General features: G+C 42.0%; 5 protein-coding genes across 21 annotated transcripts in view; 4 read left to right on the plus strand and 1 right to left on the minus strand.

Annotated features, from left to right (window-relative positions):
- Window positions 1–2,077, minus strand: part of CDC25C (cell division cycle 25C) — a 23,736-nt gene extending 21,659 nt beyond the window's left edge. For 2 of the 4 annotated variants that reach the window (XM_056811359.1, XM_056811357.1), the window contains exon 1: window positions 1,821–2,071. The gene's annotated coding sequence lies outside the window, so the exon portion shown is untranslated. Of the gene's footprint in view, window positions 1–1,668 lie in introns of all 4 variants that reach the window. The other 2 variants (XM_056811360.1, XM_056811358.1) reach the window with 2 other exon arrangements.
- Window positions 2,078–6,459: 4,382 nt separating this feature from the next.
- On the plus strand, window positions 6,460–16,338 carry FAM53C (family with sequence similarity 53 member C). Of its 6 annotated transcripts, none has more exons than XM_016425090.2 (6): window positions 6,852–6,988; window positions 9,424–9,567; window positions 9,982–10,241; window positions 10,689–10,746; window positions 11,555–12,339; window positions 13,030–16,338. In XM_016425090.2, the coding sequence occupies exons 3-6, from the start codon at window positions 10,164–10,166 to the stop codon at window positions 13,285–13,287; spliced, it is 1,179 nt and encodes a 392-aa protein (XP_016280576.1). In that variant the 5' UTR covers window positions 6,852–6,988; window positions 9,424–9,567; window positions 9,982–10,163; the 3' UTR covers window positions 13,288–16,338. The 6 variants fall into 6 exon arrangements, with proteins under 6 accessions (XP_007473740.1, XP_007473741.1, XP_007473738.1 ...); XM_016425098.2 differs by having other exon boundaries at window positions 10,009–10,241; XM_007473678.3 differs by lacking the exon at window positions 9,424–9,567 and having other exon boundaries at window positions 6,460–6,988.
- Window positions 14,394–83,118, plus strand: KDM3B (lysine demethylase 3B). Of its 6 annotated transcripts, none has more exons than XM_056811354.1 (24): window positions 14,394–14,519; window positions 34,306–34,473; window positions 36,018–36,131; window positions 49,089–49,194; window positions 50,327–50,451; window positions 51,569–51,643; window positions 55,379–55,975; window positions 60,753–61,986; window positions 63,240–63,441; window positions 67,411–67,625; window positions 71,022–71,174; window positions 71,791–71,898; window positions 72,508–72,635; window positions 73,583–73,865; window positions 74,340–74,596; window positions 75,656–75,922; window positions 76,778–76,949; window positions 77,374–77,464; window positions 77,767–77,897; window positions 78,756–78,875; window positions 79,533–79,672; window positions 80,069–80,245; window positions 80,514–80,648; window positions 81,676–83,118. In XM_056811354.1, exons 4-24 carry the CDS (start codon window positions 49,089–49,091, stop codon window positions 81,754–81,756), a joined length of 4,797 nt encoding a protein of 1,598 aa, XP_056667332.1. In that variant the 5' UTR covers window positions 14,394–14,519; window positions 34,306–34,473; window positions 36,018–36,131; the 3' UTR covers window positions 81,757–83,118. The 6 variants fall into 6 exon arrangements, with proteins under 6 accessions (XP_056667332.1, XP_001376164.2, XP_056667331.1 ...); XM_001376127.5 differs by lacking the exon at window positions 14,394–14,519 and adding an exon at window positions 19,839–20,167; XM_056811353.1 differs by lacking the exon at window positions 14,394–14,519 and adding an exon at window positions 20,748–20,928.
- A 1,721-nt stretch (window positions 83,119–84,839) lies between these two features.
- REEP2 (receptor accessory protein 2) lies at window positions 84,840–99,941 on the plus strand. 4 transcript variants are annotated; one of them, XR_008915110.1, is made up of 9 exons: window positions 85,128–85,345; window positions 90,031–90,103; window positions 90,242–90,318; window positions 96,369–96,489; window positions 96,754–96,867; window positions 97,104–97,251; window positions 97,472–97,623; window positions 97,786–97,932; window positions 98,370–99,941. XR_008915110.1 is itself a non-coding variant. In XM_056811362.1 (8 exons), the coding sequence occupies exons 1-8, from the start codon at window positions 85,314–85,316 to the stop codon at window positions 97,849–97,851; spliced, it is 762 nt and encodes a 253-aa protein (XP_056667340.1). In that variant the 5' UTR covers window positions 84,840–85,313; the 3' UTR covers window positions 97,852–99,941. The 4 variants fall into 4 exon arrangements, 2 of the variants coding, with proteins under 2 accessions (XP_056667340.1, XP_056667339.1); XR_008915111.1 differs by having other exon boundaries at window positions 85,135–85,345; window positions 97,493–97,623; XM_056811362.1 differs by having other exon boundaries at window positions 84,840–85,345; window positions 97,493–97,623; window positions 97,786–99,941.
- A 20,546-nt stretch (window positions 99,942–120,487) lies between these two features.
- Window positions 120,488–124,300, plus strand: EGR1 (early growth response 1). The gene is made up of 2 exons (XM_003339553.3): window positions 120,488–121,049; window positions 121,784–124,300. The coding sequence occupies exons 1-2, from the start codon at window positions 120,764–120,766 to the stop codon at window positions 123,079–123,081; spliced, it is 1,584 nt and encodes a 527-aa protein (XP_003339601.1). The 5' UTR covers window positions 120,488–120,763; the 3' UTR covers window positions 123,082–124,300.
- The last annotated feature ends 18,426 nt before the right edge of the window (window positions 124,301–142,726 follow it).

The following is a 142,726-nucleotide window of genomic DNA, read 5'->3' on the forward strand; positions in this document are numbered from 1 at the left end:
CATGTGAGGAATCAGCATAGTATAGTATAAAAAACATTTGAATCTGAAATCAAAGGACCTACTATTTACTACCTAATATTTACTATCCTTGTGACCTTGGACATAAGTCTTATCTCTTCAATGAGCTTCACATTTCCCCTTTGTAAAATGAACTTGTTGGTAAACTGAAGATTGTATAATTGTAATAATCAAGTTTGGTCAAAAGATGAAAAAAAAAATACAACTCTCTCCTTCCTTAGAATAGGCTGATATTCTGGGCCAGTCTAGTGATTCAGGCTTAGGGTTAGAAGACACTATTGTATCATATAATGCACTAAAAATGACCAATGGCAAAAGTTTAAAAGGTACCATTCCTAAGGTTTAAAAAAAAAGATAGTAATTCAGATTAAAGGCTAATCCCTTTCATCTCACAACCTGCCATAAAAGGGGAAAGTTTAGGCTCTGAAGAATAGGAATGACACTAACTTTCCACACCAGCTTCCCATTGGCTGGACCTCAGGTGGCAAAGAAGCCAAATTAATGATAATCTCCAGAATGACTTCACTACCTCCTTAATAGGAAATTAGCTCAGCCTACATAAAAACAGGTGTTGCTCATACCACAATGGATAACTGTGGGCATAAGAATATCAAATACATATGTGGTCAGGTTTGGTTGATACATTAGTTATATTGAACCGCTTCTCCCTCACTGACTTGTGTTTCTACCTTCGCTTTCTACATGTGAGGTAGAAAGTTACCATTTTTAATACTAAAGACAAATGGCTACATAAAACAAATACAATGATTACACACTGCAACATCAAACACAGCTACTTACTTTGAAAGGTTGGGGGGAAAGTGGATGGTGTGAAGTAACATCCATTAGGTTTTCTGAACAAATTTATCATAATTACATAATAAAAAACTTAAAAGTTGGCATTTATTCTTCTATACCTTCTTTGCTGATATGCTATGTTCTTTTATTATTTAGCTCTATAAGCTGCTAATGGGCAAGAAAACCACCAACTTTCCTTGGGAAAATCTCTTTCCCACTGCTTCTTAGAAGTTAATTTAAGTAGAAATTTAGTACATGAATTACATGTATTTGTTTGCATGCATTTAATCCTAACAACAGCTATGGAATAGGAATGTGATCTCTATTTAATAGATGAGGCCATAAAAGGTTTCCTACTGTAAAATGAGAGGGCTGGTGCAGGCCTGGCTAAACCAAAAGAAGTACATGAATATATTACTGCACCATAAGAAAAAATGAATTATGAGAATATTCAGAGAAACATGAGCAGATTTATGTGAATCAATGTAGAATGTAATAAGTAGTACCGGGAAAACAATATGCCCCCCCAATGACTATAACAAGATAAACTTAAAAGAAATAAAAACAGAAAATTAATTAATAATGACCAAGCTTGGGCCTACTGAAAGATTGAGAAAATGCAACTCCTCCTCTTACAGAGGTGAGGAAACAAGGGGGAGAATGCTGTACATACTCTTAAAACATGACGAATTTATGTATATATTATCAGGAACGTGGGTGTGTTACGTTTGTTAAGGGGATGGCTCCCGGGGAAGAGGGAATTCATATTCTTAAAGATGAAGATGATAACGCATAAACCAATGATTCAAAAGTCAAAGTGTAAGACTAGATGTCGACAAAAGCAGCTCGTACCTAAACCGTGGGAGTGGTGGAGGGGGCGAATATCGTTCCCATTTTACAGATGGGGGCACGGAAGTCTTCTCCGGTAAAATGAAGACTTGGATCAGGGGATCTTTGAGACCTCTTTCGGTTCTAAAGCAAGAATCTAGCCTGGGCAAACATACCTGATTCCCCTAGGGAATGGGAGGGCCTGTAGGGGGTGATTTGGATGCAAAAAGAGCGACAATTCCTGCGGGAAGTAGCTGACAAGAGCGAGTGTCGGACCCGTGCCCCTTCTCTCCAAGGCCCTCTAAGGAAGCACAGAATTCTGCAAAAGTACACTGTCAACCTAACAGCTCGCGACAGAGAAAGTTCAAACCTTCAGCCCGCCCTCTAGCTTGCGCGCGCACCTCCGGGCCAATCCTCACGCGCCTCCGGCCAACCCCTCCCCCTACGCCACTCGCATCTCAGCCAATCTTCTAGTCCATAGACCGCTTGCTATGACGTCATCTGCCGCTGGGCAGAATCCAAACCCGACCTCAGGGGCCGGACACAGGATTGGGCGCGTCTTCCAAGCAAAAGCGAAGCGGCAGCGGATTGGCTGCGATGTTGCAGGCCCCGTGACCCGAGCTAAGCTCCGCCTACCTGGGAACTCAGATACATGATTGGTTCATGCTTTGACAATTCACCCGATCTGGCCTTGGCCCCTCCCATGTCTTCCACCCCGGGAGATTTAAATTCTCCTTCGCCCTATCTCGAGTTCACTTCTTTTGAACCGTACCTGGGGAAAAATCAGGTGAGTACCTGTGAAGCGTCTTCGGTTTTATTTTTTTTTCCTCCTTCCTTTCTCGCCTTCCTATCTAATGCACGAACTTCTCTCTTTAGTGCTCTGTGAGGTGAGACTATGAAATGGAGAATCTACCTTTAGAATCCCAAGTGGGGAGGATTGAGAGATGCCTATTGAAGTTTGAGGGTTTCCCCTCCTTTCCTTGGAGAGGAGCTGGAGAACGAAGTGCTTTTCCTGTCCTCTATCCAAGTTCAACTACATACCCTGATCTTTCGATTTTGCACTTCTCTGTAATCACGTATAATATTGTGTATGATTATCTTTATTTGTGTTTGCATCCCCCTACTAGACTAGTTTACAACTTCCTGAAGGCAGAGATTGTGTCTTATCTGAACTTGAACTCCCCCAAGACCACGCATTGAGTTCTACATACAGTAGGTACTTAATAAATATTTTAAATTATAAGTCCGTTTGCTATTTATTTAACCTTTTTTTTTTAATTGTGGAAGGTGTGTTAGAGATAAGGACACTAAATCTGGCTGTCCAGGATCTAAGTAAGGATCCCTTGCTTTAAAAAAATGCCTCCTAGGCATTCTCATACCTTCTTTATTTATATAGAACCCTCATCTCCAGAAAGAAGATGCTTGAGTTTGGGAATTCTTCCTCTGGAGTGAAGATGGTGAGTGTGGGAGTGAGCACAGAATCCAACCACAGAAGGTCCAAGTGAGTTAGCCTCCAATGTAATGAAATGTACTTAAAAATATTTTACATTTTTCATAGCCTATAGGACATTTATTTCTCTACAGGCAGGAGGTAGAAACGGATGAGATTGTTCTTCAAAGGAGACAAAAACAGATAGACTATGGAAAACGAACAGCTGGTTACCAATGCTTTTTACAACAAGTCCCCAAGTAAGACAGAGGGTTTGGGGATGGGTATCATTTATCCTTTGAAGAATGGGAGACAATGTCTCTAAACGTGATTGTTATCAGTCAATATCAAGTTAAACAATTCATATTAGAATGCTTTAAGAAACATTATACATCCTATCATTTAATCTTACTATTTTCAAAATATCTTTAAGCATTCATTCTACTTGGCCTATAATATTTTTTTTTCTGATCCTGTCAATGGCTACCTTTTCTTCCTAGACATTCTCACCACTTGCCTTTCTGCATCCATATGAGCATTCTTCCATTTAAAAATGTTTATTAGGAGAAAACTTTCCTAGACTCATCTGTATCTTCTCTCAGACTTTGAATATGAGTCATTCCATTATTATTCCTCAGCAAGAGAAGGCATTTTGGAGGGGTTCAACCTTGCAAGCAAGATGGTATATGGAAAGAATGATAGATTTTGAATCAGAGCACCTGGGTTCAAATTCTGGCTGTTTACTGTGTGATCTTGTTCATAAATCAGTTAACTAATCAGCAAATGTTTAGTGCCTGCTATGTATTAGACAAATAAAACAGTACCTTCTTCCCTCAAGAGCCTTATGTTCTGAAGACATATGCACACAAATATACAAAGTAATGGTTTTTTGGTGGGGGAAACTGAGGGGATGAAAACCTCATTTAAAGGTGATCTTTGAGCTTTGCTTTGAAGGAAATTAAGGATTCTAAGAAGCAGTGATGAGGTGGGAGTATATTCTAGGTATGAGATATGGGATATAGCCACTACAAAGGCCCAGAGCTCAGTCTCGGGTACACCAATGGGAAAATGAGGGATTTGGTCTAAATGGTCTCTTTCAGCTTTCAATTTGTGAGACTGTGAATACTGTTCTAAAGTCAGTCCTGCAAACAATTATTAATGACGTTCCAACAATCCTAAAGAATTATTTTTTTTGCTAGGTCTCAACCATATCAATGATACAGGAAGCTGAGCCTCATCCAGCTGTTTTAAGTTCTTTATTTTATCTCTAGGGCAGAACGGCAGCCAGGACTTCACCCTCAAACACCTAACAAGAACCGAAGGTACAGCCGTCGTTCCTGGGATGCCCAGATTAGGCAATGGCGACGAGCCCTACATGCTTGGGACCCCCCCAGTCAGCCTTGTTGTACAGGGAGAATGATGTATGTTTTTCTTGTACCTGACTACAATGAGTTGTAGGATTTGAATTCTAAATCTTCTCTTCCCTTGGCAGGGGCCTAGGATATAAGGTGAGAGAAAGGACCAGAACCAAAGTCACTCTTTTTTTCCCCCCACTTCCGGTTTTGACAACAGCTAGCCTATGTAGAAAATGTATCTGAGTTGCTCTTGGTATATTCTGCTTCTACCTCTTCTGATAAAGTACTCCTTTGCTAGGCAAGGAATGGAGAATCTTTCAAGGACCATGGATTCAGACTCTTTGGATGGCTTCTTGAAAGACTTAGCTCAGTGTTCTGAGTCCCCTGTGGAATCTAGATCAACACCAAATGAGAACTCAGGTAGGTTCCTCTAATAAAGGCCTGTGGGAATAGTATCAAATGAGTTCTCTTTCAGGATGTGGGTATATTTCATAATGAATATAGCTGAAATTAAGACTAGGTTCAAAGTGGGTCTATAAATATTAGGATGAGAACCTAGGGTGGGATCAAGATGGTAAACTAGGAACTAGAGTTTTCTTTTTTAGGAAAATAAGCTAATGGTGTATTCACAGGAAGGTTTAACTATAAAAATTAAGCAAGGCAGGTGGGAGAGAGGGGGAGTCTCAATTAAAGCCCTAATTTTGGCCTCTGCTTCATAAAGTTACATTATCTACAAGCCTTCTTTAGGAAGAATTGTCTATTTAATACTTCACAATCTGATCTCTATTGTGATTTGCTTTCTGTTATAAAACATTTGTGGTTATCTTTTTTTTTTCCCCCAGGAGTGGGGAAGGGAAGCATAATAAAGACCCTAATGAGTACTCTACTTCTTTCCAAACTTGGCTACCTCTTGAGAAAAACAGGAGCAACTGTAGCTGTTGTCTACCTTCCTCTTGAAAATGGCCCCAGTTTCCCTCCCCTCTCCCCTTTCTCTTTTCAGTTTGACTTGTTTGATCTTACCACCTCACTTCCTTGGCTCCAGCTGAAAGCTTCCTGTCACTGACTGTACTACTTGTGGGATCAAAGTTACCTACCACTTCCAATGTTAGGGGGTGCTGAGCGTGCAGAGACTATAAGGGCTTTAGGAAGTTGGCTCCTAAAGCCCGGAAATGCTACTCAGCTCTCTGTGTCAAGACCACCATTGCCTCTGAATGAAGAAAATGCTCCCTACTTAGCTTATGGTCCTTATTCTCACCTCCCACCGCCCAATTCTCTTTTACTGACTTACTATCCAGCAATGGAAAAACTTATTTTCGTTCAGCTCAGACTTGGGTATTTTTAAAATTACTCCCCTCCCTTGCTTTACCTCCCTGATATGGTTGTGGATGTATTTCTTATTTGCCTTGGCAGTCTCAAATCCCATTTCTTATTCTTTTCCTCTATTTTAACTCCTTTCATCTAACCCTTTCTTAGTTGATCTGTTATTTCAGAACCTGAAATCTTGTATCTTTGGTGAAAGAATTACCTCTTCCCTCTCCCTGACTATTGCTGATATATGGACAAAGAAGATCTTCCCTTCCCTGACCTCTCCTACACAATTTAAAAGGGCTTAATAGAGACTGGAGTCCTAAGGGCGCTCATTTCGAATGTGTTGGAAAAGGGGACGGGGGACGGGGGACAGGGGACGGGGGACGGCTGTTGGAAAGGAAGAGCTGAGCTTATTATGATGTCATAATCACAACCCAATTACCTCATCCTGCTGTGACTGGAAAGGGGGGAGGAAGAGGGAGGCCCAGGCTCACTGAGTGTACGACGTCAGGAGATGAGAGAACGGGCTAGAATGGGTATAAGGTCCTGGTATACGGAAAGGGAATTTACACCCCCGTTCCCATCCCAACCCCAAGCTTCTCTCCTACTGCCCAGGGCTCCGGAGTCCTTTCAAGCAGGCCCCAAGTCTGGCCGGGATTGGACTACATCTCCCATCTGCCCCTGGATCGCAGACGAGTCCTCTGCGGCAGGGAAGAGGGGTTTCTTTCAGAGCAGCGACGCTATAGGGGTAGAGGAAAACAAACACAGGGGTACGAGGTTTATGCTACTAGGGGCCGGGGTCAGAGAAGAAAGCACCGGTTGGCCAGAGGAAAAGCAGCTGAGAGCTGGACTGAGTTTGTTTACCTCTGTCTGTTCCCCCTACTGGCCCGATGTTAGTTTAGCCTAGAGCTGGGCTTTTCTACTTTCCACAATTCGACGGGGGAACTCGGCGGGAAACGAGACACCCACCACTGCCACCCCTTTAAGACGAGTTCCGTCCCGAAGATCAAACGAAGCACCTTTTCCATCACGGACGCTATTGCCTACCTACAGTTTCTTGGGGAGAGAGAGAACCTCGGGGACCCTGGCCCTCTCACGGGGCTTCGTGGTGGGTCCTGGGAGTGGGCAAGTTACCCCCCCTCTCTGACAGGGGGATGATTGGTTCACTCCGGCGTTATTTAAGGGCGCCGTGGGGCGAGTGGCGAGTTCAGAGCTGCTCCGGCTGCAGCCCTGGGAAGGGGACCGAGCTACGGTAGGTAGCGGGCGGGCGGGCCCTGGGGGCAGGTGGCGCTGGGCCCTGGGGCGGAGACCTCTACTGCCCCTCCCTCTCTCCTTCCCATCCCAGCAAGCCCCTCCCCGCGGCCTGGCTTCGTAGGCCGCCCCATTGCGGGGAGCCCGGAGCTGGTGGGGGAGGGGGCCGCCAGAACGCTGTCTCCAGACACCACCACCCCAACTTCTCCGCGGCCCGGGCCCCAGCCTAGAAGGCAGGCGTTGGGGGTCGGGTAGCGGCTCCTCTGACGTCATCCGCCCCCACCCCACGAGGTCATAGGTCATCCCATGCCCCGCCCGTGGGTAAAGGCAGTGGCAACCCGTGGTGGGGGGGTATTATAGTCTTATTGTGGGTGGAGGAAGGGTGGGTAGCACTCTTCTTAACCATCCCTGGCTTCACTAGGGCCATGGAGAACGAAAGACTATCGTAGCCACCTCCGCTGTTGTTTTTATTCACTCTTATTTTCAAGCCTGAGGTGGGGGGTAGGTTTAGGGTCCCCAGGAAATCTCCCGCCAGTCTGCCCCATTGAACTTGAGTAGATCTACCCCGAGGGAGACTTCTGCTCCTTAGCTGGCACAGTATTTCTTAGACCCAAGTATTAACCAGTGGTCCCTTAGGTCTTTGATAAGCAGGGGACTATCCATACCCCATTTCGGGAGAGGACAAGAAAGTTGGGGGGGTTAGGTGAGGGTTTGGGCCTGTTGGGTCCCTGAGAGACCAAGCCAGCTGTCTTCTCCCAGAAGGGCTGTGCTCCTTTGCTAGTTTACTGAGAAGTTTTAACTTGTTTAGTGTGGTTTCAGGGGTTTCTTTATTCCACAGTTAGATAAGAAGGGGAATGAAGGAGCCAAGTAAGCAAGTCTTTTAATGCTTTTGGTTTGTCTGCCTAGCTTAGAAAGGCAGGCCCTCTTGAAGCCCGATTACCTTCTTTTGTGTCTAGGTTCAATTGTTTCTGTCTATCTCCCACCCACATATTGTTTTAAGAAACCTAGGGCCCAGAATATCAGTTAATGGGGTAGTAGTTGCATTGTTCCACTTGCTGTTGAGTATGACCATATCCCACCAATTAAAATGCATAAAATATGAAATCATTCTTTTCATTTGATTTGAGAGAAGTAAGAACTTACTCTTTGACCCAAATCTTAAGAAGTGTGAAGAAATGAGTTTGTCTTACAACTTAAGGATATCAGTCCCTAGTATCTGAATGTAACCAGGTACTCTTTTCCATTAACGTTGCTTTAAAAGGATAGCTTTAAGAAATCAAAAGCATGAAGTGTGATATAGTTTAAGCTTTAATTTCTATAACAAGGGCATACATAGGGGGAGCAGCTGAGAAGAAATCTTAGCTTATAAAATTTCTGAGGTACTTCCCCACCACCACCACCACCACCACCACCACCAAGATCATAGAGAACTTTCCCAGTAATACTCATTGTCTTTCCATGACAGAGGGATGGGATTAGGGAGTATTCTCCCCATTTTACAGAAAGAAAAAGTCATAGAATAACTTAATAATTTGCCCTCAAGGTCACATACAAAGCAGAGTCCTTCATATACAAATATTGCCCTTTTAGACCTCTCTGAGTACACAGACATAAATGAATGAATGAGTGAATGGTGTCCAGCCAGAAAGGTAGAACAGATTGCCTTCTGCATCCTAATGATGTCATCACTCCCAGCATCCCTAGGCTTTATGGTGCATTGAACAGGAAGAGTGAGAGATGATACCCTGCTGGACTCCTCTGAAATAATTCCTTGGATTTCTGTAATGTGTTGTTCCAAAAAGCTCAAATTGCTTTTGTAAATATTATCTTAACTATCAGTCGCTATTATTTCTCCCTCATTTTCATTATGAAGAAACTGAGGCCCATAAAGAGACTGATGCCCTTTGCCCAAGATTCATAAAACAGCAAGTCAGATTGGAATTAGTATTAGCACCTAGGTACCCCTTAAGTATTATTTTAGAGGATTATATTGCACTCTAGGTCATTCCTAAATATGAATAAACAGGAGCCATTGAAAAACCACTTTTAATATATATACCCTTCAAGTCCAGCAAAGGTGTCACAGCTGTTGTGGATTTGAATGCTGCTATTAAATTCATGTAGTAATGTTTCTTAGAACTCTTTATCAGGAAGGCACTTCACTATTGGTGTATATATAGTATAGCCTTTCAGCCAGAGCAACCCTGAAATTTGGCAGAATGAGGTCACATAGATCTGTAGAATATAAAGATGATTAGAATTGTTCTGTTTGCCAGTTTGGGTATTTTTTTTCCCATTCAAAAACTTTTAGGAGGCATTTGGCAAACATGATCAATTCTGTTAAAAAAAATAGTAATTTCTTTGCTCAGGTTGAATACGGCACAAAATTCAGTTCTTCAAAAATAACAAATTATATCCTACTTCTCTTCAATTTAGGCACATTAGGAAAAACACTTGTTGGCCATCGGTTTCATTGTCCTTGAAAGAAAACCTTCAAACTTCTTGTCTGACTGAACAAACTTGAATTTTGGGCACAGGTTTAACTACACTGTACCCTGAACATCTGGCAACACCCTTCAGGTCTCATATCACTTGAATATTATTTTGTATCATTCATTAAATGTGTATATTTCACATCTTTCTTATAAGACTGGAAGTTCCTTGAGGGTAGGAAATTGTCTTGTCTAAACTTTGTATTTCCCCCAGCCACCTCTAGGGTGATACATAATTTATTGAATTGAAAGTTGAAGATTGTATTAGCAAATGACTGACCAGGATGGGAATAAATAATTTATTGAATTGAAAGTTGAAGATTGTATTAGCTGACCAGGATGGGAATGACCATGGGGGTGCTCAATTCTTTATAGAGTTGACAGCTGTGTTAAAATGATTCTTGGCTATGTTTAGGACACAATGTAGTCAGATAATATCAAAAGGCTAATTCAGATGGGAATATAATAGGCCAAAATACACATCTTTTAATATTGGTGGTAGGGAGTTTGGTCCTTGTATACCTTGCAGATTTCAGCAGGCATGAGTCAAGTGGGAAGTCCCAGCGATGCTAGAATGGTGATGGAGTGGCAAATGACCCAGAAGTAAGGTGGTTAAAGGTCACAAACGAAGACAAAGGAGACGTTCAACTTCTCCGACTCAAGTTCTGCCTCTTGGGGAGAATCATGATAACTTTGATTACTGAGCAACTACAGAAGCAGAGTTTGGAGGAATTGAAATGCACATGTTTCAGGATCAGTCTGGTAAAAAAAAAAGTTTCCCTTCACATTCCCCTTTTCCCCCCACACTTCCCTTGAGTTTCATAGGACTAGGTTTTACTATTTTTGTGTCTTATTTAATTACTTCATACTGCATGCTTCCAGGCCCTGGGTTGAAAGAGCCTGTAGAAGGTTATGTAGATGGAAACTGGCTTAGGAAGAAAAGAGTTGAGGAGGAAGAAAATGCTATAACCATGTACTTGAGGGTGAGAATGTTGGCTAAGTTAGGTTGTGGGGAAGTCTCTTGCTTGTTTTGACTGAGTTGAGGAAATGAAGAAATTACTTTGTAGGGGAAGAGTGGGTCTGGTTCAATAATCAGGCTCTTCTGTAGCACATGAAATGTTTTTGAGACCTGTAGTTTAAACTGAGTGGGGTCTTAGCTAGAGACTTCTTGGTGTGTCTTGACTTCTTGTTCCACTTTCTTAATTAAAGCCTTTGCCGGATCATTCTGATGTCTCTACCTGTGGGGACTCTTTCCAGCTTGTTTCAGGTAAGATCAAGATTAATTTGTGATGTTGTGAACCATGTTTGTGTGGTTTTCTGCATTTGAATAATGAGTGCCTTAAAGGGCTATAGTATAGGCTCCTTTCTGAGTCTGCCTAAACAGTAAAGGGACCCCAGGGCAGTTCAACTTTTGGTTTAGGGATTTCAACTGAATTTGTTTTGCTAGTGGAGTACTTAGAATGATGTGAGGAATTTTGCCCCATTCTGCAGAGCTGGTTTGTCTAGGTTTAGAATTCTCCCAATTTTGTTGTTCTTTTTTCTGGATATATGGCCAGAGGAACAAAATATTACCTGGAGGGCATTCTCAGAGATTTTATGCTCCTTGAGGTCTGGGACTGTTTGTATCCCTGGTATTACAAGTGTGCCTCGTATTTGCTCAGTACTTGTCTTGAATGGAATCCTGTTCCTGCTGACAGTGACCCTATAAAGATTGATTCTCTATGAGAAAAAAGAATCTATCATGGGTTGGCATCATGTTAAAGGTGATTAGTCTGACTTCGTATATGAAGCAGATACTTCCCTAAAAGAAGTGCTATGGGGGAAGGTTTTAATTCAACTTTGTCCAAGCTCTGTAGCCAGAGTCCTTGGAACAGCTAGAGAAATGGCATAAAGAAAGTATGCTTTATACAGAAAACAACTGCTAGAAGAAGAGATGAAGTTAAAGGAGAAATTAGAAACGTTCATATTGAGTGTTGAATTTCTTAGGGATTTGTTTTGGCAAGTCATGTGGGATTCCTTGGTTTGGCAGAATAGGAAGAATGATTTAAAATTTGGCTTTTCTTAATGTCTTTCAGAAGGTGCTTCCTGGAGGGGCCTGCCTCCCTGCCCCTGTGCCGGGCTCAAGGACAGCCTTAGTCTCAGCTACCACCAATCTAGTCTGAGCTTGCACTTCAAACCTCCAAGCCGGGGAAACTCCCCACAGGAGAAACCCCACTGCCAGGGCCTTTCCCCAGAGTCTCCAGGCTCAGAGAAAGTTCCTGTCCCTCCTGCCCCTCCATCTAAGAGGCATTGTCGATCTCTCTCAGTACCTGTGGACCTGTCTCGATGGCAGCCTGTGTGGCGGCCTGTTCCTTCCAAGTTGTGGACTCCTATCAAGCGTCAAGGCAGTAATGGAGGAGTGGGTGGGCCACTGGTACCGCATCAGAGTTCCTCCCCCAAGCGGGTCTCCAGCCTCAGGTTCCTCCAAGCCCCGAGTGCCTCTCTTCAGTGTGTCAAGGCCAACAGATCCTGCAGCCCACCTTTCTTCAGTTTGGCCCTGACCCATCATGATTCCCCAAGACCCTGTGCTGCATCCCCTCCCAGTGGATCATGGGAGAGTGATCATGAGCCCCTGTCCCCCTTCCCTCCACAGCGCCGCTTCTCCTTGTCCCCCATCCTCATCCCACAGGCAGGCCGGTTCCTGCCCTCTGCCCGGAGTTCCCCCTCATCCTCCCCAGAGCTGACCTGGCGACCCCATGGTCTTCCCCGAAGCCGCTCGCAGCCTTGTGACCTGGATGCAAGAAAGGGTGGGGTTAAACGGCGCCATGATGATGACCCCAGGCGTCTTCGACCCTCACTGGACTTCGATAAGATGAATCAGGTGGGGCTGACAGGGGGATAAGGGAGCTTGGGGGAATCTGCTCTGCTCCCTCCCTTGCATCAGCCCCTCCAAAAGCAGCAAAAGAGCTCTCTGAGGCAGGGGCTCCCTCCCTAACAATATTTCTCTCAAGTTTTTCTGTCCCAGGGTTTTGATGAACCCCAAGGCAAATTAAACCATTAAGATAAGTACCCATAGTGAATCTTCTGGTATGCTTTCCTTCCAGTTCCCTTTGCCTCCTTCCACCAACTCTCTCCATCCCCTTTTCTCAGCTTCCACCAATAACATTGGTGGCAAGGGAACCAAAATCTAATTTTTCCCAAGGCTGTTTTTTTTTTTAACCACTTTTCCACTTCATATCTTTTCTCAAGTGAAAAAAAAAAAACATTCTCCCTAGGGCTTCTCATAGGAGCAGCTGAAACAAGACTGAGCACTAGGATACCTGAAATAAGTTTGTGAGCAAACACTTTGGGATAGACAGGCTTGATATATATAATGTGTTTCTTCAAAGGTCTGAAACTTAGAGGCTTTGATCATTCCAGTTGTTGGGAGTAGGTGGTTCCCATATAGCTTAGCTGTTTGCCAGTTAGAGCAGTAGACTAATGATTTGGGTTCATGCTCTGGGATACCCTAGCTTGGGAGGTAGGGACAGGGCAACTGCCTTTGTATTAACTTTTGTTGTTTGTTTGACAGAAACCGTATTCAGGAGGTCTCTGTCTCATAGATACAGCCCAGGAAGGCAACAGCATCTCCCCACCATGGTTCATGGCCTGTAGCCCTGCACCCCTCTCTGCCTCCTGCAGCCCCCTCGGCGGATACTCCCAGGTTCTGAGTGAAAGTGAAGAGGAAGAAGAGGGGACCCAGAGGTGGGACCGATCCCTTTTTACCAAGCGGACACTGTGCCAACAGGACTTTGGTGACCTGGACTTGAATCTGATTGAGGAGAACTAGAGCTGAGATGCTGCTTCTTGGGGGGAAAGCAAACTTCATGTCTACTAACAAGTGATGAGGCCTCCAGGCCAGAGACTAAACCTGGGAACTGGGGTGAGTTGAGGGCTCCAGTTCTGGGCAGCTGGGATCCAGCACGCACCAGGAAGTTCCACAGTGCAGACCGAACAGCTCAATGAGAAGAGCCAAGTTTGGTTATGGGAGGGCAAGGGGTCAGATGGTATAGAGCTCACCTTCTATTGAAAGTTTTAGCTAAAATCTGAGAAGGGCTACTATCTGTGTTATCAAGAGAGCTGTGACGAAGTCTAGAGGAGGGCTTTGTAATCCTGTTGTGTGTCTGTATGAGGATGTTCACAACCTTCTTTGACTTGAGGGATCCTATCAGGTCTTAGAATTTGGCCAAGATGTCAGATGATTGAGTGTGAGAGAGAGAGAGACAGAGAGAGTGTGAGTGTGTGTGTCTGTCTGTCTGTGTGTGTTGGGGATGGGGGTGGGTGGTGGGATTGTGTATAAGCAGTCCTAGAGAAAATGTGGCTGGCCCACCTTGGAGTATCAAGTGGTCTATAAGATCCCATGTTTTAATGAAAATTTAGGGGGAAATCTCTAAATGGGAGAAATGAGGACCCTGTTTAGGGCAACCTCCTTCCAATTCTGTTCTTTCCTAACTGGTCATGTGCTGGTATATGGTCAACTGTCCCTCTGGTTCACTATGTTTCTATTTTGGGTGGAAGCTTGTTCTTTGGTGGGGCTACTGCCCTAAAGTTGGGGACTCACAAAGATGTTCCCTGTTGAAGGATTGTCCTAAAACGTGCTATTAGCCTCCCAACTCTGGATAGTACCAGCTGTTGGGGGTAAGTATATACACCCCATTTTGGTCAAAGCCAACCTTTTGATCCCCTGTCAGAATGATCTTAGAATTCTGCTCCCCAACCCTTCTTTTGTATACACATCTGGTAAACGTGGGGGAGGGGACACAGAAGAGTGGCAGTGGCTATGGTAACCCTGCATGTTCATTTCTCCCTTTATCCCTGCTTTGTGAAAAGAGTGTCCATTATGGATACCTTTTCTCATTGGCTTTCCCTACCCTCCACCTCTACCCCTTTCGTTAGTCTGGGAGAGGGAAGCTTGGGAAGGCACCCCTTCCTGTTCCAGATCAGATTCACCGGCCTCCATCTTCACCAAGAACTGATGAGCACAGCAGCAGGAGGAGTGACAGCAGGTCCCAGCTGGCTTGGGTGAGCTCACCACATCACAAACATTTGAAAGCAGATGGGGAGGACAGGGGTGGGGTGGGCAGGAGGGAAGTCACTCTTAGACCCAAGCCTAGCCTCTGGGCCCAGTTGCTAAGCTTGACCCCAAGAGGGAGTTGGCATTGACTATGTTGGATTACACTAAACTCCAGCTAGGAAATGTTATTGTTTCTAATTGGCCCTGGGAGATTGTAGGGAGGTTGGGTCTCATTGAGGGAATTAATTGGCTGCAGATTTTGAAGCAAAACCTGAGAGAAACAGCTGGGATTTTTTTGTTTGTTTTGTATTATATTCTATCCAGTGACCTGAGCCAGAACATCAGGCCCTGTTGGTAGTGGTGAGGCTTTTAAGGGCTATGCTGGTGACAGTGGGCATCACCTTTCTCTGCTGCTGTACCTGCTACCACAGTTGCTCAGTAGATAGTTCATCCAGCATTTGACTGGGTATAAGATTAAGAACCTTGCCTTTCCCATTATAAGATATTGGGGCGGGGGTTATTTCCTCTTTTAGTTAATAAGATGTGCTAGGTCTTTCTAAGTCCTCATCTCTGGAGGCTTCATATGGGTTTGAACCTGCCATTTCTTCTGCTTCTCACATTCTCATAATAGTAACACCAGTGAGAGATGCTGATTCTTGGGATCCAAGGGATCCTATAGTAGGTGCTAAAAGGACTTTGCTGAGCTGGGCATGACTATTAAGGTTTCTCTACCTTCTTTCTCTTCACTGTCCATACCTGATTTCATCTACACCTGACCATTTCTCCTTTTCTTAAGTTTCTCCTGGCTATAAATGGGGGTGCAAGCTTGATAAAAGACTGGAAAATACAATGCTGGAAATTCAGTTCTTTGTTTTTTTCCCTCCTGCTTTTGTTTCTTCCTGCTTTTCTCCTTCAGGTCAAAATTTCTTCTAGTCCTGGCTTCTACTATTTTCAGCATCATTTCCCTATCTCATCACCTAGGGAGTGCTTTTCTTCTGTTGATGATTTACTTAATCATCTGATGTCTCCTCCTGAAGGGGGAGATATCTCTTAGTATGAAAAAGGAGGGTTGAAAATTTGCACCCTTGACCTGACTCTCCTATTGCCTAGGGGGTGGGGGGGTGGGGTAAACAATTTAATTGGGGGGGGGGAGCCCATAGGTACAATACCATTTAAAATTGAAAAGCCTGAAAGTGTTTTTATGAAATCTACTGGAACCACTGCCTTGCCCCAGGACAAGTCTTCTTAAAGAAGTGGTGGATTTGCTTTACAGAATATATTCCTGAAAAAATTTGTGTAACCTGGATCCCTATTTTAAATACCCTAAAGGGAGTTCACCATTTTAAAGCATCCTGAAGCTAATTTTTATCAAAAAAAAAATCCCCTTTCAATTGCTCTTATATTGTAAATCTAGATTTTTCACATATTGGGTTTGCCTAACATAGGGGTACCCTTGTACCATATTTATAGTGGGCGTTGCTGGGTGAAAGTCTCCATCTGTGAATGTGTTGGGTTGTTTGGCTGACCCATGGGTGAGTATTTCTATGTGTGTGATTGAAGCTGCTGTAAGACTGGTGCTTTCATCCTCCTCAACCTTCCTGTCCCCTGGTAACTGCCCAGCAGCAGCCCCTGCTGCCATGTACACACTCCCACCTGCTGCCAAAGTCCCTGTGCTAATGGGATTAAAACCCACACAACAAAAGAAAATTTTGGTAACTTTGTTTTATATTAAAAGAAAAAAGTCTGTGTGTATTAAACATGAGGTCCTGCCTCTGTGGCTGTGTTTGAAAAAATAAAGTTTTATTAGAATAAGTTTTTCCCAAGCAACCCTTGTGGGCTGCAGTGTCTTTGTCCCTTCCCAATTTCTCCCTCCTCTTTTCCTCAGTAGGAGAGAAGAAAGGATGTTGTATTTTACCTGTAAACAGTAAGGATCTTTTTCTGTGCTCACACCCTTCTGTAACTTTAGCTAATAGCAGCAGTAGCCAAAGACTGTGCCAGTGCTAGGTTGTTTGTGTATCTTTCTGCCCCAATCTTTTTTTTTTCTTCCATCTGAATCAACACTGAAAGCATAAAAGTGGTAAGGGCTAGGCTATGGGAATTAAGTGACTTGCTCAGAGTCACACAGCTAGGAAAAGTGTCTGAGGCCTGATTTCAACCCAGGACCTCCCATGTCTGGGCCTGGCTCTCAATCCACTGAGTCACCTAGCAGCCACCCCCATCCCCAGGCTTTTTAAAAAGGTTTTTTCTTTTGTTGATCTTGGTATATCTGGTTTTCTTGCCCCTTTTCCTTATCTTTCCTGTTGCCTGGCTCCCAGCAGGTGGAGATAAATGTTTCCTTATTATGTAAGGATTGGGTGGGGGGGGTAGCACTCTATCCAGGAACAAGTACTACTACCTATAACACCTCTTTCTCTCTTTTTTTTTTAATACTGTTAGTTGATTAGAGTGAAATCTCAGGGAAGAGGAGACATTATCAAAATTTAAAACACTAAAAGTATAGTTTTTGCCATCCTGGGGGCATTGGTTTGCATTGGTTTTGAAATTTACTCCGTTTTTCCTATATGAAATGGAGACTTTTCTCTCTGCCATGTTAAAGGGTATTTAACTCCCTAATTCCTCAACTTGGAAGTGTTAATTTGTTGCAAGAAAACTCAGTGATGTTCAGGACTAGCCTTTAGTTTCTGGCTCTGATCCTGACTTTTCAAGCCCCAATATTTTTGCTTAGCTTCTACCCCAGGATTCCAATTCTGAATTGGTGGTACTTCTCAAGAGTAGGGGAAGTTAATTATTGGATACTTCTAAGGATGGACAGGACTTCTTAGACCACTTCAAACAATACCCTTTGAAACTGATGAAAATCTAATCAGAGAAATAAATGGAGTTGTAGGGAATAAATAACAGTGGAAGCAGAATATGGCATGTAACTGACTGCCTGGTTTGCCACTGCAGGACAACAGCCAAGAAATAAAAGCTGGGTTGAATTGTGCAAGAGTAGCCTCTGCTTGAAATTTTTTTTAAAACATCTATTAGTCCACTTATTTTGTGAAAAGTGCTCATGAAAAGGGGTGGATGGTAACAAGCCTTTTAAGAATAGGAAATGAGTACTGAATTTTCTTCAACAAAGGAGCATTTCAAATTGAAGAATTGGGATGGGATTCTTGACCAGAAAAGTAAAGAAAATGTTATATTTTTAGACATTCTAATAATACCTAAGTAATTTACTAATGAGTGCTCCTCTTGTTTTGGTGAAAATTTGAGGACATGATTATTTTTCATGTTTCTCCTTTACACTACTAAATTAGGATAATTTTTTTGATTTTAGCAGTATTTCTGGTTATAGTGTCTAAGGATTGCTCCCTCTTTCCTCCACCAATGCCCCCACCGGGTAATTCTCTCCCTCTAGTAATTAAAACACTACATGGAAAATGGCTCCACCATTATTAATGTTGGCCAAAAAGTCAATAGGCCCTAGATATTGATTGTGTTCTGATCAGCTAAAGGAAAACACCTGCAACCTCTAGGTCAGGGCCTGGGGGAATTCTCAGCCCTGGTGTTGTCAGAAAGACATGTTAGCCTAGAGAAAAAATATACTTGGATGTTTGGAGTCAGTTTAAAGAAGAGATATAGAGGCCAGTGTCAGAAAAAGAAGCCAATTGATTTTGTGCATGTTTCAGAGTTAAGTTCAGTTTTCTAAAACCTAGTATGGGATAGCTAGAAAGCTAATTGGATAAAGGGTGGGCCAGGCCTAGAGTTAGGAGGACCTGGATTCAAATGTGACCTGAGAAACTCCCTTGGCTTGACAATGTGTAAGTCACTTAGCCCCAGTTGCCTACCCCTTACTGTTGTTCTGCTTTGGAACTGATACTTGGTATCAATTAGGACAAGAGAAGGGTTAAAAAAAAACCACCTAGTATCCATAACAAGGAAAGTAATTAGTTCCCAGCAATACAACTAGGACACATGGTTGCAAATAAGTTATTTAAAGAAACCAATAATCAGTCTAGCTTGGCAGTCCTAGAATGTCCTTGCAAGACTTGCTAGAACACATGAGATGGCCATCCCTCCCTAAGAAAGCTTATGTTGATACTTTTATCTATCAAGTGTTTTTTTCTTTGGGTTAAAACTCTCCCTTGTTTTATATTCATGTGTTTTTCATCTTCATCTGTGTGGTCATTTGTTTCCTTAGGAATTCTGAAATAGAGGCCACTGTGTTCTGTTACTAGAGTTGCATAGCAGTAAGTTGCATGCTTGAAATGGGCATGCAGAATTCTGCTCAGTTTGCAGATTACTTTTACAGCATTTCCATTCCCCCTCTTCACTCTAGCATTAATTTTTTAAAAAGCATAGATTTAAAAAAAAAAACTGAAATGGGATCAACTTGCTGTGCTCTATTACTAAGCTGGCCTTGCCCACAAAGGAAGCCAAGAATCTTGAACACCATCAGGGTATCTACCACATTGGTTTGAAGAGGGATTCAGAAGAAGCCCAATATAATACAACAAAAAGAGATGCTTAACTGGACCACTGGCTTATTCCGAAGCTTATAGGGAACTTCGAGTATTTTAAGATTAAAGAATAAAGTTTGTAAGCAAGGGAAGGAGAGAAAGTGCTAGGGATTAAGACAAAATGAACAAGATGCTGAAGAAGGATGCTAGATTGTCCCTGGGCCGAGGGGAAAGGGAAACAATCAGGTTCTTGGTTCAGTTGGCCAATGGGAAAAACGAATTTAGCCATATGGGCCACAGACCAATGAGAAAGAACGAATGGATACCATGTGCTTTGGGAGCCAATGAGAAAAGGGAGATTGCATCTCATGAACCAATGGGAAGAAAGAAACTACCTCATGGGCCAATGGATAAAAAAGGATTGCACTTTAGGTCTACAGGGTGAGAAGCCAAGGAGTTTTGGGGCTTGACCCTTGTCTATATTGGACAGCACCACCAGACATTTTGATCCCAAATTAAAAATAATTTAGTCTGAGTCCAAGGAATATGACCTTCAGATTCAAGGGTAAGAGAAACCCCTTGACTGGGGAACCATGACTCGTCTCAAGGGTGGCTTTGTAGAGGGCGCTATTTATCAGAGGAACCCCCCCCAGCCAGAGTAGGGGCAGGAAAAAAAGGACACCCCCACCCCCACCTAGCGTGCAGTTCCCCTCCCGACCGTAGGGGGCGCTGCAGGGAAGCTTGGGGTGGGGCGCTGTGAGGGGCCCGGGACTGCGGCCCCGCTCCGGACCGCGGGGGGCGCTGTGAGGAGCCCGGAGTTGCGGCTCCGCTCCCGGCCGCGGGGGGCGCTGCGCGGCGGCGGTGGTTGGTGGTGGCTTGGGGGTGGGGGGGAGGGGGGTAGGGGGTGCGGAGGCCTCGCGGGCGGATCGGGCGCTCGGCGGCGGCAGCTTCTGGGCTTGGGGAGGCGGTGGGAGCGGCTGGTCCGGCCGGCCCTGGTCATGGCGGACGCGGCGGCCTCCCCGGTGGGGAAGCGGCTGCTGCTTCTGTTTGCGGATGCAGCGGCGGCCTCGGCCCAGGCACCGGCGGTGGCGGCGGCAGCAGCAGCCGCAGCAGCAGCAGCGAGCGGGGATCCGGGGCCTGCGCTGCGCACTCGGGCCTGGAGGGCCGGGACAGTGCGGGCCATGAGCGGGGCGGTGCCCCAGGATCTGGCGGTGAGTGGCGGGCACGCTGGGCACGCAAGGCCGGGGCTGTGGGGCCTGCGGCGACCAGGAGAGCAAGGGGGCGGCTCCTCCTCTCCTTTCAACGATAGGGACCTCCGTGAAGGGGCGGGCTGGGGCCCGGGGCCCCGGAGCTGCAGGAAGGGACGAGACCCCTGGAGTGCCCCCCCTTTTCCTCCCGGGAGACATGCAGGGGACTGGGAGCTGCTGCTTTCCAGCTATCAGGCCCCGCCTCCTGGGCGACCCCTTTCCCGACGCCCCCCTCTCCCCAAACACGCCTTCCTAACAGTCCCCCAGAATCCTTCCCCCCAACCCCGGGGCCCTACTGGGCCTCCGGGCTCCGGCCGGCAGCGGGCGCCCCCGAACCTGCATCCCCTTCCCTGCTTCCCATTCCGCCGGCAACTCCCCCTGGGAGGACTTGGAGCTCGGGCTCCTCTCTCCTGATCCCCCTTCCGGGAGTCCCGCACCCCATCCGCCGCCTTCGGCCAGCCCCGGAGCTCGGGAAGCGTGCGGGGGAGGGCAGGGGCCGGCGCGGGCGTGGGGCTAGGTTCGTCCTAGTGGCCGGGCCAGACTCGGAGGAGGCCCGCAACCCCTGACCGGCCGCGACGGACTCGTACCCGCCCTGCTTCTTGGAGGGTGACAGCAGCCACGGCCCGGTGGCTTCCTGGGGCTTCCGCTTCTCCCTTGGGCCCGTTGGGTCGCCGAGTCTTTCTGTTTCCTGCTCCTGGACCCAGCTCCCATCCGCCCCGGGAGAGGTTCTGGGTTTTGTGTTTTTGTTTTGGCTTAAACTTTGGTTTGGCCTCTGCCGTTTGGAGAGAAATCCTGGGGGACAGGGGTTGGGGGTGGGGTGTGATTAGTGATCCAAGTTAGGAGCGTCCGAGCTCGGCCGCCTGGGAGCTAGAAGATGAGGGTTTTTAGGGTTTTGTCCAGGGGCGGCCGGATCTTGTACTGGATCTTCTGCAGGCCCTCCCACTTTCTCCCCCTGGCTGGCCAAAGCGGCTTCACTTTTGTAGGGTTAACATGTGAAATTGGGGGGGGGGTGCCTCTGGAGGTATGTGACAGTTAACGTCATGCTTTGAAAGTTTAGTTTTCTGGAGTAGTTTGGACCTTCATGTATTTATCTGTAATTAACTTTAAAACAATTATTTCTGATTTTTTAAGTTTGGGAGTAGTATAACTAAATAAATATTATATAGTTAATTGATCTTTTATGAGTGCTGTTTTGAGGGGAAACGCTGTAGAATATTTAGTTCTGGAGTTTTATTTGTTGTGTAGCTTTTTGGTAATCTTGGCTTTTAAAAACTCAGCCTTGGTGCTGTCGAACAAGATTGTAATTGCTATTAGATGACTAGTCCCTGAGATTCTGGAGGGATTCTTTTTTTTTTTAAATACAGGGTATGTACATGGAAAGGAGACCAAAGAGTAGGGAATTTGGAGGGAGATCTCTTGTGATCATGTTTCATATTTTGACATAGGGAAATAGTGTCAAGTATTCCCCTCACATCTAGTTCCCAAAGTGGAGACGGTATTCGCTTCACTCAGCACTTGGACGTGAGGTTGACATCACAATTTGCCTTTTAAGATCCTTGGGAACAGAGTGGTCCACATCTCTTCATTTTAACTCTTATTTACAAGTTGTATTACCAGTGTAAGAGATGAATTAGGGTTAGCCATGTATTTTATCTTTCATTTTGAAGCAATGGTCCATTTGCATGTCTTCTGAGGGATTTGGATATTCGATGCAAGTTGAGTAAGCCTAGCACCTATTAATTAAGACCATAGACTTGGTTCCATAGAGTAGGTTAAGTTGCAGTAATTAGAGAAACTGGAGTATACACTTTGAAACTTCATTGTGACCTAGCAGTGGAGCTCCACATGAAGCTAAAACAGGTTTTAGTGTTTTAAAAATTCCCATAAAAATGAACTCCTGGAAATTTTGACTAGCTTGCAAAATATTTCTTGCTCTTCCACTCTTTACCATTGTCATGGTAATAATGTTGGTGATAAGAGTCATATCTGTAATTTGAAGATATATAGAATTTAAACTGTATGTTATATCTTCCTTCCTGATAAAATTTCTTGTTTATACACCATTCTTTTTCTTTTAGGTCTTGGGCTTGTGGCCCTTTCTAATTTGCATGTCCGTTGTACAACACACAGTAGTAAACACCACACTGTAGTAAACATATCCACCCACCAATCACAAGTGCTCTTCCTGTACTCATGGGTGGAGTTTGTAGAGAGCAGACCAATGATTGGTCACATGTTCTTTCTGTTATTTTTAAGATGTTTTCTAGGAGTTCTTAGTTTTGAGTGATGCTTAGCAGAGCTCCCCTATTTAGTATGAATAATTGAGAGTTGACTGAACAAGGTTCTGGAGTGATTGAAAACATTCTTCTCAAGTTTAGGCACAAATGATAGTGTAAATTTCCAAATAAACTTCGATACTGAAATTATTCAGAAGGTAAGACTCTTCTTTCAGTAGTAGCAAAACAACATGGAAGTTTATATTCTTCCCTGAGATGAAAAATGAATCCATAAAAACCTGTGTCTTTTAGCTTTATACATTTAAATCTTAGTTGCATTTTTTTAGGCACTCTGTTACCTTGTAAGGGTTGTTTAATGCTAATTTCTGTCAGATCAGATGCTGCTCTTGAATAGCTAAGTAATTTTTTAAAATAGTATTTGGACTTTCCTTTTTCTCTTCTACTATTTCAGAAGGGTTGTTCAGTATCTCTTCCATTCCTGTTTTTTCATGTTGTAGGTACTCAATAAATGGTTGTTAGATGAGTGAATGAATTATTATAACTTCTCGTTTACCCTAGAATATTCTCTGTTGACTGATCTTCTTTGGCATCTCTCGAAGTGCTTCCAATGATACTCATTCCTCAAGAACCTCTGAGATCAGGCCTAGTAATTTTCTTCTACTAGAAGGTTATATGTCAGTTTCATTTGTCAGTAGCACTCTAAACGACAGCTGGGGTGGGCTCCTTTAGGCTTTTCTGCCAGAAGGTCTGGGGGCCATAGCACCTGCTGCTGCTTCTCAGTTTTCCTTTGCCTTTGACAAATTGGTGTTTTTCAAGACTCCAAAATGCCTTTACTTCTTGTGTAGATAAATGAAGATTATTGTTCAATGGTTCCAAGAAGGTTTTCATGTAGTAAATGCCTTTTAGGAAGGTGCAAGGGGAGTCACTTTGTCCATAGAATTTCAAATTTAGCTCCCTTTTATCTCCACCTAGAAACAGTCATGCTCAGAATCATAAAATCTAAATTCCTAAGAGACTGATTTATAAACCCAAATGTTATTTATTAACTTACAGTGGAAGCTATGCTTACTGTGAACTTGGTTGGATAGTCTACCCAGACCAGTCACTCCTTACCAATTACCTGGAGAATAAGCCAACTCCAGAGACCAAATTAAAAAATTAAAAGGTTGAATATGTAGCAAAAAAGAAAAAAGGAAAGTCAGTAAACATTTATTAAGGGACTATTATGTGCCAGGAACTGTGCTAAATGCCGGGAATAGGAATATGAAAAAGACAATCCCTTCCCTCCAGGAGTTTACCGTCTAATGAAAAAAAGACCACCCACACAAAAGGAAGCTGGAAAGTAGGGGGAGGAGAAGGAAAAGGAAAGGAAAGTAATAAGAGTGGTCCAGACTTGGGAGCCCTCTTTAAATGAAAACTTTGAGAGGAGGGTTTTGTTTTGTTTTGTTTTACTACTAACTGCCCTTTGATCACTAGGTACTGAGGACCTAGGCTGAAAGCTGTCTAGTAAGATGATTAGTTTCCTGTTGATGAGTTTCCTCGGGGTGGATAAGTCAAGTCCATACCAATACAGCTGGGTAGAAAATGAAGACAAAAAAAGGATGTCACGAAAATATTTTGATATCAAACTAATTTATAGCCTGTTTGTGTTAACTTGTTCTACTTAAACTGAATTTCTGCCTACAAGATAGCTATTACATTTATTTGGCATTTATTCTGGCAGCTTTCAAAACTGGCAGGGTATACAAATGCAAAGCAAAACAGTCGCTGCCCTCCGGGACCTTACTTTGTTTTGAGGGAAAACTATACTTAAGAGGGAAGCTGAAAAGAGTTGAAGGGGGGAGGAGGTTTAGCTTTTCTTTGGCGGTTGTAACCTGGTTGTGAGGTGGAGGCAAAAGGTCAACTATTGGAGTCCCAGGTGTTTTGGGGGGTGGAGCCCTGTGGGGAGGAGGTGAAGATGATGGCCTGGGAGGAGACTTTGTGGTTTGAAGTTGTTAGCAGGAAGTAAACTAAGAACAGCTTTCTTCTGTCAGAGCATGGACAATATTAAACACATACTAGCCCATTCTTAGGTGATTTTTTTTTTCATTCAGACTCTTCCATCCACCATCTACACATTCTGTTACTTGATATCACTTGCTTCTTGTCTTTAATGTATTAGTTTCCAAAATTAAAGCCTAATGTATATAAAACACTACCCTAATTATATTTGCAATATATTTAAACGTTTAAAACAATTTTTTTAAAAGTATAGGTTACTTCCGGGGAGATTTCCAGAGAAGGCTTTAACCTATTTAGGTGGACTTTTGTTATCTAAAGCTTGTGGAGCTTATTGTTTCTGGACTTTATCTAACCTCTAATCTTTGGGCCTGGGCTGATTTCATTTTCAATAATCATTCACTTTCTATACCTCTTCTCCATTGAGAGAAATATCCTATAGGTGCTTCTAAGCTGGATTCCCTTCTCATTTGCATTTACAGATCATATTTCTGTCATCAAGTTTTGCAACTTTTTTTCCTCACCAAAAGGGGGTGCAGTTGAATTATCTTCCCTATCTTATTTGACATCTTGTATGTCAAATAAATGTAAGCTTAATTTGCATATTTAGTGGAGGAAGGACTAAGGAAAGGGAAATACATATACCAAAACCTATATAAAAGTTATTTCTTCTACCTCCTATAATTTCCTTTTTTATTTTTTATGACATCATTCTTCTGATTCATTCATTTTCATAATAGTGTAGGTATTCTTAACTCTTTCCTCTCCTTTATCCCAACATCTAATCATTTGCACAGCCACATCAGTGCTTCCTCCGATAATATTACCTTTATCATTCTCTTCCAACTCAAATTATCCTTCTTCAGGCTCTCATCACCTAGACTGTTGTAATAGCTTGATTTGATAACTGTTCTCTCTGTTTCCAGTCTTTCCCAATCTTCAATCCATTCTCTGTAAAATGTCCCAAATAGTATTTCCCAAAGCATTTCCAAAACATTTCCAAAACAAATCTTTCCCAATGATCATGTTACTGCTCCCTTGTCCAAAAATCTTCAGGGGCTTTCTTTTGCCTCTAAGATAAAATGTACTCATTACTTAAAGCCCTTTGTAATCTGCCTCCCAAACTTTCAAGTTATTCCTCTTCATTCTAGCAAATTGGCCTACTCTTGTTTCCTAAATATGGCATTCTGTCTCCTCCCTCTGTACTTTTGCACAGCCTGTCATTCTCCTATATTTAAGATGCACTGTGTTCTCAGTTCTTTCCCTTAGAATCTTTAGCTTCATTCAAGGTTCAGTTCAGGTGGGAAGCTCTGCTTCTACATCCTCAAATTTCATAGTATCTACCTATTAGTATATGTGTGGGTTCTCTCCAGTTACAAACTCCTTAGGGGTAGGGGCAGTATTGATATATATGTGTCTATTTATTCGTTGTGTTCCCGGTTCCTAGCCTGACTCCAGGTTGGTAATTGGCACTTAAATGCTGATTGATTTGAAATTCTAATGCCTGTGTAGGGGTAAGTCTCATTTGGATTTCCAAAGGCATTCCCATTCTGAAACTTAAATTTCAGTGACTTACTTCAACAGTGACTTACTTCAACAGGGTTTACAATCAGGGTTGCTTCTGGATTTGTCTAGTAATGGTAGGATCATGTCAGAAGAGACTACTAAAATCATTCTATATTGGATTCTTTTAGATCGTTTTTCTGGATCAGGGTTGCTAAGTGAATTATTTTCCTGAGCTAGCAATGACTGCTTATTTATTTAAAATAAATTACTTCTTGTATTCTCCATTTCCATTCTGAGATTATATAACCCTGTTTCAAGACCATAAAGTGGCTGTTGCCACCACATAAGAATCCACTTCTTTGAACTATCCTGGGATATGATCTTCATTAGCCTTTGGCTAAGATCAACTATACTTCTGCATCCTAATTGGTACAAAGTGTTGAGAGTCCTCCAGGGTGTTTACCACTAGCAGAGACCATCACGGTAAGACTTTCCCTTTGGGAATTTCCTCCATCATCTTCTTCTGGGATATTGTTTTTAAATTAATTAGACTAGGATATAAAATTGCCGTAGTGGATAAGTACAATTTTCACACTATTTTGGAAACATTGAAGATTTGCCTTTAAAATACCTCCTCATAATACTATCAGATACTCAAATGGATTTGTGATTATATAGATTTGGTAATACCTCCAGGTAGGCATACTGCAACCCCCCATATTTATCCATTTTGTTTGATTCATAAACTTGCCATAGAGATAACTTAAAAGACCTGGGAGTTTTCTTACATTCTCTTGACTTTGTAAGAATACCAGTATAGTATAGGTATTTATCTGTCAGTGTCAGTATCAGTTATATGTAACTCAGTTGATAGATGGCTATCCCATCTTGGGTTTTTTTCTTTATGCTTTTTTTTTTTTGTAATGTCCTTTAAACCATTGGAATTCCTGATTCTCAAAACACAAAAGTTTATTTTAATCCTTTTCTTGACTCGCCAAAATAAACTAATATTTATTTTGGTGAGTCAAGAAAAGGAAAAAAATTTACAATTCTAGTTACTAATCTCAAGTGAGCTAGTGGTTGGTTTGCTTTTGAAGTTGGGCTTTAGTAGCCTCTTAATAGGGGAAGAAAGGAAGAAAAAGGAAGAGTCCATCTTATGCCTTCTGCATAAACTGGGTAAAAACTTACAAACTAGAATAATCTACAGGAAGTCTTTGGAGTACTTTGGAAGAAGAGGATTAAGTTCAAGAGAGTTTGTTTTGAATATGTACAGATAATTTTAGAGCTTATCCATGAGGTACCTACCTACACAACACTGTTAAGGAATATTTGAGCTAAGTTTTGTGGAGGGGAGAAGAGTGAAAGAGATGAAGCAGTCTACAAAAATAAAGGTTCTCCCAGAGGTTCCTTCCAATTCCAAATATATGATGCTATGAAAAAATTGCTTTTCTTCCATCATTGTCTCAGTTTGCTACACAGTTTTTTAGGTAGATATTTTGAAAGACTCCCTTTTGTTGTGAAATGTAGAGAAGATTGGGAAGGAAAGCATTGCTATCAGTTGTAGTTCAATGACAAGCCTTGTGAAAATTAGAACCAAAAATTGCTCTGACTATGTCACTTTGGAAGACCTGTGCTTTCCTCTTTGTTCCCCGCCTCCTCCACACACATACACACACACTTTTTTTCTTAGGAAACTGCAGTGTTTCAAAACTTCTTTTTTCTCATTTGATTTAAAAATGCTTAAGCCAAATTAGTCTGAAAGGGTCTCTCATAAGTAAAAGCAAAAAAGTTGCACTACTCTGTTTCTTCAGATAACTCGACTTCTGGTCCCCAAGTCCCAGTTCTAGTATACTGTTGCCTCTTCTCTTTGAGAAACAGTGCTAATTTTTGAATTATGTCAGACCATTTCTTTTGATCATATCTGCACCAGAATTTTTCATTTTGCTTTCAGTGTTTTATAAATTGATCTATACACAATTGACTACTTTTGTCTTTATCTTTACTTATGGCTAAACTATGATCATACTACCACTATCATTTATCTTCTGTATAAAAGTTTTCTGTCTTAGTACACTAAGACCTTTATTTCTAGATATGAATTAAACTTGGCATTAGATGCATATTCAGCAAATATTTATTAACTCATCAAAAGCTCAGCATTTTAATTCTAATTATCAATCTTTAAAAAAATTGATGCTTTTTGTTTTTATATCACTTATTTTAAAATTTTAATTTTATTTCCAAACCTTACAGATACAAAATAAAATAAGCATTTCCATATATATAAAACAGGAAAGAATTATTAATTTAAATAAAATAAATCTTATTAAAATGTGTAATAACTCAGCATATAGTTTTCAAAACCATCTTTCTTGTGATATTTCCTAGTGTCTTCATGTTTCAATGACTTCTACCCATTTTTTGGTTGCCCTGTCCCCTCGATCCCCACTTTTGGGGAGAAGGAAACTATATAACAAAAATATGCTTAGTTAAGCAAGAAAAATTCCCACATTGACTCTATTTGAAAATGTATGTGTTATATTTTGCTTCAGCTTCATTTCCCTGAGATTATGGTTGACCATTGCATTGGGGTCTTTTAAAAAAAATTTTCTGTATAATTTATAGTTGTTGCTGTTATATAATTAATCTCCTGGTTCTTTTCATTTCATTGTAGTTCATGTAGATCTTTCCAGTTTTTTTTCTGAAATTGTTCATCTTGTCATTTCTTACAACTTAGTAATATTCCATTATATTCATTTGCTATAATTTGTTCAGCCATTCCCCAGTTTGATGGGCACTCTTAATTTCTAGTTCTTTGCCCCTACAAAAAGCTGCTATAATATTTGTGTGTATATTGGGTCTTTTCCTCTTTCTTTTATCTTAATGGAGTATATAGTGCTAGTAATAGTTTCTCTGGATTAAAGGAGCAAACAGGTTACTGATTTGTGGGGTTGAAAGACTGATGGTAACAGTTCCAAAATGACTGGACCAGTTCACAACTCTGTCAATAAATAGTACATTAGAATACCTGTTTTCCCACCGTGCAGTTCTCAGTTTCCATTGTCTTTGCCAATCTGATGGATATAAGGTAGAAATTTAGAATTGCTTTAATTTGCATTTCTCCAGTTATCAGTGGTTTGGACTATTTTCATCTAGTTGACGATAGCTTGAATTTCTTTCTTTTTTTTTCTTTAGACTGTTCATTATCCATTTCTTTATTGGAAATACTTCTAACACATTTCAATCAATTCCTTATATGTCTTAGATATGAGATAATTATCTGAGGCTTTAATCTTGAGTCAGTGCTTATTTTTAAAAATGAGTCTGCCAAGAGCTCAGCCAACCTTCAATACTTACATACTCAATTTTCAGAGAGGTTAGGAAGTAATTGACTTTACATTAAATTAGGTGACTTCTTTCAACTGTATCCTTGCTGTTCTTTAGAAATGAAAGTAGAAAATGCCTTAAAGTTTATTTTTTTAGATTATTGTTTTCAATTCCCCAGAATAACTATAATAGAATATTATGTGCCAACAAATGTTGTTTTTTATTTATTTTTTTACTTAGATTTTAGTATGAGTTTTAGATTAGTATATTAGTGTTAGAGAGTAATGAAGCATGATAGAGTGCAGTGAATCTTTTAATGGTAGAGTGCTGGACACACACACACACACACACACACACACACACACACACACACACACACACACACACACACACACCCTTACCCCACACACACAGGGGAGGGAGAAAGTACTCCCTTTGGGCTGCTGGACAGAGGGGCAGGGAGTATGAGAAATGTCATCAGACTCAGTGGAAATGGGGAGGGGAACAGCTCCATCCAAGTCCTTCTGCCTTTCTAGTAAGGAGCGGGGCACAGCCATGTGCCCACAGAGAGCACTGTATGTGATATCTTTGGCACCCACGTCATAGGTTCACCATCACTGCTCCTAGTGGATTAGAGAACTGGCCTCAAAGCCAAGAAGCCCTGGATTCCTGTGTCACCTCTGACAGCTATTGGTTTTGTAACAAACTGAAATTAGAGATCATAAATTTCAGAGAAAGAATTAATCAACAAAACATCACAGGCTTCCTATGAGGCTGCATGGTTACATGAGATGGCATAACATGCTTAGTACATTGCTTACTGCATGTAATAAATGATTGTTGCTTTCCCCATCCCTAGTGCTGGCAATGTAAAGAAAAAGCAAAAATAGTTTCTGCCTTAAACAAACTTCCATTCTAATATGGGGAAACAACATAAGTACATAAATCAGAAAATACAAGTTAATACAGAGAAGATAGAAGAAAACCTCACAGGACATATTACTAGCAACTAGGGGAATCAGGAAAAGTTTCCTGGAGTAACTGGTGTTTGAGATAAGTGTTAAAGGAAGCCAGGGATTCTAAGAGTTAGATTAGGAGGAAAAGAGAATTCCAGGTAATAGCTTGTGGAAAGTCACCAAGGAAAAATGGAGCATCTAATGTGGGAAATAGCCAGTAGGCCAGGACTGCTATATCTTAGAGTGCATATCGGGAAGTAGAATGAAGTAGGAGATTGGAAAGGTAGAAAGAGACCAAGTGTTGAGAATATCTAAATGTCAAAGGACTTTCTCTTTGATACTGCAGGCAGTAGAGAGCTACATGAGTTTATTGATTGGGGAAGCAGGGTAACATGATCAGACCTACACAAAGGAAAATCAACTTTGACAGCTGTGTGGAAGATGGATTGAAGTAGGGAGAGACATGAGGCATGGAGACCATTAAAAAAGGCTATTGGAGTAGGCCAGGTAAAAGGAAATGAGACTAACCAGGGGGGCGGAGAGTATGGGAATGTTAGTAATTGTATGACTATAGAAAATGATAGTATTCTAAAGATGATTTAGAGAAAGTTTACATGATTTGACAGCTGATTGGATAAAGGAGTCAAGAATGACGGTTGCAAATGTAGTTAAAAAGGTGCTGGTACTTTTGACAGTTCATAAAGGAAGTTCAGAAAATGGGAGAGTTGGGGGAGTGGGATTCTTGTATTACGGATGCATGTATCTGTCTTGACTTTCAGAAAATTCTTTGGCAGCAAGGTCCACCAAGGGTGGATAGATTATTTTTTGTTTTTAAATATTTCAAAAGATCTGTTTTAATGATGTGCTAATCCTGCCAAAAAATAAACATTCACAACCCTTCCCTACCTTGTCAGTTATAATGTGGTTAAGTTGATCAGTCAACTCATACATTCTAACCTCTACCCCAACACCCCTCCTCCCCATAGATGTGTGCTTCATTCAATGTGTACTTGTTAAAACCACAGCTGCCAAGAGTCCTAGTGGTTCCCTCTGCTTTTACTCTGTGATTCCTCCTGTTAAATTGATGAGGAAGAAAGTGGTCAAAAAACTCAACCACTACCACAAGCTGAAATAAAAGATGGCCGGTCACCAAAATGGACTTTTTTTGTCCCAATTTCCTTCTACTTCAAACAGCTCTTTTCTCCTTAGCAGGAGCTCTGTACTTTTGACCATACTTTCCAACTTGCTCTGCCTCTCTGGTGGCTACTATAATGGCCACAAATATTTAATCCTTTTCAAGAAGTTCTAGATACACAACCATACCAGAATCTATGTACATATACCCTATATAGTTTTCTTGCTTTTAAATATAAATTTTTATATTTATTTATTTAAATATAAAAATGTTACTCTACTTTGGTTGAAGAAAGTATCAGAAGTTTCTTTTTCTCTTTTCTAAAGTTGAGCAAGTCTCCATTGGTTCACACAGTTTACAAATTATATTCACTGACTAAACTTCCCCTCTCTAAACTGGTGAAGCTCTAAAGAAGCCCATACATCTGGAAGACAAAGGGTTTGTTTTCCTACCTACTTAATCCTACCTACTTAACCCCCCCCCATACTAATTATTACCTTTTAAGAAAAGTAAATTACAATCTCATGAATTTAACATTTGTGTCTTCCCCCCCCCCCCAAAAAAAAAAGTCCTTAGTAAATCCTTCCCTCTACCTAACCCACCCCCTAGTCTCATATACTTATTCTTTTTTTTTTCCCTCCTGGAAGTCACAATTCTCTGCTGATGATTAGATGAAGCAGTGGTTATATTCCCTAACCCATTTCCCCACTAATGTGCTGTTTCTCAAGCCTTCAGAAAATCATCAATGATGTGAAAAGAGATTAGAAACATCCCCCAACCTTATTCCCTTCCTCCACAAAAAAAGCACAAAAAAATTTTTGTTCTCCAAGTTATATCTAGTCAGGAAACTCAGAAGATGGGGAGAAGCAGGATGGAAGGAGGGACATGAGATTATAGGATGGAGGCTCTAGAAGATATCTGAACCTTGAGAGAAGAAAGATAAAAGGTTGGAATATTTGGAATATGAGGTGGAGAATCAAAAAGGACTGCCATGCCATGGCCCAGTAGAAAAAGTTTGAGGAGATTGGAAGTTGTGATGAGAATGAAGACTAGGTTTTAAAAGGGTAAAGCATGGAGATGGATGGAATGTGAAAGGAGGTTTTGCTTACGTAGAAGAATGTCAAGAGTTTTTTATTAAGGAAGTAAAACAGTTGTAAATAAGATGACATCTTGGCTGTGATCCCTATTTGTGAATAAGGTGTCCTGAAGGAGTGAGTCATGGGATTTAAGGAAATTGAAGAAGTGAGATTAGGAAGTTTGAGGGGATATCAGTCAATATGGAAGATGAAGTCTTTTGGTATGAAGGTTCAAGTTGAAGAAGTAAAGACAACAGTGAGCCAGCCAGGTGCCCCAGTTCCTTAAGAAAGAAGGGAGAATTAACAGGTTAGAATATTTAATTGACTAAACTTAAAAGAAAGACAGGTTATTGAATTATGGTGGCAAAAAGGGAGTCTCGCAGTGATAGCAGGAAGCAAAAAGTATTTCAACAACCCCAGAATCATTGTATAGGAGGATTTGAATGAAAGTACAGCCAGTGTTAGAGAGGATAGCCTGGTATGCACTGTCTTTAGGGGGACAAGCAAGTGATTGGAAGGAATTGAGAGAAAGAGATCCAGAATGAAGGAAAGCTTATATATTCTGGAATGGGAATCCCAGAGGGTACAGGAAAGGGCAGGGCTGGAGTTGAGCCATAGATAGAATAGAGTCGGGGAGGATAAGAATGAGAGAGCAGGAACTTTTGGTTAGGAATAGTTTGTTCCAATGTGGCCTGTGATGAATAATAGAGGAGATGGGCAAAAGAATAGGTAGAGAAGCAGATTGTTCAACATGGGGGCCGGGATAAAAGTGAGTAGGCTTCTTGAGAACAATGACCATATGTCATTTTCCTTTTGTTCCCTTTTGGATGGCTTGGTAAATATTTGTTAAATGAATCCAACTGCTATTCTTCCCACCTCCGACATTTGGATTTTTTGTTTGACCCCTGAAAAATTACATGCAATGGAAATAGGAATCCTGGCCCATAGTATGCAGTATACTTTATAGAGTATCAGGAAACTAGAACTTTGCATATAGCACTTTATTGTTTAGACAACTTTTCAATAACATTGATCAATAAGTATTTACTAGGAATTTTCTAGGTGCTTAGCTACTCAGTACTACGTACTGAATAGATTGTTATCTATATTAGTTTCATATCTACACAGTTACACTTTTTTGTGACTTGTGTGATTGGGAGCCCAAACCAGAAGCCTATGGGATGGGGAGCAGCTTATTAAACTGCTTTAGTATGAACTGTTTTCATGTAGTAATTTCCAGTTAGCTATATCTTAAGAAACCAAAAGAGTCTCTTCAGGGAAGAAGCAAAAGCCTTGTTGTGACTACAGCATCCCTTGGCCAACAGATTATAATCACTACTGGCAACAGTAATTATTATTTATTATTAATTATTATAATTTCACATGTCCTTCTTGTAAATCATTTTCAGTATAGGCATACAGAGAGTTTTGATTCACCCTGTAATCTTGTCAAGAAATCTAGAAAGAGATTTAGAAGCTAAAACCTAAACTTGGTTTTTATAGACTATATAATGCTTACATTATATAAATAAAGCCTATATAATGCTTACATTAAAAATTGTTCATTGACTTTAAGACATGATGAGAAGAAAGAGGAAAATCAGAAATTCTTGTGCAGCCCCCACAGAGAATTATTATCTCTGGTTGTCAGGGTCTGTGCTTCTGTTTCTTAAGTGATAAAATGGGCCTGGAAAATCGTATTCTGTGTCATTTAATGATGCTCAGTAACTCTTTAAAATGATTTCTAAAGTGACTTTAAAAGAACTTAAATTTTTTCTTTAACCATTTGCAGAACACAAAAGATTTGTGTAAGATGAAGAAATTCTGAAACAGAGCTTTTAAATCCTTTTTTTGAATTCTATGGCAGATATTTGTGGAATTTGATGGCTGCAACTGGAAGCAACACTCCTGGGTGAAAGTCCATGCTGAAGAGGTTATTGTGCTGCTGCTAGAAGGCTCCCTAGTCTGGGCTCCTCGAAAGGATCCATTCCTCCTCCAGGGGACCAGGGTCTCAATTGCACAGTGGCCAGCTCTGGTGAGTATAGTGGGCAGCAACTGATTTAATCTTCTGCCTTTTGAGTATGATGTGGTGGTGTTCATTTGTAGCAGGTGTCTGATGGGATGACCAAATCTATACTGTTTGTGTGAGGTTTTTATTAACAGCCATTTTTTTGAGAATCAGTCTACATAATTTAGAAATTTGACTTTGTTGTCAAATAATTTTCTAAAGGACAAAGACAAGTACTAATAGGAAATCTTTTCTCAAGTGTGCTCAGAAAGTTTTTATATTTAGTACTTCTGATCTATAGGGAATTTTTTTATCTTCAATACACTTGGAGAAAAATTTTTAAACGGGTATATTATCTTTGAAGGAGATTTTTTTTTAATGATTCAATATTTCCCCTTTTAAGGCATTAGTACCTTCAGAGGTTGGACAAACCTGGGTTTGAGGACTTCCCTTGACACTTGACTCTGTGGCCCTGGTCAGGGCATGACTTCACCTCTCAGGGCCTCAGGCAATTCTCTAGTTCAGGGAAGTTTGGAAAACTGGGAAGGTGCAAATATACCTTGGTAGCTAATTACTCTCCTGGGAGTTACCTTTGTCAGTTAAATGACCAGACTAGGCCCTTTTCCTAAATCTAAGGTAGGATGTAATAAACAAAATTTAATTCTAAAGGCAAGTATTTTTTTCTTACTCTGTTTTGAAAACATTAGATGAAAAGTAACAACAACTAAAAATAATTTGTTTTATGGTCTAAGTTTAAATTCATGAACAAATTTAAAACCTGGACCTTAAACTTTTGGTGACCTATTGTCAGTGTGAGAAATAGTTTCTATTACTAGAACAAGTTCTTTTTTCCTTTTTATTTGTTCTGGGAATGCAATTAAATGTAATTTACCTCTTATGATAGTTTATTTAAAATTTTATTTTTAATTCCACTGATAATTATAAGCAAATAGATTGATTGAAAAGAAAACAATTGTAAATTATTGTACACTTATCCCAAAACTTCTGTTATTCCTAGATTTTTTAAAAGTTTATTTAATAAGATAGAAATAAAATTGTCCTATTGGTTTCTAAGACCCCTTCTGCATTTCTTTTCTGTATGTTTTCTGAGTTGTTTCTGTCCATAGTAGTAATCTTTATTTCCATAGTTTTCATGACTATGTATGTTGGTGGGGATTTTCTTAGGTTCTGCTTTCTTCATTCTGCATCACTTCCATTTTCTCATATTTTTGTGTATTCTTCCTAGTCAATATTTCTTATGGCCCAGTAATATTCCATTACATTTGACCCAGTAATCCATTACATTCATATACCATAATTTGTTCAGTTTACCTCTTTCATTAGAGCTTTGAATGACATTTATAGTCAATTTATATTTGAAAAGTTATTGTAGGTAGGGACAGCTAGGTGACTGAGCAATAGAATTAACAGGACTTCAAATGCTTTAAATCACCTTCATTTTCTATAAGATGGTGACAAAAGAATTTCATGAACAAATGAAAGCTTTGGGGTCTGTTCAGGTAAGCATTCTATATGTTACCAAATCCTTAATCCACTTCTCCATTTCACAGACCTTCACTCCATTAGTGGATAAATTGGGTTTGGGGTCTGTGGTTCCAGTGGAGTTTCTTCTGGATCGAGATCTCCGATTCTTGTCAGATGCTGCTGGATTACGCCTATTCCAGGTAATTGAACTGTACTCTAGAGCCTACTTACTATTCCCATGACCATTTCTTTGGCTGACATATCTGCATTCAATCAATAAACATTTCCATAAGCATTTACTGTCAACCATAGGACCTGAGAAGCTATTGTGGAGAAAAACTGAAGAAAAAATATACAAGTATACTTGCCTTCCTGGAGAATACAGGTGAGCAGCTAGGTGACTGGGTGGATTGAGAGCCAGACCTAGAGATGGAAGGATCTGAGTTCAAATTGGGCCTCTGATACTTCCTAGCTGTGTGATGCTGGACAAATCACTTTATCCCAATTGCCTAGCCCTTGCCCTTCTGTCTTAAGAGTTGTTTGTTCTTTTTTTACTAAGACAGAAAGTAAGGGTTTAAGAATAAAAAAAGAAGAATGTATAGAGATTTTTCTACTTACCTTAACCTCTATACTTTGTCCTTCCTGGAACTATATGTATCAAAGAATATTTTGGCCGGCTGTGCTACTCTGTAATATAGGCTTTGGTGATCACACCTTTCCCCTTTGTACATTTTCTTGTTCTTAAGGCTTACCAATGAATAGAAGGCACTGTGGCTAGAGAAATGATCAAGAGGAAGATAATATTAGAAATCTATCTAGTGGGGATAAGGGGATGGGTAGCTAGGTGGCAGCTAGGAGGTCTTGTGTTTAAATTGGCCTCAGACACTTCCTAGTTTTGTGACCTTGAACAAGTCTTTTTATCCTATTACCTAACTCTTACAACTCTTCTGCCTTAGAACTGATAGATTCTAAGAGAGAAGGCAATGATTTGAAAGGGGGGCGGGAATCTTATCTAATGGAAAAGATGATAAGGGAAAAAAAAGATGGTGGGAAGAGGTAAGAAGTGCTAAGAGACTGGTAATTAACTGAATTATGTTTAACCACTAAACAGTGTTAAAAACTTCTGTTTTCATTTTGGATATAGGCAGGAATTGGCAAATTGTCAGAACAAAGTAGCATCATGTACCCTAATTCTGCTAAAACTAAATTAAGCCTAATTTAGGAGGTCCTATCAGCTAAACCCCTAGTGCTATGACATTTGCAGCAACTGGCACTTTGCTATAGCTTTTCCCCAAGAAAGCTGCCAATAAGAAGGGCAAAGGAAGGCTTTTGCTTCCATCAAGTTCAGGGGCAAGGGAAATTTTGCCATGGGATACAGAGGGTACAATATATTCATGTTTTTGATACATAGGTATGAAAATAGGCTGCTCTCCCTGCTAGAAGAGAAAGTGACAGGTTAAAAGGAGTGCCTCCCAATTCTCTAGCCTGTCAGGGAGACCAAAGTATTTCTGAAAAGAATGGCTGAAGTGCTTTGAAGAGGAAAACAAAATTATACAGAAGCAGAGGGATTCCTTTATCAGAAGGCTGAGGGAATAATGGAGGAATGTGCTATAGAGAAGGTTGGGAAGAAGTGCCACTGAACCTTTAAGGTTATGGAATAGGTAGAAAAGTTGTGGCAGGACGCTTGATCACCTCAGAAGGCAAAAAATAATGGATTTGGAATCAGAAGATCTGGTGAATATCAGCTTTGCAATTATCACCTATCTGATTTTTTTTAAGTTCCTATTATGACTAGGATATAAAAGGTAAAAGACAGTTTCTGCCCTCAAGGAGCTCACGATCTAATGTTGGAGAAAAAAAGACAAATTATGTACAAACAAGGTATATATAGGATAAATAGGAGATTATTAAGAGAAGGAAGACACTAGAATTCAGAAAAGTTGGGGCAGATATCCTATGGATTATGGGATTTAACTAGAACTTTTAGAGGAAATCAGCAGGCAATTATGAAGAAGAAAACATCCCAGGCATGGGGGATAGATAGCTAGGTTATGAGAGACTGGGAGGATGTTGTTACCCTCTACAGTAAATGGGAAGGTAGGAAGTAGGAGATGATTAAGGGAAAGACAATGAGTTTTATTATGGACATGTTGAGTGTAAAATATTACTGGAAATCCAGTTTGAGGGGTGAAAGGAAACAGTTGGAAATGCAAGATAGGTCATTTAACCATTCTCAGTCTCAGTTTCTTCATTTGTAAAATAAGGGGATTTGGACTAGCTGACCTTATTCCTCAATGCTGGAAACACTTCAAGTAGGACCTTTGCAGCAATTTTGAGAACCAAGCTAGCTAAGTAAGAAGAGGTTCATCTCTCATAGGCTAGCCAATGAGTGAGAGAGAAATTTATTGAAATTTTTTTTTTTACTATGACAACCTTTATGAAACAAAAATACAAAATGATCCTTAGTCCTCCTAAGATTCCATCCATTTCTGCAGTGATTCTGGCAAAGAATGCCAAGAATAGTGCAATTTTTAGACTATAACAAAACTTTAATTTTACTACTTCCATTCTAAGTTTGAGGTACTTGCCCAGTAAACATTATGTCCAATACTAAAGGTACTAGATCATATCAATCTTGACATTCTCAACATTAATGAAACAAGAAGAAAGGCAAGTACAGCTAAATGGAAAACTGACTCACGGATACTTCTTAGACTCTTTTCTTTGAAGAAGCATAGACGATAATTGGAAGGTAGGTTTTATTGTGCACTGATATAAGTTGCTGAAGGCAAAAAGGTAGATAAAATTCCATGAAGAACTTGATAAGACTCTTCAAATTAAATCCGCCTATACTCATATTTAGAATATTTGAGTGAAAAGGTGGGAAATATATGGGAAAGCATAGTTCAAGAAGTAGGAATAAAGGAGACCAAAGATTTAAATTTCACAGAGAAGTTTCTCACCTTTGTATAATGAATATTTTTCTTGGAATAAAAAATAATAAGTGCTGAGCAAGTTGAATACCAAAATAATGCCACAAAGGAAAGGAAATAGATTAGATTCTAATAAACAGGAAAACAAATGTTACTGATGTGAGAGCTATCCCTTAATTCTTGGGAAATTTTTCACTCATACCACCACTAAGATAAGATTTAGTTTTAAAGAAAAGAGAGAAAATAATTGGGGGAAATGTACAATAGAAACAACTTAATACTCTTTAAACAAATAATTGATCATTAAAATTAGAAATCAATAGCAGATTAATATTCTATCATCCCTATTATGATAATTTTATACAAAAGTTTAGCACAAGTTAATTGGCCCAAGAAAGAGACTGAAAGAAAAAGCCCAGAAAGTGCCTTAGTCAGTCACCATTTGACTTAGCAAATGAATAGAAATGACTGCCAAGGACAACACCAGGTTAGAGTGTAAACTAATTCGTAAAATTTCAAGAAGAAGGACAATGGGTGATTATGAGCAATATCATCTTATAAAGATGCAAAGAAATGCAGTGGGAGACAAAACTAGCTTTAAAAAGGCTTGGCAAGACATCCATATGAGTAAAATCGTTCCAGAAACATTTAAGATTAAAAATGGGAGAAATACAAAACAGGTGGGAAAGACTGATAAAAATTGTAATATACTCCCATCATTGACAGTGGAACTACTGTTTTTGGACCCTAACATTAGAGTCCCAGATGTGCTAATGTGGAATGCTCAGAGAAGACTCAGGTAGAGCTGTCTGACTGGATCCAAGTATATAGAGAAAAAAAACAGCTGTGCTAATTGTGAGAGTGTTTGTTGATGAAGGTGTCTGAAAGGAAGGAAGTCTATCAAAGGCATGGGGGAGAGGGGGAGGAATCTCTGACTTTCTTAACACTGAAAAAAGGTGACCAAGAGAATATCAATATAATCACAACCTATGTACCTTCGTCCTATCTCTGCAAAATCTTTGTGAGAGCCGCCTACACTGTAGGCATTGTTGTTGAGGACATTAGTAAAGAACAAACAGGCTTTCATGAGCACTATTCAATAATAGAACACATCTTTACTATTTCACAATTAGCTGAAAGTTATAGAATATGAGATTTCACTTTGCTTATTTGCTGATTATTATAAAGCACTTGATCTGGTAAAATGGTTGCTTGTTTTTTTTTTAAACCTTACCCATCTGTCTTAATATCAATTCCAAGATTTGAATCCAGATCCTTTTGACACCAAGCCATTGTGCTACTTAGCTACCCTGTAAAATTTTAAATTAGCTCTTTTTCAACAAGTTGTTTCCAATCCATATGTCAAAATCATTTAAGATTGCTTCAAAGAAATAACAGAAATGTTACCTTGTTAAGTTGACCCTCTTATCATAAACATCAGAGGAGACATTAATAGTGGGAAATTTAAATCTGAACTCAGACACTGCCTAACTGTGTGACTCTGGGAAAGTAATTTAACCCCAATTGCCTAGCCCTTACAAATCTTCTGCCTTAGAATCAATTCTAAGATGTAAGGTAAAGGGTTTTGTTTATTGGGGGAGGGGTTGTTTTTTTGTTTTTTAAGAGAGAGAAATATTTGCTCGCCAAAGGTCTTCACTGTGCTGTGGGAGATTCAGCACAGAGGCCAAACCAAAGAATTTCTTGTAGATGGTGAAGTTATTCAGATTATCCAGTTTGCATATGACATTCTTAATGCATCAAGCTCCAGTATGTTTCAGAATATACTGGAAAATATCAGTAATTACTTCCTAGAGTTTGGCCTGACCATACAGGAAAAGCCAAGTAGATTAAGAATTGCCCAGATAACAATATGTATTTGCATAGGCAAATGGGTACAGAGTGGAACAAGAAAAGGAGAGTGGACTGGATTGCTGCCTTTTAAAAAAATTTTTTTAATTAAATTTTATTTAATATTTACTCAGCTATATGTAAAAACATTTCCCAACATTTTTCAAAAAATATTGAGACTTGGGGGCAGCTGGGTAGCTCAGTGAATTGAGAGCTAGCCCTAGAGACGGAAGGTCCTAGGTTCAAATCTGGCCTCAGACACTTCCCAGCTGTGTGACCCTGGGCAAGTCACTTGACCCCCATTGCCTACCCTTACCACTCTTCTGCCTTGGAGCCAATACACAGTATTGACTCCAAGATGGAAGGTAAGGGTTAAAAAAAAAAATATTGAGACTTGGGGGCAGCTGGGTAGCTCAGTGGATTAAGAACCAGGCCTAGAGATGGGAGGTCCTAGGTTCAAATCTGGTCTCAGATCATTCCTAGCTGTGTGGCCCTGGGCAAGTCACTTGACCCCCATTGCCTAGCCCTTACTGCTCTTCTGCCTTGGAACCAATACACAGTATTGATTCCAAGACAGAAGGTAAGGGTTTAAAAAAAAAACATTGAGTCTTGAATTTTCTCACCCCCATCCCAGTTGAAATGTTAAACAGTCTCATATAGATTTTACATGTGCAATCATGTAAAACATTTTTCCATATTAATTCCTTGGTGGAAGGAAACACAAATTTAAAAAAATTAAGAAATAAAGTTTAAAAAATTGCTTTGGTCTGGATTCATATTCAGTTCTTTTTCTCTAGAAGTAGATGGTACTTTTTTTTCTTTTTTTTTAAAAACCCTTACCTTCCATCTTGGAGTCAATACTGTGTATTGGCTCCAAGGCAGAAGAGTGGTAACGGCTAGGCAATGGGGGTCAAGTGACTTGCCCAGGATCACACAGCTGGGAAGTGTCTGAGGCCAGATTTGAACCTAGGACCTCCCGTCTCTAGGCCTGACTTTCAATCCACTGAGCTACCCAGCTGCCCCCCAGATGGCATTTTTTAACCCAAGTCCTTTGGTATAGTTTTGGATCATTGTGTTACCTGAGAATATTGTTATTCACAGTCATTTGTTGTACAGAATTGCTGACACTGTGGACAATGTTCTCCTGGTTCTGCTTATTTCACTTGGCTTCTTTCAAATCTTTCCAGGTTTTTCTGAATTCCTCCTGCTTGTCATTTCTTACAGCACAATAGTATTCCTTTACAGTCATATGTGAAAACTTATTCAACCATTCCCCAATTGATAGGTATCCCCTCACTTTCTAAATCTTTATCCCCTCTAAAAAGAGCTACTTTAAATATTTTTGTACATATTGGTCATTTCTCCTTTTAGTTTTTATCTCTGGGATACAAACTTAGTAATGGTATTACTGGGAAATAGGTCCAAATTGCTCTCCTGAATGGATGAATAGGTTCACAACTCCCCCAACAGTGCATTTATGTCTCAACTTTTCCACGTCCCCTCCAAGTTGTGTCATTTTCCTTTTCTGTCATAATAGCTCATCTGAAAGGTGTGGGGTGGTATCTCAAAGTTGTTTTAATTTGTATTTCTCTAATTGTGATGTAGAGCATTTTTTGCATGACTATAGAGAACTTTAATTACTTTGTCTGAGAACTACCTGTTCATATCCTTTGACCATTTATCTATTGGGGAATGACTTATATTCTTATATCTTCAACTCAATTCCCTATGTATTTGAGAAGTGAGATCTTTGTTAGAGAGACTTGTAAAAAAATTTTGGACCATTATGATAACTGTGTATTACTACTCTCCATCCCATTTCTCCCTCTTTAGTTTCTGACCTTCCCCTCCCCCCCCATTTGTCCTCTTTTCTATCAGCCCCACCTCCATTTTTATTCCTTTCCCTTCCTACTTGCCTATAGGGTAAGATAGCTTTCTATAACCAGTTGATTGTGTGTGCTTTTCCTTCATTGAGCCAATTCTGATGAGAGTATGGTTTTCCTACTCTCTTTCCCACTTGCCCCATCTTCCCAAACTCCCACTATAAATGCTCTTTCTTGCCTCTTTTATGTATTATAATTACCTCATTCTATTTTTCTCTTCCCTCACTTCATAATGCATTCCTCTTTCTCATGCTTTAATTTAATTTTTTTATATCATCCTATCATATTCAGTTCACACCCTTGCTCCTCTATCCAGGTGTATTCCTTTATAACTACCCTAATAATAACAAAGTTCTTTGGTGTTACAAGAATTATCTCCCCATGTTGGGATATATACAATTTAATCTTTTTGAATACCTTTTGATTTCTCTTTCTAACTTCTCTTTTTTGTGGTTCTCTTGAGACGTGTGTGTGTGTGTGTGTGTGTGTGTGTGTGTGTGTGTTTGTGTGTTTTTAAACCCTTACCTCCCATCTTGGAATCAATACTGTTACTGTATATTGGTTCCAAGGAAGAAGAGTGGTATGGGTTAGGCATTGGGGGTCAAGTGACTTGCCCATGGTCACACAGCTAGGAAGTGTCTGAGGCCAGATTTGAACCTAGGACCTCCCATCTCTAGGCCTGTTTCTCAATCCACTGAGCCACCCAGCTGCCCCCTTGAGACTTATATTTTGAGAGTCAGATTTTCCATTCAGTTCTGGTCTTTTCATCAGGAATGTTGAAAAGTCCTCTATTTCACTGAACACCTACTTTTTCCACAGGAGGATTATGTTCAGTTTTGTTGGTAAAAGTCCTAGCTCCTTTGTCTTATGGAATATCATATTCCAGGCTCTGATTCTTTATTTCTTTTTGGCTGCTTATAATATTTTCTCTTTGACCTGAGTTTTGGAATTTGACTGTAATATTCCTGGGGGTTATCCTTCTGGGACCTCTTTTAGGAGGTGATCAGTGGATCCCTCTCAATTTCTATGTTGCCCTCTGGGTCTAGAATATCAGGGCAGTTTTCCTTGATATGATCTTACAAGATGATATTTAAGCTTTTTTTTTTTTATCGTGTCTCTCAGGTAGTCCAATAATTCTTAAATTCTCTCTCACTCATATTTATTTTCCATGCCATTTTTTCTCATAATATATTTCACATTTTCTTCTATTTTTTTTTCATTGTTTTGAATTTTGATTTGATTGTTTCTTGATGTCTCATAGAGTCATTCGCTTCTATTTGCCCAATCCTAATTTTTAAGGTATTATTTTCTTGAGTGAGCTTTTGTATCTCTTTTTCCTTTTGGCCAGTTCTAATTTGTAAAGAATTCTCTTCCTCGATGAATTTTTGTACCTCTTTTTCCATAAGACCAATTGTGTCTTTGAAGAAGTTCTTCTCTTCATTGATTTTTGTGTCTCTTTTCCCAAGCTCTTGACTTTTTTCATTATTTTCCTGAATCACTCTCATCTCTTTTCCCAGTTTTTATTCTGTCTTTCTTATTGGATTTTTTTTTAAAACCCTTACCGTCTACATTAGAATCAATACTACATATTGGTTCCAAGGCAGAAGAGTGGCTAGGCAATGGGGGTCAAGTGACTTGCCCAGGGTCACACAGCTTAGGAAGTGTCTGAGGTCAGATTTGAACCTAGGACCTCCCATCTCTAGGCTTGGCTCTCAGTCCACTGAGCCTACCCAGCTACCCCCCTCTTCTTTGATTTTTAAAATCCTTTTTGGACTTGAGAGCAATTACTATTTTTCTTGGAGACTATGGATGTAGCAGCACTGTCTGGTTGTCTTCATCTGAGTTGACTCTTCCCTGTCACCAAAATAACTTTCTGTGTTGAGTTTCTTTTTTTGTTGTTTGCTTATTTTCCTGCCTTTTTCTTTTCTTTTAATTTAAAATACTGTTTAAGTTGGACTCTAACTGTGGTGAAGATTCTCTGAAGCTGCCTTCAGAACTAGCTCTGGGAATCTTATCTGCTTTCAATTCTTTCAAGGTGTATTTAATATTCTGCTGGACTGTGCGCACTGGTCTATGAGTAATGCCAAAGCACTCTTTTCTAATTTGGAACTGTCACCAGGGTCCTCTGCTCCCCTATAGCCACAAGCACTAATATCTAGTGGTGCTCCTCCTTAGCCTGAGATCTTGCCTCTGGATTGCTACCTAGTTCTTGCACCTAGATCCCACAGTAGGATCCCTGTAATCTTCTGAGCAGTTGTTTAACCTCCCCACCCCCACCGAACCCCCCACCATCTTGGTGCACTGGATGCCACATGCTGATCTTCTAAGTTGTTTTGGGCAGAAAAATTATTTCATCTTGTCTTTTTGTGGGTTGTGCTACTCCAGAATTTGTTGTAAGGCATCATATCATAGTAATTCAGAAGAGATCAGATGTGTTTCTGCACCTTTTCTGCCATCTTGGCTCTGCCGTGCTCTCTGAAAATTAAAAAGCTTTTTTAATGACTCCAATTGCCAGCACCTGGCAGAGGCATAGTAGAAACTTAATGAATGAATGTTGGATTGTATCCTGTGATCTTATGGATTTCTTGTGTTCCATGGAATGATGTGGATCTTCAGGTGATAATTAGGAGAGAGATGATTTGATTCTGATCAGAGAGAAATGAGACAAAGGTAATTGATGATTCCTTCTGTGGGGTATTAACATTGGGCAGCCATGACATGAACAGTTGAGAGGTCTGCTGTCTTCTGGAGGCAGGTACTGGAAACCTGACAGAGAGCTTCATGAGACTTGTCAAACCTGGGGGGACCCCTACTCACTCCTTGTAAATTGTGTACAAATGACAGCAACATAATGGAGTAGAGAGAACTGGACTTGCATCCAGGGGAGCTTCAGAACCCTTCTACATAGTGTCTCTGTGACCTTGTGGGAATTATCTTCTCCTAATATATATGATGAGAGGATTGGACTATATAATCTAGAATGTCTCTTCTTATTCTTAAATCCTCTGATACCACCAGGAAGAATCTAGAAAAGCTTTGCGTGGGATAATGAAGGTCTCAGGCAGGAAATTCAGGACCTTAGGGGTACACAGTTAATGTTTCATCACTGCTACCAACTGAAAGCAAGGGTTTCAAAAGAGAAAGACAGATTTGGGAAATAAATAGATAAATATCATAAAATATAATTTGGATTCTGTACCACAGCTTAAAATAGAGGAATAATGGACTTTTGGCTAAGGATGCATATGTATTCAACTAGGTCTGGTAAAAAATTTTCCTGGAATCTTGCAAATCTTATGAAAGGAGCTTTAAACTGAGTGGAGAGAAAAGAGAAAGAAAACTGCCTATATATTTTGAAGAATAGCAGTTACATCTTAGGAGAGATAACTATCAGCAGATTTTCCTTATTAAAATAAGAAATTACTGTGTCTTATTGGTGCTAGTTCCAGTATTCAAAAATGTTCCACTATTTAGAAAAGAAGAGGGTAGAGTCTTCAAACTATAGACCGTGACTTCCACTTCAGTTCTTGGCAAAGTTTTAAGACATTGTCTTTGTTCGAAAGGTATAGTTTATAGGCAGAATATTGTGTTCGGTTTTGGAGATCACATTTTAGCAAGGGCATTTTCAAGCTAAAAAGATAATGTGAGTAGAGGAGACCATGTATTACATAGGGCATTTTTAAAAAGCTAAACTTTTTTAACTTGGAAAAGAGATTTATAGACAGACATGATGGCTATCTTCAAGTATTTGAAGGGTGACATAGGAAAAAATATTGGACTTATTCAGCTTGGTCCCAAAGGGCAAAAAAACTCCCTCTGGATGTTGAAGGTAAATTTAGGCTAGATAGTAGTAGAAACAACTGATAATTAGCTGTCCAGACATGCAATGTGTAGAGATAATTTTAGGGTTGTGACTTAAAATCTAAATTAATTGGTCGCAGGGGAAAAAATCCCAAATAAGTGAGTCAGTCTGGAATTTTATGGTAATTTTAATTAATATAGAGGGAAGGATTTTAAGGAGAAAGAGAGAAGAGTGTATAGGATTTCTCCTGCCTGGCCTGTGCCAGGTGGAGTTCAAGATCTCAGCAGCTAGGTCTCTGAAGGAGATTAGAGGGTTCCAAGAGGATAAAGTTTGGAAGGTAAAGGAGGGGAAACTCAGCCAGAAACTCACCACTGAACCGGACAATAGCTGTAGCCACACCAAAATGCTGAAAGGCTCAGCACACTGCCACCAGCCACCTCTTCACCACCAAAGGTCCCGGAGAGAGAAAGTGAGCGAAATTATATAGACCTTTACTCTGTGTCCCCTCCTAAATTTTCATTTCTACCAATCACATCAGAGGCTTTTCTCCAGGACTGCCCATTCTTTAGTTCTCATCTTCTTTGATTAGATTATATCTTTTGAGTTACTTAACCTTTTTGTGCCTAATTTGCCCTTTATAGTTACTTAACACCTTTTTTGTATTAAGATCTTAAAATAGACTTAGCTTAAAGTTCTAGCTTCATTATAAAGTAAGAACTAAGTACCTTCATTGTTCAATCAGGAGATTACAACTTCATCTTCTCCATAAAGTAAGATCTAAGTAGGGTGGAGTAATCTAAATTTCCCAAATGGAATGTCTGAGAAAGTAGTGACTCCCCTCCTCCAACCACCTATAGACACCATTTGGAAGCTAAATGATTTTTTTCTTGGGAATGATACAGAAGAGATTTCTGTTCAGATACATGTTGGACCAAATGTCCTTTGAGGTCCTTTCCAGTTATTAAGATTTTGTGATTTGTGGTTCTTTGTATTTGAGCCACAAATACTATGGTGAATTTCAGTGTCTGTTAGACCTTATGATAACTGTGATTCATTCCACACCTCCCTCTTACTAGAAGTTCAGGGAACCTGTCCCTGCTGCAGTGGCAAGACTATTGAGGAAAAGGTTCATATAGTTTTATTGGAGAAAAAAATCCAAGGAGAGCTGGATGGTCAGGATTATATTCTGGCTAGTGCAGTTTTATTTGTTATTTTACCTCTTTTGGACAAAGCTTTCTGAAAGTTAGAGATGAGAGCCTCCCTATAGAGATTCTCTACTCATTCTAAAACTTTATTTAAGGGTTGCACAATGGAAAAAGAACAAAGTCTAGTGTGAAAAAGATCTGTGTTTAAATTCTACTAGTGTTACTTACTGACAGCTGGATAAATCATTTAACTTCCCTGGAGTTTCTTCATCTGAAAAATGAGGAAGTTAGAATAGATGAGGGTTCTTAATGTGAGGTCCAATCATAGAACAGCCGCCAAGGACTCAGCAGCCTACCCCTCAATTCCCCCCTCACTTCCTGTCCTTATCCCTCCACCCTCCAATCTTCCTGTAGGCTGTTTCCACTGAGGAAAAGGAATCCTTTAGTGTGTCCAATATCCAGTACCTCCACTCTTTTGACCCTTTTGCTGATGCAAGAAAAGGTGATTACTTGCTTCCTGCTGGGGCTGAGGATTATATCCATATTAGAATTTAACAAAGAAATGGAAGGAAGACCCTCACTACTGTCAAGGGAATCACTGATGATTATAGTAAAAAGAAACTAGTAAAGGCATTCAAATAGAATTTTGCCTGCAGTGGTAATATAATTGAGCATCCAAAATATGGAGAAATATTCAGCTATACGATAACCAGCACAAGAATATATGCCAGTCCTTTTCTGAGCCTTGACTAACTAAGGATGATCAGGTTCTTGGCTTTTAATTGTTTGTGGCTTACTGAAGCTTAAATAAGGATTTCCTTTCAATGAGTAGAAAAATTCCCTTCTGTCCTTTGTCACAATTTTTAAAATGTTATAATTTATATGATGTAAGCATTTGGTTCTGCTGTTGAACTTGGACTACTATAACTCCTTCATGTAATAAACTGCAAAGTCTATGCATACAAAATATGTAAGATACTCACATACCCACTATGGACACATTTCAGAGAGTCTGTGAACTTAATTGGAGAAAAAAATACATCTTTATTTCAATGTAATTGATTTTCTTTTTAATATTTTTTTAAAATCCTTACTTTCTCTCCTAGTAACAACTCTGAGGCAGAAGGGCAAGGGCTAGGCAAATGGGAGCTAAGTGACTTGCCCACTTGTGTGGACCTTGGCTCTGTGTGCCAGGGCCACACAGCTAGGAAATGTCTGAGGCCAGATTTGAATCCAGTCTTCTTGGCTCCAGGTAGGGCTATATCACCACCTAGCTGCCCCATTTCCTCACGTAATCCTAGGTATTTTAAAAACATTCTTCTAAAGATCATGTGCTTCACCAGACTTTCAAAGGCCTCCAATACACACAAAAAAGTTAAAAACCTCTAGGCCAGGTGGTCCTGAAGTCCCTTTCAGCACTAACACTACAAACCTAAAGTCTAGAAACATGGCTCCTCGGGAGGCTAATTCTTTTCTTCTTTCATTAACTAGATGATCTTGTTTTTAACTCTAAATATTTTATATCTTTTTAATTTATTTTTGTCAGATGGGAACAGAGAGCCAGAACCAGATTCTTCTAGAACATGCTGCATTGAGAGATACAGTTAATGCTTTGATCAGTGACCAAAAGCTCCAAGAGATATTCAGCCGAGGTAAGAGCAGGTAGTTTCCTATGCCTTGAGCTCTTTAGAGAAACCCTATGGCCAGTGTGGAAGATGGTCTAATTATGTGCCATGTTCTTTTTTGTGACCAGAATAACCCAAGTTATTTGTAGTAGAGTTTAGTAGCTACTGCTTGACAGTAAAACTCTGTGTCACCATGGAGTTACATAAAATGTCCCTTAGGGATATTATCTTACAAAAGGTAAAAAAGCCAGTTTCCTTCCCTTGATACTGTGATATCCTCCCATTTCCCCTAGTGACCCCGGTTGGGGCTGGCTAGCTATTGCTTTGCTTATTTTCCCTCTTGGGGCACCTCCTCTTCCTTACTGAACCTTGCAGACATTTAGACTCAGTACCATAGGGTGCACAAATAGGGATGTGACTGAGTCCAATAGAAGCATGTTTAGGTAGGAAAATCAACCTTACTGGTAGAAAGGTATGGAAGGTGACCACTAGTGTGGCTGAACCAGGAAAGTCACTATTGCCGGTTAATGGACTAGCCTGGCAAAGTGCTATATACTCTCCTAGGCATGAAGATGTTAAATTTGATTGAACAATTAGTATAGAAACTGCAGCTTTTTTGCCTATATTGAACTTTCCACCCACTGTTTTTGAAAGCTGAACATCTGAGGGATAGCAAGTGATACAGATCATTCCTAAGCACATTGTTTTATTCAGTTTATCAACTTTCCCTTTTTTAAAAAACCCTATGTACAAGTCAGGCATCTCACCAAATATTAGAGTAACTTAATTTTTTAAAAATAATTTTCCTTGCCCTATAACTAGGCAAAGGAAACAAAGTAAAACCCAAAGGTTTGGAGGATCTGAGGAGTTCTGAAATAAATAACAGAATTATAGGAGTTTTGGGGAGAAACAATATAAGGGAACTGAACAAAGCCATCAACTTTTTTTGAAATTGTCTTTACTTTTGGCACTTTATATTTTTTAGATGGTTGAATATGGTGGATCTAGCTTTCTTATTTTATTCACTTCTTCATGGAAACTGACAACACAAATATTAGTGCCTTAGACTGTCTTCCTGTTTTTTGTACCCTGGGTTAATGGGTTAAATGGAGCTTATATTGGACCTTTTATCACTGATGCTAACTGATTTCACCTCTAGGTCCCTATAGTGTCCAAGGCCAGAGGGTCAAAGTATACCAACCAGAAGGTGAAGAAGGTTGGGTCTGTGGTGTTGTAAGCCGTCAAGACTCCATCACTCGTCTTATGGAGGTGTCTTTATCAGAGGTGAGAACTTTGGGGCCTTTACTTTGCATCATCTTAAATGAGGTTCTTTCAAGGGCAACTAGGTAGCACAATGAATAGAGCATCAGGCCTGGAGTCAGAAGAACCTGAGTTCAGATGTGGCCCCAAGTATTCCCCAGCTGTGTGACACTGGACTAAATCACTTTACCCCCAGCTGCCTAGCCCTTGCTGCTTTTCTCCCTTAAAATTGATACTAAGATAGACAGTAAGGATTTAAAAAGAAAAATAAGATACTATCAAGTCACAAATTCACAGCAATGGTTTAAAAAGAGTAAGCAAGTTACTGTGTATTTTTGAAACTTTTTTGTAACAAAAGTTTGTTTTTCTTTTGAATTAGGAATGGGTGTGAGAAAAAGAAAATAACTTACCTGGTTAAGAATTATAGGAAAATATTTCTCAGAAAATAAATGCATTCAGGGGACAGATGGGTGACTCAGTGGATTGAGAGGTCAGGCTTAGTAACAGGAGGTCCTAGGTTCAAATCTGACCTCAGACACTTGCTAGCTGTATGACCCTGGGCAAGTCATTTAATTCCCATTGCCTAGCCCTTACAATTCTTCTACCTTGGAACCAACACACAGTATTGATTCTAAAACAGAAGGTAAGGGTTAGGAAGGAAGGAAGAAAGAAAAAGGGAAAATGCATTCACAGTATCATCTCTGAATTAGCCTCATACCTTTATTTTTGACACATTTAATGCATGTATATGTGGTTGAATATTTTGTATATGATTGGTTTCAGAAGCTTTTCTACTCTTCTAGTCTCAGTAATGTATAAAATGAGGAAGAGTTTGATAGTATAGAAATAGAAAATGTCATTTCTTAATACATGTTTAACCCAGAGGAATTGCTTGTCAACTCTGGAAGGGGGCAGGGAAGAGGGGAGGGAGACAACATGAACTATGTAACCTGGAGGGAAATTTTTTGAAAATATTTTAAAAAGAAAGAAAGAACATGTCCTTTCTAAGAAATGAACATGGGTGATGAACTCATTGTTATGTCATGTATTTCTTTTGGCTAATAAATTTAATAACTTTCTTTTACTCTCATGTTTCTTGCCATCCTACTCCAACCTCTCATCAACCTCTAAAAATCATCAGAGTGGCGAAATCAAGTCAGTGGATCCCAGACTGATACATGTGATGTTGATGGACAACTCAGCTTCTCAGAATGAGGTACAGTAATGCATTGAGTCTCTGATCTAGTAAGGCAAGTAAGGTTTTGGCTTCATTGTTTAATCCATATTTACTCTTGCACACTAAAAGAAATGTTAAGTATATCGGTTTCCCTGTCTCCACTCCCCTCCCCACCCCCCACCCTCACACATTTTCATTCCCCAGGCACCATTAAATGCATTAGTTTCATTTGCTGGTTCTGTTCAGTTTAGGGTGAATATTAAGAGGATGTTGTCATTTAGTATATTCCATAGTGAGCCTGTCCAATCACAGTCTTATTATCAGTTATTCTCAAATTCAAAACCAAAAGGCCAAACTCTTGCCTTCCTAGATATTCTGCCTAGATTTGGATGTTTGAAAGGTGTGTTAGACTGTGGGGCCAGCTAGGTGGCACAGTGAATAGAGCCAGGCCCAGAATTGGTTGATCCTGGGTTTAAATTTGGCTTCACACAAAATTGGGACATAATGCATTGCTGGTGGATCTGTGAATTGATCCAGCCATTTTGGAAGGCAATTTAGAATTATGCCCAAAGGGCTTTAAAAGACTGCCTGCCCTTTGATTCAGCCATAGCACCGATGGGTTTTTACTCTAAAGAAATAATAAGGAAAAAGACTTGTGCAAGAATATTTATAGCCACGCTGTTTGTGGTGATTGAGGAATGTCTGAACAAATTGTGGTATCTGATGGTGATGGAATACTATTATGCTGAAAGGAATAATAAAGTGGAGGAATTCCATGTGAACTGGAACGACCTCCAGGAAGTGATGCAGAGTGAGAGGAGCAGAACCAGGAGAACCTTATACAATCGAATATAATAGACATTCCTATTAGCAACAGTGCAACGATCCAGGACAGTTCTGAGGGACTTATGAGAAAGAACACTATTCACATTCAGAGAAAGAACTGTGGGAGTAGAAATGCAGAAGAAAAACATGATTAATCACATGGTTTGATGGGGATATGATTGGGGTATTGACTTTAACTTATCATTATTGCAAATATAGATAATACAGAAGTTGGTTTTGAATAATGATACATGTATAACTCAGTGGAATTGCTTGTCAGCTCAGGAAGGGGAGAGGGAAAGAATATGAATCGTATAATCATGGAAACATTGTAAATTAATTAATTAATTAAGCCTCACACTTCTAAGTGGTGTAACCCTGGGCAACTCACTTAATGCCAGTTGCCTAGCCCTTAGTACTCCTTCTGCCTTGGCACTGATACTTTGTGTCTATTGTAAGACAGATGGTAAGGGTTTAATTTTGACTCCTGTTATTTTGAGTTGTTGTTTTTTTTAACCCTTACCTTCCATCTTAAAATCAATACCATGTATTGCTTCCGAGGCAGAAGAGCAATAAGGGCTAGGCAATGAGGGCTAAGTGACTTGCCCAGGGTCATACAGCTAGGAAGTGTCTGAGGTCATATTTGAACCCAGGACCTCCCATCCCTAGGCCTGGTTCTCAATCCACTGAGCCACCCAGCTGCCCCCTAAGGGGTGCTTTTTGAAGATTGGTTTAGCTTTCACTGCTACTAAGCCACCATCTTGGCTCCACCCTGATAAGAGTTTTTTATTATTATTATTAATAATAATAATAATAATAATAATAATAATAATGACATGCTAGGCAAAATTATTGTGTTAAACCTTTGTAGAAGTAGAACATAGACTCATTAAGAAATTAAAGAGAAATTGCATCTTATTCATTGCTTCATTGATGGGCTCTAACCGGTGTGTGAAATCTTATGGTAATATTTTGTTAGTACCTCCTACAATGCACAGCACTCTATTAGCTGTTGCCACTAATACAGTCTATGTGTTATGTAGATCAGGCTTGTATTAGTTAAGCTGAATGTGAAATCTCCTGCAAGTTAAAGTCATCTATCAGTGTCTTTTTAGGATCATTTCCACAGCTCTTTATTAATGTTTCTGCCTGAGCCCATTCTGCAATAAAAGACAACTCTTCAAGAGGCTTTCTAGGCATCATACTTTTCTTAATGGTCTACTTACTATGGTCAAAAGAACAAGGGGAAAACCCAGCAGTGTTCACACCTGAAATATTTGTTGTACTTTAGTATGAAGCTTCTGATAGTGATGCATTAATGTGATAAGAATAGTGAAAAAGATGATAAAGTACAGAATGTCTGGAACTGGCAATAAAGGTCAGAACAATGGGGAGGGGAGACAGAGATTACCAGTGTTTCATCAGTTAAATAGCATAGGAATAAAAATAAGGAAATAAATCCAAGACCAGTTTCTAAATTAATTCAAATAAATAAGGTCTTCAGTCTAAGAAAAAAGTTAGAGTGAATTACTGTCATTGTTACTAATACAACCAACATTAACAATTAAAGAAATGCTTGGGGCCAGCATATTACAGAGCCTCATCTTAGCAGGACACCTCAATATGTCCTCCAGACAATCCTGTGAATGGTTAAAATGGGCTGCCCAGGCCAAGAAAATCACAAGTTGTAAAAAAGTCCATAAAGACTTTTGTCCATAGCTGTTTAGTGGCTGACATAAAGCACCAAAAACCAGCTGGATCTCTGTGCACCCTTTAAAGAAGATATTCTTCAGAGTTGTTGATGGTCCCTTCTAGCCTCTTACATCCAGCTTTACCAGTGACACCTAACTTAATTGCATGGACTCTGACATTATAACTACTGAAGTATAATTATTGATCCCCCTATGAAAATTATGGTGGAAACAGCTACATAACTCTGTGGATTAAGAACCAGGCCTAGAGACAGAAGTATCAGATATTTCCTAGTTGTATGACCCTGGGCAAGTCACTTAACCTCCCCTTACCATTCTTCTGCCTTGGAACTAATACATAGTATTGATCCTAAGACAGAAGGTAAGGGTTAAAAAAAATTTTAAGAAAACTGGTAGATTATACTTCTTTTCTGCCTTGAATCCTATTCTCTACTGAAATAGAAATTTTGTTAGTAAAGTCCTGTAATTCATATTTAGCCAGGTATTCTAAATAATAAATGCAAACTTAAAATGTCAAAACTTCTTAGGTATGCTAGCCACATTTCCACTAAACGATGCTGCTTTTTTTTTTTGGTAGGGAGGGTGGATGGTATAGTTAGCTTTATGAAAATGGTTGGGGTTTTTTTAATTTTATGGTTCTTAGTACTTATTACACATATTGGTGACTTGGGACTAGAGCCATTGGTAAGAGTTCTCCGAGGTATTTCTTATATAAGAGATACATAATGAAATGCTTTTTTCTTTCATAGGCTCATAAATCCCTTATCCTGGGATGACTAGGTGCTGTCATTTTATGCTAGAACATTCTAATATGTGAGAGCCTGCATATTTTAAAGTCTAGTGGGCCTCCCATATGACCTGGGCAATATAAATAGTTTTCTGGAATGGCAACAATGCACCAGTGTTAAGGTGATATCTGTTATACAGAGGACATTTATGATATTTGATGTTATTGATATTTGAAGTCCCTCTGAGATGAGAAGGCCCTTATTAACGGGGAAAAGTACTCTAGAAGTAGAAAATTATGGTAAATGTCTTAAATTTATTATACAGGAAATTCATAATAGGTTGAAATAGTTGACTAAAAGTAAATATATGTTAAAGCTGAGCTTAAACATCTTTCCTTCTTTGGCTTTTGCTTTGATTATTTCTGGAAACATCAAAGAGCAAAATAGTCTATGGTTTTAACAAGAGTGGTGTTTTTTTTAATACAACTTTTCCAAATTGTGTATTCTAGGGAGGATGTACATTAAAAGCAGTGAAACCCTCCAAAGGAAAGAAGAAAAGAGAAAGCATAGAGGGGAAAGATGGACGGAGAAGGAAAAGTGCTTCAGACTCTGGGTGTGACCCTGCAACAAAGAAATTAAAAGGCGAGAAGAGTGAAGGAGACAACAATGGAAATGATGGAAGTGAGGCAAGCAGAGGGCCCTGGAAAGGGAGTGCCAGCGGAGAGCCAGGGCTGGATCAAAGAGCCAAGCAGTTGCCTCCATTTGTTCCCCAGATCAATCGAAACATTCGGTTTGCCACATACACCAAAGAGAATGGCAGGACTCTGGTGGTTCAGGATGAGCCTCTAGGTGGGGACGTACCTGTACCTTTCACTCCATATTCTTCAGCCACGGGTCAGTCACCTTTGGTCACAGAGGTGGGTGGAGCTGGAAACAAGGAGGCTGGAAAATCACTGGATCAAGGTGCTCAGAGTCTGGCAGTTTCAACAGCTGTGGTCACAACCACCAGCTCAACACCAACCACCGTGAGGATCTCCGACACTGGCCTTTCAGCAATGACCCTGCAGGAGAAACAGAAAGTCATCTGGTCTCAGACTCAGGGAGAGGTGAGTAACTGAAACTTGGGGCAAGTGTTTTACATTTATTATTCACTTCTTTGATATTATTTTTGTTTCACACAATTAGAAGCCATCTCCATTGCCACAGGAAAATATAATTTCTAGGATACTGTTAAATTATACTCTGTATAGACAGGGTCTTTAACTCTCTTCATGAGGTGTCATTTTCCTACTTCAGCAAGGGCATCTTTTTAAATAATTTTACCAGCTCTTGATAGGTGCCTTAACAATAATTTAGCTCATCAAAAACTGATTATGCAACCCAGTTTAATGACATGCTAAGATGTTTCATTGGAGAATCTTTTTAAATTCAATTATCCATTTGATTCACATATCAGTCGCATCCTTCATTTGGCCTATAAAAGGCAAGGTTAATGAATTATAGTATTTGTAGTAGTGAACACTGTAATTAAGTCTTTGAGTAGGGTACCATTATCATCCTCTTGTTTTCAGTTCATGCTTTTCTAATAAATTTTTCCTAAAGATTGAGGTTTTTCCATGATTAGGTTCAACAAAAGTTCTTTCTCCGAGGTTTTTCACATTTCAGAAACTTCCATGGAAAAATTTGCAGAATTAGTCGTAACAGCCACCTCACATACTCTCAACCTACTTTTGATAATGTTGGTTGCTAAAATGTAATTCCAATTTAAATTCAATTTTATCTAGATTACATTAAGTAAATTTCCCAAACACAATTTTTAAAAACTATCTAAAACATTAGTGTAGTTTTATGTTTACCACTATAATATATGCCATCTTTTTTTAAAAAAATAATAATCCTTACTTTCTGTCTTAGAATTGATATGAAGTATGAGGGCCAATTGAAATTAAGTGACTTTCCCAGGGTCACATAGCTCGGAAGTGTCTTTGAATCCAGCACCCTGTCTTCAGGCCTGGCTTTCCATTGAGCCACCTAGCTGCCCTGTTGTTATCTTTTTTTTCCCCCTCAACTGGCTACTGACTCACAATTTAAAAGAAAAATGCAAATATTGAAGGTGTCTACTGTGTTCTAAGCACTGTTTCTAATAAGTAGAATAATGATCCGTACATTCAAGAATCTTGCATCCCTAGAGATATGAGATTATAAGATAACAGGTAAAACATAATAGACATCTTGGTTGATATTTGTCAAGTTTATAATTTTTAAAAAGAAAACTTAAAAATAAAAAATACATATCACCTGACTATTATTCATCAGGATAAAGACTTACCTCATCCCTGATAATCTCTTGTTGTCAAGGGAAAATTAAGGTTGGATATGTCTGGTAGAAGAGGAAAGGGGACTTCAAATAAAGATTTCTCACAGATCATTGTTCTTTTTGAAAGGAAGCTATATACAAGTGTAGTAATTCCTCTCTCTTCTCAGCTGTGAACTAAGGGAACCCCAGGTAAGGATTTTACTATGGCACATCCATCATGTTCCAATCATTGCATAGTTTTAACTCTTTTAAAATAGATTCTGCCTTAGGTGATAGGGATCTAAATAGACCTTAAAGGAATATAATAGGTCAAACATTACATATTAAAAGAAAAGAACCACAAAATGCTGCAGATTTACAAATTTTTTTCGAAGCTGAATAGGTAAAACTATGTTAGAAAATATTTTTATTGCTGATATTTCAACCTGGGTTTCCTCTGGGGAAATAATTTAAAATACAAGATATGATGCCTGCTTTATAATGCTGGATTCCAAAATGGGTACATCTGGCCACTGGGAAACTTCATGCCCTAAATACCAAGTCCAAAATGTAATTTGTTATCACTTGTAAAAAGATTTGGAATTGAATTAATTAAAGGAAAATAGGAAACTTTATGAATCATATTCCGTTTTCCCCCTATCTTAAACAAAAAGTATAATGTTTGAAACATGTGCTACTTGTACTTTTTTCTTTTAGTAATGTTGGTATCAAAGAACATGGCCAAATCTAGCTGGTAAACTTAACAAGAAGTTCTCAGTACTCAAGATAGGGTTAACTTCTCCTCTGGAGCACTTGTTCATATATAGGATTCATATCAGTGATTACAAGTAAATAAGAAGAGAGAAGAAGAAAAAATTTGTGCTGTCAGTGGGGAGTGATTATTTTAACTTTTAAACTTTAAAATATTTTAACTTTTTAAATAGCCAGCATGATTCCTATAGAAGATGCAAATTATACACAAACAATATACAAATATCTAGTGAGCCCTCTGATTTATATACATAGATGGCCTCTGTGATCCTTTTTCCAGCTTTAAATCACATCCTATGACCAGTTCTCAAATTGGTTGAGAGATAATATTTGTAAAAAGCACTTAGTACAATACCTAGCACTTAGTAGGTACTATAGAAATATTTATTCCTTTTCCTTTTCCCCCCTCAGGAATGGCATCAAGGAGATTTCCCTCAGTTATGAGTTAGACTAAAAGGACTGAGGTGCCTTTCAACTTTGAAATTCTGTGTTTTCCAATAAAATTGGGAGGAGAGTTTATATCTTCCCCTCACTCCCACCTCTTCCCCCACACACACCAAAAAAAAAAGGTCTAAAACTTCTCCCCCAGCCCAAAAAAAATCCATTTGTTTCCTGGGATCAGAGCGTACCAGATATTATAACTATGATTATCAAAATTAGTATAAAGTACATTTATAATTTTAAAAATTAACCCTTGCTCTGGATCAGCTGACTTCCAGAATTGTTCTTTTGTTTGTTTTTTAGACATTTTCACCTGTAAGGTATGGTTTCAAATATGTTTTGTGAGTTGTTTTTTCTCATCTTTTTCATATTATGATTAAAGTTTTTCATAACATAGGGTTGTTTTATTTATAAACAAAATACCAGGGTTGGTTTGTGTGTTTCTGTATTAAATAGTGGTACACCTATAAACTATTTTTTTCCTTCAAAATAAATGAGAGAGCACTTTATCAAGCAGTTTCTAAAGTCACTTAAAGTGTTTATGGACTCCAGCTTCAAATATTTACTATAGGGTTAGGGCTAGAGTTAAAGAGAGTTCACTGAATTCTAAAAAGACTATCTCTGACAGTTTCCAGTTAATAAAATATACTTTTCCCCAGTGTAGAATTTCTTTGCAGAATTGAACTCACCTCCCAAAAAGATGGTTTAGCAGTATACAATAAACTCTTTCCTTTCTAAGTCTTAAAATAATTGCATTGGGTTAATATTGCATGGATTATAGATGTGCTTCAGAATAATAATTGATAATCATATGGGATTAGTAAGGAAGAAGCCTCTTTCCTAAGAGACCTCATAATAGAATTTACTCACTTTTGAATTCTAAGGAGTTTCTATCCTGGAGTTCCCAAAAGTCTTAGTTCAGCCTTAAGCTTTTTAATGGCTTAAAATTATTTTTCAGTATTGTGATGACCACCTGGATTAGCTGTAGAAGGAATTCTATAGAATGAATAAGATCTTCCTGTCAGTCTCTGGTTCTTTATTAAATAAACCATCCATATGATTTTTTTATTTAAAAATTTTTGTTACCTATATTTCACAGTTCCCCTGGCGCTCTCCTGGAGAGCTGTGACTTATAAAGAATTTTTTTAAAGAGAAGGGGAGGGGGCAACTGGGTAGCTCAGTAGATTGAGAACCAAGCCTAGAGAGGGGAGGTCCTAGGTTCAAATTTGGCCTTAGCCACTTCCTGGTGTGTGACCCTGGGCATTGCCTAGCCCTTACCACTCTTCTGCCTTAGAGCCAATACATGGTATTGACTCCAAGACGGAAGGTATGGGTTTTAAGGGGGGGGGGGGGGGGTGATAACCTAGGAAAATTGATCAGCAAATCCAAAATTGATGTTTTATGCAATGCTCTATACCCACGGACCCTATCCTCTGCAAAGAAGCTGACAGGAGTCAGGAGGGGAGAAGATTCCTTCTCATATTTCTCAGACTTCATCTTTGAGGGACAAGCTGAAGTCATTATAATTTCATGCCATTTATTTTAGATTGCCTCGTTCTTTCCATTTGCTGTATAGATATTGTTTTCCTGTCACTGCTTACTTTGTATCAATTCATGTAAGTTTTCTTATGCTTCTCTTTAGTCATCGTTTTCAATAAATCTGTAAATATGTATTAAATACTTACTGTGTACCAGGCACTATGCTAAGCACTGTGGAAATAGAAAAAGGAAGAAATAACCCCAGCCTTTAAGTAGCTTACATTCTTATGGGGGAGAGAACATGTATATAAATAGATACATTCCTGATACATTTCTTAAAGCAGAGCAACATTCCATTATATTTATGTACCCAATTTGTTTAACCATTCCCCGGGGCATCTACTTTGTTTCCAGTTTTTTATGGCAAGAAATGTTGCTATAAATATTTTGGTGTATATAGGTCCTTTTTGTCAACATCCTTCTTCAGATGTGCCTAGTAGTAGAATCTGAATAAAAATGTTATATACATTTTAGTCAGTTTCTCTGAATAATTCCAAATTGCTTGGACCACTTCATAGATGTACCCACAAGACATTAATATGTCTGTCTTTCTAGAACCCCTCTAGCATTAGTTATTTCCATCTTGTATCATCTTTGGCAATTGGCTAACATCTGTATACTTTTAATTGGTTTCTCATGTGACCAAGACACCATGGCTGCACACTCCATGGAGTTGTAATAGTGGAGAGTAATAACTGTTTGAGTCATGGCATTCGCTGGTGAAAAATATAAATGGTACTATCTCCCAGACCTGAGAAATAAACTGTAAGATTTGGGTGAGTTATAATAAGCAACTCTGTGAAAAGTCACTAAATAATGGTTCCCTCCTATTTCAGAATTCCAGAAACACCCTCTTGGCTTCTTCTGGATTTGGAGCGTCTCTCTCAAGTTCATCCCAATCCTTGACTTTTGGAAGTGTTAGAGCCCAGTCCAATGGGGTCTTGGCTACAGAGAGCAAGCCTTTGGGGTTTTCTTTTGCCTCCAATTCTTCTGCAGAAACCCAGAAAGATTCTGATCTCTCAAAGAACTTGTTTTTTCAGTGCATGTCACAGACTTTGCCCTCAAGTAACTACTTCACAGCAATTTCAGAGAGTTTGTCAGATGAGTCCTCTGGTCGGGATTCCTTCAAAAAGAGCTTAGAGAGCTTGAGCTCTGGACTTTGCAAAGGGAAACCTATCCTGGCAACAGACACAAAGGCTGGCAGCACTCTAGACCGGAAGGTACCCACAGAGTCCATGCCTACCCTCACTCCAGCCTTCCCAAGGAGCCTCTTGAATACCCGAGCCCCAGAAAATCATGAAAATCTATTTTTGCAGCCCCCTAAGTTGTCCCGTGAAGAGCCATCCAACCCTTTCCTGGCATTTGCAGAGAAAGCTGATCTCAGCCCATTCAGCAGTTTTACATCTCAGACAGCAGGTGGCTCCACTTCTACCACCACTGGAGCACTCAAGGCAGCTTCTGGCTGGCCAGAGTCTCTTGCCTCTGCAGATTCAGCATCCTTAGCAAAGAAGAAATCTCTCTTCATCACAACTGATTCTTCCAAACTAGCCTCCAACGCACCCAGCTCAGCTGTGCCTCCCAGCGTCCCAAGCCTCTCTGCCATGGGAAATGGCCGCTCTAATTCACCCACCAGCAGTCTTTCACAGCCTATTGAGATGCCCACCCTCTCCTCCAGCCCAACGGAAGAAAAGCCATCAGTTGGGCCTGGGCAACAGGATAATCCCCTTCTGAAAACCTTTACTAATGTCTTTGGCAGGCACCCAACTAGCTTTCTCTCCTCAACAGAGTTTTTACAGGAGAACAGAGCTCCTTTTGAAGCTGTAAAAAGGTTCTCATTGGATGAACGGAGCATGACATCCAAACAGGACTCAGATTCCAGTACCAACAGTGACCTGTCAGACCTGAGTGACTCTGAGGAGCAGCTGCAAGCCAAGGCTGGATTGAAGGGAATCCCAGAGCACCTAATGGGGAAACTGGGCCCTAATGGCGAGCGAAATGCTGAACTGTTACTGGGAAAAGGAAGAGGGAAGCAGGCCCCTAAAGGCCGGCCTCGAACAGCCCCTCTGAAAGGTGATGGTGCTGAGCCAAGCTGAGCTACCAGGGTATACACAGGATTGATTTTCTGTGCCCTGGCACATTCCTTGCATTATAAGCATCCTTAATTCAGAGCTTTATGCCCTGGTAGCACAGAAAACCTATGGGGGAGTGGTCTGTAATCTCTGAGCAAGACCTTGCCTAAGCTATAACAGTTAAACAGTTGACTCTCCTGTTCTTAACATCTAGAAAAGTAAATCCTGCAGTCTTTCTTGGCAGTAGTCCCTACTAATGTTTGTTATTCCATTGTTTTTTTTTCTTTTAAATCAGGAAATGTTTATATTTAGCTTCCATCACTCTTGCTTCAGTTTGAGCCCATCTTCCCTTGTTTTTTGTCTTTAGGAAAGAGGGATAAATAGCTGGTTACCATTCTCCATATAAAAGGGATATTGGCTCTATGGACTCTTTGTGTGTTGTGCTGGGGCCTTTAGTTACAGTGGTTTGGAACTAATCCCAGTAATGTACAAAGCAAGGTTATCAAATCAAAGTCTGAACACTATCACATTCATATTTGGATAACATGCAAGGTCACATTGAGGGTAGAAAGCCAGCCTTCAAGTCAGCCCTTTGTAAGTAGCTATGAAGGGAATCATTAAATACTGCCCCCTCATCTTTGCTTCCCTGGTCAAGATATTAGGAACCATGGCTCTATAAAGAAAACTTTCTTGTAATATGGAGTTCTGATCAAGAATAGCATCAAGTTGTTTTTTTTTTAATGATATGTAAATAGTTATGGTTCATCTAGGAAGAGTACATATTGTTAATGGGAGAACATTATCCTATTAAATTTAGCTCATGAGGTTTAAAACATTGATAGCATGGATCAATTAGCACAGCCACTTACTTGGGTGCCTTACATAAGTGGCAGGTGCCACCAGTCTGTTGGAGCTCCTGATCTCCTGCATCCATCCCATCTTTGGGATGGAACAGAGTCACCCACACAATTCCTTTCCCAAGCTCCCTATTGTCCTTGTCTAGCTGCTGTGTCTCTTTTCTCTTCCCTACCCCTGAATGAGCAAATTAGAGAGGAAGTAGACAGGTAAGTTAAGCTTTTTTTTTTTTTAGTAGTAAAAAGTCAGCAATAAGCCAGATAAGGTACCATGAAGTAGTAGCTATCTTGAACAAAGAGAAAATTGAGTGATGTCCTTTGAGCATATCAAACCCTAACTTTTGTCTTAGACCATTTTTATCAGTGTGTTTTTGTTTTTTTTCTCTCTTTCCTACCACAGTTGGTCAGTCTGTGCTGAAAGACATGAGCAAGGTGAGAAAGCTCAAGCAGTCTGGAGAGCCTTTCCTCCAAGATGGATCCTGCATTAATGTGGCCCCTCACTTGCATAAATGCCGGGAGTGCCGTCTAGAGCGCTACCGGAAGTTTAAGGAGCAAGAACAAGACGATTCCACTGTGGCCTGCCGATTCTTTCACTTCCGAAGGTGCCAACAGTCACTCATTTTCTCTCAATACCTCTCCCCCTATCCCATGGCCCCCCACTGCCCCAGGCTTCCTCTGCTTGTTAGTCTAATGCCCAAAGATTATAAACCCAAATGACCTATCCTGATTCTACCACATGTACACTTTAAAATTTACACAGCACTTTTTCATTTGATTCTGTAAACAGTGCTGTGAGATCGATATTATAAATAGTACTGTTTTGCAGGTAAGGAAATTAAACTTTATAAAGAGGAGACTTTCCAAATACATACAGTAAGTATGTGCCAGCAGGATATCAAGACTATTCACTGTTCTTTCCATCACTTACCCCAAAGAAGAAATCAGCCACCCCCAGTGTTGAGTAGAGCTGCAGAATCTTGGTTTCATCTTGGGTCTCAAATCTCTAAGAAGTTTTTTTTAATCTCTAAGAAGTTATTAATTCTGTAAACTAGAGGTTCCAGTAAAATGAATTAACCAAGATTCAATTCAATTAGATAGAGGTTAGCGAACATGAAAGTTTGATTTCTTTTTCCTATCCAAGTTCACACAAGTTATGAGCCCCTGCTCTAAAACAGTAAACTCCAGAGCAAATGCCAGTCTTTACTGGTAGAGGGAATTTCCTTACTTAAAACTTTGTTGTGCCAATGAAATCACAGGTCCAGGCCCATCCCATTGGATGCCTTTGGTTCTTTTTCTATAGTTTTATAAGTGACAGTTCAAAAGTTCAAGAAGATAGATTCTCTTCTACTCTGAAATATTCTGAGTTTTTAACACAGGCCTATTGGAATGAGATATTGAATATCTTTGGCACTTTAATTCGCAAGTTGGTGGTGGCACTGCATCATGTATTCATACTTTAGTTATTGGATTATTATAAGTTTGACCTTGGTGTATTGAAACTAACATTCACGAACTTTAGCCACCAGCTCTCCAATTAGGTTTCCCCTAATTTAGATTCCATTCAAATTGATGAATCAAGAAGAATGAATCTGTCCCTTATTCTTGGTCTGCTGCTATACTTCCTTTTTTCATTCTCCAAAGTAACTTGCCTTATGATTGAGAATGGGAAGCTATGGACTATATTCAGCATGGGTAAATATGCCCCTCAACCACAGAGAATTAAACTAGACCTTGGAAAGATCCCATGCTACCAAATAATAACTACTCTTCGGCCTATAACGCTGTGTAACATATCTCTCAGGAATAGAAGTGGAAGAGATGCTTGTTTCTTCCATCTCCCCTATTATGCCAACAGAAGGATTGATGCACTCAGAATATTTGTTTTGAATAAAAGAGTTGGTAGGAATTCTTAGAGTCAATTAAAATTTTTTTTTTAATTTTACTTATTTTTCCATATTATAAGTGAGTAATCTAATAAAACTAAATCCCCAAAACACATCTGACTAAGCAATTGAAAAATCATATGCTTTCATCTGCATTCTAACTCTAACAGTTCTTTCTTTGGCAGTGGATAGCATTCCCTGTCATAAGTCTTTTAGGAACATCCCAGATCATTGCATTGCTGAAAGTAGTCAGAGTATGATAATCATCATACAATATTGCTATTACTGTTGTTAACAAGGTTTTCTTCATTCTGCTTATCTCATTCTGCATCAGTTCATGTAGGTTGTTCCAGCTCTTTCTGAAATCATCCTGTTCGTCATTCCTTATAGCATAATAGTATTCCATCACCATCAGATAGTGTAATTTGTTCAGCCATTCCCCAATTGAGGGACATCCCTTCAATTTCTAATTCTTCGCCACCACACAAAAAAAAAGCAGCTATAAATATTTTTGTATTAATAGGTCTTTCCCCCTTTTTTTGATGCAATTTTTCAAATGCCCAAGATCCCTAAAATGGTTTCCCAGCCTGGTTTTCAGAGTTAAATACATGCTTAAGTGGAAAGCATCAGGAGCCTAAAGGATAAGACTAGTGCTTTAGAACAAATTTCCAAATTCAGTGAGAAGTTTTTCCTCTTCTTATTTGTTTTTTTCCTTTGTTTTATTTTAATAACAAATTTCCACGTAAGTTTTCTAGAGTTATATGATCCATGTTGTCTTCTTCCCTTCCTCCCTCCCCTGTCCTGGAATTGACAAGCAATTTAGTCTGGGTTATACCTGTATTATCAAACAAAACATTTCTATGTTATTTGTTTTTGTTAATGAATAATCTTATAAAACCAAAACCCCAAATCATATACCAAAATAATCAAGTGATAAATCATATTATCATCTGCATTCCTACTCCAACAGTTCTTTCTCTGGAGATTGATTGTCCTAGATCATTACATTGCTGTTAGTAGCAAAGTATCGCATTTCATCATTCCTCAGTATTTCAGTTTCTATGTATACTGTTCTCTTGATTCTGCTCATTTCACTCTGCATTAGATCATGTAAGTCTTTCCAATTCTTTTTAAAATTATCCTGTTCATCATTGCATGTAGCACAATAGTATTCCATCACCATCATATATCACCTTTTGTTCAACCATTCCCCAGTTGAGGGACAACCCCTCCGTTTCCAAATTTTTACCACCATAAAAAGCACAGCTATCAGTATTTTTGCACCAACGGGTCCTTTATCATTTTTTTTATCTCTTTAGGATACAGACATAGTAGTGGTATTACTGGGTCAAAAGCATTCTTATGCATTCTTTTAAAGCCCTTTGGGCATAATTCCAGATTGCTTTCCAGAATGGTTGGATCCATTCACAAATCCACCAGCAATGCATTAGTGTCCCAATTTTTGCTATATCGCCTCCAACATTTATTATTTTCCTTTACTATCAGCCAATTTGCTAGATGTAAGGTAGTGCCTCAGAGTTGTTTTAATTTGCATTTCTCTAAGAGGGATTTAGAACATTTTTTCATGATTATTGATAACTTTGATTTCTTCATCTGAAAACTGCCTATTCATATCCTTTGACCATTTATCAATTGGGGAATGACTTGTATTCTTATAAATTTGACCTAGTTCTTATATATTTGAGTAATGAGATCTTTATCAGAAAAATTTGTTATAAAATTTTTTCCCAGTTTGTTGCTTCTCTTCTAAACTTGGTTGCATTGATTTTGTTTGTACAAAACCTTTTTAATTGAATTGAAATTATTCATTTTACATCTTATAATGTTCTGTCTCTTGTTTGGTCACAAATTCTTCCCTTTTCTGTAGGTCTGACAGGTAAACTACTCTACTTTCCCCTAACTTACTTATAATATCACTCTTTGTGTTTATATTATATACCCATTTTGACCACATCTTGGTATAGGGTAAGAGATAACAGATTTAAACCTAATTTTTGCCATACTGTTCTCCAGTTTTCCCAGTGGTTTTTGTGAATTAGTGAGTTTTATCCCAAAAGCTGGGATCTTTGGGTTTATCAAACACTAGATTGTTGAGGTCATTTATCCATAATTTGTTCTATTGATTCACCCTTCTATTTCTTAGCCAGTATCAGATTGTTTTGAAGATAACTGCTTTATAGTACAATTTTAGATCTGGAACTACTAGGTCACCATCCTTTACATTTTTTTTTTCATTATTTCCTCTTGATATTCCTTCAATACTGTATATTGGTTCCAAGGCAGAAGAGTGGTAAGGACTAGGCCATGGGACTTAGGTCAGATTTGAACCCAGGACCTCTCCTCTCTAGGCCTGACTCTCAATCCATTGAGCTACACAGCTGCTCCCTTCCTTTGATGTTCTTGACCTTTTGTTCTTCATATATTATATATATGTATATGTATATATATGTATACGTATATGTATATGTATATATATGTATATATATATATATATATACTGTGTATTGGCTCCAAGGCAGAAGAGTGGTAAGGTGAATTTTCTCTGAGAATTTTTACTTGCCCTCAACCTTATGATTTTAAGCCAGATCCAATTTCAGACCCTAGATTACATGTATTTGTTGATTTGTGTGGCCACTATGCTTCTGACCAACTTTTGTTCCTTTACAGGCTTATCTTCACTCGGAAAGGCATTCTCCGTGTAGAAGGGTTTTTGAGTCCCCAGCAAAGTGACCCAGAAGCCATGAACCTGTGGATTCCCTCTTCCTCCCTTGCAGAAGGAATCGATCTGGAGACCTCCAAATACATACTGGCCAATGTTGGGGACCAGTTTTGCCAGCTTGTTATGTCAGAAAAAGAGGCCATGATGATGGTAGAGCCACACCGTAAGTCATACCTTCTGTCATTCATACTGCCTGTTAAAGAAACCCTTGTTTCTTTAACTTAAAAGGCATAATATTTCATTTCCCTCTCTTTTTTGGACAGGAATAGTCAGTATTTGAATATAGAAAATTTTCTCCCTTTATTGAGAAGACTTCCACTTATAGCAGTCTGTCTAATCAAGGAGTGAAACTAAATTCAGAATTTTATTTTTAGGGCTCCTGGAGATCACTAATAGATTCAAGTTCATTCTTTCCACCCAATTTGGATGTTAATGAACTAATTTTACTCTTCAAATTAGTGTGTTTTTTTCCCAATTACATATAAAAACAGATTTTAACATTTGGATTTTTGTGTTGTGTGTGGGGTTTTTTTGTTTGTTTGTTTTAATTTTTGAGTTCCAGATTTGGTTGCTCCTTCCCTCCCCTCTCTCCTCTTTGAGAAGGCAAACAATTTGATAAAAGTTATGCATGGGCAGTCATGCAAAACATGCCACAGGCAAGATCCAGCCTCACTTGCCACTCCAGGTAGCGAACGGTCAGTCAAGAAAAATAACAAATGGAAGACAGTTGTTTATCATTCAGCCATGGGCATGCTTTGCTCCTGATAGCTGTTCCCTTCCCCAAGCCTGGTTTAATACCCTTTTTTTTGGCACACAGATACATTACCTAACACACATGTCTAAATAGAGATAATTAGAAAGGTGACACATTAACTTTTAACAAAAAACTTAATTAACATTCTAAGGTCATTCCATATTCTTGTATTATAATTATCAATCTGACAAAACATACAAAGATTCAAGATAAATTATTTTGTCACAGGTGACTTAATTTTCTCATTAACCTGTGAGGAATCTAAGCTTACAAACAATCAAAGAAATTTACTTATTACTTTTAATGAAAAGAAATAGTCAGAAATTCTTAAGACAATTCAACAATCACTGTACTGAACTTGAAGGATCAGAGGAACATACAATTCAGATTAATTGTTGGGCAGGTAATTTTTCAGGGTTATCAGGGAGTTTCTGACTGATGAATTACTGGTTTGTGAAATGGAGTCACTGAAGCATGTTGAAATTTGGTGTACCTGCACGTTTTGTATGGGCCTTTATGATTGATTTGTATGCTGGCATCATGAGAATAAGTTTCTGTGAGTGGAAACGTTCTGGGCTTGGCTTGTAGCTATGGTTTTACTGGGAATTATGTACCTAAGTAAAAGTTAACCCATGGTAGTCTTTTGGTATTGGTTTTGAGGGTCTGATCTTTTGGTGATGTTTTGAGGAAATAGAATGCAGGTATTTTGTTATTGTATTATTCCTTCTAAGGTTGGGGGTGAATAGTACTGTCATGTTAATTCCATAGGTAAGGGATGTTAATGAAAGGGCAGTCACATCTTGCCAGTGGGTCACTCTGTGACCTTGTTAGCTGCCATGAGTGACCTTGTCAAGACATCATGGCCTGGTGGCTCCCAGCACATATTAGTCATGTGAAAGAAAACAGAAACCAAAAGAACTAACAAGAAAATAAGACTTTTTAACAAAATATGATTTGATCTGTATTCAAATTCCATCAATTCACTCTAGCTATTGGTGGTATTTTTCATCATAAGTCCTTTGGGATTGTCTTTAATCATTGTATTGCTGAGAATAAGTCATTTTCAAATATCATTGTATAATAGTACTGTTTCTGTTACAATATTACTACTCTTTTCTTGACTCTACTTTGCATCATTTCATGTAAATCTTTCCAGGTTTTCCTGAAAGCATCCTGCTCATCATTTCATGTAGCACAATAGTATTGCAGCAGTCATATGCCACAACTTGTTCAGCCATTCCCCAATTGATTAGCATCCCCTCAATTTCCAATTCTTTGCCACCACAAAAAAAGCTGCTAAATATTTTTATGTGTTTAAGTCGTTTTCCTTTTTGTTTTTTCATCTCTTTGGGTTACAGACCTAGTAGTGGTATTGCTGAGTATGCTGAGTATTCATGATTTTTTGGCCTTTTGGGCATAGTTCCAAATCGCTCTTGAGAATGGTTGAATCAGTTCACAATTCTACAAACAGTGAATTAGTATCTCAGTTTTCCCACATCCCTTCCAACATTTGTCATTTTCCTTTTCTGGCATATTAGCCAATCTGATAGGTACCTCAAAGTTATTTTAATTTGCATTTCTCTAATCAGTAGTGATTTAGAGCATTTTTTCATATGACTAGAGATAGATTTGATTATTTCATCTGAAAACTGCTGTTCATATTCCTTGACTATCAATTGGGGAATGAATTGTATTCTTAAATTTGACTCAGTTCTCTACTTGAGAAATGAGACCTTTGTCAGAGACACTTTTATTTAAAAAATTCAGTTATGATTATTAATTGTGTGTTTCCTTCCATCTTTTTTTCCAGCTCTTTATCCTCTCTCCTTTCATTCTTTCCATCCTCAAAACTGTTTTGTTTCTGGGACTGCTACCTCTCCCAGTCAGCCCTCCCTTCTATCAGTCTAATCCACCCTTACTCCTTATCCCCTTTCCCTCCTACTTTCCTGTAGGATAAAATAGATTTCTATTCCCAACTGAGTGTGTATGTAATACCCTCTTTGAGCCAATTCCATCAAGAGCAAGATTCAAGCATTCCTTCCCCCATCTTCCCATCCCTTATAAAAAATTGTTCATTCTTCTTTTTTATATGAGATAAATTACCCCATTCCACCTTTCCCTTCTCCTTCCTTCCAGTACATTTCTCTTTCTTACCCCTTAATTTTATGTTTTTAGATAGCATCCGGTCATATTAAACTCCTACTGCTTATGCATACTCCTTCTAACTGCCTTAATAATAATAAAGTTCTTAGGAGTTACAAGTATCATCTTCCCATGTAGTAATGTAAACGGTTTAACCTTATAGAATCCCTTTGATTTCTCTTTCCTGTGGGAGGTAACTGGGTGGCTCAGTGGATTGAGAGCCAGGCTTAGAGAGGGGAGGTCCTAGGTTTAAATCTGGCCTAAGACACTTCCTAGGTGTGTGACTTTGGGCAAGTCACTTCGTCACTTCACCCTCCTTGCCTAGCCCTTATTGCTCTTTAGCCTTGGAACCTATACACAGTATTGATTCTAAGAAGGAAGATAAGAATTAAAAAAAAAAAAGCTGCAGTGCTTTCATTTCCCTTAACTATGGTATGTTGGCATGATTGTGCGCATTTGAAGCATATTCTATTATAGATTTTTTTAATGCAATCTGATTAGAATAATTTTTAAAAATTTATTCTGCATTTTTTATCTCCTAAAATATTAACTTTATGAATAAGTGGGATTTTACCCTGAAAAGATTAGATAGATTTGTCTAAAGAGTTGCAGCTATCTATTGGGTTAGTAACTATAAATTGCCTTCCTCTTGCTTTTCTCCAGAAAAAGTGGCATGGAAGCGAGCAGTACGTGGTGTCAGGGAAATGTGTGATGTGTGTGAAACAACTCTCTTCAACATCCATTGGGTTTGTCGCAAATGTGGATTTGGAGTCTGTCTGGACTGTTACAGACTTAGGAAAAGCCGACCACGCAGTGGTGAGTAAATTTTTCCCAGTCTTGTTCAAAAGAGAACACAGGGAAATTGTGCTGGAATCTATTGGGAATGAGAGAGGATTTGATGTTTCAGGGTTAAGGAGTGGAGAGACAATAACACTTATTATGTGCCTCAACCATTGACTAAACTTACTAGCCTATATACATCACAGGATCATAGAAGCAGACCTAAAAAGGACCTTAAAAATCATTAATGCCAGCCTTCTCCTTTTATAGATGAGGAAATTATAGCAGAGCAAGGTGATTTATCCAAGGTCAAAGAGGTAGTATGTTGCAAAGCGACAATTGAGCTCATATCCACTTATTCTACCTCCATCATTCTTTTCAGATTAATTTATCAATTTTCAGCCTATTGGGAAAATCTTTACCAAACCAAGAAAATGAGTCCTTCTTATTCCCTTCAGTCTTGGTTGCCCAGGCCATATGCCAGAATATCTTCATATTGCCTAGTTGCACAAACTTGGGAAATCCAGTCTTCTTAGAGAAACTATGAAAACTGAAGGGGAGTAACTAATGACTTAGAAGAGATAGGTATATCATAGCTCCGTGGAAGAAAATATGATCAGAGAAAAAGTAATAAAAGATCTTCCTATTTCAGAGACAGAGGAGATGGGTGATGAAGAGGTTTTTTCTTGGTTGAAGTGTGCAAAGGGGCAATCACATGAACCAGAGAATCTCATGCCCACACAAATCATCCCTGGCACAGGTAAGTCCCAGACTGCAGTCTTCTTGGTGAAGGAGATGGCTCAGGTCTTGGGCAGATACTTAAAAAAATAAGCTTCAAAACAAAATAAAACAACCAAAGTCATAGAGACTTAGCAATGATATTGTCTTTAAGCCTTCTGTCCTAATTCTTTAAAACAAGAAAATCCATCCTTGTTTGTTTAGTGGAAATGTAACTGAAACTTAATATTTTCATTGTATTATATGTGTGGTATTAATAGATGCTTTTGATTGGATTGTGATATCACTTTAATTTTTGTGTTTACTCTATCAGATCTTCTAAGCTTAGATTTTGAAATATATATACTGTAAATAAAAGTGAATCCTGGGAACTATCACCTGCATTTCCTTCTACTTAAGAACTGTTTACCATTTGAGTGACAATAGCAATATATTCAGAAATGTTTGTAGAGAAAGAAAACTTGTCAGTAGTAGTAGTAGTAATTCACTATTGTGAATTTTCTGAAGTTTTCAGGTTGATATATCTATCCTATTTCTAAGATCTCAAGCATGTGGAGAATTCCCTAAATGTCCCATCCTTGACCTCTCTCAAATATTTTCCAGACAAATCATATTACATCTTTCTTTGCAGCGCTTTACAACATTGGAGATATGGTACATGCAGCCCGGGGCAAGTGGGGAATTAAAGCCAATTGCCCTTGCATCAGTCGTCAGAATAAATCTGTATTGAGGCCTGCTGTCACTAATGGAATTTCGCAGGTAAGCAAGTAGGCTACTTAGAGACTGACTATAAACTATAAGGGTTTTAAAACAACTATAGAATATAGCCCTTGTTGAAATAACCCAGTTTCATTTTTCTTATCCCAGGACCTACCATTGAGGTTAGAAAAGGCTTATCTAGAAACAGACCTAACAGTTGTTCTAGCACTCCCATAAGGAGCCCTTGAATGCTTCATAAATGTCCCAGTGATGACTTCCTGGTTTTCCTCTCTTCATTTGCCTGTTCTTGGTTTGGTTTAGTTTTATAAAACTCTTACCTTCTGTCCTAGAATTGATACTTAATAATAATAGATTCTAAGACAGAAGAGTGGCAAGGGCTAGGTAAGCAGGCTTAAGAGACTTGCCCAGAGTCATACAACTAGGAAGTATCTGAGGCAAGATTTGAACCTAGGTCCTTTTGACTCCAGACCTGGGCCCTCTATCCACTGTGCTACCTAACTGCCCTGCCCCTCTGCTCAGTTTTGATTGAGGAAGACTATTAGAATACTTGACTTCGAGTCAAGATTGTTCTGGCAGGGTCCACGTTTTTGTGTGTTCACAGATGGAAAAGACTCCTGAGCCTCCATTGGTCTGTTCAGCTGCATCACACAGGCAAAACACAGTCATGGTGTATGTAATCTTTAAGCTTAGTGATAGGAAAGTGATTCATTTGTTTGGGATTTGCCTTCTGCAAACTCCATTCCCAATAATCATGGTGTAACCAAAACAACAAAAAAAGGCATGAAGGTGTCCATAGACATGTATATACGTTTACTAAGGTTGAAGTGTCAGGCCAAGCAATATGGGAAATGCTTTAATAATTTAAAACAATTATGACACAACAGTAATACTTTTTTAGGTATACTTCTGTGTTACTATTTGCAATTCATTTATTTTTCCTTCCCAAGAACTTTATTTTAACTACAATTGTCAACTATATTTTTCAGCTTCCTAGTTTAAATTCCAGTGCTTCCTCTTCTGGAAGTGAAACTCCCTTCTCCAGTGGAGGAGGGACAACAGGGGTTACACCACCAGAGACTGACCTTATTCCCAAACCTGAAACCGTGGACAGCAGGGGTGAGGAAGCGCTAAAAACAGACACATCTGCATCAAGTAGCAGTAGTGAGACAAAGACCAGCAGGCCACTCTGCCCTGAAACCACACCACCATCCTCTGCTCTACACTGGCTAGCAGATTTAGCAACACAGAAAGCAAAAGAAGAAACAAAAGGTAAGCAGATCAGATTCAATGAAAAGACAAGGAGCAAAGGTCATGGCAGTGGTCACCATTACTTGGAACATTTGTAGCAGTATTGAATGAGTGTAAAAGTCACAGAACAATGGAATCTCTCCAGGAAGATGTCATGGCAGAGGCCATGGGAAGGAGGAAAAAAGAGAAATAAGCAACCTGATTGTGAGTACAAAAAGACTTGGATGAAAAAAGATAGGGGGAAAAAAGGAAATGGCAAAAATCAGGAAGTGAGGAAAGTGATAAAGCACATCACCTACTGTGTTCACTGTTGGTTTTAGCTTTAATGTACAGTAAACTCTTTCCCTCCCTGAGGAAGGTTGTAGATTGAAAAGCCCGTATTCTTTTCTACTTTTCTCATTGTGTTGTCACTGTTTAATAACGTTTCAGAAATTCACTTTCTCTGTTTTCCTTCATTACATTGTTTTTCTCATCTCCTTCTGACTTTTCTTACAGAAGCTGGGTCACTGAGATCTGTACTCAATAAGGAATCTCATTCCCCCTTTGGGCTGGATTCATTCAATTCTACAGCAAAGGTTTCTCCATTAACTCCAAAACTCTTTAATAGCCTGCTACTCGGTCCTGCTGCCTCAAACAACAAAACAGAAGGTTCCAGCCTTCGAGACCTACTACACTCTGGACCTGGAAAGCTTCCTCAGGCCCCCTTGGACACCAGCATACCCTTCCCTCCAGTCTTCTCAGCATCTTCCACAGTGGGTATCCTCTCCATAACTTCAGTCATTGAAATCTGGGTTTTTTTCATTTTTATAGTTAACATTGCAGTGTTATCGTTCACCATTTCTTGAACAAAAAGGAAGGTAGCATACTCCAATATCAGGCATCTGAAATCACTGTTGACTTGTTATATTCAACTTAATTCTATTGTCTTTCAGTGCAGTCTTCACAGATATCTTGGTCATTGGACATTGCTCTTTTGGTCTTCTTTATTTCTCTATGCATCAGTTCATACAAATCCTGTCATTATTCTATGAATCCTTTGTATCCTTCATAGACAATTCAGTCATGTTCCCTTGCATTCAGATATGACAGTAACCTTTGAGATCCCACAAAAAGATCTTTCCTGAAAGGTGCAATGGTATCATTTTTCTGTAGGTAACTAGATTGAAAGCCATAGTGACAGACTCCTTCGGGGCTGCTGAAGCTTTGTGAAAATGCCAGATTCTGTTGAATAATCTCTGAAATACAGCAAAGCATCATCTCATTGGTTTTACTAGGGAGGAGTAAAGCAGAAATTGGACTATTCCCTTCTCAGTAGTAAAATTGCATAGCACTGGCCAAAAAAGGTACAGTAGGAGCTTTGATCCAAGTTATCTGTCAATCATTTGGCTAGATAGAGAATCTATTCCTAAAGGAGAATTGGAGGTATTTTTTTAAACTCTTACCTTGCTTCTTCAAATCAATACTGTGTATTGATCAGTAAGGGCTAGGCCATAGGGTCACACTGCTAGGAAGTGTCTGAGGCTAGATTTGAACCCAGGACCTCTCATCTCTAGACCTAGTTCTAATCCACTGAGCTACCCAACTGCCCCCTTAGGCCTTTTAATAGACTTACTATGCTTCTGGGTGAAAAGTAGGATGAATAGGGAAATTATACTTTTTAATACTCCTCCATCTTATGAAGGATGTTGTAGAACCTACATAGAATAAGACTAGCTAGGTCAAGCTGACTGTTTCTGTGTTAATGTGAGTTCTTTGTCTTTTTTGCTGATGATTGTAAAACTAAATATAGCTATTGGGCTTCTGTCTCTCAGGGGGTGAAGAACAAGGCTAGTCTTCCCAACTTCCTCGACCACATCATTGCCTCAGTGGTTGAAAATAAAAAAACCTCCGATGCTGCAAAGCGGGCCAGTAACCTGACTGACACCCAAAAAGAGGTGAAGGAGATGGTGATGGGGCTGAATGTGCTAGACCCGCATACCTCCCACTCATGGCTCTGTGATGGGAGGCTCCTGTGTCTCCACGACCCCAGCAACAAAAACAATTGGAAGATCTTTCGGGAGTGTTGGAAGCAAGGCCAGGTCAGCATGATTAAGGAGTTTCTTTGAAGCCATGGGCCCACAAAAAAACAACTGGTTCTGTGGCTGACTGGTTGGGGTTTGGGCCACTATTCTTTTTACCATAGCTCAGGTGAGGAGGACCTAGTCACAAGACGAGTCAGATTCTTGTCATTAGGATTATTATTGGAGAACCTTTGATTGCTATAAGCTCCTGATATTTTTCATGTCCAGTTAGTGATCAGGCTTGGATATTGTCTTTGGAAAAGAACAATATTAGATGTGAATTTGTGGGAGGGGGAGGGTCAATAATACTTTTTTCTAAAAAATAAACCTGACCTTCTATCTTAGAATATCAATACTGTGTATTGGTTCCAGGGCAGAAGAGGGGTAAGGGCTAGACAATGGGGGTTAAGTGACTTGCCCAGGGTCACATGGCTAGGAAGTTTCTGGGGTCAGATTTGAACCCAGGACCTCCCATCTCTAGGCCAATAATAACACTTTATATACATTTCAGGCACATAAAGGAAAGGGTATGGAATTTCTGGAGTTATCCATCCCAAGTATGAAACATTGCCAAAAGTTGATTTTTGTCCGTTGTTGGCCTCCCACCTTTCTTTTATATAGCAGTAGGTATCCAAAGCAACAGAAGTGATTTGATCTAATTGGACCTGGAAGTTGATAATAATAAAGTGGAGGCAATGCCTGTAGCCTCATCTGATGTTGGAATCAGAGTTCACATAATAGAGATGTCAAGCTGAAGAACTAAGGATAGGAAGGAGGAGGAGATGTCATTGGGAAGAATCTTCTTTCTTTTTCAGCCCTGGGGGCTCTTAGTGTCTTTCATGACCCTGATGATCATGCTATTTCTTTCAACAGCCTGTCCTTGTTTCTGGGGTGCATAAAAAGCTCAAATCTGAACTTTGGAAGCCGGAAGCATTTAGCCAAGAATTTGGAGACCAGGATGTGGATCTAGTAAACTGTAGGAACTGTGCTATCATTTCTGATGTGAAAGTGCGTGACTTCTGGGATGGTTTCGAAATCATATGCAGTAAGTGGCTTTGAGGTCACATCTACTAAGTGCAACCTGGGAAGAAAGCCAGCTCTCTGAGTTCCCAATATTGCTTTTCAGCACAGAATGCCCCTGTAGAAATAGCCACAGAGGTCATCATAGCATGCTGGGGAAATCTTGTCCTTGGTCTAGCCACAACAAAAGTCCATCTAATGGAATAAATTCCTAGCCTTCAGTTTGTGGTCTGGCAAGGTTTGTTGTCAGTAGCAAACAGTGAAGCCCCTTTAGCCAGACACGTATTGATCTCTGTAATTGTGGACTGGGGAAAAGTCATCTATCTACTTCACAATGAGGGCAGAACTGAAAATAAAAGCTAGTCTTCTGTGAGGTTGAACACCAGCAGATTTTCCATCATTCAGTTCAGTGAGCCCAGGCTAGTAAATGAATACTTTGTCTCTCACAGAACGGCTAAGGTCAGAAGATGGGCAGCCAATGGTACTGAAACTCAAAGACTGGCCTCCAGGGGAGGACTTCCGAGACATGATGCCTACCAGGTTAGTAAACAAAATCAAGCTATAGCATGTTTAAGGTTTGGTCACAAAAGAAATACAGAAGGGATTACATTTTGAGCATTACCAGAAAACTGGTTACTAGGGAATGAATTGTTTCAATTACTGCAACTCAAAACTATCTCCCAAGCAAGCAGGGAATGGTTGTCATCTGTTTTGTTTGAGCAGATGCCCCTATCTGTGAAATCATAGCTCCCTCAAGTGTTAAAGTAATGCAGGGGAACTTTAACTTTGTAGGCTTTTCTTCTATAGCACAGTATGTTCTCTCTTCTCTTACCCTTCTTTAGGTTTGAGGATCTGATGGAGAACCTCCCTCTGCCAGAGTACACCAAGCGGGATGGAAGGCTGAATTTGGCTTCTAGACTACCCAGCTATTTTGTAAGACCGGATCTGGGTCCCAAAATGTACAATGCCTATGGTAAGAGGGGGTAAATAAGCCAGGGATGCCTTCTCTAATTCCTCTCTTTTAACAGCCAAAGAATGACTTGTGGGCAATGCGGAACCAGAAGCCAGTATTGCAAGTGATCCCTTTTTATGACAGTAATCTGAATATTCAATTTTTTCCCTCATATTGACTTATGTACCTGTGTTTGTTCCCCTGGGTAGATGAAAACACCCTTTAAAATTTTTCATATATATCAAATTCAAGAGACAATATTTCCTTATCTGTAGAATTAAAATAACCTGTTTGTTATTGTAGGGAAAGTGGTTTAAACTGATAAACACTACATGAGTGTAAGTTTTCAATGTCGTTAAAGAAATATGATTTGGTTCTAAAAAATATCAAAGACTACTAGTGGTAAAGAAGTTTGGCTGCCAAGATACCCAGTATTTTGGAAAGTCCTAGTAATGAACATCCCAGAGGGAGGGAGGCAGGTCCTTTACAGTTGTCACTGAATCTTCCCCCACCCCCAGCCCTTTTATCCCTAGCTTGGATGGGAAAGATGAGGTAGGATTGTTTGTTTTTTAAATATTCCAAAGTTTTGGTATGATTTCTTTGGGTTTGTTGGAAGCTAGCTGATTGCTTAATCAAAGATTTGGCATGGAGCCAAATTTTGTTAGTTGTTATTTTGTTAGTGTTGTCTCTCCTGGTTAGGAATAATTGCTGAAATAAGCTGGGAAAGTTTTCAAAACAATGATTTATTTAGAAACAAGTAATCTTAAAACAGACCCTCATCACCCACATAAAGACGTCCTAAAGCATGTTCTTGGTTGTAGGGTTTGTCTGGATTATTTAAAATAGTGGCTTTTCATCCAATTTTTCTTTGACCTTTAGGTTTGATCACTGCAGAAGATAGAAGAGTTGGCACAACAAACTTGCACTTAGATGTGTCTGATGCAGTTAATGTGATGGTGTATGTTGGGATCCCCATCGGGGAGGGAGCTCATGATGAAGGTAAGTTTCCCAAGATGCATTAATTGATTAATTGCTACCACTGCTTCAAGTAAGGAAAGCTAGTTGGCCCAGTAGATATAGGGCACAAGATCTAAAATATAACCTTGAAGCAGCCTTGGGCATTTACTTAACTCTGTGACTCTGGGAAAGTCACTAAATTTCCATTTGCTTTAATTTCCTTATCCATAAAATAGCTCTTACCTCCTAGGCTTGTTGTGAGAACCAAATGAGATAATAACTATCACCAAGAGTGTCTTGGTAGAAAGTGTCTGATTTCTGTTCTCTTATTCTAAGTCCCTGTGCAATGTAGATACCTTATCAAATGCAGCCCCCCATGTCAGAATATAGATTATAGACTGACTAGAAGAAATATCTTCACAGTTTGAGAGACACAGAAACACCTTCCCAGTAGGGGATTAAAATTGCTTTTTTTTTTCCAGAAAAGTCTGTCATGGAAGGTTTGAGTTATTCTTCCTGAAGACAGGGTTGACAGACTCTACAGCATATTGATCTTCAGATTTATCCTTGAAAGTTTTCTGGAAAGAAACCAAACTTGTCACAAGTCAACAGGCTTTCCTATTTTTGAAAATTCTGTGGTAAATAGCAGACCAGGTCCCACTGGTAGAGATCTATTTATGATTTCTGTTGCCTTTTCAGAGGTGCTGAAGACTATTGATGAGGGTGATGCTGATGAGGTGACAAAACAGAGGATTCACGAAGGGAATGAGAAGCCTGGTGCATTATGGCATATCTATGCAGCTAAGGATGCTGAGAAGATTCGGGAACTTCTCCGAAAGGTGGGATGGTGTCGACGAACCCATTTTCACATTCACAGAAATGAATCTGGGTGCCAAAGAAAAAGCTGAGCTGAGACTTTGGGACATGACCTAGATTAGCCTGGCCAATAACTAGAATTTCTCAGAACAGTAATCTTTTTGTGAACCTGACATTTTTATTACTGGTTCTGCTTCCCCACCCCCAACTTTAAAATGCTTATGCCCCAAGTAGGGGTCTACTTCTTTGTGCCTTGTACTAAATGTCCTGACTCCCTGCCCACAAGATGTGGCAGTCAGAGCACTTTTTAGCTCAAGCTTGTCCCAGACCCTGCTTCAGGATGTCAGGTAGCACTGGAGGATGTGATTTCTTCCCCTTTATGGCTCATCCAGGTTTTTCTTTGGTGTCTTTGACATTAGGTTGGAGAAGAGCAAGGTCAAGAAAATCCTCCAGATCATGACCCAATCCATGACCAAAGCTGGTACCTGGACCAGACCCTTCGTAAACGTCTCTATGAGGAGTATGGTGTACAAGGCTGGGCAATTGTGCAGTTTCTGGGAGATGCTGTCTTCATACCTGCAGGAGCCCCCCACCAAGTGGGTGTATAGTTTTCTAGGCAATAAAATATATGGAATTTGAGATAGTTGAAACCAAACAGGCCTTCAACCATAGAAAATTTAAAAGGTTGAACTCTGTAGTATCTGTACTCAGCTGATACTCTGTAGCAGCTGTGTTCTCTCTAGAAACCAATTTCATACACTGCTGCTTGTACTTTCAGTATATAGGGATTGTCCCTGTACTTTGAAGCATTCCATTTTTCACTGTGCTTTCTAATGCCTATTAATTTCTCCATATCTTTCTTAGGTTCATAATCTGTACAGTTGCATAAAAGTGGCAGAAGATTTTGTATCTCCAGAACATGTAAAGCACTGTTTCCGGTTGACCCAGGAGTTCAGACATCTGTCCAACACCCACACAAATCATGAGGATAAACTGCAGGTGATTGTGTGCTCCCACAGACAGGCTTCCCAATTTCTAGGAGAAACCACAGAGGAATATTCTCTGAATTTTCCAGAGATGTTTTCAAGTTCTGTCTAAATCATGTTACTCCACAAGATTTTGTTTTTAAAGAATGCAGTTATTTTTTTTTCAGACTGGTATCTCATCAGGTGTAGTTAGTCTGTGTTCTACTTTGGGAAACATTATTTGTCCCAGTAATTAGGTGAAATCTAACAACATCAACCGCATGAAAAGAGCATTTTACCAACCTATATCTGCCAACTAGAGTAGACCAGGGATCTTGTTTTGTGGGAAATGGCCCTTGAAAACAGATTGCTTTTTAGGTAGAAGTCCTCTAACCCCCTAACTGTGGGGGGTTAGGGGGTTGGGGAAGGGGAAGGGGAAGCGATTAAAGATCTCAATGTCACCAGTCAGATCCCTCTTAAAGTACAGCTATCCAAGAGATCCATCAGGAAATGGACTCTTGGGCACAAAAAGTTCCCGGTTCTCCCATTACAGCTCCAGCTTCCTTGCCTAGCATTGGGTTAGCTATTGATTTGATTTGCTCTGCTATATTTCTTTTATCCTGAATATCCTCAGAACCATGGTGCCTACAAATGCATTGTTAACATAGAAATAACTACGAATAAGGAAGTAAAATATTTCTGGCCAGAAATTCAGCAGAGTTCAAATAGAAGCACTTTACTCACCTGTCATTTGCCTGTGACTCTGTCACCTTCTAAATTCTGTGGATCACAGATGTTGTTTGTTTGGAAATTAAGTCACCTAATTCAACTCTGTATTTTAAGACTTCATTTTAATGCTGAGATCTCTTCTTTGACTTTAGCTCTAGATCATCTTTATAGCATATAAGTTGGGGAGGGGTATGGTAGTTTGGGAGGAAGTATCTCTATGGTATGTGGAACACTGGTCTTTGCACTAAGATGATTTTATAGTTAAGAGCACAATACTCATTTGTCTTCTCAAGGGTACACAGCAACTGACTTTTGTCCTTTTGATCTCTCAGGTGAAGAATATCATTTACCATGCAGTGAAGGATGCTGTTGGCACACTGAAGGCTCATGAATCCAAACTAGCGAGGTCTTAGTTGTGGCTAGTTTCCAAACCTTTGTGAAGCAGGCCTTTCACTCACAGTACTTACAGGGAATGGGCAAGGGTCTCTGCTGGAGCAGGGACCCCCTCACTGGGAGCCAGTGCGGTCAGTATTACAGACTCTCCAGCCACTGTTTTCTACGCTGCCTCAAACACTGATGGTCGAAACGGGAAAGTCGCACTGTTACACACACAATTCCAGACTTCAAGCCGAGGGTGCCACATCCCCTATCCTGTGGCCTTTTGGGAATCCAGATCACCTGAACACCACTGGGTATTCCTGCATATTCTTGTGATTAGAGTCAAAACCAAGAATGTGGGCACTTTTTCTCCTTTTTTTTCCTCCTTTTTTTTTCCTCATGCCTAGTTAGTTGGGAATATGTTTGGAGGTGGGGGGTGGGGGGATCTGATAGCAGGTACAGTAGGTGGCATTTGCCTAAGTGTGACCCATAGAAGCCTGACAGCATATCTCTGCATATGACCTTTTGTGTGACCCAGCCTGAGGAAGAGGGGTGAAACTGTCCCCATCCTCCCTTCCTTTGTACACCGTAGACTTGCAGAACCCAGGGAGAACCCACTGCTTTTCCCAGGAGGCACCAGGATTAGGAGAATTGTGTATTTAGTGAAAAACTAGGTTTGTAGTGAAACAGTTACTATTTCATGAAAGTAGATATTTTTAGAATTTTTGAAATACCACAACTGTTTTCCTGGATTATGAGGAAAGGCACATTACATTTAGTCTTCCTTTCAATAAAATCTTTGATGAGAAATGGTTTTTAGAAATTAAATGTCCATAATAGCACAAAATTAGCCAAAGCAGAGCTCAGAAGAATTGGCTTTTTAGGGTTTCTTTCCTTTCTTCCCCTCCCATCCCAGCAGTCTCTACAGAGAGGGAACAGTAAACCGAGAATGAACTTTTGTCATGTCTGTGAGCTGTGGTGTGTATGTCCCTGCACTGGTGACTCCAGGAACCCTTCCACCTGTTACCAGTGTTTCCTTGGGACTCAGAATACTTTCCAAACACGAAAGAAAATCTCATTTCCAACATCAGGTTTTTTGTCCAGAAATATTTTCAACAAAACTTTACAGCTCAATGGAATTTTATTCAGATTTCAATGTCAGCATTTGAAAATGATGGATTTCATTGTCCCATAATAAGTACATTGGGAAGTGTATCTACCTTCTTTTCAGCTGTACTGTAGTGCCCCCTGCAGGCTTGTTTATATGTTCACAGTTACTTCATTTTTTAAAAAATAAAAGTCATTTACTGTAGAATACTTTTAATTTCACTTTCTGTATTTTCATTTTGTGAAGGGCTGACTGGGGTTTCCATGTTCTTATTAAAATATAACAAATCTCTGTGGAGTGGACTAACTTCTTAACCCGTAAACCCAGGCCAGACCCAGACCTTGGGATACCATCACAGATAAGTCCCCTTTGGTTCTCTGGGCCTAGAACACACCAGAATATGACAGAGTGGGGCAGATGCTGTTGTTGAAGTGTAGTAAGAATTTCCAAGAGATAGAAAGTGGGAGAACGGTTTTTGTGCAGTTGACCTGTGAATGAATATGAATTCTTCCCCTCTCAACTGAAGCAGAGGTCCCAGAACCCAAGAAGTAGGGCCCTAGTCCAAGTTTTAGACAGCAGTATCTTCTTTCCTGCTTCTAAGGCTGCACATATTCTCCAGGGAAGGAGAGTCGAGTCATATCTTTCCTGGTTCATCTTAATGTAGTTTTCCAACATGTTTGAAGATAGTCCCATTGGCAATAATTCCTCAGAACTAAAGTTTTTGACAGAAGCAGGAAATGTGGTTCTTCATGACTGCAAAGAAGGCTAGCAAGCCAACCCTGGGAAGAAGACTCCAGTACAGGCTTTGACATTTTGTAACTAGATAGCTAGAATGGGTTTGTGTGTGGGTTTTGGTGAGGAAGGGCTACAAACTAGGTGGGGGAAAAAGATGGAGCATCACCGAAGTGAGAACAACAGTGTTAACAGGGACTACTCTGGAGGCCTCTCAGAAAGGATTCTGGAGCATTTGAGACGCAAAATAGAATGGAACTTAAGCAGCACTTAAATCTGATGCTTTGAAATACACAGATGGCAAACTTGGGTGATATTGAGGGCACCAGAGAAGGGTACCTTTTGATATGTACCACCTTTCTGTAAAGGCAATCTGGACTGCCAACAAAAAAAAACAGCTTTGGAAATGTTAAACCAGTGGGATTAGAAAGGGAAACAGTGGTGCCAGCACTGTGTAGACCTGAAATACAATGGAAATTGGAATTCTGCTGCTTCAGTGAAAGTTAACATGAGAGGTAGCCTACATTTTGGCTATAAATGTCTTAGTAATTAGGGCAGCTGTTGGAGCAGGTACTGCCTGATGGGAGCAGTGCCTAGGATTCCCTGCCCAGCTCATCCTCTGGCCTTATTGCTGCTTCTGACCAACTTCCTGGTTCATAGTTTTCCTCCCATGTCAGTGGATGAGCACTCCCCAACAACCGCCTCCAAAGCAAGTTTGCATTGTTTATACTCCTAGCACAGTCCTGTTTCCTCTGGCTCAGAACATGCATTTTTAGACTAGCATCAGCACTACACTAGCCCACAACCCCACCCCTACCCCCCAAAAAACAAACCACTGGGATATTAAAGGTAGGCCACATTCTGCAATGATTTGCTTTCCCCAAAAGCTCAACCCCTTGGATTGTCAGTTCTATTCTGTATAAAAAGTCACCAACAATTTCTTGAGCTATTTTACTGTGGCGTCATTGGATCACAGATTGAGTGATTTGCCCAATGTCACGGGGAACAAATACCAGAGCAAGAATTTGAACTCGGGCCCTGGACTCCAGCTCCAAAATCCTTTACCTGACTGGGCTTAGGTTCCCAGAAAGCTGCACAGATCTATAGCTCTGATAGGAGCACAACCCTTGCCACAGTGCCTGACCTATTGTGTTTAATAAACGCTTGTAGACTTTCCCCGGAGGTGGGAGACCGGGCTAAGGTTTCAGGGTGGATGTGGCCCCACTGTGGGGCAGGGGAGGGGAGTGGGCAGGAATTTGACTGGAGCTCCTGAAGACCAGGTCGGGAGGGGAGGGACCGGGGGGGGGGGGGGGGGGGGGGGAGATGATCTCGAAATCTGCAGAAAGTCCCCAGAGGGAAAGGAAGGGAAAACCGGGGTGATCGAGCCAGAAAATAAAAGGGGTTCCAGGCAGAGTCGTGGAGAGGTGGTAGAATCTGGTAACGGATTATCCCAATGTAAGGAGACATCCAAGAGGGCGGCCCGGCCCGCACTGGGTTGGACCTAGCAGAGCAGGTGCAGGGGAGGGGGGAGGGGGAGGGGCGGGCGCGGGGCCGCCGACAGCAGCGGCCTCCCCTTTAAGAGCCGCCGCCGCCACCGCTGCCGCCCGCAGGCCCCGCGGTTGCTGCAGGAACCTCCCCTTTAACGGCTGTCGCTGCCCAGCTCGCCCGCTCGGGCTTCTCCATCCTCCAGTCCCGGGGCCCCGGCCCACGGATCCAGGCGCTCTTGGGGAGCACACCTGGCCCGGCCCCGCCATGGTGTCCTGGATCATTTCTCGCCTGGTGGTGTGAGTAGGGGCGGGGCGGGGGCGGAGAAGGGATGCGGAGTCTTGGTGAGGGACTGGAGGGATGGGGCGGGGGGGGGGGGGGGGGGGGAATGGAGACGGGGTAATTAGGGGGCAGGTGAAAAAGGGTATCCAAGGATGGGGGTATTTAGAGGGCCGTGGGGCAGGAAGGCCCCTAGGGACATTTCAGGGTCTCAGAGGAGTCGAAAAGAAGTCATTTTCTGGGATGACCAAACCCCTCCTTTTCGAGGGGTCCTCATCCCCCCATCCCGGAGGCCTGGAGTTCTCCCACTTAGCCAAGGAGGCCTGGCAGGACTGGAATGTTTGTGCCCCTCTCTACGCTGGCCCCCTCCCCCATAGCTCATCCCCACCCAGAATGGAGAATACAAGAGGAGGGGGCTGCACTTGAGTTCCCTCCCCTCTCCCAGGCATCTCTAGGCCCTTTAGAAGCAGATGGGGTGCTTCTGGGCCGCCACTGCTTCCCTCCTGAGCATCTCCCCTGCAAGCCAGCTAGGGAAGCTGCCAGCTCTTCTCTCTCACCCTCCCTCCCTCCATCTCCCTCTCCTGTCTGTGGGTTTCGCGGAGTGCCATTAGATGGGTGGAAATCACCCCGCAAGCCCTCCCGGCAGGAAGCAGCTGAAGCAGCTGTGGGCTCCCTGGGGTGTGGGGAGGCACAGAAAGCAAGGGAAAACAGCTCCAGGGCCATCTCGATCCAGGGTTGTGACAGCATCAGTCAAGGAACGTAGTCAGGTGAGGGAAGAGATCCAGGTGGAAGATGGGCTTTGAGTGGAAAAGGCCAGCAGAAAAATTTCACCAACTAGCTCTTGGAGGGACTTCAGAGGCTCTTACAGATAAGGAAATGGAGGCCAAACAATTCTCCCATCTTGACATTGTGCCAATTTAGATTGCCCTCCATAGAACTAAATGTTGCCCTAATTTAAAAGGCATTTAGGTTTTTCGTGCAGTTAAACAGGTTCTGGACCTCAATTTAGTGAGAATTTTGGGCAGCTTATTGCTTCTGGATAGCTACCAGAAACATGCTTCCCTTGATGGGTCTGGGTCCTTCTCTGAGGGGTCCAGGGATGGCTTCCCATTTGTTTCCTCAGTGCAGCCGAGCCTGGCCAAATTCTCCTAAGGCTTACCTGAATCCTCTAGGGAATCCTCTGGGCCTTCATTCCATGTTATGTACAGAGAGCAATCTGGGGGGGGGGGAGGGGGTAGGACTTTGGACCCTGAGTAGAGAAGTTACATTTTTTCAGTTTACCTAGCTGAGCCATCCCCATACTCCTCGGAAAGATGAGTAAGCTCAGATCTAGAAAAAGGGAAGACTCATGCCTTCCAGAAGCCACAGTATGGTGGGGGCCTTGAAAAATCAGGATTGTGAGGCAGAGGAATTTGCTTCTTTTACTATACTGAAGCAGAGATGGATAGTCTCTCTTACCCCTACCCATGCCATTCCTTCTCATCTCTAAGCAGATTCCTCTGTCCCAGAATTCTTATTATTGACCAGGTCCAAGGAAAGTTCACTGATGAGAAATGTTGCCTCCCTCAGCTTAGTCAGGAGCAAGAAGGAACTAAGAGAATTAGAAAGCCCTTAATTCAACTGAATAGGCAGGACCCAGCCTCTCAGTTACCCACTTGTCCCCAGAGCTGTTAAAAAGTCAGAAAGAGAAAATGTGTTTTCTTCTTCATTCCCAGCTTTTGTGTCCTCAACTTCTCTCCCCCTAACTCATAGCCTAGAAGAAAAGGAAGAAGCAGGAGTCAAGAGAAGTCAGACACTAGATTCTACCCTTTCTTGTTAGGAGTAGTTTTTCCTTCTCCAATTACTTTTTATATTTTTTATATTTATTTATCAATGCCATTTTTCTGCCAATAGGCTCTAAACTCCTAGAGGACATGGATTTTTTTTTCTTTTTTCTTGTCTGATTTTCCAGAGCCTTGCATAGTGCCTAGCACACAATGGGCTAGGGAGCTAGAGCTAGGGGTTAGATCTATGGATTCTTATCAAGGAAACTCCCTCTCCCAAAGGTAGAATGGCACCATCCCTGCAATTTGAGGTTTTAGATTTGTCTTGTCTGTGATGATTTGTTTAGTCACAAGGCCATTGAGGGTCAGAGGGGGGATTTGAACCCAAATTTCAACACCTAATAAATGATTGTTGAATCAATGAGCTCATAGATAAATGTTTAGGGGAATCCTGAATGGTGCCTCTTCTTAGCTAGCCCTGCTTTGGTTGCCTGGGCCAGTCATTGTCCCTTTCTGTTTACCTAGCTGAGCTGTCCTTTTCCTTGCCTCCCCCCCCCCCCCCCCCCCACTGCCAGGGAAGCTAGGATACCTCAGTTCTAAAAGAAGGGAAGACATATACCTCGGGGAACCGTTCTGAGGCTTCCTCTGAAGGTCCCAGGAACAAGATCACAGTTGGTCTGTGTGGCTATGATACTCTGTTTCTTCCCCATCCATCCCCACCGCAAATGGCACCCATCCACCCGCCCAATCCTCTGCTTTCACTTATTCCAGTACACCTTCTGACAGTTCTCTTCTCTCCTAGTTTTCTTTGCCCCAGGTCCCTAGGAGGTTAACTGGCTCTTTGGTCCCTTGGACACCACCAGGGGCTTGTCATTGTGATCATTCAGCAAGCATTTATTAAGTACCTTCCATGTGTCAGAGATTGGGCTTCATAGACAAAAATGAGAGAGAACTTTCTCTCAAGGAACTTTGTTTATATTGAAGGGAAATGACATGCAGAGAAAGAGAAAAACCAGGGACAAGACCTGAGATCTCAGTGGTACCCAGGAACTCCCCAGAGAAGAAACTCCTTCTACCAGTGCATCTTGGCATCTTTGCTGCAACTTGTACTCTTAAAGACTTGCCACAGGGTGAATTCAGGTAGTGCAGTGGATAGAGGACGAGGCCTGGGGTCAAATTTGACCTCAGACAAGTCTCATCTCTAACATAGTGTCTGTGTGACCCTGGGCAAGTCACTTAACCCTTCCTGTTCTTCTGTCTTTGAACTGATACTAAGACTGAAGTTAAGGGTTTAAAAATAATGACAACAGCAAAGGGTTGCCTAGGGAATTGAAAGGTTAAGTTACTTGCCCAAGAATACACAGACACTAGAAGGGACTTGAACCTAGGACTTCTTATCTCCATGGCCACCTCTCTATCTACCATCACACTACATGGAGACATGCCTAGAGAAATGAATATAAAATATATAAAGGCAAAGCAGTGGGCAGGGGAAGGATTAACAAGTTGGGAGGAACTACAGGAATTAGTGTATATTAAACATGAACCAAGCAGGCCCCAATACCAGATTGTTTCCCTCCTCCTAGGCCTCCTACTCTCCAATAGTACCCTGTGACTCCCAAGTCCTTGGGATCATCTCAGGCCCTTTGACTGTAAAAAGGCATTGAGTTCCAGACCCAAAGGTGTCCAGTTCTATTGAAGAGCTGTCTCCTACTTTCCTCTCCTAGACAATGCCCAGGGAAGGACAGGAGCAAATGTTTTAATGTCTGGCTTTCAAGAAAAAAAGGAAGAAAGAAAGGGGGGGGACCTTGAAAATACACTTTCAAGTTTGAGTTGTATCATTAATTTTTTCTTTTTCACTTTATTAAGTCTAGACAATCTACAAAGCAATAAATCAAGCCTTAAATTGTGGTGTTTCTAAATTTCTGGGTTGTAAATTCTTTCTGAAAATTCAACCAGCTCTGTGAGTTAGTTCCAGCTGGCTCCAGCACATACCTCCTGGGACTTGGAGATGGGTATGCTGGACTGATTGTATAGAAAAGAGGAATCCTCTGGCCCCAGGGAATTGTTTCACGGGGGTTGAGCTGAGGGATGTGATCTATCTAGCTGGCAAGTCTGAGCAAAGATGGGCAGTGGCTCTGGCCCTGGCCCTCAGACTGGCTACTAGAGCACCTCCTGGCACTCTCATTCCTACCACCTACCCAGCCCCAAAGAAATATGTTGATACTTTCCCCCTGGAGCAGGGTTTTTCAGCCTTGTTTATGTCATATCTCCCTGTGGCAGTTTGGTGAAGTCTATGGAACCCTTCCCAGAATGCTATTTTTAAATGCATAAAATAGCAGAATTGCAAAGAAAACCAATTATATTGAAAAGGAATTATCAAAATATGGGTTTTTGTTTTGTTTTGTTTTGAAACCCTTACCTTTCATCTTAGAAGCAATATTAAGTATTGGTTCCAAGGCAGGAGCAGTAAGGGCAGTGATGGTAAACCTTTTGGAGACTGAGTGCCCAAACTGCAATTCTCACAACTCATGTGAGCCCTACCTTACCCCAGACAGAGGAGGGGCTGCTGGGCAAAGGGTGGGTGATGGGAGAAATGTCCTCAGGAACCTGTGAAGAGGGGGGAAGGGAGCAGCCCCCCCCCTAGCATATGTGCCATAAGTTCACCAGCACAAGGCTAGGCAATGAGAGTTAAGTGACTTGTCCAGGGTCACATAGCTAGGAAGTATCTGAGACTAGAATTGAACCCAAGAAAAATATGTTTTTAAAACAATGTCATGGATCCTAGGTTGAGAATCACACCCTGCCTGAGAAGATCCCAGAAGATCTTTCTGCTCCTGTAGATCCCTAGGCAGAAGCTGTTGGGAAGGGAGGCTTGTGGTCGTTGAAGAAGGGCTTCAGCTGGGCTGGGAATCACAATGATTGTCTCTGCCTCTCCCCAGGCTGATCTTTGGCACACTCTACCCAGCTTACTCATCCTATAAGGCGGTCAAGACAAAAAATGTGAAGGAATATGTGAGTGCATGGGGCTCCCACCTCCCACGTGGGGGGTGAGGATGACCCTCGGGGCCAGAGTGGGACGGGGAACTGGGGATGGGGAAGGTGTGACCCTCATGACTCCTCCCACACCCACACGTCCTGCTGTGCCCACAGGTGAAATGGATGATGTATTGGATAGTATTTGCCTTCTTCACCACTGCTGAGACCCTCACCGATATTGTGCTGTCCTGGTGAGCACTGCCCCCACCCGGATGTTCCCAAACCCCCTTCCCAATATTCTTCAGGCTCCCTTACATAAAGAATCCCACCCATCTACCCCGGCTCTCTGGAGGCAGACAGATGATGGAGCCTCTACAGTCACTTTAGGAAAATTTTCTGGAGCTCCTGTACTCAGTACAAGCCCTCATCACCTTCCTTTTCTTACTATAACAATAATAATGGTCATTTCATGTTTGCATTAGCATTTTATGCTTCTCCAAACCCTTTTAGATCCTTCAATAGATCATTATAACTGCCTTGAGAGATTATGCAGGGCAAGAATTATTACTGCCATTAGACAGGTAAAGATACTGAGACTCAGAAAGGATAAATTACTCAGAAGAAACATGTTACAGTGGGGAAAAAAGGAAAGAATTGAACATTTATTAAGCACCGACTGTGTGCCAGGCACTGTGCTGTAACAATTCTCTCATTTAATATAATTTTTAAACCCTTATCTTCTGTCTTAGAATCAATTCTAAGTATCAGTTCTAAGGCAGAAGTACAGTAAGGACTAGGCAGTGGGGGTTAAGTGACTTTCCCAGAGTCACATGGCTAGGAAGTGTCTAAGGCCAGATTTTAATCCATCTCCAGGCTTTCTCTATCCATTAAGCCACCCACCTGCCCTTCATTTAATCTTCATAACATCCCTGGGAGGCAGGTACTATTAATATTCTCATTTTGCAGATGAGAAAACTGAGGCAGACAAAGGTTATGTGACTTGCCCGGGGCCATATAGTAGTTTGTACTAAGGCTGTATTTGAACTCAGATCTCCTTGACCACAGGCCATAGGATTTTATCCATTAGACCACTTGACTGCCTTCTATACACTCTAACAGCCTTTAGAAAAAAGCATTGAGGGGCAGCTAGGTGTGTCAGAGGATGTAGAGCAAGGCCTGGAGGCAGCAGGTCTTGGGCTCAAATATGACCTCAGATATTTCTTAGCTGTATGACCCTGGGCAAGTCACTTGACCCCCACTGCCTAGCCCTTACCACTCTTCTGCCTTGGAACTGGAACTTAGTATTGATTCTAAGTGAGAAAGTAAGATTTTCTTTTTTTTTTTTAAGAGCAACAAACCTAAAGTTAGATGCCTAGACTCAAAGCCTCCCTCTGAAAATTTACTACGTATACAAATTACTACTTTGGCAAGTCACTTCACACACCCCAGCCTCAGTTTTCTCATCTGTAAAACAAGAAGGTTGAACTACATAGTTTCTGAGTCCTTTCTAGGGCTGGCACTAGGATGATATGAATTGCAGGCCCTCAGAAATAGCTCATACCTGTCCAACAATCTTCACTACTACAGTCTTCCCAACATGTAGCTATGCTGCCTCCACAAGAACCCCCAATGTTGGGTAAACACACTACTCCCTACATCAAGGCAAGTCAACAAGCATTGAAGAAGCACCTCCTGTCCTCGGCATTTGCTAGCCATTGGGGGCACAAAGAAAGACAGGCAAAAACAGGCCTGATCTCAAGGAACTCCTCATAGGTGAGTGGGACTTTCCCAGAAACAACGAGCAAGCTCTCTAAATTGGAGATAGCCATAGAGGAATGAACTAGAACTAAGGAAGCCTGGGAAAGGCTTCTGGCCAAAGGTGGGACTTTAGAAAGAGACTTGAAGAAACTGAGGGGGACCCAGGATATGGAAATGAGGAGGGAAAGGGTTCCTAGCTTGGGGGCAGTCCGTGAAATGCAGAGACTGGAGATAAAGCTGGTCTACAAAATTAGCCAGGAGGTCAGTGTTGCTGGATTGTGGAGTTCATGAAGAGGAGTAGCTGTAAGAGAACTAGAAAAGAATGGAAGGGCAAGATTATGAAGAGCTTTAAAAGCCAGAGAATCTTCTATTTGATCCTGGAGGCAATAGAAAGCCAGCAGTTTGTTGAATTGGGGAAGGAGGGTGTGTCTGTGTCTGTGTCTGTGTGTGCGAACATGCTAGCTAGAGAGCAGGGCTTTAGGTACACCCATTGGATAGCCAGGGGAGGATAGCCTGGAGGAACAGAGACCTGACTCAGGGGAGACCCACCAGTCAGATATTGAAGTCATCAGTGTGCAAAGTGATAGGGCCTGGAACAGTGGTGGAAGAATCAGAGGAGAGAAGGGAGCATAGATCAGAGATGTTACAAAGGAAAAATCAACAGCCCTTGGTGCCTGATTTGCTCTGGGGGGAAGAGCCAAGGAGGACACCTAGGTTGTGAGCCTGGATGACTGATGAGATCACCAAGGGAAATAGTTATAGAGGACAGAGCCTAGGGGAGACACCCATGATTAGTGGATGCCTACTAAATGAAAATCCAGCAAAGGAGACCAAAACAGGCAATCAGATAGGTGGGCAGAGAACCAGGAGAGCAGGGTCATGAAAATGTAGAGAATAAAATATCAAAAAGAAGAGGGTAATGTCAAAAAGCTGCAGAGAGGTCAAGAAGGATAAGAATTGAGAAAAGGCCATTGCATTTGGTGATTGTGAGATCACTGATAACTTTGGAGAAAGAAGTTTGAGTTGAATGATGAGATCAGTCATCAAACTTTTAAGTACCTAATGGGTACCAGGCTCTATGCTAAATGCTGGGAATAGAAAATACAAAAAGTGGCAAAAGATAGGCCTTGCCTTCAAGGAGCTCACAATCTAATGTTGGAAACAGATATGTACAAACAAACTGTACACAGGATGAATAGGAAAGAATTAAGAGAAGGAAGGCATTAGAATTAAGAGGAGTTACAAAAGTCTTCCTGTAGAATATAGGATTTTAGTTGGGACTTCAAGGAAGCCAACAAGATTAGTAATCAGAATGGAGGAGGGAAAGCATATCAGGCATTGGATAGCCAGAGAAAATGCCAAGAGCCTAAAGATTAGGTGACTTATTTGTGGAACAGCCAAGAGATCAATGGCAAAGGATCAAAGGGTATGTGATAGGAAATAAGGCAGGAGAAGACTAGAAAGGTAGAATCAGGACTAGGTTAAGAAGGGCTTTGAACACCAAACAGTAGTTTGCATTTTATCCTTGAGGTTATAAGAACTTTACTAAGCAGGGGATGATGAGGCTAGATCTGCACGTTAGGAAAATCATTTAGGTGACTTGAATGAAGGGTGAATTGGGCTGGGGAAACACTTGTGCTAAGTAGACCCACCATTGGGCTATTAATAATAGTCCAGACATGAGCTGACCAGGGCCTGCACTAAAGTGGTGGCAGTGTCAGAGGAGAGATGAGGAGGATAGTGAGGAGTCAAGGATAACTACTAGGTCATGAGTCTGAGGGACCATGGGTTTGATGTTGCCCTCTCCTATAATAGGGAAGGGAGAAGGTAGGAAAGATTTAAGAAGATAATTAGATCAGTTTTAGACACAGTAAGTTTAATATGTCTATGAGACACTTATTTTGAGATGTCTGAAAAGCAATTGGAGGTTAGCAGAAAAGTTGAAGAAGGATTAGTAGATTTGGGAATCCTCAGCATAGAGATGGTAATTAAATCCATGAGATCTGATGTGTTATCACCAAGTGAAGTAGTATGTAGGGAATAGAGCAGAGAACTGAGTTCAGACCTCTTTGGGATACCTACAGTTGAGAGAGTGAAGATGCAGCAAAGGAGACTGACTGAGAAGGAATGATCTAATGGTTGAGAGGATAACCAGGAGAAAACAATATCCTGAAAAACAAGAGGAGAGGATGATCCATAATGTCAAAGGTTGAGGAGAGGTCAAGGAGAATGAGGTTTGGGAAATCACTATTGGATTTAGCAACTAAGATCATTAGTAACTTTAGAGAGAACAGTTTCAGTGGAATGATAAGATCAGAAGCCAGATTAGACAGTGACAGAAGGGAGGGAGAGCGAAGGCACCAGTTGTAGACAGATTTTTAAGAGGAGGTTGGCTACAGAGGGCAGAAGAGGTATAGGATGATAATTATTAACAGGGATAGAAGGATCAAGTGAGAGTTTTTCCAGGATTGGGGAGATACATAGGCATTTTTATAAGCAACAGAGAATGAATCAGTTGAGAGGGAGATATTGTAAACAAGTGAAAGAGGGGAAATAATAGAATGTCATTGGATTTGTTGAGCAGACAAAGAGTAAGATCACCTCATCATGTGAAGCAGAGTTCACCTTAAATAGCCTCAATTTTTTTTTCTATAAAACATGAGGCAAATTCCTCAGTTGGAAGAATGGGAGGAAAAAAGGAGGCCATAAGAGGTTTGAGGAAAGTTGAAAAAGTTTGAAAGAGAAACTCTAAGTGGTTAGGGTGTTTGAGGAAGAATCAGTGTGTACATCAAAGTTTTCTAGTATAAGGGCATAAGTTGGGGAGAAAAGTTGTAAGCCATGTACTGTATGTTTTGAGAAAGGAAGAGGAGTGACTTAGAATCAATAGCATCTTTTTTGGGTGATAGAGATGAAGAACATCAGCTTCAAAGGAGAGGTTACTGAATGATAGGGGTAGGGAGAAAACTTTGATGAGGCAATAGGGAGCAAGAAATAGTCAATGGTCAGTAATATGAGGGGAATGTATAGCCAGTCCCTGGGAAAGGTAGCCAGGGAGGCTATGTTATTAGGGAGAAGCCCAGTTTCACTGATAGCTAAAAGATAGAAGGAATGAAAGAGCTAACAATTTATGATGAAGGGAAGTTTGCTGCCTATGGAATAGGCATTCCAGAGAATACAGTGGAAGGGGAGGTTAGTGTTTGGCAGTTAGGGATGGGAATAAGGAATTGGGTGGTGGGGAGTTTGGATGATGGCCTACTGGGGTTCAGAATCCCTGAAGAAGTTTAAGTTGAATGATGACATAGAAGCCAGAGTGCAGAGAGTTAAGAAAAGAATGAGAAGTAAAGGAAAGGGAGTCTTCAGTTATAGACCATTTTCTCAAGAAGTTTAACCATGAAAGAGAAGATGCTAACTAATGAGGAAGGTCACCTCAAGTGAGAGTTTTGAGCAGGAAAGGAGACAGGGAGACTGCCAATGAAGGAGAAAGAAGAAGGGAGAGCAATTTGCTGGAGAAGAGGAGAAAGAGTGGGATTGCTTATGCGTGAACACAAGCTTGTCTTGGCAAAGAGAAGGGATAAGAGATAGAGATGAAGGAAGAAATAGTGGCAGAAGGCATCCAACATCCATGTTATTTGAAATGAGAAGATGGGGAAAAGAGGAAACTCTCATTCAAAGGCCTCCATGAAAAAGGACAAGGTTCTCAGCAGAGACAGGGTGAAGGGAAGGGGAACTCTGAAGGTTTGAGGGGGTGGACCTAGTTGAGTTTATGTAACATTTGTGGATCCAATCTCTAGCTTAATTCAACAGCACACGAATAGAAGTGAGGGTATCAGACAGAGGAAGTAATCCAAGGCTAAGACTCGGTAGGGCAAAATCATCAACAGGCTAAAGGGGCCAAGGACTAAAGAAAGGAGGACAGGGTAAAGTTGAAGTGATTCACCAAGGAATCATTCAGGCAGCAGGGAGAGTGTAGTCAGTGTAGCGCTGATTGCCTGGAAAAGGCTTTCTGAGGAGAGAGGGGTGATCACAGTAAGAAGGAAGGCCCAAGTGGCCAATTCTACTTTTGGACAGCTTTAACTGCTAATGATAATAGCTAGCATTTAGAAAAGGCTTTAAAGTTTGCAATACATCTGTTATCTCATAAAACCCTGAGAGATCAGCTATTCTTATCCCTAATTTACAAATGAGAAAACTAGGGCCGAGAGAGGTTGCCCAGGGTTACACTGGGTTACATCTGAGTTAGGATTTGAACTCAAGTCTTCCTGAGTCCACTTCTGTTCACTATGCCACCAAGCTGCTAGGTCAAGCCCCAGGCTTCAGTCTTTGCAGCCTCTACCGGATGCTCCTAGTTCTACCTTCTGAGGCCCAACAAAACAAGTCTGATGCCTCTCCTTCATGACAGCCTTCCAGATGCTTGAAGGGGACTTGCCCAAGGCCACATAGCAATTGGAGATGGAAGGAAGGCTAGATCCCAGGTTACCTGGCGCCATATCAAGGGCTCTCTCCACTCTCCAACATTTTAATGCATGTCTTGGCTTCCTCCCAGGTTCCCTTTCTACTTTGAGCTGAAAATTGCCTTTGTGATCTGGTTGCTGTCTCCATATACCAAGGGCTCCAGTGTGCTCTATCGGAAGTTTGTGCATCCCACACTCTCCAACAAGGAGAAGGTTTGACCCTGTTGACTTTCCCTTCCCCCTTTCATCCCCATGGACCTGCTCTCCTGAGTCATTGTCCAAGATGGGAGAGGGAGAGAGGGGAGCTCTGTGGAACCCCTGGGAGCCACTGCATGAGCCAGCAGCCTCAGGGGGCTGAGGCATGCAGAGTGGCTCTCCACGGGGGCCCTAGCCATTGTCCCTGGGTGGGTCGTGGAGGCAAGGGCTCCATAACTCAGGACGGGACCTCTCATCCGCCTTCCCTCTCCCCTGCTGCAGGAAATTGATGAATACATCACCCAGGCCCGGGACAAGAGCTACGAGACCATGATGAGGGTGGGCAAAAGGGGCTTGAACCTGGCGGCCAATGCTGCAGTCACTGCAGCCACCAAGGTAATGGAGGGACAGCGGTCAGGACGTGGGCTCTTGGAGCCTGGAGCTTCTGCCCTCTCCAGATGTGGGAGCATTTCCCCAGATGGCCCCTCTCCATAATGCCTCCTAAACACCATCAACTTAACTCTTACTCTTCTCTCCCAATGGGCTCTCTGAGGAAAGTTTGTGCCCCATCTCAGTGAGCATGTCTTTTGGAGGACTTTCCCTCCCTGAGCACGTGTGTATCCCCTGCACAGGGCCAGGGAGTGTTGTCAGAAAAGCTGAGAAGCTTCAGCATGCAAGACCTGACGCTGATCCGAGATGACGAAGCCTTGCCCCTGCATGGCCCTGATGCCCGCCTCCGATCCTCAGCCAGTGGCCTCCTGGATCCCATTGAAGACTTGGGTAGTACCTGGCAGGGCTGGAAGGAGCTGTGGGGAAAAGTGAAGGGGGTGGCACCCAGGTTGTAGAGAAGCCCTCCAGTCAGAGAGGAAGGGCAAGAGAGGGCCAGGGCCAGAGGGGCTGCAAGGAGATGAGCCTCACGTGTGTGGGGGTGGGGTGGGGGGAGGCTCCTAGAATGGTGCCTTAGTTTCCCCCAGGAGCCTATCTTCCCCCTTGCTTCCAGCCTCACTTTGCCTTTCCCCAGATGACGCTGGCCTGAGCCTCCGGTCCTCAAGTGGGAGCCAGTCAGACACACGAACAGAGGCCTCTGAAGATGACTTGGGGGACAAGACTGCTAAGCGGGTCAAATCAATCAAGAAAGTGCCAAAAACTGAGGTGAGGCCCAGGGACCTTTGGCTACCCCACCCCCTACCCTTAAAGCCCCATCCTGGGCCTTTCTGACTTCAGTTCAGGTCCCAGCATGGAGCCAAGGGAAAGGGAAAAGGCCATGAGGAAAATCCTACCTCCCCAGAGCTAAACCCAGTCCTTCCCCTACAGCCAGTCCTCAAGACACTGAAGACCCGCCCCAAGAAGAAGCCTACAAGTGGGGGGGAGACAGCCTGATGTGAGCCTCCGTCCTGCCACCTCTGCACAGAGACCCTAGAACAGAACAGCCGCTGCTTCCTAGATTGAGGGGGCCCCAGGGTGAGGGCAACTCCGGGGGTCTGTGTCCTCAGGCATGCCCTCATGGGAGCCACCCCTGCCCCTGCCCCTGCCCCTGCCCCTGCCCCTTTCTCTCCCTGAGCAAGTGAGAGGACCTCGATGTGAGATGCTGCCTGTGGGAGGCGTCTGACCAGGGCTGGTGGGCAGGTCTGGGACTTATTTATAGTAAGATGACTGGAGGCAGGCTTTTTCTTACTTTGGACCACTGGTTTGGGAACACTTGGGCCAAGACTGGGGAAGGGAGGGAATGGAGGGGGTTGTTCCGCTGCCCCCTTAGAATGACAGCATTTGGGGCCTTTTGGGTTGGAGGCTTGACAGTTGAAGGACGTGTGCGTCTGTGTGTGTGTCTGTCTGTCTCTAGGACAAAGCCACATCAGGGAATCCATTAGAGCATCTCTCCTTTGTCTCTGTCCTTCTAGCCTTCCTTCTTGAGCGACCCCACCACCACCACCACCACCACCACCACCACCACCACCACCACCACCACCACTTCAACCCACTTAGTGCCTTGCTGGATGCCATGGCATGCTATGGGGGGAGGGGCTGAGGGCCTTACCTCACAGATCCTGCCCCTCCTCCCCATCCCTGTTTTTATTAGACTTGGCTGCCCCTTGTCCTCGGGTTGATGGAGACTGGCAGAAATACGGGATGGTGGGCCCCTAGAAAACTTCTCCTCCTCCACTGAAAGTGGAGAGAGTAAGGACACTTGGACATAAAGCCTCTAGAGTGAAAGGGATGAAGAGAAGGAGCAATTTCCCACTGAAAGCCCTCACTAATAGTAGCCCATGGGGTTTGTTTTGTGGTGTTTTGGGGGGGATGAGGGAGATCTGGGCCTCCCTGAATCAACCCTTTGCTTTGCTCTCCTCCCAGAGGCCATTTCCTTGAATAATCCCTCTTTTCCTCCCCTTTTCCTTCTCAACTCTCCCCCTCCCCAGTTTCTATTCATCTAGTTCCTTGGATGGGGGGTGGGGGAGAAGAATCCCTTGGGACATTTGGAGAAGCCCAATAACAGAGACTGACTTGGGCATGGGGTGGGAGGGTGGAAGATCCATGAGTGAATAGAGGGCCTGAGCAATTGTGTGTGTGTGTGTGATGGCTTTAAGTGGGAATCCTTGCATGGGGCAGGACAAAGACAGTATGTGTTTTTGCCAGGACACATGCATGTCCCAGTTATGTGCTCTCGTCCTGAGCTGGGAAGAGGAAGAAGGCACTTGGATTGTGTATTTACACACACGCACATGCTGCTCTTTGGGTCTGGGACTTTTATCTCTGGGTCTCTCGGGTTCAACCATTGTCTTCCCATTGTCTTCGTATCTGTGGGCAGGAATCCCCATGTTTTTTCCTACCCCCTTCCGCTTCATCCCAGTGGTGGGGTCAGCCATAGAGTTGGTGCTCCCCCAAAGTCCAGGAATTCTTATTCTAGTTGCCATGGGTTCATCCCCAAACCTACCCCGACACCCCACCACAGCCCCAGCTCCTATTTGCCCATAGGGGAATTATGAGGTTGGCATGAGAAGGGCAGGAGGCCTTCCCAAGTTCTGACCACTGTGCTGACTTCCCCTCTCATCTCTGCAAGCTCATTCCTACTAGAGTTCTATTGGGAAGGAGAGAACAGGGAGCTGAGACTCCTAGGGGACCCTTATCCATAGAAGGAGCTGGTAATGGGAGCAAGGCGTGGATTTGTGGAGCCTCTCCCTTCCTTCCCTGCCCTAAATTTAACTTTTAGCTCTTGCCTATCCTTTTCCCCAGAAGAGTTTATACTGAACTGACCCCAGGCCAGGAGGATTTTAAAAATTCTATCCTAGGTCTCCCAGAGGTAGAGTCAGTTGGGGAGCATGTGTGTATATATAAATATATGTGTATGTATGTATGTATGTGTGTGCATGTGGTGTGTGTGTTCATGCATCCAGGGAACTGAAGGAAGGAAAGGCTTGTGGAGGGAGAGCTTGGACCCTTGGCCATGGGATGAACCAATAAACTAAAATTGGGCACCTTGTTGTCTCTTTGTTCCCCAGCCCAAAAGGAAGGGATGGTGAAGGCAGGCTTGGGGAGAAAAGCAATGATTGTCCTGTAATTGAGTCTGGGTATGTAGGCCAGAGGAAAGACAAGGGGAACCAACTCTGCTCCCCAACTCAAACACCCCTAGTCAGGTCTTCCCCAAGAAGATAACAAATGGTCATCTTTGGGGCCATGTTTGATGGGCCCAGCCTTGGAGAAAGCAGCTTATTGGGCCCCACCTAGGTTCACTGATACACAGCAAGCCTGGAGGAACTGAGCTGTTTGGTCCATATCAATGACCAAACAGACCCCAAGGAGAAATGTGCAATGCGGAACACATGACGCTAGAGAGTGGTTATGACACATCTAAGAGGTGATCCACTTATTCTCATCTCCTGAGACCTAGATGTGCAGCAGGAGGGATTTAAGTCAGATATCATGAGGACTATTCAAGAATGAAGGAAAGTGGGACAACTAGGTGGCTCGGTGGATAAAGGGCCGGGAGGTCCAGATTGGCCTCAGATACTTCCTAGCTATGTGACTCTGGGCAAGTCACTTAACCCCAGTGGCCTAGCCCTTATCTCTCTTCTGCCTCAGAACTGATACTTAATATTGATTTTAAAACAAGGGAAGTGAGTCCCTGAAACAGATTGTCTAGGGAATTGCAACAGTCTCTCCTCTGGTATGTACAAAGGAATCTCCCCATTTCCCTCCCCCAAGGGGGGGAGACATGTCAGAGAGAGGGCAGGAGGGCAAGGCTGGCAGTGGGAATGCTGAGGCAGCGCAGCTCTCAAATGGCTACAGCTGAAATTCTAAGAACAAAGACCAAAACCTCTGGGAGGCCCTGCTGGTGGGAGGGCATTGGAAAAGCAGGCCATGGGGCAAAGGGAGGCAGGGCCTTCATGTCCAGAATGTCCTGGGACAGGAGGAGAGAGACACCCGTGGGAAATGAGCCCAGGAACATCTAGAGCTAGAACTGAGAATGAAGTCCAGAGAGAAAGATGGGTGTGAAGAGAAAGGAGAAGAGTTGGGGTAGGGCCATTGGGCAGAGTTAGAATCTCATTCCCTCCAACCCCAGCTGATTGGGAGGGAAATGGGAGGCTGTAGGTAAAGCCAGAGAGGCAGTGGGAATACTGAAGGCCCAGAACAGGAAGAAGCTGAAGAGGACAGAGTTAGGCCTAGAGCATGGAGAACAACAGGGGAAGATGGGCTTGGGACTGGAGTAGGGGACAGACAGATGAGAGAGAAGCAGATGATAAGGAAATATAAACCCGGGGGAGGGGAAACAGTGAGCAAGATGGAGGCAATGGGGGTTTGGAGGGAAAGAACGGTCAGAGGAGGCGGCCCCAGGAGATAACTAAGCTATGGGTCTAGAAAGAAGGGACAGAGACACCTTTCCCTGGGGCCAGGAGCAGGTCCAGACAGAATGGGGCTCAATTGGGCTGTGGAGACACCCCAAAAGAGAAGGAAAAGCCAACAGGAAAGGGGACCCAGAGCTAGAAAAGGAAGAGAGGTGGGGAAGAAAATTGGGTCCTGAGGGAGTCATCCTGGGAAGGGAACCTTGGAAAGGATTTTGGCATAAGAAGCAAAAATCTTGTTGGAGGGAATGGGTGGGATAAAAACCTAGAAATAGGGAAACATTCAAAACAGGTTTTGGGCTTTGGTCTAAAGGAGATAAAGAATGAGGACTGTAAATATCAGAAAAGAGAAGATAAGAGCAGTGGTTAAGGCAGGGACAGTGGAGTGGGGTGCCCTTTTCACTATTATCTGAGGTTGTAATCAGAGACAGCACCTTTTCCTCTGGAAGCCTAGTGGGGAGAGACCTCCCAACAGGGCCAGACAGAGGAGATTGGGGAAGAACAACAGAAAAGAAATGGAGAAATTCTCCACAAGGCCTCTCAGGATTACCAGGACCTGCCCTTCAGAACGTCACACACACTAATTCCAGAGCATCAGGAGAGACTTTCCCAGTTTCCTCAGTTATTTAGAATGGGCAGGGAAGTTTTCTCACCTAAGCTATGCTGAGAGGAATTGAGGAAACCCTTTGGAGTGAGTCAATAGAGCAGACTGGAGGAACGTGTTGGGAAGACTCCCTTTGGAATCCCTGGGGTTAAACAGGTTCATGAAGGTCATTCCCTTCACCCTCTGCCTCGGAGCACTGTAGCACCCCTCTGGTTTCAGATGCAAGTTTGGGGGTGGGGGAAAGCAATATCTTTTCTTTTCAGAAAGATTCCCAAAGAGGGAGAAGCTCTGATAGGCTCTAGCTACTAATGCAAGATAACCAGGAAGTCCTTTCCTGTGTCTAATTTAAATCCCTGTTACTTCACAGTCTCCACCCTGCTACTCAGCCCTGCCCTGGTGATGGCTGATGGTGAATGAAGCCATCTTTACTTTCCAGGTGTTTGTTTTTTGGGTGTGTACCAGGGTCTTCCTCCTCAGAATGAGCAAGTTTAGGCTCCCAGGTACATCTGTCCGTTGCTATGGAAACACCCCGGATTTCTAGAAGTACAGCTTTGTTCCTATGGCATTAGTGCAGTGAGGGAGAAGATAAATGGGGGTTGTTTGGAAGACATGAGAAGCAGAAAACCTCTGGCCCCAATCTGCCCTGTCTTACCCCTTACAAGTTGCCCTCTCCCTATCCTGTTTCACTCCTCAAGGCAGATAGCAGCAATGAAGTGAGGGAGGATCAGAGAGGAGTGGTGTGAAAGGACACCCAGTAGGTATCCAGTCCTTTTCCAAGCTCAGTAATGCCCGAGATTATCCTCGGGGGCCCAAGGAAGACAAGGTAAGAACCAGCCCGAGGCCCCTTCCATAAGCTGGCCAGCCCCAGGCCCGTATCAGTGCTATGGATGCCCAGCTCTGGATCCCGGGTTCCCTTGCCCTTAAAAGTCCAAGCCCCTAAACCAATGTGCTGCGATTGGGATTTACAGTCTGTGATGTCAGAGGGAAGCCAGCAAGATCTCGGAGCCTAGATCTGAGTCCAATGTTGCAGCTTGGAACCCGGGTCCTTGCATGGCTCCAGGACAGTCCTGGGGTGTTGGGAAACGAGCAATAAAGAGATGAAGGGAGGAGAACTTAGCCAGGCTGAGAGAAGAAGCTTTACTATCCGTACAAGCTCCTATCCGGCTCCCAAGCAGGAAGACCCCCTCCCCCTGGGTCAGATGCACGCCGCCTCGTCTGAAAGGCACCCAGCGACACGCGATGCCATATTTGACTAACAGAACCAGGTTCCCAACCTCCGTCCCTCCCGTGGAAGGAAGCTTTAGCACTCCCGCCTTGGGTCTGATCCTCGGTGGAAACAAAACAGGCATCTCCGATTTCTATGACGCTCCAGAGAAGGGGATGACGGTTCTTCCCCCATCCTTCCCACTCAGATCTAGTCTTTTATTGTACGGGACCGGCCAACCCTGGCCCGATATTATCTCCAGCTCGGTGCCCTGACCTTGGCTCCCTCAGACAGATTGCGTTCCGATTTTCCGCGGGAATCGCAGTGTGCCTGCACTAAGATAGAACACCCACTAGGGGGCACTGCTTCCCCCTGCTACGCCTTTCTCCGATGCAGTCCAGGCCAGGTTTATCGAGACGTCTCTCATCCCCAGGTGAAAGAATAGCGTGAACCTTCCCTGAGGTTCCTCTTCCTTCGCCCCGACCCCCACACCTCTCGGAAGAGTGGTGCCAGTGAGTACGGCCTCCCCGAAGCTAGAGACCACGAGGTTCTCCCAGAATGGCTCCCACCTCGTCCCCAGTTGCCCCCACCCCAGCCGTGCACCTCCAAACGCACGGTTCCTCGTGTCAGCGTTGCCGACCAGACCCATCGCTTCTTCCTTCTAGGGAGCTCAGAGTGAGGAATCCCCCCCGCCCCAGGCAGATTGGCGCCTTCTCTATATCTTCTGGTCATAGAGTAACTTATCCAGACACCCAGTCCGAAAGTGCTAAAGGCAGAACTTGAACCCAAGTCTTTAAAAAAAAACACCTTACCTTATGTTTTGTAATCCATACTGAGTATCAATTCTAAGGAAGAAGATCGGTAAGGGCTGGGCAGTTGGGGTTAAGTGATTTGCCCAGGGGCACACAGCCTGGAAGTGTCTGAGGTCAAAGTTGAACCCAGGACCTCCTGTCTTCAGACCCAGCTCTGTCCACTGGCTACCCACCCACCCAAAACAAACTTTTAAAAAGTATACTTTGACCTACGATTTTTCACTTGTTCATTTGGGTATATGTTTTGGGGTTTGGGTTTTATCTGATTATTCACTTACAAAAATGAACAATATGGAAACGTGTTTTGTGTGATAATACATGTATAAAACCCAGATGGAATTGCTTGCTAGCTCCAGGAGGGGGGAGGAAAGAAGGGTGGGAGACAATATGGATCATATAACTTCAGAAAACTGATGTGGAAACTTGCTATTAGATGTAATTGTTTAAAAATTAAATTAAATAGAATCAAAAGGAAAAGTATGCTTTGACCTGTATTCCTACTCCATCAGTTCTTTCACTGAAGGCATCTGCTATAATTCATAATGTAAGACTGGTTCCTGTGTGTCCCCTTGCCCTCCAACACATACTAGTTATAAGACCCTGGGGAGTTCCCCTCGAAGACCCCCAATTGCACAGGTGGGTATCTTCACCAGGAGTGTTCTGAAAGACTTGGGACAAAGATTGCTCTCCATCTACACAGAAAGAACTGTTTGAGTCAGATTGCAGACGGTACGATTTTTCCCGTGTTTATTTGGGTTTTGGTTTTATAAGATTTCTCACAAAAATGAACAATATGGAAATATGTTTACATGATAATACATGTATAGCCCAGCTTGAATCACCCATCAGCACCAGGAAGGAAAAGGGAAGAGAGAGAGAGAGATAAACTCCATCATATAACTTAAGAAAACTTGGATAGGAATTTGTTATTACATGTAATTGGTAAAAAAAAATTAATCTTTAAAAATGGGGATCAGCACTGGTAAGGCGAGTTCCTCACCAGGTGCTCTGTACACTGAGGAAATCAAAGGCAAGTCCTGTTTTAAAAAAAAAATCCAAATCTGTGTGTCTGCTAAAGCCAAGATGCTTTTAGAAATTCCCAGCCGTCCCAAGGTCTGTTCTGTGATTCTCAGATTACAAGAGTGGCTGGCCTCTGGCAACAGAGAGAGAACTGGCTTTGGAGGGGAGGGAAACAGATGACCAGGACACAAGTGCCACCCTCTAAACCCAGGTCAGGCCTTCAGAAATGGTGGCCACATTCCACTATGTGCCACGTCTCAGAACTTATAAGCAGGTATGGTAGGTGGGTATTGGAGCATGTTCAATGTACTTAATTAAGCCTTGGTGCTACCCCTCCCCATGACTCATTTCAGAGGAGATGAGGATATTGGTGATGATTGGTAATGATGATAGACAGGCTGAGCCCAGATCTCCACACTCAGAGCTACAGGAGGCCCTTTAGCTGAAGAGCCAGGACTGTTTACTCAAATCGTTCCCAAATACTGTATCTCCTTTGCATACTGTCCCTAGATTGTCAAAATGCACACAATCCACCAAGGGGCTACGTACCCCTTTCTTCCTGCCTGTCTCCTTCCCAGGGATTCTGGTCATCCCTGCAACTCTTCTTCCTGTGTCCCTCCATTGTTATCTTCTTTCTTACTAGATCTTCCCTGAAAAATTTACTCTGGCCAAATCTGGACCATGCTGACTGGTCCTTGTTCTTATGTCTTTACTGAAATGGATATAGCACTTAAAAAGTACAAAATAGGGGGCAGCTAGGTGGTTCAGTGGATAGGAAGCCGTCTGGAGGTCTTGAATTCAAATTTGACCTCAGATACTTCCTAATTTTGTGATCCTGAACAAGTTACTTAACCTCAGTTGCCTAATCCTTAGTATCAATTCTGAGCCAGAAGGTAAGGACTTTTTTTTTTTTAAGTGGAAAGTGCCTTATATAGAATTTGTTCTCGCAATCACCTGTGAGTTGTGTTCTATGTATTATTATCCCCATTTTGCAGATGAAGAAACTGAAACTTAAAAGACCCAGGACAAACCCAAGGGAGTTATAAGAACGCTATCCAAATCCAAAAAAAGAACTGTGGAAGTAGAACACAGAAGAAAAACATATGATCGATCATGTGGTTTGATGGGGATATGATTGGAGTTTGGGCTTTAAAAGAACACTATTACAAATATGAATAATATGGAAATAGATTTTGAACAATGATACGTGTATAACCCAATGGAATTGCTTGTCAGCTCCACGAGGGGGGGAGTGAAAAGGGGAGGGAAAGAATATGAATCATGTAACCATGGGAAAATATTCTAAATAAATAAATAATTTTTAAAAAGAAAGGAAACTGAGGCTTAGAAGACTTGCCCAAGCCAACAAGTGTGAGTGGTAGAATTCCAATGGGGATCTAACCTGATCTAAGACCAACTCTTTCCTCATTCTTAGATCCCAGCATGAAGCCCTGGAAGGGATTCAAGGAAGCTGGCAATAAATGCCACTCCTGTCCCACCACTACCCTAACTTTGGCTACCCCACTGATTACACCTTATATTTTTGTTCTAACCTGATCAGAGGGTCAACAAAATGATTCTCCACCCCCCGCCCCCCACTGAAATATGGATGGATCCTTTAGACATCCCTGTCATGGTTGGGGAAAGAAGTGCCACTGACTGGTCATGTGTCCTCCGCCCCTGCCCCGACCAGTGGAGGAACTCTATGCTGGTCCCTCTCTCCTGGGCCCCCACTGATTCTCCTTGGACTTTTCTGTCTTTGGTTCTGAGCTGAGATCGTCCCACAACCTCATTCATTGACACAACATTCCTTTCTCCCATCAGGACTAGGGAAGAGGTCACTCAGTCTAACTCTTTACCCTAGCCCAGAAGGCATCCCACACAGATTAGGGGTGAAGGGGGGAGTAGAGATAGATGGGGAAAGACTGTCCACATCTCTCCTTGGAATCCCACGCTGCTCTTACTAGCTAACCCTGTCTCTGTGGCTGCAATCTGAGCCACTTTTCCTGAATGGTCCCCCTCCTAGCCCCAGCTTTCCACACAGGAAAGGAATGAGTTTAAAGGGGAAGAGAGCGCTAGATCCTTTCCTCCCCGGATGCCCAAAGTGGATGGGCTCTATCTACCCTCCCAGAACTCTTTGGGCTCTATTTGCCTTTGAGCTCCGTCCAATCCAAGAGGCAGCAAAGTGTGGTGGATAGCATGCCAGTCTTGGAGTCAAGAAGACCCTGGTTCAAATCCTGCCTCTTATTCAAACTACAGGCACCAGGACCTCAGGCAACTCTAAAACGGAGTGACAAACAGTTGTCTATCAAGTACATCAGCCAGTGGAAGGTAGCTACAGCAATACAAGGCAGAAGGTGAAGGGTTAGAAAAAGAGTTTGGCCACTAATGAAATCCCAAGCTGTATAAGTTATAGATAGAGATGCATATACATATACATTTATGTGTATATGTATTAAACCCTCACCTTCTGTCTTAATATCAATTCCAAGGCAGAAGAGTGGTAAGGGCTAGGCAATGGGGGTCAAGTGACTTGCCCAGGGTCACACAGCTGGGAAGTGGCTGAAGCCACATTTGAACCCAGGACCTCCCATCTCTAGGCCTGGCTCTCAATCCACTGAGCTGCCCCTCTATATACATTTGCATGTGTGTGTGTGTGCACATATATATGGAGTGGGCATATGTAGGTATATGTGTATGTATGTTTTATGTAAATAGTATCTTCTCAGTTGAGTCTCACACGACTTCCATATTCTTAATAACTTTAATGTCCCAGCAAAGAAAGCGCTGCTTGTGTGTCTTATACTTGTAACTGGGGAAGATGACATTTGGGAAGGATAAATATAGATATTTCATTTTCTATTTATGTTACATTGTGATATATATATATTTGTAGGTGGGTGAGTGTGTGCATACACATACACAAAGTATCAGGGTTATCAAGTTTTGATAAGATAAAGTATTTAGGGACAGCTGGGTGGAGACAGGAGGTCCTAGGGTAAAATCTGGCCTCAAATACTTCCTGTGTGACCCTGGGCAAGTCACTTAACACCATTTATCTAGCCCTTGCCCTTCTGCCTTAGAATTGTTACTAAGGGAAGGGACATCTGGGTGGCTCAGTGGATTAAGAGCCAGGCCTAGAGATGGGAGGTCCTGGGTTCAAATCTGGCCTCAGACACTTCCCAGCTGTGTGACCCTGGGCAAGTCACTTGACCCCCATTGCCTAGCCCCTTATCACTCTTCTGCCTTGGAGCCAATACACAGTATTGACTCTAAGACAGAAGATAAGGGTTAAAAAAAAAAAAGCATTGTTACTAAGACAGAAAGTAATTTTGTAAAAAAGAAAGATAATATATATAAAGCATTTTGGAAACTTTAAAGCTTGTTGATTATTATTATGGAATCTGTTTCCTTCTCTAAGAAATTCCTGGCCCCTAGCTCCCTGGGGGCAAAAGGGGAAACTTTAGTCCAGTTTCATAACCACACAATCATCATGAACTCCCGGCTCTACCTCATTCCTTGATATCAAATTAGTTGCCAAATCTTGTCAGTTCTACCCCTGTGTCTGTCCTATCCCCTTCTCTGCATTCACTGCCTCCACTCTAATTCGGCTCCTCACCCTTCCCCTGAATTCAACCCGAGCCTCCTAATGGGCCTCCCTGCCTCTTCCCAGTCCAAGCCCAGGCTGGACCAGATCTCTTCTCTGCTGAAGAAGCCGTAATGGCTCCAGGATGAAATGGAGACTCCTCTGGCATTTAAAGCCCTTTACTTTCTGACTTTCCAGATCGGTTTCATGTTCTAGCCAGACTTGCCTACTTTCTGTTCCCTGTGGATGGCATTCCTTCTCTTGCTTCCCTTTGTCTTCCTAAGCCTGGGATGCTCTTCCTCCTTCCTGCTGTCTCTGGGAAGCCCAAGCTCCCTTCAAGGCTCAGTTCAAGGGCCAGCTGGTGGAAGAGACCCTCCTGGATCCCTCCAGATATATTAGGACTCTTCTTTCCCCCAAAATAACTCTGTATTTACTTGGCAAATAGTATAGTGATTCGAGAGTTGGCCTTACATTCAGGAAGCCTCACCTCTAACACAATCTGGGCGTGAGACTCTGGGCGAGTTAATTAAGCCATCAGCACCACAGACAATCTCTCTGGCACTAATTGCAAAATAGTTGCCCATCTGGGTCTGGAGAAGGAGTTTCCTTTCCAAGTGCTCCCTGTGTCTATGAAATCACAAGCCCTGACTAAAACCAAGCTTCTTTGTAAAAACAAAACAAACAAAACCCCTTACCTTCTGCCTTACTAGGAATTCTAAGACAAAAGGGCAAGGGCTAGGCAATCAGGGTTAAGTGACTTGCCCAGGGTCACACAACCAACAAATATCAGACCAGATTTGAACCCAGATCATCTTGTCGCCAGGCCCAGCATTCTATCTACAGAGCTACCTGAAACAAAACATTTTAGATTTCCTTTGGATCATAGATATAGAGTTGCAAGGGACCTGGGCCATCTAGTCCAATTCTCTCATTGGTGATGTAGTGGATAAAGCTCAGAACATGAAGTCAGGAAGATTTGGAGGTTCTCTCTTGGCAGGGACACTAGATATGTTACCCTGAGCAAATCACTTCCCTTTCCCAGCCTTGTGTTGCAAATCTTAAAATGATATGTAAATGTTGGTTGTTGATGTTGTTATTATTATTTTAAACCTTTACCTTCCATCTTGGAGTCAATACTGTGTATTGGTTCCAAGGCAGAAGAGCAATAAGGGCTAGGCAATGGGGGTCAAGTGACTTGCCCAGGGTCACACAGCTGGGAAGTGTCTGAGTTCAAATTTGAACCGTCTCTAGGCCTGGCTCTCCATCCACTGAGCCACCCAGCTTCCCCCTGGTTGTTATTATTAACAATTAAAAAAATAAGCCAAAGGCCCTTTTAGGTGACCTTCCCAAGGTCATACAGTCGCTGTCACATGTGAGATTTGAGCCCAGATCTTCTATCTCTACTCAATTCTCTTCTCTCTTCTCTGCATACATGTTGTTTCTTCATAGTGGAATATAAGCAATAGGAAGGCAGGACCTAGTTCATTTTCAGCTCCTAGCACTGTGCCTGGCACATAGTAAATGCTTAGTAACTACTTGCTAAATCAAGAACAGACAGCAAGACATCATGGTTCTTCCCACACACGTCATGATTCCTTCTCTTGCTTTTCTAGGCAAATGACAGCCATACCTTCGTTAATCTAAAGTTTCAAGAAAACTGAGGTATCATCTAGTCTAGCACCCTCACTTCAGAGATGAAACTGAAGCCGGGTTGGGTTAAATCATTTGCCCAAGGCCACACAAAGATAGTAAGTGGCTGTGCTAGGATTTGAACTTGCGTCCTGTGACTCCCAAGTGAGGTGTGCTTTTTCTTTTTCATGCTACTTCCTGTAGCCTTTTGAGCCACCCTTCATCTCTGAAGGGGAATAAAGCCCCCACAAAAATGAAGAAGCCCATTATCCCTCACACTGGGGCAGGGCAGCTGGCCCCATGTGAAGGAGGAAAATGCCCCAGCCCTTTTCTCTCTGCCTCTGGGTTAGAAATGAGAATGGTGAGAGGATTCTCTCCGCCCACCCCCTGCCCAAATGAAGACACATACAAAGTAATGGCAAGCTGTCTTCCAGCCACTTCCAATTCTCACTTTAATACAAAAGCTAAATTGGGAAGAAAAGCATCTTCACAGTCCCAATTTAGCTTGGGAGAGAAATTGAGAAAGTCTTGATTGTTACCAGGGAAAGACAAGAGGGTTGGGGTTTGGACCAGAGCAGGAGGGGCTGAAGTAGAGAGGAATCTAACTGGAAAAAGAGAAGAAGGGAAGAGGTGGGGGAAACCAGTTACAACTTCAAAATAAAGCCAGCCCCCAAACAGCTGGGACACCAGGTATGGCTAAGAATGGGTCCTGCAGCCTCTCATTCTGGGTCATTTCATTCATTCCTCAGCTGCTGGCTGCCACAGCCTCATCTTCAGATTTGAGGAGCACCATCTGGGCTGGGGTCCTCAGCCACTATTAATAGAGTCTGGGCCTGGCCCTCCCCCAACTCCTTGCCGGCTCTGCTCACAGCTCAGGGCAACAGTCTTCATCTTCTTGTTTCTACTGACTAGCTGATCTCTCTGCTTTTTCTCAATTTTGTAACTCTTTGTACTCCAGGCTGTTCTTCTTCTCTGAGCTGACTTCCTCCCTTATTAACTTTATATCTATTTGATCACTTAAGCTAAAGTGCTTCCTGGGGTACACAGCTCACCCTTTGCCTCAGCTCCCCGAAACCTACTTCCTTAACACAACCTCTCACTATCCTCGTCTTACCTTCGCCCAAAATGCCTGATGTCTCCCATCGCCCAGTAAAGAAGTTCTTCCAAGATCTAAACCAAAATTCCATGACTGGCCTCACTTTCTTCTTTTCATAATCTTGACCCTTCATTAGTTCAACTTGATACTGTCCTTAACTTTTGACTCTCCCATCTATCTGTCCATGCCTTCCTATTGTCCCTCATCCTTTCCAAACTCCAATTTTGAATTATTCCCACCACCCATCTTTTCAACTCCTATTCTCAAACCTCTACTAGCTGGGTCTAATACACATTTATCTTATCTAATATTGTACCAGTTGTATTCTTCCCCATTGGATTCTCTACTAATTTCACCAAAGCAACTGTTCCAAACTTCCTCTTATCTCCCCTGCTCCCACTTAGCAGAGGAAATTTATAATTTACCCCAAAAAAGTTATATATGTATAACCCAGGTCAAATAATAAGGGAAAAAACAAACAACAAAATTGTGAGAGAGTCCCTTCCTTTCCCCAATTTTATACCTCAAATCCTCCTCAATATCAACCCCCTAGTCTTTTCTCTCTTTGCTCTAATCTTAGTGGTTTTTCTCCTTAGTTGCACACTGGATAAAGTGCCAGGAAGATTTAAGTTCAAATCTGATCTCAGATACTTGCTAGCTATGTGACCTTGGGCAAGTCTCTTAAATTCTGTTTGCCTCCATTTCCTTCTCTGTCAAATAAGCTGGAGAAGGAAATGGCAAACCCACTCCAGTAGATTTGCCAAGAAAACCCCAGATGGGGTCCCATCTATGTTCAGCTATGGCTGAACAACCCCTTAGTAAAGTCAAGTCCTGTGATTTTGCCCTCCATCTCTTACTCTGGAAATTTGCCATTTCAATTATGATCAATTATGATCCCCTCTTGTTTTCTACCTCTCCTTATCCATTAATCCTTAAGTCAGTGTCTTAAGGTCTTAAAAAGCCTTCTCTTGACCCTCTCCTCTCTCGAGGTATCAGCCTTCCTCTCTACTTTTCACAGTCAAACTTCTCATATTCCTTGCTTCTACTTCCTCACCTTCAGCTTAGTCCTCAACCCTTTGTAGTCTGGTTTCTGACCCCACCCCACTCCAATGAAACTCCTCTTCCTGAGGTCACCAACAGTTTCTTAATTGCAAAATACAGTGACTTCATTTTGTCTTCATATGTTTTGATTCTTTTTTTGCCACTGTGGATCACCTCTTCCTCCTGGATGCTCTCTCCTCTTAGTTTTGGTAACATTGCTATCTCTCTGTTCTTCTGTATGACTTCTGTCTCCTTTGAAGAATCAATATTCTCTCTCCTGGGCTGTTCTCTTCCTAAGTTCTTTTGTCCTCTCCTAGGTGATGGTCTTATGAGCCTCCTCCCTGCTCAATTCCCAGGTTCAAGGTCAAATGGCTCCCTATTGCCACCAGGATAGAATGCAAACTTTTCTGATGTTTATGGTCCTTTACAGTCTGTCTCCAAAGTATCTTACCAAAACTGATTGTTCTCATTATTCCTTCTCACATTCTAAAGATATCTTTCCTAATTTCCCCAGTTCTTAATGCTTTCCCTCATATACCTGATGTCTCCCATCACACAGTAAGAAAGTTCTTCCAAAGATCTAAGGCAAATTCCCAAGACTGCAGCTTAAATCTGACTTTTTTCCCTATACAAACTCCTTTTATTTCCAAGAAAAGACAAGCCTGTTCCCTGGTCCTTTTGTTAGTAGCTACCTATCACTATCACCTGGTACATGGTAGGCATTTTAATTGCTTACTGACCCACAATATCCTTTAAACATGGGTTAAGCCTCCACTAAGATACTTTTCTTTTATAAGATTACTCATGCATGTTTCTGTGACCTATTACAGCTGTAGTCCTGACTATCAGTAATGCAGAGCAGACATTTTGGAAGCCCAAACTCTAGTTGTAATTATTTTGTACTTGATTATCTTTGTTTTCCTTCTTGTAGAACATAAGCTTGTTGAAGACCTCTCTCTCTCTCTCTCTCTCTCTCCCTTTCTCTCTCTCTCTCTCTCTCTCTCTCTCTCTCCCCCTTTCTCTCTCTCTCTCTCTCTCTCTCTCTCTCTCTCTCTCTCTCTCTCTCTCTCTCTCTCTCTCTCTCTCTCTCTCTCTCTCTCCCTCTCCCTTCCTTCCATCCTTGTCCCCAGAACCAAACATAGAACTTTGTGTGATATACAGGTTATACACAGGTGTTAATATCTGTTGAACTGACCTGAAAATAACAGCTGGCATTAATCAACTACTTTAAAGTATTTAAGACACTTTTATAAAACCTCTCATTTGATCCTCATGACACTATTGGAAGGTAGTACTACAGATATACTTATCTTCACTTTACAGATGAAGAAACTGAGGCTCAGAGCAGGTTAGTTCCTTTGCCCAGGTCACATGGCTGGTAAATGATAGAGAGGGAATTCCAACTCCAGCTCTCTAGCTTGCTCCAGAACGGGCCCACCCTGCAACCTTCTCTTCAGCTGCTCTCTCTGACCGTGTGTGCCCCGTAACATGGATGCTTTCTAATTGCAGAAGGCAAAGGAGGGAAGAGATACAATGGATCCCCAACCTGAGCCTCTCTAGCTGGGAAATTCTTGCCTCTTCCTTTCCCAGTCATTTCATTGTATGGGATGGAAATGCCTTGTTAGGGTCTTGAATGTGTGGGTTTAACTACCTGCCTAGGGTATCTATGTATGCCCCATAGTGTGTGCTATGTGTGGGCCTCTGCCAGGGACCCCCCCCAGGCTGGGGTATCCCTCCCTATAATTCCTGCGCAGCCTGAGTTAACCCATGGAAAGGTAGAAGCCAGGGCAACTTGGCCTGGGAAGTGCAGGGGGTGGTGGGGAGGGAAACAGAAATAACATGCAGTTTCTATTCCTGCCTTTTTGGGACTGGATTAAAACACTGCCTTTCTAATCTAAAGACTGCTCTCTACTTCCTGGCCATCGGTGGGCTCTTATGTAACGCTCTCCTCCCTCTGCCTTCACAAGCAGCTTCCAGAGATTTCTGCAGCCAAGCTTTACAGCACACTCCAGAGGGAAACAGCAGAGAGAATCCTGGATTGTCCTTTATGCCCAGAGCTGGTGGCAGGCAGGAGAAGGGTCTGCCATTGGATAGGGCTCTAACTTGGAGTATTAAAAAAAGGGCTGGGAAATAAAAGAAGCCTTTCCTTCATCTCTAAGGCTACATCTCTTTCCCAGGGTAAAAGAACCCTCTGATGACCTTGAAAGGATCAATTCAGCTATGAAATATCTACACAAAGAGCTTTCCTTTCCTTAGATAAAACTGAATAAGAACAGACTTCACCATCTTCCAAGGTCACACGACCTGATGTCTCCCAGTTTACAGTAAGTAAAATCTCCCAAGGGTCTAAACCAAATCCCCATGACTACAGTTTAAATCTGATTTGGTCCCCCTAAAAATATCTATTTTCTTTCCAAGAAAAGATGAGCCTGATTCCTCGTTCTTAGATCAGTGGCTACCTACTATTATCCCCTAGCACACAGTGGACACTTAATAATTGCTTGTTGACTGACAATATCCTTTAAACATAGGCTGAGTCCCTACCAAGATCCTTTCTTTTCCAAGATTACTCACCCATGATCCTGTAGCCTGTCGCAGCAGCAATCTTAACTATCAGTAATGCAGAGCACATATTTTGGAGATCTGAAGGGCCTCTGCACTGTCCTGAATTGGTCTAAAATATTTCCCCTCTTTCTAAAAAGACCTGAAATGTAGAACCAGCACTGCCATTCACTCTGTGGTATCAGGCAAGCCACAACCACCCTAGGCCACAGTTTCCTCATTTCTAAAAAGCAAACAGCACAAACTAAGTTATTTCTATTGTCTCTTCCAATATATATGTTGCTCTAAGTTTCTGTTGTTTTTCCTGCTTCTTTGTGTCCCCCTGCCCCCTCTTTTATGACCTCCCACACTTAGTATCCCCTCTCTACAGGTTACCCCATTTTGGCCCAGCCCAGTTCTGGCTTTGCCCTAAATTCTCTCTTCTTCCCTCCCATTGTCTCCTCACTCCCAAATTCTTCTCTGAGGTTTCTTTGGGGTTTCCAGCAGGGAATGGGACTAGATTTGTGATCCTACTAACCTCCCATTTAAGGTCAGGATCCTCAGGGTTTCCGGCAGCCATTGGAAAATGTGACAGCTACTCAAATCGGAGACAGAAAGAATCACTTCCTGAGCCCCAGTCACAAAAATAAACCATGGGGCCTGAGCTGATGGGGAACCATGCTGACGTAGCTGGGCGGAAGTTGTGATGGAAAAAATGGGTTTGTTTTCCTCCAAGTGTACCTTTCTCAGCTAAGGGCCTGGGGCAGAAGGTTAAAATATTGGTGAGGGGTGGGTATGATTTTGACTTTTTTTTTCTCTCCCACTGACTTCCCAGTAGAACCTAATCTGCCATATCACATATTATTTTGTTCCTCTTCTTTACTCCTGGCCAAAAGAACATCCATACCATCAGTGGAGACAATTCAAACTATAGATTAAAAAAAAAATCCCAAATCCAACTCCATGAAGTGGCCACAGACAAAAGTCTCCTGGCAGGAAGGTTACACAGGTCAAGGCCACTCTTCACAGCTGCTGCTCCATGCAGCTTTCTGTGTTAAACCAAAAGAGGCAGCAGAAAGACAAATAGAATCAAGGGAAGAGTCAGAAGTCATAGAATTATAGATTTTAGAAAGGTCCTCTGAGATGGGACCTTAGAAGTCATCTTTATTATTTTACAAATGAGGAAAATGAGGCCAAAAGGTTAGTGATTTTCCTTAAGCCATGCAGGTAGCAAATGACAAAGCTAGGATCTGAATTCAGGTACCCTGACACTCAATTCATGGCTATTGCTACCAATCTGATCAAGTTGTTCCAGTCTCCCATTACCCTATTTCACTAAATCTTTCACTTTAGAGTTCCCAACCTTTCCCTTTTATACCCTAACTAGATACATTTATAATTTAGTTTCCTAAAACCTTAATGCAAATTCCCACCCCCAACCCTTACACACACACACACAAAGTCCAACTTTTTAATTTTTTTTATTTTGAGGCTCAAGTAGAATCACAATGTTAAGAACTAGAAGAAACCATAGAGAATCACCTAAACAATTCACCTCATTTTATAGATGAACACAGAGGACCTACTTCCTCTGGAAAGCATCCCTCAACCATCTAGCTACCCTCCAGGATCTCGTTCTTTGAACTGTTTGACTAATTATTTTCTATAGCCCTTATATGGAAATTACCATTTGCATTGCTACTTGTTGTCCATGTATTTGGAAATATCTTTAAGATGTTTTGTAGGCAACATTATGCTAGTTGCTTGAAGTTCCAAGACATTATAGGACTTCCCAAATGAAATGCATGATCACTCAAAAGAGTTTGGTCTGATTATCCACAAAGAAAAACAAGTGATAAAAAATGACTACTGTGCTAACTGGATGGACAGCTCTGTGGAGCTCTTTCTTTATTATATATGGCCAGACACTGCAAATTAACTATAAACTAACTGCTTCTAAAACTGAACAGGAGAAAGAGGTTGGGTTGCCTTTCAGAAACTGATAGTTCTTCTAATGGCCCCAAATCTGTTTTTCCACTCAAAAAAAAAGGCTCATCTTTTGAATACTAATATTCTTCACAGTCTCTTAATGGCAATGGAGCAATGCCTAGTCGTCATGAGTAGATTGCAACAAGATTACATCTCATATGCAATTGCGCAAGAGGAGCAGTAAAAGAGTGTCATCAGGGAAACTTATGATTGGAAAAAAATATGAATTATCATGTAGCAAGAAGGAAAGTTGGAAGGTGCATGGGCTTCACTGGCATCCAAGCAATGTCAAGAAAACAAGAAAGCTTCCTGCACAAAGGATGGAACCTCTGTGGTGAATCTAGGGAAGACTAGGACAAAAATTACCAGATGGTCAGAATGAGTTGCTAAATGCATTACTGAATGGGTATATTCACATTGATCATAGACCATTGGAGTCCTGGGCCACATACTTTGAAGTATCCCCTCAGGCCATGAACTTCACCAGAGGAGAGGTTCCTTATTCATCTGTGCATCCTCAGAGTATATAAATAATTCTTATTGTTGATATTTGATGATAGGTCTGAATTTTCAGACCAAGCAATCTCTGGGGCTTTCACAAGAATTCTAGAGAAAAACACTGGGGTGATATTTGCCTAGCAGCCTCTGTGGCTTAATATATTCTTCCCCAAAGTACTTCAGACGTTGGAGTTTCCAGGTTTCTATTCCACAGACTTCTGTGATTGTTTTTACTTTGCCCTCAATTCTCACCCATTCAATTCACAAATGAATGGGTTTTGGCAGCAGTTTGGGATTCTCATATACAGAGAGTTTTATGCCAGCCAGTTTTAGACCCCCATGCCTCCTTAGAGAGAGCCCTACAGAAAAAAAGATTAATAGCTATCTGCCTATAATGCTTTTGGGGTATACCTACCAGAAGTCTGGATGCCATGGCCTGGAGAGAGTCCTGTCCATTTCACAATAATCAAATATCACAATTCACTGACTTCTTCTAGGATTCACACACACACACACACACACACACACATATATATATATATATGTATATATATATATATGACATGTATTTGAGGAGGGTGAACATATTGTTTTGAGGGGCTGTCTAGGCCCGGGTCCTTTTAAAATATGGATAATAAAAGGTTTGTAAAATTGCACTAAGACTTGTAGGAAATGGGGTTTCATTTCGGGACTGATAAAAAAGAAGGGGAAAACATAGGAGGAAGATGGAGAAAACCTTTTCTAGCAATTTAAAGAAGCCCAATTATCGTCCACCTTAAGTGTGACTGAGCTCTGTGCTTGTAGATAACCCTGCCCCCCCTCCCCGTTCTTATTCTTTCTCTGATCTTAGTAACCCCCAGGATTCCTCCAAGCTTCGTCTTTTTTTTCTATCTCCCAAAAAAGCACCTCCACTGGATTTATGGCAAACTTTGTATGACTGGGGATGCAATGTTAAGGGAATCTTGGCGCTTGAGACTAGCTCTTGACCCATAAAATGCAGAGGGAAACCCTTTCTCCTCCTTTGGGAAAAAAAGGAAGGAGGCAACTGAATGGACCAGTAGGGTGGAGTTGGTAGTGGAGTGGGGAGGAAAGGAGGAGTGTTTGTTTTGGAGGGGAGAGGGAGCAAGAGAAGTTTCCGTTTTTGTTATCTTGATCCCGGGGAAGAAATTGCCATCTCTTATTTTCTACCCCAGTAAGAGGAAAGGTTCAGGAGTGGGGGCTGCTCGCTCAGGCTTCCAGCCCCGGCAGCAGTGGGGAGATCCCGGTGTCTGGGCTGCCTCAGCAGCGGCGGCGGATCCCCGGGGATTGCGGGGGGGAGCCCGGGCTGGCGGCGCCTGCTCACTTCGCGTTCACTGCGTCGGAGGCTCCCCCAGCCTGGCCCGGTGCCGAGCAGCCGTGGGAGGAGGGGACAGAAAGCGGCGATGGAAGGCCTCTCTTGGCTCCCCCTTCCGCCTCTCCTCCACCTCCTACTTCTCTCCGCTTCCCTTCTGGCCCCGGGAGACTGGAGTGTCCGCTTCAACCCCAAAACCTCCGGACCCTCTCGAGAGAAGTGGGAAGGGGGCAGCACTGAGTTTAAATGCCCATCCATCCTCACCGCCCACCTACGAACCCCCAAACAGGGACCACTATCCAGAATCTCTGGGTTCCATCCATATATCATTGGGCGGTCCCGCCCGGGTCCTCTGCAGCACTTGTTTTCCCAAACAGATCTAGAGGCACCCCGCCCCCATCCCTATCCTTCCCATTCCCCGGCCCGCCGCAATAGCCAATCCAGGATTGGATCAAGGGGGGAAATCCTTCTTCGCTGGGGTCCTCCCCACCTAGGGCTCTGCCCTGGAACTCTTGGGGAATCGGCCGTGATGGTAGTGGAGAGAGGGGTGGTGTTGTTGGCGACCCCAGCCCTCGGCTCCTGTAAGATGATGGGATTCCCTCCCGCCCCACACAATTCCCCAAACGGAAACGCGTCTCCCTGGCTTCGAGGCGGTTGGAAAGGGAGCTTCCCAGCATTTTCTGCAGGAGAAGCTGGCGAAGTGCCAACAGCTGGCTAGGGTGGGAGGGTCTCCAGAGTCCCCCAGACTTTTACAGCTTTATGCCCTAGAGATGCCTCCTTTTCTACATAAGGCCCCTTAAAGAAGGCTCAATAAGGACCCACACACACTACCCCCCTAGACCCAACCTAGACCAAAAGGCAAACCTAGGGGCAGTGTACAGTGTACTACCGCCCGCCCCCGCCAACAGGTGCGGTGCATGAAATGAGCTGCCCGAGTCCATCTATTCCACTGGGACCCGGGCTAAGGAGACTGTAAATGAGGTGGGGGCTGCACACCCGGGAGAATTGGAGAAGCACGACTCAGTTTCCCTCCCCTTTTGCTCTCCCACGGCCAGAAGCCACAGGCGTCCTTGCCCCGCCCCTCCCGGCCACGGCCTCTGCCCCCCTTCGCCCAGACTACTCCTCCCCTCCCCGCTCGGCTCCCACGGTCCCTGGAGGTGGGCGGGTAAGCCCGGGGATGACGGCTGAGAGCCCGGGCTCGCCCTCGCCCCCGCCCCAGGGACCAGGGTTTCCCTGCCTCCACGACCTAGGGCCACAGTCCCCGTGGGGAAATAGGCAGGAGCTGCCGGGCTCTGGTGCTCCGGGATCCCCCCCTCGCTCGGGCTCCCCTCTCTCGGTACTGATGGGGAGGGGAGGAGGAGGGAGCGAAGTGCAGGGGCCCGGAAACACCATATATGGAGCAGGAAGGATCCCCCGCCGGAACCGCCCTTATTTGGGCAGTGCCTTATTTGGAGCGGCCCAATATGGCCCGGCTGCCCGGGGCTTCCGGCAGAGGCGGGGTGGGAGGGGGGAAATGGGAGGAGGGAACCGAAGACTGGGGGTTGGGGAAAACACTGCCCCGCCGAGGGCCCCAGGGGGATTGATTGGGCTCCAGGGCCTCCCTGCTAGCCCCGGGAGTCCCTGGCTTAGGCTCTGGACCCGGGATCCAGGTAGTCCAAGGATCGAGGGAGGGAGGGGGGAGGGGAAGAGAGCGGGGAGGCCTCGCGTCACGTCGGGTCCTCCTGTCCCGCCCTGCCATATTAGGGCTTCCTGCTTCCCATATATAGCCATGTACGTCAGGAAGGGGGCGGGGCATGACAACTCCAAACCCTTCAAATAGAGGCGGATCCGGGGGAGTTGCGAGAGATTCCAGCCAGCAGAAGTGGGGGAGCCGCCGCAGCCATCACTATCTCAGCAGCAGCAACAAGCCGCCGCCGCCGCCGCAACCGCCGGGAGCAGCCCAAGCCTCCGCAGGAGAAGCAGCAGAAGCAGAGCCTGGAGGAAGCCCCCTAAAAAAAATTTTTTTTTTGCTTCCTTACCAATGCTCAACTGAACCCCGCATGTGAACTGCCCAGTCCCCCCGTACAAGTGCCCCTCCGGCCCCAAACCCGCGTTCGCCCCGTCCAGGATGGCTGCGGCCAAGGCAGAGATGCAGCTGATGTCCCCACTGCAGATCTCCGATCCCTTCGGCTCCTTCCCTCACTCCCCCACCATGGACAACTATCCTAAGCTGGAGGAGATGATGCTGCTGAGTTCGGGGGGGCCCCAGTTTCTTGGCGCCGCCGGCGGGCCTCCTGAAGGCAGTGGTGGTGGGGGAGGTGGAGGAGGAGGCAGCGTCAGTGGCAGCAACAGCACGGGTGGCTTCAATCCCCAAGGGGAAGCCGGCGAGCAACACTTCGAGCACCTGGCTGCAGGTAAGCAGCGGCCCAGAGCAATGGACTTCCTTACCCCCTGCCTCTTCCTCCGGGCTCCTGGTTCTTTGCTACTATTTAGGAGAAGGCATTTTCCTAGCCTTCCAAGATGAAACCTCAAAAAAGTCCCCGTCCCGTCTTCTGAGCCCCCTGGGGCTTGTGCCCAGCAGACTTTGGTGGTGGACGCTGTGCCCCACTATACCTTCTCTAGGAGTCTAAGGATTGCCCTGGCCCTGGGCATGCCGGGTGGAGGATCCCTGGGCTGTTGTTTTGGCTCGAGATGTTGATGGGGCTGCGTGGGTGGTGGAGGCGGCTTGTTTTGAGGAGGAAAAAAAACGAGCTCTCTAGACCGGAGCCAACCCCCTGTCCCCCGTAATGAAGGGGCTGTGATGCATGGCTTGGAAATGCCCTGGGGATTTGGGCCGAGGAGGGGTAGGGGTAGGGATGGTCCGGAGGTGGCTAGGGAGGAGGCAGGACTAGCGGGAATCCCTTTGCCTCCTTACTGTGATGCGGAGCCCTGGTAACTGCAGTAGAGGGGGGATTCTCCATATTTGCGTCAGCTGTTGTTGAAATGGGCTCTGCTGCTGGAGCTCTTCCAGGAACATTGCAATCTGCTGCTATCAATTATTAACCAGCCCAGTAGTCAATGGCAGCAGCAGCAGCCAGTAGGAACTCTTTACCTCTCCAAATGAGATCTTGCTCCAGTAACACGGATTGTTCTCTTTCCTCCTCACTAGACCCTTTCCCCGACATCCCACTGAACACGGAGAAGGTGCTCTCGGAGACCAGCTACCCTAATCAGCCCACCCGGTTGCCCCCAATAACCTACACTGGCCGATTCTCCTTGGAGCCAGCCCCCAACAGCGGCAATACTCTGTGGCCAGAGCCACTTTTCAGTCTGGTCAGTGGACTTGTCAGCATGAGTAACCCACCAGCCACCTCCTCGGCAGCTCCATCTCCATCGGCCTCCTCTGCCTCCTCACAGAGTCCCCCACTGAGCTGTGCAGTGCAGTCCAGTGAGAGCAGCCCCATCTACTCTGCAGCCCCCACGTTCCCCACTCCCAACTCTGAGATCTTCCCTGAGCCACAAAGCCAGGCCTTCCCTAACTCGGCTGGCTCAGCTATCCAGTACCCACCACCTGCTTATCCCACCTCCAAGAGCAGCTTCCAGGTGCCCATAATCCCAGACTATCTCTTCCCACAGCAGCAGGGGGGTGAATTGGGCTTGGTCCCACCAGACCAGAAACCCTTCCCGAACTTGGAAAGCCGAACCCAGCCTTCCCTCACCCCACTGTCCACCATCAAGGCTTTTGCCACACAGACTGGCTCCCAAGATCTGAAGACCCTCAACACCAGTTATCAGTCTCAGCTTGTCAAGCCAAGTCGAATGCGAAAGTACCCTAACAGGCCCAGCAAGACTCCCCCCCACGAGCGCCCCTATGCCTGCCCTGTGGAGTCCTGTGACAGGCGCTTTTCACGTTCTGATGAGCTGACTCGCCATATCCGAATCCACACAGGCCAGAAGCCCTTCCAGTGCCGCATCTGCATGCGAAATTTCAGCCGAAGTGACCACCTCACCACTCACATCCGTACTCACACTGGAGAGAAACCCTTCGCCTGTGACATCTGTGGGAGAAAGTTTGCTCGAAGTGATGAGCGCAAGAGGCACACAAAGATTCACCTTCGACAGAAAGAAAAGAAAGCAGACAAGGGTGTCCCAGCCTCTGTGGCTTCTTCCATCTCTTCATACCCATCCCCTGCCACTACCTCCTACCCATCCCCTGCTACCACTTCCTACCCATCTCCAGTACCCACCTCCTATTCTTCTCCTGTGTCCTCATCTTATCCCTCTCCTGCACACAGTGGCTTCCCCTCACCCTCTGTGGCTACCACGTACTCCTCTGTCACCCCTGCCTTTCCACCCCAAGGCATTACCAGCTTCCCCTCTTCAGCCGTCTCCAACTCCTTCAGCGCCTCAACAGCGCTTTCGGACATGACGGCCACATTTTCTCCCAGGACAATTGAAATATGCTAAGAAAAAAAAAGCAACCAACCTGCTCCCCTCCCCCCAACACGTGAGACTCAACTGGGACAGGAGGGGAAGATGGCCAGGTGGGGTAGGGGGGACTCCTACCTTAAGAGAGTCTGACCCTGTCCCCCCTAGTCCCCAAAGTTCCAATAGCCCCTTTCTACCCTGTTTCCCCTTCTCATCATCCCTTATACCCTTTGACTTCAGCTGCCTGAAACAGCCATGTCCAAGTTCTTCACCTTCTATTCAAAGGACTTGACTTGCATGGATTTTGGATATATCATTTCAGTCTCATTTCCATCATGCCCCTCCCCATCTTCCCTCTGATGCTAGAAAATTGAGTTGGTAAGATGGGGAAACTGAGCTTTGAAGCTCAGTCCTTTTCCTTTTTGCCCCTGTACAGTATCTGTGCCATGAATTTTGTTTTCTTGGGGTACTCTTGATGTGAAGACAATTTGCATATTCATATTGTAATTATTTGGAGTTTGGGCCTCATTTTGTTTAAGGGGAAAAAAAAGGCAAAAATGAGCAATGGTAATTTTTTTTGTGAGATGCTGTGATATGAGTTTGAAGCTTCTTTTTGAAACAACAATTTTTAGGTATTAATCAGCATGTGTCAGAGTGATGTCTGTTTACTTTGTAAATATCAAACCAACTTGTACTCTCACACGTGGCAAAAAAAAGGTTGTTGTTTTTTTTTCCTTTGGAGGTTCCCCCCCATTTTGTTTTCAAAGTTCCATGTCTTGGTGCCTTTTTGTGTGAATGCCTCGCTGACGCCTTGACACGTACAGATGTGTAGGAATGAGTATTAAGCCCACTCTCTGGCCTTAAAGGGGGTGGGGAGGCAGGGAAAGATGATTCCAGGGAGGCTTTGGGAGCAAGAATGGGGAAAGAGGGCTGAGCTCCGCTTTCATTTCTCCGGAATGTAAGCAGCAAAAAAACTTAAACTAAATCTGAACTCTCAAAAGTCTATTTTTGTAACTGAAAATGTAAATTTATAAATATATTCAGGAGTTGGAATGTTGTAGTTTACCTACTGAGTAGGCAGCGGATTTTTTGTATGTTATGAACATGCAGTTCATTATTTTGTGGTTTTATTTTTACTTTGTAATTGTGTTTGCTTAAACAAAGTGACTGTTTGGCTTATAAAACACATTGAATGCGCTTTACTGCCAATGGGATATGTGGTGTATATCCTTCAGAAAATTAAAAAGAAAATAAAGCATTTGTGGTTGTATGTATTTTTCCCAAGAGGAAGAGAGGATCTATATGATGGTCCTAGTTGAGGGAGACCTGGGAGTTCCTTAAGGCTTCTAAAAGGCCTTTTGTGTTTAGGGATGGGCCCAGGGTGGGAAGAGGAGAGGATTACAATTTTGTCAGTGTTTCTAGTTTATTCTGTCTTAGTCTATACTATAATAAGTGAAATCTTTTGGGGCTTGAGACTGTTCTTGCTAGCTTTGGCTGGGTCTCAGCTTGTTGCCAGTCTCTGGGGGAAGCCCCTAAGCACTCTTACGGGACTCCTGCCAAAAGTGGGGGGATGAATCAGACTAGTGGAAGTCTTCTGCTGATGCCAGCCTTGAGGGTGAGGGTTCAGTGGGGATAGCTTAGTTTATTGGGCTAGGGGATCTCCAGCTGTGTCTGCACCCTCTCCCTTGCTCATATGAGCTCTGGAACTGTTTCAAGGGAATTATAACCTCAAATATGCTGCTTGATGGGGGTGAGGGCATGGATACTTTTGGGATACAGTGAAACCAAGGCCAGACCTAGTCTGGTCTATCCCACGCATCTTTCTACTGTTTCCCTGTTTTCTAACTATGGGTGGGAAAAATAGAAAGAGAAAACCAATTCTCAAGCCAAGAAGCCTTCCAGGAAGAAAAGCTTGTCCATTTGCCAGCTGGAGCTAATAACACACCCCTGGCAGTAGCCAGGAGCAAGGCTGAGACAAAGTATGTCAAGGTGTCAAGTGGGTCCTGGCCAGTGCCAGGACATTCTCTGGAGAAGAAAAATATCTCTGCCACTTATTTCATTTCCCACCTCTATTTCCAACTCCCCCTTACAGCATACCTCAATGACTGTGGATGAGGATGACAGTCAAAGAGAGAACCTCATGAGCACATAATTTACCAGGACATTTTGTAGACAGCACTAGTCCTGAACTATGATGGTTTTCCATAAGTCCACTATTGTAACTGTTCTAGATGGAGATGGGGTAAGGTCCTCCTTTTCCTCTTCCTTACCTTCTCTCCTTTCTCCTACCTATGGAGGCACCAGAGCCAACAAGACTGTTTGAATGTTCATTGACACCAAAGCTGGATCAATCAGGCCTAAACAAAAAGTATAGTGATGGTGAACCTTTTTGAGACCAAGTGCCCAAACTGTAACCCTCATGCTGCATTGTGAGCCATCCCTCTTAGTCCAGGCAGGCAAGGGAGGAAAATGCTCCCATTGGATTACTGGGCAGAGGGATGGGTGAAATGGGAAATGTCCTCAGGTGTGAGTGGAGAAGGGGAAGGGAGCAGTCCCCCTCCCCCCTACAAGTGCCATAGATTTGCCAACAAAGGTCTATAGACTTTTCTGCTAGCAAATCTAGCCATATGGTCTTTTCCTTTCATTTTTACCTTTAAGTTTTCTTTTCTTAGTGTGCTCCTCCACTTTTTTCCTGTTTGAGCCCATTAGCTGCTAATCAAGCTTTTTTTTTTTTTAAATATAAAATTCCAAACTTCATCTGCTTAAGATAATGTGTGTATTTGGTGGGGTTAACTGATCTGGTGGGGTTACTTTGGGGAACCTTGGGATATGTCATTATCAAAGGGGAGCAATAACTACCCCAGAATCTCTATCTAAGCTTGGAAGGTAAAATGTTCCATTAATGGTTTTTACTGACAAAAACAATATTCTGAATAATGTTAGGTCATTGAAAGAGGTCTCTAAACATTTTTTCTCAGGACTCCACCTGGAATCCACAGCAGTGGGATCCACAAAGTACAATTCAGAGCTCTGCTCCACACCTAAACCACATTTAATAGATACTTCCCTAGGACTAGAGAATGCAAGCTTGCTCATTGTAACAGCAAAGGTTTAGGTTGCTCCCCTCTCTCAGAAGTCAGAGAATTATTAATTTGAGCTAGAAGAGAACACAGTAGCAACCTACTTCAATAACCTGAGAGAAATCTCCACTACAATATAACCTCATAAAATGATCATCCAGCCTTCAAAAACCTCCAATGAGAGGAACTCCACCCCCTCAACCACTCATAAAGTGGCTCATTACACTTTTGAAGAGCTCTAATTATCATTAAACCTGAATTTGCATCTTTAGAACTTCTGGTCTGGAGCATTAGGTCTAATAGTGACAGCCCTTCAAATACTTCAAGATTATCTATTATGTTTCCCCCACTTAATTTCCCCAATTCCTTCTGGCTATCTTTGAAGATTCATATGACATGGATTCAAGGATGAATGTTCTAGAACCAATTTATAATTGCTCTTAATCTGTGTAACAGAACTTTAAAAGTTAAAAAAAAAACTTTAAAACTAGAGATAGTTGGGCTACCCAGAGCAGAGTTATCACCTCTTTTATTCCTCAAAATGATATGTATCTTTTAAAAATTAAAAAAATATATTTTACTTCTTAGAATTGATACTAAGGGAGAAGAGTGGTAAGAGCTAGGCAATTTGGATTAAGTGATCTGCCCCAAACTGTGGTTTGAACCACCACTTGGTTCCAAAGTGATATAATCTCTACTAAATTTCATTATTAATCCAACCAATAGTTCTAATCTGTCAAGCTTTTTTGAAAATTTGCTGTCAACCCAGATCCCTCTCATTTGATGTCCATTTGAAAAGGATGCTATCGAAATATATATATATATATATATATATATATATATATCTTGACATCCATCAATTAATTAAAGAATATATACAGATAAATTCCAAGAATGCCCTAATACAAAGAAACAATTCAGAATTGGTTAGATGACTTGACTGAAACAATATTGTCTTTATTTTTATTTATTTAGAATATTTTTCCATGCTTACATGATTCATGATTTTTTCCCATCCCTCTTCCCTCTCCCCTCCCAGACCTGACAAGCAATTCCACTGGGTTATACTTGTATCATTGTTCAAAACTTATTTCCATGTTATTCATGTTTGCAATAGTGATCTTTTAACCTCAAAACCCCAAATATACCCACCAAACCATGTAATTGATCATATATGTTTTTCTTCTGTGTTTCTGTTCCCACAGTTATTTCTATGTTTGTGAATAGCTTTCTTTCTCATAAATTCCTCTGGATTGTCCTAGATCATTGCTGCTAATAGAAAAATCTATTATATTTGATTGTGCCATAATGTATCAGTCTCTGTGTACAATGTTCTCCTGGTTCTGCTCCTTTCTCTCTGCATCATTTCCTGGAGGTTGTTCCAGTTCACATGGAATTCCTCCAGTTCATTATTCCTTTGAGCACAATAGTATTCCATCACCAACAGTTACCACAATGTGTTCAGTCATTCCCCAATTGATAGACACCCCCCTAGTTTCCAATTTTTTGCCACCACAAAGTGTGTGGCTATAAATATTTTTGTACACATATTTTTCCTTATTATCTTTTGTGATACAACCCCAGCAGTGGTATAGCTGGATCAAAGGGCAAGCATTCTTTTAAAACCCTTTGTGCATAATTCCTAATTGCCCTCCAGAATGGTTGGATTAATTCACTCTACTAACAGTGTCCCTCCCAATTTTGCCACATCCCCTCCAACATTTATCACTTTCTTTTGCTGCAATATTGGCCAGTCTGCTTGGTTGTTTTAATTTTCATTTCTCTAATCAGGAGGGATTTAGAACACTTCTTTATGTGCTTATTGATAGTTTTGATTTCTTCATGTGAAAACTGCCTATTCATGTCCCTTGACCATTTGTCAATTGGGGAATGGCTTGATTTTTTGTAAATTTGACTTAGTTCCTTATATATTTGGGAAATTAAACTTTGTCAGAGTTTTGTTATAAAATTTTTTCCCAGTTTGTTGCTTTCCTTTTAATTTTGGTTACATTGGTTTTGTTCGTATAAAACCTCTTAAATTTGATATAATCAAAGTCATTCATTTTACATTTTGTAATATTCTCCATCTCTGGCTTGGTCTTAAATTCTTTCCTTTCCAATAGATCTGACAGGTATACCATTTTATGTTCCCTAATTTATTTATGATTTCTCTCTTTAGACTTAAGTCATTTGCTCATTTTGAATTTATCTTGGTATAGAGTATAAGATGTTGTTCTAAACCTGATCTCTCCCATACTGTTTTCCAGTTTTCCTAGCAGTTTTTGTCAAAAGTGAATACTTCCATTGGTCCACCCTTCTGTCTCTTAGCCAGTACCATACTGTTTTGATGACCACTGATTTATAATATAGTTTTTACTGCTAGGCCCCCATCCTTCACATTTTTTAAATTATTTCCCTTGATATTCTCGATCTTTTGTTCTTCCAGATGGACTTGTTATAATTTTTTCTAATTCTATAAAAAAAGTTTTTTGGTCGTTTGATAGGCATGGCACTGAATAAGTAAATTATTTTAAGTAGGATTGTCATTTTTATTATATTAGCTCATCCTATGCATGAACAATTAATGTTTTTCCAATTATTTAGATCTAGTTTTAATTGTGTTAAAAGTATTTTGTAGTTGTGTTCACATAATTCCTGTGTTTGTCTTGCCAGATAGATTCCTAAATATTTTATATTGTCTAGAGTGATTTTTTAAAAATCCTTTCCTCTCATCTTAGAATCAATACTGTGTATTGGTTCTAAGGTAGAAGAGTGGTAAGGGCTAGGCAATAGGGGTCAAGTGTGACTTGCCCAGGGTCACACAGCTAGGAAGTATCTGAGGCCAGATTTGAACCCAGGATCTCCTGTCTCTGGGCCAGGCTCTCACTCTGATTGAGCTACCCAGATGTCTCCTAGAGTGACTTTAAATGGAGTTTCTCATTCTAACTCCTGCTTCTGAATTTTGTTGGAAATATACAGAAATGCTGATGATTTATGTGGGTTTATCTTGTACCCTGCAACTTTGCTAAAGTTGTTAATTATTTCCATTAGCCTTTTAGTTGATTTTCTAAGATTCTTTAAGTATACCATCATATCATCTGCAAAGAGTGATAATTTAGTTTCCTCATTGCCTACTTTAATTCCTTCCATTTCTTTTTCCACAATATTGTCTTTAACAAGTTCAATGTCAGATGGGAAGATGAGTGGTTCTCAGTTGAAGTAGCACCCCTCCCCCTTCCCTCTCTACATTGGGCATATGGGCTAATGTTGGCCCTGTGGATATTTAATATTTTAAATATCATTTTAGTACTCATTTGATTTGCAGAGGACACTAAGCTGGGAAAGATAGTTAAAATACTCTGTGACAAAATGAAGATCCAAAAAGGTTAGAACATTGGATCAAACCTAATAAGATGAAATCTCAATAATATACTTGATAATATGTAAAGAATACAAGATAATATATGGGAGGTATGCATGGTTAAATGATGGCAGTTTGCTTGAAAAAGACCTGGTGGGGCAGACCCTAATTGGTGGAAATAGTGGGAAATACAATGAAATTACTCCATCTTGAAACCTCTCCAAACAAATCTAGAAAATGCACCAATCCAAATCCTGGGGGACAAGAAAAAGTCACAGTGAGTCATTTTCCCAGCCCTGATCAGCATAGGAAAACAGACAAATAGGAGATCCTTGGATGCTGCTGGGGGAGGCAAGGTTGACAAATTTGCGAGACACTTCAAGAAACATTCCAGCATAAGGAAATAACTCTTGTCATAATGGTTTTCCTTTATAAGATTGTACTTAGCTTTCCTGAATAAGTTTTCTTACATAAGCTCTGCCTAATACAGTAATGTAACAAGTAAAGTAACAAGCTTTCTTATTCTTTATAGTGGTGGCTGCTAAATCATGTATGCTTATTGTGGGTCCCTGGTGGCTTGAATTCTTTCTGGCTGCTTGCAGTCATTTTTTAAAAATTTGACTTGGATAAATTTTTAATTATAATGTTCCTGGGAATTTTCAGGAGGTGAATTGTATATTCTTTCTATTTCCACTTTGCTCTCTGGTTCTAAGAGATCTGACCAGTTTTCTTTTCAGATTTCTTGAAATTATGTCTATATAGCCTTTTTTTGGTCATGGAGTTCATAGTCCAATGATTCTTAAATTTTATCTACTTCAATCTATTTTCCAGGTCAGTTCTTTTTGCTCTGTGATACATTATATAATCTTCTATCTTTTTTTACTTTGTTTTTAATATTTCTTCTTGTCTCATGGATCATTAGCTTCTATTTGTTCCATTCCAATTTTTAAGGGACTTAAACAAGGATAAACTGCTTACATCTTAATAGGAGGAGATGATACATGTATCCCTCTGAATCTTATCATCATCAGGGATCATAGAGGGAATTTTATTAGAAGGCTTGGGAATGCTTCTGTTATTACAACTTGATGATATAAAAAGAATGGAAAAAGAAGAGAAGAAGAATACACTAGAGGAAGGGAAAGAAAGGTTTGGGAAAACTCTATCACACAAATAGAATATTCAAGTAGAAGTCAATAAAAATAAAGATGGAGGAGTGTAAGTAATCTGAGAGTTGAACTTCACTTGTCTGAGCAGGTCAAATTTGGGAAGAAAGAATACACATATACATATAATACACACTCAGAGTTGAGTACAGAAATACATTTCATAGTAAAGTAGGAAAGAAAGGGGAGAAGGAAGAGAGAAGGGAGAATAGATTAAAAGAGGTATATTATTGGCAAAACAGTCTTCAAGGATGTACCCAAAAAATAGCTTTTTGAGGCGACAAGTTCTGGAATCTGAACAGATTGCCCATCAACTAGAGAGTGGACTCTATTCAGATTCCAGAACTTGTCGCCTCAAAAAGCTATTTTTTGGTACATCCTTGAAGGACCTGGATTTGAATGCTTGCTACCTGATACATCCCAGATGTGGGATTCTGAGTAATACTCCTTCTTTTGGTACATTAGGCAACTCTTTAATGCTATAATTTGCAGAGAAGTTTCTTGCAACTTGCATTTTTATAGAGGGAGTTCGGTGAGCTGGAATTTCCCCTATACTAATGAAATCCTAGGTCCAATGTTTATCTCATATTCAATGTGTCCCAAAAGTCTTGGTGCACTTTTGATTTTTAATAGCTTAATTATATGTGCATCTTGTCCCCCCCTCTCCTAATAGAATACAAGCTTCTTGAGGGCAAGAACTATTTCGCTTTTGTCTTTCTATACCTACCATCCACCAGAGGGTCTAGCACATAATAGTCCCCCTACCTTTTATTTTCAAACTCTTACCTTCCATCTTAGAATCAATATTGTATATTGGTTCCAAAGCAGAAGAAGGGCTAAGCAATGGGGGTTAAGTGACTTGCCCAAGATCATACAGCTTAGAAAGTATCTGAGGTCAGATTTGAACCCAGGATCAGGGCCTCTGGACCTGGCTTTCAATACATTGAGCCACATAACAATCCCTTAATAAATTTTGTTGATGGCGGAGTGGCAAATGGGTCTGGAGGAGAAAAAAGAAAAGAGAAGCTAAGAGGAAAGAGATTTTATACAGAGAGAAAGAAGAAATTATCCAGGCTTCCTCAGGTGAATATGACCTAAAGTAATTAAGAAATGGAGAAAGAACTGAGGAATGATTTCTCATCAGGTCAACACAGAGGGGAAATGGTTTTATCAGCTGGATGTAAGTAGACCTTTGCCATGTCAGGTGGTTAGACAGGTTTCCCTGCTGGGATGTGATTGAGGGAACCATCTCCAACTGCCTGTGAACCTGTAGAGACTGAGTTGGATCCATCTAGTTAGTCAGCCTGACCTTAGGGTCATAGATACAGGTCTAGAAAGGACCCTAGAAGTCATCTCGTCCTAGGGACAGCTAGATGGCTCAGTGGGATAGAGCTCTAGACTTGGAGTCTAGAGATCCTGGGTTCAAAATTGACCTAGCCTTTGCCCCTTCTGTCTTAGAATCATCACTAGGACAGATAGTAAAGGATTTGAAAGAAAAAGAAGTCACTTAGTCCTCACAGTGCCAAAGAGGGGTACTTAATAACTATGGGAAACTGAGACCCAGAGATGGGAAATGTCTTCATCCAAAGTCACACAGGTAACCAGTATACAGCTAAGATCTGAACCCAGGTCCCATGAAGCACTCTGTCAAATGCACCATGTTACTGCCCTCATCAGCTCACTCCTCTAAAGCCACATCCAGGTAAATGCATTTCTCCAACTTCGAGTGAAATTCAACAGAAACTCAGCATGTCTTGGCCAGGGAATATCCATTCTAGAAAGCCCCACTGCTCTGTGCTCAGAAAGACGGACAAGCAGAAACTTTGGACTTGCCTTCTTCCAGCATTTAGCAAGGTGGGGGATGGGGAGGGAGAGAAATGTGACACCCCCTCCCCTACCAGGTTCAGTTAATGATAACTTAGCAGGAGAAATCCATGGGTGAGGCAAGGTGCTTGCCCAGGTGGTGTGAGAGAAAAGCTCAAGGATCTCTAGCACTTGCTAGCTGCCCTCGTGGATTCGACTCTTCTGAGCACAGTCAGTGAGTAGAGCCCTGACAAAGTAAGTCCAAAAGGGATCCTGTTAACGTTTTGGGGGAGGATCAAGGCCATTGTAGGAAGTGGCAGCTGAGCAGTGTGTCTGGAAGGGAGTGAGGGACGCTAAGAGGCAGAGGAGAGGAGGGAGAGCATTTCCGATACAGGCTACTAATAAAGCCAGAGAAGCAGGAGATGAAATGTCATTTACAGAGGAACAGTTTTAGGCCAGTAGGACTGAAATGGAGAGTGCAGCAATCCAAGTGTAACTTGAAGATAAATTGAGTAGAGTTCCTTCTCACGAGTTCTATCCTTCTCCAGGTTCCCAAGTTTCCCTCTTTCCATCCTTGAGGAATATACATATGCAAGCATGAATGAATGAATGAGAAGAGGGTCGAACAAGTATTCATCCACCTATCTATTTTCCATAGCACCAAAGACTATGTCTTGATCATAATTGATGCTCATGAAATACTTGTGGAATTGAATCAGCTGGTTGCAGAGAATGAATTTGTTAGGAAACCCATTCTGATTTCTTCCCTTGGGACTGCTTCTGCTTGTTCTCCAGCATCCCAGATCCCCTGTTCCTATCTGTATACAGAGCTCCCTCTCACACAGGCTGGCTTTGCACAGACTTTATATTATATTCTCTTATCTTTTGTCTCTTTCTTTTTATCTTTTGTCTTTTTCCCTTTTGTCTTTTTCTTTTTCTGTTTTCTTTTTTTCTCCCCTGATTCTCTGGCTTCACTTCTGTTCCCTAATTCCAGGTACTCTTTGGATGCTTGTGCCCCTCGCAGGGGGGAAAGATAGCTGTCCTAAAACTCAGCAAGATTCAATCTACTTATAATTACAATGGACTTCTTTTCATCTTTCTTCACATAAATGAACTATGTTTTTATTGTTCTGTCCTAAACTCCTTCCTATTTGTTTATATCTTCTTTGGTAAGAAGCAGCTACCTGAGAGGCAGCTAGGTGGCTCAGTGGGGTAGAGTTAGACCTGGAGTTGGGAGATCCTGGGTTCAAACACTTCCTAGCTGTATGACCCTGAGCAAGTCACTTCATCCCAATTGCCTCGCCCCTTGCTGCTCTTCTGCCTTGGAACCAATACTGAGTATTGATTCTAAGAGGGAAAAAAAGGTACGGGTTAAAAAAAAGAAAAGAAAATAAGCTTTCTGAGACAACTGAGTGTATTATCATCAACTTATTCCGCTCAGGAGAGTAGTATATTGGGGAAAATTTTAGGCTCAAAGGTATGAAGACCTGTTACAAACTGGGGAGTGGAGGAGCTCACAGATCCAATGGGCTTTCTCCCTCATAATAGGAATAGAAAATATAGGGAACTGAAGGAAGAAAATTACATTATGTAATGACCAGGACTCTACTTTTGACTCTTTAACCTTCTGCTTATTTATCTTTGAGCTTTTCTGTCTCACCCAATTAGTTTTATTAAAAAGTTACGACTTTTTACACTCATGACTGTAGCTCACCTCATTCCCTGCCTTTTTGATCTGAGATAAAGAGACTAGACATGAAATCTCCTTTCTTTTTCATTCTGGCCTCAGACATTTCTAGCTGTGTGACCATGGGCACACTTAACCTCTGTCTAACTCAGATTTTCCTCAACCAAAAAATAGAGATAATAATCACCACCTTGTCATGGTGGAGGAATTTGCTATGCAGTGCAGGGTTACCCAAGACATATAGGTCATAATGGAGAGTTCAGGGGAAAAAATGGTGATTCACTGGAGAAGGAAATGGCAAACTACTCCAGTATTTTTGCCAAGAAAATCCTGTGGACAATATTAAAACAACAAAAGATGCCAACAGAAGATGAGCCCCTCTGGTGGGAAGGCATCCAACACATTACTGGGGAAGAATAGAAGATAACTACAAGGAGCTCCAGAAAGAATGAAGCCTCTGGGTCAAGGCCAAAAGGAAGTTCAGCTATGGATATGTCTGGCAGCAAAAAGAAAGTCCAATACTGCAAAGATCAATTTTGCATAGGTGTCTGAAACGTAAGAGCTATGAACCAAGGCAAGCTGGATGTGGCTAAACAGGAGACAGAAAGTTTAAATATTTGCATCTCAGGTGGCAAGGAACTTAAATGGATGGGAATGGGTGAATTTGATTCAGGTGATCATCACTTTATACTACGGGGGACAAGAATCCCTTAGAAGAAATGGAAGAACCCTTGAAGTCAAAGGATGAGAAATAGTTTGGGGTATAATCTCCACAATGACAGGATATTTGTTCAAATCCAAGGCAAACCATTCAACATCATACTAATAACCAATCTTTGTACTCCAACCACTGATGCCAAAGAGGTCAAAGTTACTCAATTCAATGAAGACCTGCATCTTCTAGAAATCACACACACCACGATGTCACATTCATCATAGGAGACTAGAATACTAAAATAGGGAATCAAAAGATAATTGGAGAGGCAGCTAGGTAGCACAATGGCTAGATCTCCAGATCTGGAGTTGGGAGGACTTTGGTTTAAATGTGGTCTCAGACACTTCCCAGCTGTTGTGACCCTGGGCAACCCCAATTGCCTAGCCTTTGCTGCTCTCTAATCTTAGAACTGATTCTAAGATAGAAGGTAAAGGTCTTAGAGGTTTTTTGTTTGTTTGTTTGTTTTTAAAGATAATCAGAATAACAGGCAAGTTTGGCCTTGGCCTTGAAGTACCAGTTGAAGCAGGGCAAAGACTAATAGAGTTTTGCCAATATAACTCACTGGTCAGGGCAAACACTCTTTTCCCATAACTCAAAAGATGACTTTACACATGGAAATCACCATGGTCAATACGGAAACCAAATTGATTATGTACTTTGCAACCAAAGGTGGAGAAGTTCTAAACAGACAGTTAAAGCAGGACCTGGAGTTGACTGGGGCTCAGATCAGGGGTTTCTTGTTGTGAAATTCAGACTTAAATTGAAGAAAGTAGAGAAAACCACTAGACCTTATAGATAGGACCTAAATAGCATCCCTTAAGAATAGGAAGTGGAAGTGATGAATACATTTAAAGGATTAGATCTGGTAGATAGTGCTGGAAGAACTATGGACAGCAGTTCACAATACTGTAGAAGAGGCAGCGACAAGAAAAATCCCAGAGAAAAAGAAGCAAGCAAAATAACAGCTGTCTGATGAGACTTTACAAATAGCTTGGGAAAGAAGAAAGCAAAAAGGGCAAGGAGAATGGAAATTCTAGAGAAGATTTTCTTAAATGAGCAATGTAAAGAAACAGGACACAAAAAGAATGGGAAAGACAAGAGATCTCTTCAAGCAAATTAGGATTATGAAGGGAATCATTCCATGGGGAAAATGGACACTATAAAGGACAAAAATGGCAATGACCTATGGGAACATTTATATTTCCCAGTATTAGCGGCTGGGACTTCCATAGATTTTTAGCTCTTTAGTGCTGCTTCTGAAGGTTAACCACCAACTACCTGCCTTCTGTTTGGCTAGCTGCTCTTATCTGAACATGGCCTGGTTTAAGAAAAAGTAGCTTTGTGAGGAAATAATTTTCTTCAGATGAGGCTAAAACCTAACTAAGGCTGGGCAGAGGCAAGGGGGCAAGGTTGAGGCCAGTGGCATTGGCACAAAGAGAATCTCCCCTTTTTACCTTCCCATCTCATATCAAGGGAGGAAGGAGTGTGGGAAACTGCTGAGTAGTAAGTGAGCAATTTGATCTAATTTTCAATTTCCTAAGAACCAATCTTTAGTTTTCTCCTACCCAGCTGTCAATGGGGCAACTGGGTAGTACAGGGGAGAGAGTCCCAGGCTCATCTTCTTGAGTTCAAATCTGGGCTATCACTTACTAGTTCAGTCACCCAGAGCAAGTCATTTAACCCTGTATGCCTCAGTTTCCTTATTTGTAAAATGAGCTAGAAAAGAAAATGGCAAACTATTTTGCTATCTTTGCCAAAATCACCCCAAGAAGAGTCACAAAGAGTTGGACATGACTGAAAATGACTGAACAACAACAAATTTAGCCATCAGTCTCTTCAGAACTAAATCTGTATGCTTGAACAATTAATTATTAGTTTTCCTTAGAACCAACTGTACCTCTTCAGAGCCACTTTTATTCTCAAAATCCACTGCTAGTCTCCTCAGACTCAGCTATCAGTCACTTTAACTTTGTCTACTCAGGTCCATCTTTACTCCTCAGAACCAAGTTTATCTGATAAATACTTTTATTCTCCTCAATATCAACTCTGCTTCCTCAGAACTAACTCGGTTTCCTCAGAACCACCATTTATCTATCTCTCCTCAAAATTGATTAGCTTCTAAGATCTCAGTTCATTCAATGAATACTAATTGAGTCTTCACTATGTGCTATTCCCTGTACTAGGGGCCACAAAGCTGAAATGACCTGCTTCTGGCCCTCTAGCCACCTTGTATTTTCATCTCAATCAACTTTCTTTCATCCCACTCTGTCTTTTCAGATCAAAAAGTCAACCTCCTTAGAAACAACTTTCATGCTCTTCCAAACTAACTTTCATGGAGGTACACTAATCTACTTCTAGTGGAGCTGTGAATTGGTCCAGTGACTTTGGAAAGCAATTTGGAATTTTGCTTTTAAAAAAAGATATCCCAAAATGTCTCTCACTATGGCTCAAAGATCCCCATTCAAGGCTTAAGCTCCCAGAAAGTCAAAGACAGAAAGAAGGTCCCATCTATACCAAAATATTCTTAGTAGCATTGGGTATTTTGGGGGATCGAAAACTGGAAATAAAGTAGATGCCCCTCAATAAGGGAATAGCTAAGCAGGTTATGTATACTATGAAATATTAGTGTATTTTATGGAAGAAGCCATGGATGTCAATCAAGAAGAACCTTGGGTAGACTTAGACTACTCTTGATCTTAGCCAAAAGACTGAGAAGCGATCTTGGGAAGATTTATAAGAATTGATTGTGTCAAGTAAGCAGAATGGAGAAAGCAACTTATATAAAGACTGTAACAATGGAAAACAAAAGAGAAAGTTGGGTCGAAAGGAGCAAGGTAATTCTACAGTAATGGCTAAGTTTGTTGTTGATCAGTTGTGTCCAACTCTTTGAAATCCCATTTGGGGTTTTCTTGGCAAGTGGTTTGCTGCAGTGGTTTGGCCATTTCCTTCTCCGGCTTTTACAGATGAGGAAACTAAAGCAAACAGGTGACTGGCCCAGGGACACCAAACTAGTGAGTGCTCTGAGGTTGGATTTGGCCTTAGATCTTCCTAACTCCAGGCCTGGAGCTCTATTCACTGTGTGACCTAACTTAGAACTAGAAGAGAGATGGATGGGTATCTCTGTCCCTTCTCTGCAGAGGTGGAGAATGATGAGTGCTGAATGAGCATTGCAAACTTCCTTAGTTGATGACTTGTTCAGTTTTTTTGGATTGCTTTTTTTTATTAAGTCTTTGTTATAGTCAATGATTATGTGGGAAGTGAAGGGGAGATGAATATATTCAGAACAAAAATGACATAAAAACAAAAAAGTATAAAATGTTGTGTCCGACTTTGAAATGCTAAGTTTGTTCTCCTTAGATTTAACTATCATAACTTACTTTGAGACCATTTTTGTTTTTCTCATATATAATTTTCAAAGTTACTTAATCTCTTCAACCCTCAGGTTTTTTTTTTTTACTATAAAACTGGGAGAATGTCCAATGAATAATGTTTTGAAATGACCAAATAAAATATTGTTTATAAAAATGAAATCAAGTCTGCATTAAAGAATAAATTGGCTAATAATGCATGAACTGTTGTAAAGTATATCAGCTAATAAATACAGATATTATTCAGACTCACTACAAAAAAACTGGGAGAATGTAAAACTACTTATTGGATAAATTATTGTTATTATTATTTGGATTAGATGTATATTAGGGAGCTTTATAAAGGCCCTCAGCAATTTATTCTTCCCACCACAAGGACATGTTATCTAGGAGATTTCTGGGGAAGGGGCAAAGGTGTCTTACTTGCTCTGGGTCCTGTGTGCCTGCTATCCAGGCTGAGTGGGTGCAACTTGGTTCTTTAATATTCCTCGTAGGTGGATTGTCTGTCAGAAGCTAGCACAATGGAAACAATAGGCAGCTGCTCCTACTGTTGCTGGGTTTTGAAGTTCTTTGGACTTCAGGCTTTTAAAAAGCAGAAGCAGTTATCTTTTTTGACTCACAGAGCACCTTCCAATCTGGTGTTTGGGGAGGTCTTGGCATCTCACCCCCTCCTGGAGACTTATCCAAAGCCAATTCATTTTTTAAAAACCCTTACCTTCTGTCTTAGAATAAATATTGATTCCAAGTCAGAAGAATCATTAAGGGCTAGGCTATTGGGGATAAGTGACTTGGGCAGGGTCACAAAATAATCCTGTATATTTTACACATCAAATGATGGATCTGATGTAGAAAAGGAACTTAGAGGTCATTAGTCCAACCACCTAATTTCACATATGAGGAAACTTAGGTCCAGAGGCTTGCAGTGACTTCTCCAAAGCTACATGTATTATCCATGACAGTCATGACCTTCCAGAACTTTCCAGCCCAGTTCTCCAACTCCAAATCCATATGGTCGAGTCAGTGTCCAGTTGGATGGTTCTCAGACATCCTAGTCAGAACCTGTAAATTAAATGGGATCTTCCTTCCCAGTGGAGATCTAGAACCTCAGAATCCTTACCTGGTGATACTAGAGTTCTGTGCTCACTACTGGCATAGATGACTAAGGATGGTCTAGCTCTCCTCTGGTCCCCAGGGTTTGGTTGCATTTTTCTATCTGTGCGCTCGCGCTCTCTCTCTCTCTCTCTCTCTCTCTCTCTCTCTCTCTCTCTCTCTCTCTCTCTCTCTCTCTCTCTCTCTCTCTCTCTCTCTCTCTCTCTCTCTCTCTCTCTCTCTCTCTCTCTCTCCTTCCCTCCCTTCCTTCCTCCTTCCCCTCACCCCTCTCTCTCTCTTTCAAACCCTTACCTTCTAAGACAGGAGAGTGGCAATGGATAGGCAATAGGGGTTAAGTACCTTGCCCAGGGTCTGCCTGAGTCCAAATTTGAACCCCGGACTTCCCATCTCTAGGCCTGGTATCCTATCCACTGTACTGCCTAACTGCCCCGTCTATGCTCTCTTGAGCCCCTGTTCCCCCACATCACACACACTAGCCAAGGACAGACAAGGGGGCTTTTGACTGCTTTCCTCTAAAATTTCTTGGTTTTGCTTCTTTAGTGGCTAATCAGACTTTCTTCAAGTCAGCCTGTCCTCAGGGCATGTCCTGTCAGTGCTTCGTTATTTGATTTCTGGGGGCATCTCTTTGAGAACAAGGTCAGTTTTGTGTAACTAGCTTGATACATCAGTTACTTGGCACAGAGCCACACATAACATTTGAATGGGTTTATGATTGGTTATGTTTTCCAGCCTTAGAAAGAAGTCTGGTTGGCATCTAGAGGGTCTTGAGGTTTTCTTGCAATCATGATGATAATAGCTAGCATTTCCATTAGCACTTTAAGGTTTACAAAGCACTTTACAATATTACCTCATTTATTCTCACTCCAATCTTGAGAGTTTTGCTGTATTATTCCCATTTTTAAAAAGAGGAAATTAAGGCAGACTTCGTGACTTGCCCAGGGTCAGGGAATTCGTGTCTAAAATAAGATTTAAATTCAGGTCTTCCTGATTCCAGGTCCTGCTTTTTATCCATCATTCTACCCTGGATGCTTCCAAGGCTTCCTTCTCCTGTTGAGCCCTCAATAGCTACCCTAGGTTTAAGGTATGTGACATGGATCAGCATCCAATCAGAAGCATAGCCCATAAGCTCCCAATGAAATGTTTGCTTTCTCTAGACCAATTAGTTTAAAGCAGAAGACATTTAGTCAAACAGCATAGCAAACTAAGTGACAAAAGATCCCTCTCATAAGTATATCCTCTCATCCATTTTTGTTCAGTTGTTTCAGCAGTATCTTATTCTTTGTGACCCCATTTGGGGTTTTCTTGGCAAAGATACTAGAGTCATTGGCCATTTTCTTCTCTAGCTCATTTGACAGATGAGGAAACTGAGGCAAATAGGATTAAGTGACTTGCCCAGGGACACACAGCTAGCAAATATCTGACCTCAGGTCTTCCTGACTCTAGGACCTATGTCACCTAGCTGCCCTCTCCCATTGATTACTGAACCACTAGACCAGGGGTCCCCAAAGCTTTTACACAGGGGACCAGTTCACTGTCCCTCAGACCATTGGAGGACCAGACTATAAAAACCTAACCCTAACCCTAACCCAGCAGCAGTATACACAGTGCAGAATCCCCTCCTCCAGATCGCTGCTCACCATGCTGAAGTCTTCCATTGTGCAGCCTCATAATCCTTTGCATGGCGCCTCATTCTAAGGTGCCACACAAAGGATTATGTCACCAGGAGTAGTACTGTACATGAGCGATGCAGTGCTTTGTGCCCACACACAGTGTTCCTTTCACTGACCACCAATGAAAGAGGAAGTACCCGGAAGTGTGTGGGGGGGTGGATACATGGCCTCAAGGGGCTGCATTTGGCCTGCAGGCCATAGTTTGGGGACCCCTGCACTAGTGGGTCATAAGAGATGCATTCTTGGATCACCCATGAATTCAGAATAACTCATGTCTAGACAATGAAGACCTATTAAGGTCGTTGGGGTCACAGCTCAGCTCCTCTTCTGCTTTAATGACTGATATTTCCTCAATTTCCTCATCAACAAACATTTATCAAACTTCTGCTCTGGGCTAGGCACTCTCCCAAGGGTCCAGAATAGGAGTGATAGAAATGCTCAAATCCTCAATCACCCTTTTTTTTTTTGTCTCAGAAGTTTCCTCCATTGCATCAGAAATCCATTCCCAAGAAGACCAACACCTGGCTGAAACCATCCTTCTGTTTCCATTGTAGTAGACCACTCCTGGGTAGCCCAGCCTTTCCCAAGCCTGCTTGTAAACTGTCAGGGTATGTTTGCTCTACCTAATTCCCCAAAAGGTATGCAAGTCCCCAAATTCTAATCTTCTTTGGAAAATCATCTTTGATGGCAGGTTTTCCTAGAGACACTAGTCCCAGAGTCCCAGAGCTTTGGCACTGGACTGTGTGGTAGCTGAATATTGAGCACTGTCTCTTGTCCTGATTAAAGATTTGGGTTTTGCTGACTACTTTAGTGGTTTTGTGTTTTTCCAAGTTGACAGGTGCTTTCTCCCAGCTTTCTGCAGCAGTATGGTTTCTTCAGCACAGAAGAAGCCCTTCTTCTTATAGCCCAGAGGTAAATCTTAACTCTTTTAGTGGCAGGCATATGCAGTTAGCCAGTCCCTCCTTAGTGAAACCCTTGAGTATTTTTAGGCTTATCAGTTTATCTTCTTAACTGCATTATGGTCAGAAAATGCTTTTTACAGAACTTTGAGAATGGAAAGAGAACCAGTTTTTTTCTTAAACTTTTAGTTCCAATTTAGAATCAATACTGTTGTCAACTGTGGTTTTGGAACCCCCAAGTTTGCCCCATCCCTTGGGAAATTGCCTTAAGGAAAGTCCCAAACTGACCTTATCTCAGAGTGAACAATAAATCTTAAAATACCAAATGATTTCAGTTTAGGTAGAATTAGGAGACAGAATCAAATCTTAAGTACCCTTTTGTCTTAGAAGTTTCTCCCATTGTTTTTTAGGCCACTCCCTGGTACCCCAGCCTCTGGCTACAGCCTCTTTCTCAAGCCTGCTAGTGACCAGTCATTGTATGATTTCTATCCTTAATTCCCTAGAAGGTATATAAAACCCCAAGTTCTATTCCTCCTCAGAAAATCATCTTTGGGGGGGTGTCTTCTCAGAGTCTCTGTGTGGAATTAAGCACTTGGCTCTGTGTGGCAAAAGAGAACTGTCTCTTGTCCAGATTAAAGACTTGTTCTTGGGGGCAGCTGGGTAGCTCAGTGAATTGAGAGCCAGGCCTAGAGACAGGAGGTCCTGGGTTCAAATTTGACCTCAGACACTTCCCAGTTGTGTGACCTGGGCAAGTCACTTGACCCCCACTGCCTAGCCCTTACCACTCCTCTGCCTTAGAACCAATATTAGAACCAGTATTGATTC

The sequence above is a fragment of the Monodelphis domestica genome, chromosome 1, assembly GCF_027887165.1.
Source record: "Monodelphis domestica isolate mMonDom1 chromosome 1, mMonDom1.pri, whole genome shotgun sequence".
Lineage (NCBI taxonomy): Eukaryota > Metazoa > Chordata > Mammalia > Didelphimorphia > Didelphidae > Monodelphis > Monodelphis domestica.

Coding starts and splice junctions, on each gene's coding strand:
- FAM53C (XM_007473678.3), top strand. CDS start 10,164: ATGATAACTTTGATTACTGAGCAACTACAGAAGCAGAGTTTGGAGGAA. Junction 10,747..11,554: donor CTCTTTCCAGCTTGTTTCAG/GTAAGATCAAGA, acceptor AATGTCTTTCAG/AAGGTGCTTCCTGGAGGGGC. Junction 12,340..13,029: donor ACTTCGATAAGATGAATCAG/GTGGGGCTGACA, acceptor TTTGTTTGACAG/AAACCGTATTCAGGAGGTCT.
- KDM3B (XM_001376127.5), top strand. CDS start 19,955: ATGGCGGACGCGGCGGCCTCCCCGGTGGGGAAGCGGCTGCTGCTTCTG. Junction 55,976..60,752: donor GGTCTCAGACTCAGGGAGAG/GTGAGTAACTGA, acceptor CTCCTATTTCAG/AATTCCAGAAACACCCTCTT. Junction 76,950..77,373: donor TGGTTTCGAAATCATATGCA/GTAAGTGGCTTT, acceptor TGTCTCTCACAG/AACGGCTAAGGTCAGAAGAT.
- REEP2 (XM_056811361.1), top strand. CDS start 85,314: ATGGTGTCCTGGATCATTTCTCGCCTGGTGGT. Junction 85,346..90,030: donor ATCATTTCTCGCCTGGTGGT/GTGAGTAGGGGC, acceptor GCCTCTCCCCAG/GCTGATCTTTGGCACACTCT. Junction 97,624..97,785: donor AGAAAGTGCCAAAAACTGAG/GTGAGGCCCAGG, acceptor CTTCCCCTACAG/CCAGTCCTCAAGACACTGAA.
- EGR1 (XM_003339553.3), top strand. CDS start 120,764: ATGGCTGCGGCCAAGGCAGAGATGCAGCTGATGTCCCCACTGCAGATC. Junction 121,050..121,783: donor CTTCGAGCACCTGGCTGCAG/GTAAGCAGCGGC, acceptor CCTCCTCACTAG/ACCCTTTCCCCGACATCCCA.